General features: G+C 34.2%; 15 protein-coding genes and 3 pseudogenes across 26 annotated transcripts; 10 read left to right on the top strand and 8 right to left on the bottom strand.

The window, feature by feature from the left end:
- The first annotated feature begins 3,102 nt into the window (after positions 1 to 3,102).
- On the top strand, positions 3,103 to 5,025 carry LOC118046049 (uncharacterized). Its single transcript, XM_035054812.2, has 3 exons — positions 3,103 to 3,778; positions 4,021 to 4,164; positions 4,353 to 5,025. The coding sequence occupies exons 1-3, from the start codon at positions 3,204 to 3,206 to the stop codon at positions 4,744 to 4,746; spliced, it is 1,113 nt and encodes a 370-aa protein (XP_034910703.1). The 5' UTR covers positions 3,103 to 3,203; the 3' UTR covers positions 4,747 to 5,025.
- A 5,185-nt stretch (positions 5,026 to 10,210) lies between these two features.
- Positions 10,211 to 11,420, top strand: LOC118045691 (peroxidase 40-like; annotated as a pseudogene).
- A 228-nt stretch (positions 11,421 to 11,648) lies between these two features.
- LOC118046033 (flowering time control protein FCA) lies at positions 11,649 to 22,801 on the bottom strand. Of its 2 annotated transcripts, none has more exons than XM_035054806.2 (17): positions 22,159 to 22,801; positions 21,691 to 21,779; positions 21,357 to 21,435; positions 17,620 to 17,702; positions 17,489 to 17,540; positions 17,128 to 17,189; positions 16,816 to 16,882; positions 16,382 to 16,461; positions 16,224 to 16,291; positions 16,058 to 16,117; positions 15,792 to 15,954; positions 14,729 to 15,274; positions 14,034 to 14,210; positions 13,757 to 13,951; positions 12,601 to 12,663; positions 12,480 to 12,525; positions 11,649 to 12,051 (listed from the first exon to the last, which is right to left on the bottom strand). In XM_035054806.2, the coding sequence occupies exons 1-17, from the start codon at positions 22,646 to 22,648 to the stop codon at positions 12,044 to 12,046; spliced, it is 2,328 nt and encodes a 775-aa protein (XP_034910697.1). In that variant the 5' UTR covers positions 22,649 to 22,801; the 3' UTR covers positions 11,649 to 12,043. The 2 variants fall into 2 exon arrangements, with proteins under 2 accessions (XP_034910697.1, XP_034910690.1); XM_035054799.2 differs by having other exon boundaries at positions 17,128 to 17,195.
- Positions 22,802 to 27,600: 4,799 nt separating this feature from the next.
- On the top strand, positions 27,601 to 32,132 carry LOC118046011 (GPN-loop GTPase QQT2). Of its 4 annotated transcripts, none has more exons than XM_035054773.2 (8): positions 27,601 to 27,759; positions 28,008 to 28,093; positions 28,378 to 28,507; positions 28,809 to 29,035; positions 29,375 to 29,665; positions 30,247 to 30,452; positions 30,566 to 30,837; positions 31,621 to 32,132. In XM_035054773.2, exons 2-7 carry the CDS (start codon positions 28,013 to 28,015, stop codon positions 30,828 to 30,830), a joined length of 1,200 nt encoding a protein of 399 aa, XP_034910664.1. In that variant the 5' UTR covers positions 27,601 to 27,759; positions 28,008 to 28,012; the 3' UTR covers positions 30,831 to 30,837; positions 31,621 to 32,132. The 4 variants fall into 4 exon arrangements, with proteins under 4 accessions (XP_034910664.1, XP_034910672.1, XP_073267759.1 ...); XM_035054781.2 differs by having other exon boundaries at positions 30,566 to 30,809; XM_073411658.1 differs by lacking the exon at positions 31,621 to 32,132 and adding an exon at positions 31,006 to 31,549 and having other exon boundaries at positions 30,566 to 30,809.
- A 1,995-nt stretch (positions 32,133 to 34,127) lies between these two features.
- On the top strand, positions 34,128 to 39,874 carry LOC118045989 (galactokinase-like). 2 transcript variants are annotated; one of them, XM_035054738.2, is made up of 13 exons: positions 34,128 to 34,397; positions 34,806 to 34,981; positions 35,074 to 35,120; positions 35,206 to 35,300; positions 35,398 to 35,480; positions 36,476 to 36,544; positions 36,757 to 37,041; positions 37,711 to 37,845; positions 38,000 to 38,134; positions 38,515 to 38,585; positions 39,090 to 39,167; positions 39,303 to 39,444; positions 39,521 to 39,874. In XM_035054738.2, the coding sequence occupies exons 1-13, from the start codon at positions 34,235 to 34,237 to the stop codon at positions 39,629 to 39,631; spliced, it is 1,590 nt and encodes a 529-aa protein (XP_034910629.1). In that variant the 5' UTR covers positions 34,128 to 34,234; the 3' UTR covers positions 39,632 to 39,874. The 2 variants fall into 2 exon arrangements, with proteins under 2 accessions (XP_034910629.1, XP_034910635.1); XM_035054744.2 differs by having other exon boundaries at positions 34,131 to 34,397; positions 36,856 to 37,041.
- A 2,563-nt stretch (positions 39,875 to 42,437) lies between these two features.
- Positions 42,438 to 45,535, top strand: LOC118045973 (uncharacterized). The gene is made up of 5 exons (XM_035054724.2): positions 42,438 to 42,769; positions 43,165 to 43,271; positions 43,481 to 44,060; positions 44,839 to 44,980; positions 45,112 to 45,535. The coding sequence occupies exons 3-5, from the start codon at positions 43,544 to 43,546 to the stop codon at positions 45,170 to 45,172; spliced, it is 720 nt and encodes a 239-aa protein (XP_034910615.1). The 5' UTR covers positions 42,438 to 42,769; positions 43,165 to 43,271; positions 43,481 to 43,543; the 3' UTR covers positions 45,173 to 45,535.
- Positions 45,536 to 54,520: 8,985 nt separating this feature from the next.
- Positions 54,521 to 56,724, top strand: LOC118045961 (uncharacterized). The gene is made up of 2 exons (XM_035054716.2): positions 54,521 to 55,120; positions 56,115 to 56,724. Exons 1-2 carry the CDS (start codon positions 54,749 to 54,751, stop codon positions 56,352 to 56,354), a joined length of 612 nt encoding a protein of 203 aa, XP_034910607.1. The 5' UTR covers positions 54,521 to 54,748; the 3' UTR covers positions 56,355 to 56,724.
- Positions 56,725 to 60,617: 3,893 nt separating this feature from the next.
- LOC118045932 (protein REDUCED WALL ACETYLATION 2) lies at positions 60,618 to 65,318 on the top strand. Of its 4 annotated transcripts, none has more exons than XM_035054707.2 (16): positions 60,627 to 60,920; positions 61,077 to 61,168; positions 61,268 to 61,414; positions 61,497 to 61,553; positions 61,663 to 61,735; positions 62,003 to 62,161; positions 62,695 to 62,844; positions 62,938 to 63,193; positions 63,273 to 63,388; positions 63,518 to 63,604; positions 63,675 to 63,763; positions 63,852 to 63,914; positions 64,086 to 64,142; positions 64,224 to 64,320; positions 64,404 to 64,562; positions 64,936 to 65,318. In XM_035054707.2, exons 1-16 carry the CDS (start codon positions 60,888 to 60,890, stop codon positions 64,939 to 64,941), a joined length of 1,641 nt encoding a protein of 546 aa, XP_034910598.1. In that variant the 5' UTR covers positions 60,627 to 60,887; the 3' UTR covers positions 64,942 to 65,318. The 4 variants fall into 4 exon arrangements, with proteins under 4 accessions (XP_034910591.1, XP_034910584.1, XP_034910598.1 ...); XM_035054703.2 differs by having other exon boundaries at positions 60,628 to 60,920; positions 61,265 to 61,414; XM_035054700.2 differs by having other exon boundaries at positions 60,618 to 60,920; positions 62,695 to 63,193.
- A 729-nt stretch (positions 65,319 to 66,047) lies between these two features.
- Positions 66,048 to 69,062, bottom strand: LOC118045918 (uncharacterized). Of its 2 annotated transcripts, XM_035054681.2 has the most exons (6): positions 68,916 to 68,941; positions 68,629 to 68,711; positions 68,381 to 68,516; positions 67,566 to 67,761; positions 67,352 to 67,371; positions 66,048 to 66,441 (listed from the first exon to the last, which is right to left on the bottom strand). In XM_035054681.2, the coding sequence occupies exons 3-6, from the start codon at positions 68,485 to 68,487 to the stop codon at positions 66,411 to 66,413; spliced, it is 354 nt and encodes a 117-aa protein (XP_034910572.1). In that variant the 5' UTR covers positions 68,488 to 68,516; positions 68,629 to 68,711; positions 68,916 to 68,941; the 3' UTR covers positions 66,048 to 66,410. The 2 variants fall into 2 exon arrangements, with proteins under 2 accessions (XP_034910572.1, XP_034910563.1); XM_035054672.2 differs by lacking the exon at positions 68,629 to 68,711 and having other exon boundaries at positions 68,916 to 69,062.
- Positions 69,063 to 69,181: 119 nt separating this feature from the next.
- LOC118045909 (uncharacterized) lies at positions 69,182 to 72,028 on the top strand. 2 transcript variants are annotated; one of them, XM_035054662.2, is made up of 2 exons: positions 69,182 to 71,857; positions 71,978 to 72,028. In XM_035054662.2, exon 1 carries the CDS (start codon positions 69,324 to 69,326, stop codon positions 71,310 to 71,312), a length of 1,989 nt encoding a protein of 662 aa, XP_034910553.1. In that variant the 5' UTR covers positions 69,182 to 69,323; the 3' UTR covers positions 71,313 to 71,857; positions 71,978 to 72,028. The 2 variants fall into 2 exon arrangements, with proteins under 2 accessions (XP_034910553.1, XP_073267915.1); XM_073411814.1 differs by having other exon boundaries at positions 71,992 to 72,028.
- A 204-nt stretch (positions 72,029 to 72,232) lies between these two features.
- Positions 72,233 to 73,213, bottom strand: LOC118045683 (desiccation-related protein PCC13-62-like; annotated as a pseudogene).
- A 384-nt stretch (positions 73,214 to 73,597) lies between these two features.
- On the bottom strand, positions 73,598 to 75,088 carry LOC118045674 (desiccation-related protein PCC13-62-like; annotated as a pseudogene).
- A 328-nt stretch (positions 75,089 to 75,416) lies between these two features.
- LOC118045894 (uncharacterized) lies at positions 75,417 to 81,136 on the bottom strand. The gene is made up of 10 exons (XM_035054645.2): positions 80,884 to 81,136; positions 79,220 to 80,126; positions 78,745 to 78,874; positions 78,201 to 78,652; positions 77,817 to 77,897; positions 77,620 to 77,718; positions 76,894 to 77,052; positions 76,657 to 76,743; positions 76,445 to 76,516; positions 75,417 to 75,937 (listed from the first exon to the last, which is right to left on the bottom strand). The coding sequence occupies exons 2-10, from the start codon at positions 80,015 to 80,017 to the stop codon at positions 75,620 to 75,622; spliced, it is 2,196 nt and encodes a 731-aa protein (XP_034910536.1). The 5' UTR covers positions 80,018 to 80,126; positions 80,884 to 81,136; the 3' UTR covers positions 75,417 to 75,619.
- Positions 81,137 to 84,418: 3,282 nt separating this feature from the next.
- Positions 84,419 to 86,007, bottom strand: LOC118045565 (F-box protein At5g49610). Its single transcript, XM_035054230.2, has one exon. The coding sequence runs from the start codon at positions 85,622 to 85,624 to the stop codon at positions 84,545 to 84,547; it is 1,080 nt and encodes a 359-aa protein (XP_034910121.1). The 5' UTR covers positions 85,625 to 86,007; the 3' UTR covers positions 84,419 to 84,544.
- Positions 86,008 to 90,011: 4,004 nt separating this feature from the next.
- On the top strand, positions 90,012 to 90,889 carry LOC118045419 (uncharacterized). Its single transcript, XM_035054046.2, has one exon. It carries the CDS (start codon positions 90,237 to 90,239, stop codon positions 90,774 to 90,776), a length of 540 nt encoding a protein of 179 aa, XP_034909937.1. The 5' UTR covers positions 90,012 to 90,236; the 3' UTR covers positions 90,777 to 90,889.
- A 1,673-nt stretch (positions 90,890 to 92,562) lies between these two features.
- LOC118045253 (serine carboxypeptidase-like 26) lies at positions 92,563 to 101,033 on the bottom strand. Of its 2 annotated transcripts, none has more exons than XM_073411856.1 (10): positions 100,690 to 101,033; positions 100,461 to 100,568; positions 100,224 to 100,319; positions 100,049 to 100,141; positions 99,882 to 99,970; positions 99,474 to 99,740; positions 99,216 to 99,370; positions 99,018 to 99,113; positions 98,513 to 98,618; positions 92,563 to 93,218 (listed from the first exon to the last, which is right to left on the bottom strand). In XM_073411856.1, exons 1-10 carry the CDS (start codon positions 100,964 to 100,966, stop codon positions 92,865 to 92,867), a joined length of 1,641 nt encoding a protein of 546 aa, XP_073267957.1. In that variant the 5' UTR covers positions 100,967 to 101,033; the 3' UTR covers positions 92,563 to 92,864. The 2 variants fall into 2 exon arrangements, with proteins under 2 accessions (XP_073267957.1, XP_034909730.1); XM_035053839.2 differs by lacking the exon at positions 92,563 to 93,218 and adding an exon at positions 97,488 to 97,891 and having other exon boundaries at positions 100,690 to 101,005.
- Positions 101,034 to 102,097: 1,064 nt separating this feature from the next.
- Positions 102,098 to 106,721, bottom strand: LOC118045243 (beta-glucosidase-like SFR2, chloroplastic). The gene is made up of 10 exons (XM_035053828.2): positions 106,375 to 106,721; positions 105,227 to 105,581; positions 104,895 to 105,033; positions 104,508 to 104,674; positions 103,981 to 104,202; positions 103,491 to 103,653; positions 103,189 to 103,422; positions 102,936 to 103,085; positions 102,719 to 102,848; positions 102,098 to 102,476 (listed from the first exon to the last, which is right to left on the bottom strand). Exons 1-10 carry the CDS (start codon positions 106,544 to 106,546, stop codon positions 102,289 to 102,291), a joined length of 1,920 nt encoding a protein of 639 aa, XP_034909719.1. The 5' UTR covers positions 106,547 to 106,721; the 3' UTR covers positions 102,098 to 102,288.
- A 23,413-nt stretch (positions 106,722 to 130,134) lies between these two features.
- Positions 130,135 to 135,319, top strand: LOC118045629 (gibberellin 2-beta-dioxygenase 2). The gene is made up of 3 exons (XM_035054315.2): positions 130,135 to 130,717; positions 133,872 to 134,238; positions 134,821 to 135,319. The coding sequence occupies exons 1-3, from the start codon at positions 130,338 to 130,340 to the stop codon at positions 135,079 to 135,081; spliced, it is 1,008 nt and encodes a 335-aa protein (XP_034910206.1). The 5' UTR covers positions 130,135 to 130,337; the 3' UTR covers positions 135,082 to 135,319.
- Positions 135,320 to 140,218: the final 4,899 nt, after the last annotated feature.

The following is a 140,218-nucleotide window of genomic DNA, read 5'->3' on the forward strand; positions in this document are numbered from 1 at the left end:
TTGTATAACAGCTTGGAATTTAAACAGGGATGTTACAAGAAAGTTCAACATAAAATGAAATTGATGATTTTTATAGTTTTAAAACTTAATTCGGGTGTCAATCTAGGGCAAAACTTAAGTCACGGACCACTTGGGTCAACCTAAATTAATGTAAAGATAAAAGTTGCTATTATTATAATTTTAAAACCTAATTCGGGATCAGGTAAGGTCTAGGTCACATGCTAGAATAGTCAATACAGGTTGACCGAAATCAACATGTGAATAAAATTTGTTATTATTGCAATTTTAAAACCTGACTCGGGAGTTGATATGAGGCAAGATTTAAGTTACAGATTAGGAGAGCCAACCCGGTTGACCCAATATTTTTTAAAACAATAATCAAAGTAATCTTGTTTTGACTAATTTTTTTCTTTAAAAAAATCAATGGATGTTTTACCCGTACGTATTTTATCTTAGGTTGACTTAGATTTTTTACTAGGCCAGTTTGAGTTAATTATTCCTCTATTTTTTCTTAAACTCAAACAAGTCGAGGACTTGGATCAACATAGTAAGTCAGTCCTGGTTTTATAAATATGACTATTATAATATTATTAATTTCATTACTCAATATAAAATAAAGTAAAATAATAAAAAGAATAATATCTAGTTAATATTTTTTTAAAAAAATATGTGAGTTTGACAATAATACATATTAAGATTAATTTTTTTTTTTTAAAAATAGAACATAGAAACGATCACTTTGCTTTGCACACCATTATTAAACACAATTTTATCTGTCTTTTTTTTTTTTTTTATCTTGTCTTCTCTATCTCTATTATTCTATTCTCAATTGTACTGGGACAATAACCAAACACTACCTCATTGACACAAATCTCAAAGTATTTTTGGGTACCAGGAATTATGATGCAATGTTGTTCACCACCCTTGCACAATATTTTTCAAGATTAAATTATATATTCTGCTGAAAATTATTTGCAAACACAAGATTTTATGTTGGTTGAGCATAATATTTTTTAGCCAATTGAAAATGTAATTTTTATGCAACTTATGTGCCTCTTTCTCAAAGAATGACACTCATGTCAATATATCACTAACATTGATGCCAAATATTATAATCAATAATGAGTATCAATATTTTCATCAGTCAAACATAACATCACTCTTCATGTTCGACGTAATTTCGACATGATCAAGATTTATAAATATTTAGATCACCAAGTTAACAAACAAGTTCACATACTCAACATTTTCCCTTCAACAATTTATTCTATGCATATATTTATTGATTTAAGTATCAAAAAGTCATTTATTCTACAAGAAGTTTGTTTTTTAGGAACATTTCCACGGCCATTTAAGCCCAATAATTAAACCCACCTTCTTTTCAAGTCCAAAACTAGTTTTATAGATTGTGAAAATCCAATTTATGTGAATTTTTTGCCAGCTTCATCACACTCAATAAGTATCATATTTACATGATTAATTGTTATGAGAAATATGATATCACTAGTAAAACAAAAGAGAAAGAAAACCCGTGTAGGAATTAGTCAGATTATAGATATGATATTCTAGAAATACAAGTAAGAAGTAAATTAAAGTATAATTAACTTATCCCTTATGATTGATTGATGCAATTCAATATTTTTTTTTTTGGAGATGCATAACAAATTTAAATGTAAAATTATAAAGTATTAATTTAATAAAATAAAATAAACACGAAAGAAGAAAGCAGTGAAAGGTCAATAATAGTTTTATCGGTTAAATACATATTCAATTGAATTTAAATTTTCTTATTTCTATATATTTTTAGCCTTTGTTGTGAGGTCAATAGGGTATAAATGTAACATACTTATACAAATACATGGACTAGTTTTCTTTTAGAAAAAAAGGTTGAGTGGAGTAAATTGATCCAACTTTATAAACCTATCTGAATTTATTATCCTAATTTATTATCTTGATTTGTACATAAATTAGTAAAAATTTTATAATTTTTAATTAAACGCATACGTAGTCTAATTAGATTTAAAATTAGTTTGAATGCTCAAAAGTTGACAAGATAACCTTTACATTTAAAATAAAAATAGAAATAAACTATCACGATTAATCACCTATTTTCCAAGGCTGTAGATGGTTTGAACTTATTGCACTAGTTTTGGTAGGTTATATATATATATGTGTGTGTGTGTGTGTGAGAGAGAGAGAGAGAGAGAGAGAGAGATCAAGATTAATCGAATGGTTGAAATATATTGCAGAGGTGTTGCCGAGGACTTATACATATATAGATGGATATATAAAACTGATATTCTTGAACTTCCTAAATCAATGTCATGGAAAGAAAAATTAGAAGTGATATGTCAAGGATGAGGTCTACATCGGTCTATTCAAAATTTAAGTTTTTTTGAAAGTAAAGCTCCCCAAACAAATCTTAATAACCCCCTGAATTTGAATATGTTGAGCCTTCTCGAGCGTAACGGGAATATATATCTGGAAGATATTAAGCTTAATTACCCCCTGAATTTTCAACCTTCAACTGAAATTTGGCAATGCTAAGAAATATTAGAAGATAGTTTTATATTCTGCTGGCAATTACAAGCTTAATGGTCGACAGTGTAAATGTAATTAAATCCAAATTTCATGGATGTTCTTGTAATTTCAAAAACAAAATGCAAAAAGGAAAGGAAAAGAAAGACAAGGGATATCGAAGTAACTTCACAGGTAATCAGATGTCAACTTCACATAAAATTTTAAAAAATTTAAATTGCCAACCTTTTTTTTTTAAAAAAAAAAAAGTAAGGGAAGGGAGCCGCAGCCGCGAGAGAGAGAGAGAGAGAGAGAGAGAGAGAGAGAGAGAGAGTAAAAAAAAAACGAATGGGAAGAGAGATCACATGCACACGAACTATCTAAAACTTTTGCTCTAATTCAAAATCCACGTGTACGCAAAAAGTCTATCTACACGCAACCGGTGAAACCAGTCAAGATATCCGCGTTTTAAAAAGTGGACCCGATTGCAGTCCAGCAGCAGTAAATGCCAAACAGCGTCCGCAGACCATCACACAAAATACCGGCAAGTGACGGTCACCACAACAATGGGAAACCTCAATAATCTAAGCTGTTAAACACGCCGAGAAGAAAGTCCATTCTCACACACACTTTTCAAGTTGTTTCACACTCTCACAATGCTTTTATTTTATTTTTAATTTTTGAGAATGAATGAAATGAAGGAGAATAATAATATTAGTAGCGTGTGCACAAATTCCATGGAGAAAAGAGAAGAGAAGAAAGAGCTAACAAGAACAACACTATTAAAGAGAGAGAATTTCGATATGGCAAATTCATCCTTCATTACACCACCACCAGCAACAACAACAAGTGATATTGATCAGATGCCTAGTGCTTATGCTTTATCAACAACAGCAACACCACCACCACCATTAAATAGCATCTTTGACATGATGCCATGTGATATTATTGGTGGTGATCAAAAGGCTGGGTCTTTAGGATTTATAGATTTGCTTGATATCAACCAAGATTTTGGCACCGCTGCTTCTTTATTCGATTGGTTTGCTCAAAATCCGATTGTGGGGTCTCAGCAGCAACAAACTTTTGTCCCATCACCGGCATCAACTCTACCGGAGACATCAGAGGTTTTGAATAACCCAGCAACTCCAAATTCATCAGCTTCTATCTCTTCCTCTTCGAATGAAGCAGGAAATGATGCTTTCCAACAAGTTAAAACTGGAGATCAAGAAGAAGAGCAGGATCACGACAAGACCAAGAAACAGTAATTTTTTCTTTTCCTTTTGCACTATAATATAATATTAGTATTGTTTTTTTGCTTTATTATCTTGTTTGTTACAGTGAGTTTCTTGTTTTAGATTGAAATATGAAAGAAAAGAGTGGTGGGTGATCTGCTGAAAGGAAAATGAAATAAAAGAAGTTTTTTTTTTTACCTGTTCTGTTTTGTGCAATTTTATGGCGTTTTTTTTGAATTACTGAAAGTGTAGTGATGTGTTGTGGGTTCAGGTTGAAACCGAAAAAGAAGAACCAAAAAAGGCAAAGAGAGCCGAGATTTGCTTTCATGACAAAGAGTGAAGTCGATCACCTAGATGATGGGTTTAGGTGGAGGAAGTACGGCCAAAAAGCTGTGAAAAACAGCCCCTATCCAAGGTATATGATCATTAGAATGCCATCTTGGTCTTCTTTATGACAGCACTGAAATCTCTTCTGAAGGATGAGGATACACAAAATCTTGTAACTTGTGTAGCAAGAAGTAATATATATGCAACCCACCATTTTTTGGGTGGTGATGATGATATATACACAAAAAATTTGTTAATTTATTGTTTTTCTTGCAGGAGTTATTATCGTTGCACTAGTGCAGGATGTGGTGTGAAGAAGAGAGTGGAGAGATCATCTGATGATTCATCTATAGTTGTTACAACATACGAAGGTCAACACATACATCCAAGCCCAATAACTCCTAGAGGAAGTATTGGAATTTTGACTGACTCAACTGGTTTTGGTGCTGCAACATCATCTTTTGTTATTCCAGAAACTCAGTATCAACAACATGCCTACATGTATAGCTCATCACCTTCTTTGAACATTACCACAAGTAATACTAGTTTTAGTCCCACCTTTTCTTTTCACCAGAGAAGGTCGGATAGTCCAGCTTCTTTGCTTAGAGACCATGGCCTTCTTCAGGATATTGTGCCCTCCCAGATGAGAAAGGAGCCTAAAGAGGAGTAGAAATATTTCCTATTAGCTATATCGGTATGTATTTGATCTCTAACTTACTTGTGGGGCTCTGTATTTGTAGACGATCCCGGTTCACATTTTTCATGATACAGAACTTTATTGATGTTGGAAAATGACTACCCTTGTAGCTTCTGCGGGAGAAGACTAGTTAATCTCTTCATCTCTTTTGCTGTATTCTTTGTATCCAGAGATTATTACATTACGGAGATGTTGGGTGTTGTGTCATCGTTGTTCTTTTAAGCTATTCAATCTCCTTATATTCTTCCAGCACTCGCTAATTCTTATTTTCATATCTCCTCTTCTGATTTGATTGGTTCATTTGCATTCATATTAGGAAAGGCTATATAATTAATACTGTCAGCAAAATTAGGGTTAGGGTTTTTTACATTCAACGAAGATGGTTTGAGCTTTTTTTCTTTACCCTTTTGTCTGTATTAATCCTAGGCTTCTTGGGAAATGAGAAACCGAGGATGAACTTGGGAACTTGATCTATGTACGGGGAGCCCTATAAGGATAAAGATGGACAGTTTGTGAAAATTATTTGTACAGAGTTTCTAGCATAACATGCATGGGCCGGGGTGCAAAGTGTAGCAACTTGACACCACTAATCTTTGATGAGTTAATTATGACCATTTTCCCCCTCAAGTTATATACACATGGAAACGAGTCACTGACTGGTAACGTGAACATATTATGGCAAGGGAATGGTCTGTGTGTGGTTCTTGATTATTGAAGGGATGGTGAGAGATCTTGGTAGGGATATATAGGTTGCTTTAAGCATTGTCGAAGATGCACTTGGCTTCCATATTTAGTAAAACTTTTGGGGTTGTGAAGGCTTGTCCACGATGCACTGTCTTCGCCAGGAGTGTGTGGATATGGAGTTCATATACATGCCATGCTACAATTACTACTTACAGCCATACATGATTCAGTAGCGGCCATCTTTTATAGATATCGATGGGTGTAGGAGAAATTAATAGAATTGGATGAAAGGCCATCTTCAACTTTTATACATATCATCTCTTAGCTTTATACGATCCGATGCTTTAGAAATCACATAGGAAACATGCTAAGCATAGCCCCCACTAGCATATGTATATAAGTACTCCACACTCATTATCTATTCATGTGTACCCTAACAAAACTTGAATGTATATTTTCGCGTTCGAAACTTGAATTCAACATGTGAGTATGCACAAGAAAGATTGTGTGTGTGAGTAAATACACAGGCACAGCTAAAATTAGATTCATATATATCGCTTATTAATATAATGTTGTTGAAGAAAAAGAAATTTGTTTATGACGCGCATTTGCAGTTGTTTATTATAAGTTAGTGGAGAAAATATTCAAATCTCGTGCGTTCCAAAATGCCATTGCTTCTTGATATTAAGTAGCTGGACGTATATTGTTGAAAACTTGTAAAAGTAAGGATAAGGTGCTGTAGTCGAGTAATGATTATTTTCCTAAAATGTCCAGTCACCCTTTCTTGATCAAGCCCTTGCTTAATCTTCTGAAGATTTCAAATAAGCAACAGCTTTCAATTCAACGAAAAATGTAGCTGAAACAATCTATAATGTGAATATAATAAAAATTCTCAAGCCTAAGTATATATTTCAATAATATGATAGAAAAAATAACACGCTAACTATTTATATAAAGATTTAAAACCGACCTAACAAAAAAAAATTCAAAAGTTGAATAGAAAAAATAATTAAAATTACAAATCAACTACAAAAATAACAAAACGCAACAATATACTCACATTTCTTTAATGAGCTTAATTGAACTTATCTACTTGGTACAAAAACATATTCGCAACTCGTTACACATCCAACCTACAAACATCTAATTCTTAATTATCAGGATGTAGAAACATTTGGAAAGGCTGCATCCATGCATTCACATCATACCTACAGATCATCTCCGCGACGCGACTATAGAGGTTTGAGGTTCCATCGTGGAGCTATGTGATTTGTGAGGCCGTAGTGTATAGTAAAGGCCATAATGGCATGCCGGGATGAATCGGTGTGATCTAGAAATTGTGTGAAAGCTTTTCCATCAATTTTTAGTAAAGTTTTTGGAAGCATGATATCATGGTATGAACACAGGAAGGTTACAAGGAAATAATTTATGATCGAACAATGAACATGATAAAGATTCTCACAATTTTGTCCACCTTGCTATAGCAGTGAATATTCTTTAAATGGCAGGATGGAGTGTATTTGCCTTTAAGCATCTTTAGAAAGTGGAAGAGATGGAAAATCGCACCCCTCTTGCTTGTTCTTAGAAAAGAGAATTGGAAGGTGAGAATTGTTCTGTGTGATTAATACCCCAAACTTTCTAGTTAGCCACTGATCATGAACTTTTCATTTCAAGTTAATATACTCTTTTTTAACAGCACATGAACTTTTCATCCTTTACAGTCCACGTGAATGATCACCTGGAAATCAATTGCACAACACATTTATAAGGTTTGTTTCGAGGGAGTTTTGGATCATTGAAATAATAGATTAATTTCAACATCCCATACATGTACGCATACATAATTACCATGAATGTGTGGCATGTGCGTACATACATGCCTCGCTAGTTCTAATTAAACATGAAAGCGTGAATTTATTCTTCTGGGACAAGCAAAAAAAGTGTTGGAGGACAATCTAGCCGTCAATAGATAGAAATTTTATGTTCAGATCTTGAAAAGAGTGCGATAGGAAGGCACTGAAAGAATTAGGATAGCATTTTGAATAACTCAAAATTCCTCGAATCACCCTTTTGAAAAGATATTAATTATGAAATGTAAAAAAGGAAAGACAAAAAAAATTCTCCGGTGGAATCTTGTCCATGAAGATACATATAATTGTGCACTTCTTATGCCCAGAGAGGTGACCATGCTATATCAATGATTAATCAATCAAACAACTATGGTTTCATAGGCATGGTCCGCATGTGCTTACGAGTCTTTAGATCGAGGAGGTGGGACGTGGAAAGAACTAGCCTTTTTTTTTCAACCCTATTCGTTTTGGATTCATCTTACAGGAACTGGATAGTCCTTTCTCTCCATTGAATTTCTAACCTAGCTTAAACAATGGTTAGTTTACTTCTGCTAGAGAAGTTAAGTCTTCTTTTTCTTTGTTTAAAAGCACAAGTTGCAGGCACTTGATTGATGGCATGGCCTTGTTTTTTGTCGTAGCATTCCAGCCCCTTTTTGAAAGGAGGCCTAGTTTCTTATTGATATAGAGCCCAGTACTCAAAGAAATGGACTTTTCGAGAGGCCCGGTTAATGAGCCCTCCCAGCTCATAACACAAGGGCCTATATTGGAACATCTCTCTCCGACGAAAATCATGGGCCTTCTTGAGGGTCCAGTCCATTGGCCTTTCTGTATGGCTCGGGCTATGGATATTGGATAATCTTGCCGAAGGAAGAACCACTTGCTAATGTAACCACAAGAAACAAAACATAAAAGGGAAGTCGAGCAGTTAAATTTTAGATTTCTATTAACAAAAGAGATACCAGTTATACCTTACTTGTGACAGATTTAAGATTGTTCCATCTTAGTTCTTCCCTATGTTCATTAATTCTCCTTTTCAGTGGCCATCTGACATTGTTGACAGATTGTTTCAAGAAGTGCCGGAGGGTTAATTCTATTTTGTTGTTTTATGCAGACTCCGGCGACCCTCAAATTCTTGATGCATCATTAATTTCAATTCTTGGGATTTATATTCGGACAACATAAGTTTTTTGCACAACGTAAGTAAAGAACTCAACTATCCTTTTACATGGACATGACAGCGCTGAAAAAATGACTCAAACCTAATCACAGTAGAGTAATTAATCATCCTGTAAATGAAGATCGACGGCATAACTTTACGACGCATACCATATACTATTATGGTAGAAAATATAATGAGACAAAATAGCCATTCTATTCAATATTCATAATACAAGATTTGTAGCACTTTTACTATTTTTCATTAGGTGAAATTTGCGAGGCTAAAGAGTGTTCAGAGTATCAAAACGGTTGTTTTTTAAAATATTTATTTTATTTAAAAATTTTATCAAAATAATATATATATATATATTATTTGTTATAAATAATTTTTAACATTTGATGATCCAAAAATATATTTAAAAAAATTAAAACAAAAAAAATTCAAAATTTCAAGAAACATAATTTCAACCCCTATTGCTACCTAATGAATAAGTATTAACAGAGACTATTAATTACTAGCACATTAAATTTTTTTATCTTTTAAATATTTGAAGTTATGGGTATTATATTTGTTCTTGAATATAATTCATGAAGAAAAATGTAATGTTTAACAAAAACTTGAATAATCTACGTGCATGTCTAAAACTAGTGTGTGTGTGTGTGTGGTGTCCACTAGTCAGGGAGAGCATTCCTTGGTTCGGTTGGTTTCGACCCAAAAAATTAACCTAATTGAAATTTACAAATGTGGAGAGAATACAAGAAGAAAAGCAGGAGAATTGAGGGAATGCACAAGAGAGAAAGGAGACAGAGAGATCGATGGGCTGGCAGATGACCTGAGCAAGCTTTGTAGCATGAGAACCAACTCTACATAGTCGTTTCAAGCCTGCTAAGCATGCATGGTTTCTGAGATCAATTAGAATTCTATTTCAGAGATTGATCCTCTCTTGCCAGGGTCAATAATGCATGTACTCAGAGCATTGATCCTTGTCCTGTGAAAATGGATTTAGCATGTTAGATGAGATTTCTACTTTTGTTGTTTTTCCTTCTCTCCTTTTGCTGTCTCCGTAGCATATCCAATTTACTGCCTTCAATGTAGGCTGTCATTCATGCGATAAACAAATTCCGGCCCCGGACAGAGCATGAAAAGGATTTTCCCGATTTTTTTCTCCATGCTCCCCCGACTCTTGATTGTTCTTATAAAAGAGATGCTGAAAGTAGGGAGCCTTAGCCTTGTATTATAAAATACCACATAGTTTTAGAAATTTTCCTTTTTAATGAAATGCAAATATCATATTTTTAACGATCACATTACAAGACATCTAAAAATCTGCTTATCAAACACCTCTTTAAATACATTTCAGAAAACTGATTCAAAGAAGTAACAAAAATCTGCCCTAGCCTTGCACACGTTTCAGAAAATACCTGCAGGGTATACTATCAATGGCCTGAATTCATGGTTTCTATCAGCAACACTAGAGATCCTTTTTTGCTCTTAGTTTTGATGGCAAAGATTAAAAAGATGTGTGGGCTATAAGCCTAGAAGACACAACTTAAACAAGCATCTGCATCTGTTGAGTTCATGAATGGAACAATCCAACCCCTCAACGGAAACAGAACCTGCAACTCTAAGCTTCTGTGGTTTCTGACAAACTACTGGGCCCGTTTCTCTCAACATACTTGGGAAATTTTCAATGTACCATCTCAACTCTGAGAGAAGCATTCGGTGAAAGGAAAAATTGAAGCACATGGGATTAGGGTACTGCACGCTCATCATGTACTATGAACTTGACCGCTTCCAAGTCTTGACAGCGTTGTCCAGTAACCACTAACCACCCTTTGGTACAATACATGAAACTACTCCATCTCTCTTTTTTTTTTGCAGCAATTTCTATTCAAGTGAACTGAAGCTATTAACCCCGGCACCATTTCATATACGTCCACACAAGCTAGTGGAACATTTTTTGTTTTATGATGCTTATTAAGCTTGTAATTGAGTTGGCAAAGCACCAACCACTTTGAACAAAACATGTGTGGATGATATTGGTGTGCTATTGCAGTTTGACGTGTAAAAAGAATCCTGCCTAGAGGCAGACCCTTGTATCTTATCTTGGGTTGAAAGTGCAATCTCCGAGGAACCAAGAACGGCAGCTTCCGCGCTTCATCTTCCCTTCCATGATTGCTTTGTTAATGCAAGTCAAAGTTTAATTTTAAGAACTTTACATATTGTTTCTCTTTATGAAAGTTTTTATTGCAATAGCAATGGCCATGATACAAATTGTGTTTTGCAGGGATTGGGCGCTTCAGTGTTGCTAGATGATACTGAGAACTTTGTGAGTGAAAAAAGCTGGACCATTGAACTTGAACTCGTTAAATCTGATCTGGAATCTGTTTGTCCTGAAACGGTTTCTTGTGCTGATATTCTCGCAGTTGTTGCCACTGATTCTGTTCTTCTTGTGTGTTGCATTTTTGCCACTCTTCATGTTAAAAGAATATCTTACCATCTTTAAATGGTTTGAACTAACCTGAATTCTACTTAATCTGCAATCTGGTGGACCAAGTTAGGAAGTCCAGATGGGTAGGAAGGACAGCTTGAGTGCTAGCAAGGCAGCAGCGACTGGGAATACGCGTGCTCCAAATTCTAGTGTATCAACTCGTAGTGGCTTATTTTCAGAATGTCGGCATCACACGGAATGATATGGCCGCCCTCTCGGGTAATATGTTTCCTATCCTAATGCATGTCAGGACACTCCTGCCACCTGAAAACCACGGTCTAATTTTCAGAATGTCAGGACACTCCTGCAGAACCTTCCGTCTGACCAGTTCTTTGTAATAGAAGATGATCGCACACGTGAGATTGCAGAATCCTACAGGTGGATCCATTATTATTCTTTGAGGAGTACAAGAATTCCATGATGAAAATGGGAGGCTTGAGGCCGCTTAAAGGTTACAGGCCAAATATGTAGGGACTGTCGGCTAATCTTTCGGTTACTACTAGCGAGATGACAAGCTATATGCTGATAACTTGGCTCAATTTAGAAGCTTTATCCATAATCCATGAGGTTTATATAAACGTTCGATCGTGTAAAAAAAATACTCGAAAATTATAGTTTTATAATGTCCTAAAACGGTTGAACACCACTCGATTTTCTTTTCTGCTGTGAATCTAGTATAACCCAACACTAATAAAATAAAACTGGCAAAAAAAGTACAGCGCCTGGTGAATATTACTATTATTATTCATCAGCATCACTTGCGATCTCGGATCCTCAAGTGGGGCCAAATATGGGGGTTTATGTGGCTACAAGTGAATATTGGATCATAGGTAGCAACTGATATGTTATATAGGCAAGTCATTACCCCGTGTACTGATGGCACATAGGCATTTGCATTACAGCAACTGTTGAACAGTACATCGCCACAGCTAGTAAAGATTAAGCTGGAAAAACTGTTCAATAAACATCTCATTTAGCATTTAAAGCTCGTAGCAGTTGTTGCCGCTCCTGTCGGTTTGCCAGTGCTCTCACTTGGCATTTCAAGTAGCTGTAACTTTGCCCATGTGCAGCCTCAGATTCCTCTCTTCAAGTTCCTGGAGAAGAACGCAACACAACATGAGTAAGAGAACAAAAAACAACGAGCAAGACGAACAGAGAATTAAAAACTCTGAATCTGTTCCAAGGCACATTTAAGGGTGTCTATGCCATCTTCCAAAACAATCTACCACATCATGAGACTTGAATTGTCAGTCTCGTAAAAAAAATAATCCAAAGCAACCCAATGTCCCATGATCATGACCCACCAATCATGTTATCTTGGCAGTTTGCACACAAGTGCAATGCTGCAGGTGCTTTCATTCAGTTTCATCCAAAAGGGCACCTTGCAAGGACGAGTTACTAATTTTGATGTTCAGGCATAATTTTCTAGGTCTCCTTTGCACTAATTCCTATTTGCCTTGAGAAACTTTGGGTGAAAAGAAAACCATCCCAGAGTAATATAAAAATAGAAAATTATCAGAACCTGCTGGCTTATTCCTCCACATCCAATCCTGAGCAACTGGACGCCCCTGCAGCAAACAATGACCTTAGGAATGATCTATTATTACAGAAAAGATCCAAGGACATGGAAAAACACAAGGTACCTGGAAGCGTGTCGAATCATTGACTGAACTAGCTGCTGCAGGAAATTGTGTATAACTATGTTCCTGCAAAGTCAAAAAAAATCCAAAAGGCAGATGACAAAAAACTCCTAACAGGAAAAAGATAAACATGCAAAAGTTGTGTTCACGTACATATTTCCTTCCGTTTAAATCTTCAGTGAAAAAACAGATAGCAGAACATTTTCCACAGTTTTAATGAAGTCTAAATTCTAAAATGCGCCCGTGCAACAGGCATGGACTTGCATTCCATACAAGATACAAGATATTATAGGTTTAAAACTAAAAATCGTGCAGTTGCATGGTGTGGAGACCCAAATAGTTTCAGATTAAGGCTTGGTTGTTATTGTTTGTTTTAACAAGGGAGTAAATCTAACATATAAAAAGGCATCTTCTTGCATCTCCAATTTCATGACTTCTCGAGCAATTGTGGATAGCATGAAAAGCACATCCACCTAATGCAGAGCGCCATCTGCAACATTCCAATCAAAGCAAACTCCAGGGAATAAACCAGATTTAATACATGCAGGACACATTGATTTTTTGACAAGGGAACCAACAAAGATGGACGGGCTCAACCAAAAAAGTGCACCAGGGGCAATCTTTTTCATACAATGCAATCTACAAACAATCCAAAACTACACCAATCATTCCCTGGATTAACAGACAGGTCAAATTTCTTTGGACAACAAGACCTCTGGTGGGTGACAATACTTTCAATTATCATTGGGAATTCATATGAGTTTATGTAATACATTTACATTCTTCCATTTAAAATTTCTATGCAGTTATTATCTTACCACCCGCAAAATATGCAACTTGACACATTGTAATGGTATGTGGAATGGCCAGGCAAAGACTGAGGCTTAATTTGCTAAAACAGCCATACAACAACTAATAGAAAAATCAGTACTCAAAAGTAAGTACCCACAAAAGGAGGCTTTTAAGGCAGTCTCATTTTAAGACAGGCATTACTGTGACACATTAACAAATAACAAAATGCTTTATGATGACTGGTAATTATCTGAGCATATCTTGGTGACCCCTAACTTCAGTAGTGGTATACTGGAAGTTCATGATATGGAGTTAGCAAGGGGATATGATATGCACTATAATTTGGAACAACAATATAGACACTAACCGTAGAAGAAAAGGAAGGCTGTGGCTGCTGTTGCTGGTGGCGAAACTGTGTTTGAAGATGCACCTGTTGGGTTTGTGGCACTTGCTGGGTGGGCAAAACTTGGGGGTTTGTCTGTGGTTGAGGCAGTTGAACTGGAGGTTTTTGGTGCAGTTGCTGCTGTTGCTCAAATAATTTCAATTCTTCAGGCTTCTCCCACTGTCCAGTCACAGGGAAAATTAACAGCTAATTCAAACAATCAAGTGCCAACAAAAGAGCAAATCAACAATCAGTTGCTTACTCGGCTTTCATGAGTTACACCGTTATAATAGTACTTGAATCCCTCAGGGGATGTATGCTCAGTCCAATTACACTTTACAGGAGCTACAGTCTGACTCATAACACCTGCAGTAGGAGCAGAAGTAGATGGAGGCAAATCTACAGGAAGCGGAGTGCTGGCAACTGCTTGTGGAGGCCACTGAGAATGTGAAGGCAGGCAGTGCTTTCAGCATATAATCATAATAACACAAGTTTAACAAGCAAAGGGAAGTACAACAGCAAACACGGGATTGAGAGAAAATAGTATAATTTCTTAGATGGGCAAATTAGTGCAGCATCCTAACATGAGAAACTGGAATTTGGGTTTTCACGAAGTGAAAGGTGCCCACAAAAAGACAAGTGGTATAAATGTATGTAAAATATCATGGGCATTAACAGGTCAGACAGATAAAATTTTATCCAACGCAAACACCCAGCAACACTTTCAAGTTCAAGTTTACTTGTGATCAGAACTACTTTTCCAGCAACCAAAATAATGTTTCCAGCTTTCGATAGCAGTTTTAACCAATGACATCAAGCAAATGATCTAGAGCTGTATGCACATTAAACCTTGCAGCCCAATACATGACTTTTACCAAAATTTGAAGAGAAGTGAGTAATGAATCTAGGATTTCCCGACCACTACACAGCTCTTTACCCTCTAAAAGCTTATCGTACCTGCTGTTTTGGAGCCTGGGGACTCTGTTGCAGTGTGCTCTGGTTTGATGGTTGCATCATCTGCAACTGTTGCTGCAGCTGGGAAAAAGCCTGTTGAGATGACTGAAAGCTTGCTTGCAGGGTTTGAGTTTGTTGTGACAGCATCTGAGCTAACTGAGAAGGGGACTGCTGGAGAGGCTGATGTAGTTGCTGCTGAATAGGTGCAGGCAATTGCTGTTGATTTATTGCTACAGACATGGAGTGGGGGGCTTGTAGTGCTACAGTTGATGAGATGCCCTGCTGGATCTCAGTTTGAGAAGCAGGCAACTGTCTTCCAAAGCCAATCATATGCTGTGATGGCAGTGCTTGACTGAAGGGTGTTTGACCAGTAGTAAGCGAACTCTGTAGCTGACTGACATGAGAAGTCTGTGTCTGAGGATAGGAAGATGCAGCTTGAGCATGTAGTTGAAGGGAAGGTGGCAAGTGCTGAGGCGATTGAAGTGGTTTCTGCAGAGGTGATATTTGCTGGCTAGCAAGGGGGAGATGCTGCAGCGACTGGTTAACAGTCTGAAAAATAAAAACATGTAGACAATATTTGTTAGTCTAGGATGACAATGAGAAGCACATGCAGGCCTCAATAAGTGTCTTCACGTGCCCATGATGCAGCAGGAGAAACTGTCAATCCTCAAAGTTCTGTAAGAATAGAAGTAACAGTGTCGAACCATGTGGGTATGGGGTCTGAATTGCTAAAGCTAGCAACAAGAAACATATGCCTAGAATTAAACAAAGGAAACTAGTGCGCAACAAAGGAGGCAAGTTTCTCATAAGAAGATATTCAATATACCATGCAATCAAAGATTATACATGTCAAGAAAAAGACTGCCAACTCTATGAATCTCTAAGTGGGATATGTGACAAGAAAAGGGGTATTTTATCAAAAGTGAACATGATCAGGTGATCAATATACCATCCAATAAAAAAAATTGTTTTGTAAGTAAAAGATACAGTCAAAACAAAAATTAATCATGGGTAAGAGAAAATGCTAAAGAGTTTCAACGTATCAGATAACTGCAAATAGTCTTACCTGGTTTAAAGGCATTGCTAAGTCACCAGACCTAGGAGGCAACTGATTCCCAAAACCATGAACACCAGCATTGGAGGAAGGACCCATATTCTGGGGACTCATTGGAAGCCAAGCATTAGGGGGGATATGGTCACCCATAGGATCCCCTAAATTCGGTGGCGGTCTAACAAAAGTGAGCATGAAAGCAATAATGTCAAAAAAATAGATAAATAGAGAAGAAGCTGAAGTGACAGGTTATTTTATCAGAATGTTAAGGGAAAATTTACCTAAGCCCTGAAGCTTGAAATCTTGGGCCGACACCTGGACTACCAAATGCAGGACCACCTCTGGGGAAAAAAAAAAACCTCCAACATTTATTTTGTGAATTTCATTCAAAATGTAACAAGAAATGTACAAATAATCCAGAGTGAAAGATGATCACAGCTGAAAAACCTTGAGTCTCCTCCAGGCCTGGGCCTCTTAGGATCTGCAAACCGGACAGTTAATGGTTGCTCACAACCCTGAACAGTTCAGAAAATTGAAGTAAAAAGGTGACACTTAATATTATATTCAGTAAACCTAACATCATAAAAGCAGCAAGCACCCCTTACTCTCATTGTATATATTCCGTTAAGACCATTAATAGCTGCCAATGCCATGTCTCTATGGGAGTATTTAACAAAACCACAACCTTCAGAATGAATTCAACAGGAGAATCAGCAGTCAAAAGTTAGAAACATGATGGTATTAGCTTCACATAGTTAAGAGGATAAAGAAAAGGAAGTGCCACGAAGAATGCACTGAGGAGAAGCATCAACCCTGCATGCTGTCACATAAAATGTTGGCCAATTGTTTACTGAGATATAGACTGAAAATACCAACCATCCCTTATTGTTATGTAGATAATTTAGAAAGAGAACAATAACAATCTAATTTGCTCCACAAATACCTAGAAAAAAATATGTGGCATCTAAGTTGAAAAGAAAATGAATTCAAATACAGGAATATTATGTTTCTTAACATGAAATAAGAGTTAAGGGCACACCACGACTCTGCTTCATTTCATCACGCATAAGGTAAACATCTTCAACCCGACCATACGGTGTAAAAATCTGAACAAAGAAACACTTATTATTATACACATGCCTAGAAAGAAAAAGTAAACTGAATAAACGAAATTCATATATGCATCGAACTATGAGGGAATGGTATAGAAGGTATATCCACTCATCAGATAAACCAACAAACTGTTAAATATTCACTAGAAGAGAATAAAGCATTCATTAAGAGGGAGAGAGGAAGGCAAGCTGTCAGAAGAATGGCAAAACAATAAACAACCAAAAGACATGTGACATACTTCCTCAACTTCCTTTTCTGTAGCCTGTTTGTTCAGTGAACCAACAAACAACTTGTACTCAACTGCACCTACCATACAAAGGAAAAAATCAGGGAAGGAAATTAGAAATAAAAACATATTTGCATGTGTTCTGTCCTGTTAAAAACAAGTTTTAACTGTTCAAGGAACACAGCACCTAAAAGAGAATTTGCCAATGGAAAATATTTGATCCAAGATAGTAATGAAGAACAGGAAATGTCCATTTCATAAAAGTTTTGAAAAGTTAGCAAACCTAAGAATGTTTCATAGAGTAGATTCAACATGTAAGAAACAGATCAAACTTCGGAAACTTGGAAATCTCAGTTAAGTCATTGACAATTACCAAGGCGCTCTCGTTCTCCGTCAGCATATCTAACTTGGATGGGACCCACACCCTGGAAAACAAATGTTTAACATGTGAAACTGCTATAATGGTCCACATAATTGGAAACCAAGCAAAGGAACATAACTAACCCCAGGCAGAGTTCGTTGATTGTGCAAAGCTCTGATGGCCCTATCAGCTTCTTCTGAGGTTGCATATTTTATAAAACAACAGCCTGCATGAGTGAAATGTTTTTAACCTGATTTTCATGGTTACTTACACCTTCAAACAGTGGTGTATATGCCATTAAATCAAAATGTAAAAAACATATGCCAGCACTCTTATGCATTAAACCACTGCATGTCAACATGCAGATTATTGTTAGGAAAAAGAGTGCTCCAATACTCAGCTAGAGCATTGCAGCTTTAGATCCATAAATATAATTAGCTATTATTATTAGAAGTAATGAGCTCTTAGGACTGATTGAATGATTCTAATCTAAAGGGGTTTGAAAAAGCATGAGGAAACCTGAAGGCACACTTGGGTAAAAAGCATAAAAAATGGAAAAGTGGATGTAACAGATGTTCTTCCCGCATTCTTTTGCAGCACTCATGGCATAAAGAATGTCAATCATGAATTAGTCCACAATGTTCTCTCAAACAATATAATTTGCTTAAAGACTAACAACAAATAAACCAAACAGAGCGCATATGTGGGAAATCATCAGGTCTTAGGCCAAAGGTCTCACGTGTAGCCATTTCACTGGTCAACATAACATGACAAAAAGTAGAGTACTTATAAAGGAGTTTAGAAATAACAACCATAATAGATAACAGCAGCATGGCAGTAATAGCATGACCAAAACCATATAAATCAACAACTTATGCACAAGCCAAATAGTGTTTGATGATCACAAGGTCAATGATCACTTCAAATCATGTTCGTCAACTAAAAAAAGGAACATAAGATCTCCCCTGCACTCCAGTATAAAAGGTCTGTAGCACTGGTAGTTAGTTATCTCAAACATGCACCAAGTAAAATGACATCCAAAGTGCGTTCTCCATTTTGGTCTCAAAATCTTACAACTCGGTAAGTCTCTGCATACATAGGGCCCCAATCTAGAACAGACAAATGTACCTCCTCCAAAATAAAGATGATAAATGTACATGGAATCAATCGTGTTCTTCATTTGGCTCTTTTTGTGCAAAGAATAAGCTAGTGTAGAGCATAACCATGAGACTTCTAAACATACAGCACATCCAGGCTACTATCACAGCCAGTCTACTAAGAACTCAAATGTCACAGACATGCACATTCAAATTCCCTGCTGCAGTAAAATTAATAGATAACTTATAACAGATAAAACCCTTCTCGGCTTCATATTTTGTTTAATCAAACACAACCAGGTGCATCTAGAAAGAAGCCATCTGTCTGAGCTACATTATCAAGTCATCTTGGAGACTGGGTAAATATGGATCATCGCACATAACAGGGAGAATGGCACAACCAAAATGAAACAGAAACAGGAAAGGTAATATAGGATACACCAACATAAAAGAAAAGGATTGATGAGCCATCACCACTGGACAAGACAACCTTCAAAGTGTTCTGCCAAAACTCTTTGAAACATTCACAAAGTACAGCACACAAAACAGACTGAGAGCAAAAGGCCATTGTTTGATCACAAATGCTAGCGATGGCTGCTGCAAGAGGGTTCTTGCATGAGCTTGAAACAATTCAAATGATAAAGCAATAAATTTTATACAAACTCTCTCACCATACTGCAAGGTCAATTTTGCAAAATTTGAGGAGCAGTACATCAATTGGGACTAAGACTCCTATGTGACCACCTTACAGGTGGCAGTAGTGGTGCCCCACTTCAACCATAGCAATCAACCAAGTTTGTAGCATCAACTTTCAAACAATTTTGATAGATAAAAAGAATGAAGTTAAATAACACCGGAGAGCAAATAGCCAAACTGGTGGGTGGCCAAAACAAGCTCTTATCTAATCGACACTAATATGCCTCACTGTATATGGACCCTGATCTGTTATTTAAACTATCTACCTGATTCTATTTAGGAATATATAACCAGGAATTCATCATGAACCTCTCGTGCTTAGCCACTAGAGCACAATAAAAAAAAACTAATACAAAACCCCTGACACAATAATATACAGCTAAGAAATTATTGCATTCATGTGTCACCAAACTGCCATTTGATTGAGTTCTACAAACATGGCACATACCTGGTAAAAAAAATAAAAAAAGAACCTTTAGTACCTAATAAGAAACACAACAACAAAAAATGTTAAGGGCAGAATGCTATATAGCACATCATCCACAATTGCCACACCATGACCATCACAATCTCATTCAAATGCAACTAGGTAAATAATGAAATGATTTCTATTAACCAAAGCAATGGAGGTCACCACATAATGAAATTGAATATGACATTATAACTAATCACAAGCTGCTAGCAACCACCAAGCACAAACTTTAATAATTAAACAAAACCAAAGCACTGGAAGAAAAATCCTTACTTATCAATATTGCACTCTACCTCACAAGCATGGTTAGAACAGCAAGACTAGGAAATGGTCCCCAAATTTAAACATTCAATTTATTAGACCCTCGGTTACATGAAATCAACGAGTTGGCTTTTGATAAATAGACCATGGAAACAACAACATACACACACTTCAACCCAAACCATAAGCATACAAACCAAAGGGATACACATCATACATGCCTGCCACAACATTAGTAATACAAACCAAAGGGATATACATCATACACGCCTGCCACAACATTGGTAAGTGCGCTGTCTTATTAAGTATAACTGTTAAGTTCTAATCGAACACAAATAGGAGCCAAACCATGAGCAACAAGCGTCTTACTACCACAACCCAACCACAAAAATAAGCTCCACGTTATATTCAACCAACAATCAAACAAAAAGCTTCCCAAGATATTTCCACATAACGAAGCTTTAACGTCCATCTCACAAGCAATAAGCTTATATTTCTTAAAAAACACATCACATGTTAATTTTCAAGATACTACTGCAACTGCTGGCACATCCATGTTCAACAAAACAGAACAAAGCCAGAAACCTCGAAGTACAGCACAAGGCAACATTCACATTACATTCAGACAATATTCATCTTATATCCATCATCTCATATCATGGAATGGGGAAATAATCAGACGATCACCATAGACAATATTCATCCCATAAGAAATGGCCTATCACTCATATTTCCAGAGTAGCTTTGGAGTTTGGAGGGATGCATAACCGACAACCACGGCTCATTTAATGCAGTAACCAACCACGTCCAACTAACAATCCAACTGCTAACCATCTCATTTGACAGTGCAAAAAACGATATCAACACCATTCAAAGTGGACAGCTCCCAGTTTGCCAAGAAAAAAACCATAAAAAATCCTTAAGATTATATCATGTTTAACACCATTAGGAGAGTAACAATTAAATATTTTCTGGTGTCACTATGAACAAAAGATGTCCTTATAAACATCCTGACAAAAAAATGCTACAGTTTGGTAATAGACATCCACATTACAGAACACTTATTGGGTAATACTCTCACTGCAGCAGCCACTATGACGAGAGGAGGATCTAATCATCTTCAAGTTCCAAACTGCTATAGAAAACTGTTTTTAAGTAGGTTTGCATGTGCTGTCTTCATGTTTTGACAGGACGAAGACAAAAAAGGGGACCAAAACCAACAAGCCCGAAACTTGTTGCAAAAATAAACTGAGATGAAAGATGAGAATACTTTGCTCCCATCAGCCTCTTAGAGACCTGAAATAAGATACATAGGAATCACAATTACTTCATTTAAAAATAGCAGTTTACATACCTTGTTGCTGTCCTGTTCTCTTGTCTTTGATCAATGCAACCTCTATCACGTTTCCATGTTCTTCAAACAAGGGGCGAATCTGGCATCAAATCAGTTAAACTACATTAAGATGGCACAAACATGACACCATAAAGTAAAATTTCCTGCCCAATAAAGTTGAAGATAACCAACAGCAAAAAGACACAAATCAGCATCGTTTATGGTAAGACACTAGCCACAACAAAAAGTGGAGAGTACTTGTGCACAGATACATGTACAAGAGGTTTCAAGTGCTTTCTTCAGGGTTCAGTATAAGTCTAATTATAATATTTCATGCATCAACTAAATAACTTACATCCATTTCAGTAGCTGTCCTTGGAACAGAACCCACAAAGAGCTTTGCAAAAGCAAAACCACTACGACCACCACCACCATCAAACCTATCTGCAAAATACAAATTTATTAACATCTGAACAAGAAAAGACAAAAAAAACACATAATTTAACTTTAATGACATGATTAGCACAAAATAAGAGCAATCAAATTAATTTAAATTGCCATTCAATTCCACCAAAACTACACGAATAAACACCCAATTCCCAAATTAAGAAAAACAATAATTAAATTACCATTCAGTTCCCACTAAAACTAGACATCTAAAACCCAATCCCCAAATTAAACAACGAAATTGAGTTAAATTTCTTTTCAACTTCATAATAAAAGCACACGAACAAAACCCAGATCTCCGAATTAAACACATATCAATTACCAAAACAGAAATTAACAGAAAAACGTTTCAATTTTTAACTAAACAAAACTTTACCAGGCGAGCTTCCGTGAAACCCTCGTTTGCGCCCGGAAATATTCTGGGGTGGCAGGGGCAACGGAGGCTGCACTTGATAATTAGGCACAAACCCCCCACCTGCACCGCCCATCGGCCTAAACCCCCCGTCACCACCACCACCCATGGGCCGGAATCCACCATCTCCACCTACACCACCACCCGGAGGACTATCAAACGAGCGCCTCCCCCCTCCACCGCCATGGTAATTATTAGGGCTACGGCGATTGTAATTGCTATAATTGTTGCTGTTGCTGTTGCTGTTGCTGTTGCTGTTGCCGTTGTCAGAGTAGCGGTTTATAGGACTGTCGGAGAAGCGGGAAGGGGCATCGGAGAAGCGGGAGGGGCGGCGGTTAGGGTACGAGGAATCTTGGTTGTCGATGGTGTTGTTATAGCTGCTTGTGTTGTAGTTGTAGTTGTCGTTGTCGTTGTCGCTGTCGCTGTAGCGGTCTCCTCCCCTGTGTCTGTTCATTGATAATTTAGAGGGAAAAACCCTAATTTTGGTAAACCCTAATTCAGTGACTTGTGATTTTGTTGAAAGAGGGGGGAAAAGATTTAGGGAGGGAAAAGGAGATATGAGAGTGACAAAACTGGACTGAAGAATTTTCGTTTAGGAGTGGAGAAATTTCGTTTTAGTTTGTAAGACAACCATGACTTATGGTCAAAAATCATTATGGTCCCTCACGTATTGATATGCAGTCTGGTCAGCCTTTTTTTTATGTAAAAACAATGCCGATGAGTCACGAGCTCTGAGAAAGTTAATGCAATAGGCCAACATGAAAAAACAAATGGTATTTAGAAAATAAATAATTATTAATAGTACCAAATAACCTTATTCATTGCAGAGACTTGAAAAAAAAAATTAAAGATAGCTCTTTAGTTGCAGGAAAAGTGTTCTTGTACCTGTTGGTATTTCATTTGTCATTTGATTTAAATGACAAATTATTTATTGTCTACATTTACATTTACATTTACATTTACATTTATACAGTAGAAATAAAACAAAAGGGATAAAGTGTGTGTTTGGTATTGTAATGCAGTATGATTTTTAAAAGTATTTTTAAATTAAAATAAATAAAAATAATATTTTTTTTTATTCATGTATCAAAATCATTGAAAAATAAAAAATATATATACATTGAACAAGTACCTATTTTATATTAAAACATTTGATTTCACAAGTTTACTAATGTTCTTGCAATGATGATGAGAATATGGTTTTTAAATCTGATCTAGTCTAAAACCCGGATTAGAGTTTTGATCAAGTCACTGGATAGTTCAAATCAATTTTTTTAAAAAAAATAATCAAAACAGCATTATTTTAATAAAAAATAAAAAATCAACAAGTTACAATCAGGTTTTTTATAAGGTCACTCCAGGTTTTTTCTTTTCTATTTTTTAAAAACTCGGCCCGATTCCAGCTTCGGTTAGCCGGCTTTTGAGTCAACCCACCGAGTCAAAGACCGGATTCCAAAACTATGAGTGAGAGTGTGACATTATCAATCAATTTCCTTTATGATAATAATAAAAAAAAAGCTAGCAATATTACTATCTACCCATGAATAGCAATTTAAATGATGAAAATTAAAATTATAACTTCATATAATTCGTGTGAAGGGTCAGTACTGAAACCTTTAATTTTAATGTTCATGATGTTGTATACTTTAAAAAATGTCTAGAAATGTGATAATAATTGTTTTTTTAATGTTTTTTTGTTTAAAAATATATTAAAATAATATTTTATATATTCTTAAAATTATTTTTAATATTAATATATCAAAATAATATAAAAACATAAAAAAATAAAAATAAATTTTAATTAAAAAAAAAAAACACTTTCAAAACATAAAACAAACATACCCCTATACAGGCAGCACACGTCGCTATCTCACCGTAAATGAGAAGTAGAAGGTTCGATTGGATAAAGGTAAGAGATTCAGGGGTTATTTTGACCCATCGTTAAGACTCGAGAAAGCTACAAATGATTTTCTGATCCAATGATTACAAACGGCTTTGCATGTCTCTGGGCTAGTCTTTGTTCGAGAGCCTGGTTTCGAAATGGATATTTTTGTGGGTTCACTTACTTTAACTTGGATCCTGGTGCGGTTTCATGTTACAATGGGCTTTAGGGTTGCGTTTCTAGTCAAGGAAAGATCGAACTAGAGACAGAAACTTTGCCTATATATTTTTTTTTTCCTGCTCCTGCGTGTGCGTGTTTCTTTATCAAATTTCCAGTCCAGACAGAAACTTTCTTCCAAGAGCAGAAGAAATTTAAAGATTTTATTTTCCAACTGAATTCTTTCTAGTTGCTGCGTGATTGAACATTTCTGGTTTGACGAAACGAATTCATGCCCCTGTAGCAAGTCTCCACAAATCAAAGGGACTTGAAGCTCGGGGGAGTGCAGATATGACCTTCAATTAAAACTTTCTTTCATCTTCACTGTTTTCAAACGTTGCCAAGGCCACTTCTGAAGCTGCATATCATAAACCACGTTCCCTCTCTTCTTTCAGATTCTCTATCTGGGAATTAGAGATTCTCAAAATCTTTAGCAAGGTGCCTTCTTGAAAAATGGAAGTGATCAGTGTGTTTGGCATTGCGGTAGCTGTTGTGGTTGTGGTTTAAAAAAGTTGTTTTATAAAAAGTACTTTTAGTTGAGTTTGGTTTGAAAAAATAGGTGTTTGGTTAAAACTGTGGTTGAAATTGAAGTTGAAGAAAAAATAGTTTAATATGTTTGGTTAAAAATGATTTTAAAATTGAGGTTATAAATAATTTTAAAAATATATATTAGTACTTATGATTTTTAATTTAAATATTGTAGATTTAACTATTGCTATTTTATCATGAAATAAATCATACTTTATATAAAATTTTTTATTATTCCATAAAACCATTTATAATTTCATTACATACGAAATACATCAAACAAAAACTATATTTTTTTAATATTTTTAGCATGTAATAAAATTAGATAAAATATTATCAGGTATAAATTTCACTCTAAACTAATTTATTTCTTTTAAAATGTAAAAAAAAAAAAAAAACGCAGGCAAGTGAACAGTGCAAGAGAATTGAACTGTTCACTGGTTTTGAGTGAACAGTGCAGTTCTCCTGCACTGTTCACACGAACAGTATACAATATATACTGTTCATGTTAATTGCACTGTTCGTTGAACAGTGCAATTAACATGAACCAGTGAACAGTAAAGTGTTTATCTTTTTTACTGCATGTGCCCCACTTAAAATCTGCGTTTCTAACACGAGGAATGAGAAGCAGCGAATTCATGCTTTTTCTCTACTGTCCATGTAATTACATTGTTCAATGAACAGTGTAATTACATTAACAGTATTTTCGTATATAGTTGACATAAACAGTGCTGGGAGTTGCACTGTTCACTCAAGAAAATAGTGAATAGTGCAATTCCCTTGCACTGTTCACTGCCTGCGTTGTTTTTTTTTTTTAGTGTGTTAGTTTTTTAATATTTTTTTTAAAAAAATTAGTTTAGAGTTAATTTTATACCTGATAATATTTTATCTAATTTTATTACATGCTAAAATATTATGAAAACTGTAGTTTTTATTGGATGAATCTCGTACGTAATGGAATTATAAATTGTTTCATGAAATAATAAAAATTATATTTATAAAAGTATGATTTATTTCATGATATAATAGCAATAGTTAAATCCACAATATTTAATTAAAATCATAAGTACTAATATATTATATTTAAAATTATTTTATAACCTCAATTTTAAAAGTATTCTTAACCAGACACATTAAATTACTTTTTTTCAACTTCAATTTCAACAACAGTTTTAACCAAATATCAATTTTCTCAAACCAAACTCAACTAAAAACACTTTTTATAAAACAACTTTTTTTAAACCACAACCACAACAGCTACCATAATACCAAACACACTCTAGTTGGTCTAGCTCGTCTAAATGTGAAGAGGTGAAGCTTGTATTCTTTATGGTGCATAAGCTAGTGCTCTCAGGATACTTGTATTATCGAGTTTATAGCTTCACTTATTTTTGTTTAACATGGATGTGGAATGAGCAAGTAAATCTTAGAATTGTTTTACACCGTACACTTTCAATAAACATTGACCATATTGCTTGATGGTGAAACAGATCCTTGGTATGTGCTTATGCATTGTATCTACTGAAACTTTTGAATCAGCTCGTGATCGCTTGAATGTAATTCAAGGCTTCTTTTTGTTAGGAAGGAGGATGGCTATAGCCCGTGGCGGAGTTAGATTATGTTTAGTATTGTGATAGTTATTGTAGTTGTGATTTGAAAAAAAATTATTTTTATAAAAAATACTTTTAATTGAAATTGATTTGGTATTTATGTATATTTAGTTAAAATTATGGTTAGAATTAAAGTTAAATAAAAAGTAGTTTAACATATTTGGTTAATAATGCTTTTGAAATTAAAAAAATATTTTTTAATATATATTAATATTCATGGTTTTTAATTTAAATATTATAGATTTAACTATTGTTATTAATATCATGAAATAAATAATACTTTATATAAAATATTTTTCATTGTAATTTCATCACATATAAAATATATCTAACAAGAACAATAGTTTTTTGTTTAACTTTAATTCCAACATCATAAAATATAATTAAGAATAAATTAACCAAATCAATTCTGCAAATGCTACTCAAAGCGATCTCATAGTGCTTTGAATAAAAACAATTTTTTTTCAAATCAAACTACAATAAAATTACCAAACATAATCTAACTCCCAAAAGAGACCACGCCACGGGCTATAGCCATCCTCCTGCAGAGATCCTAACAAAAAGAAGCCTTGAATTACATTCAAGCGATCACGAGCTGTTTAATTAAAAGCTACAGCTTACAGCCATGTAATCAAACAGCACATTTACCTTGAAGAAAGGATCTGCTCTCTGTTTCACCATCAAGCAACATGGTCACTGGGGGATGTTTCTTGAAAGTGTGCGGTATAACGTGCTAGCTCAAGCATTCTAAGATTTACTTGCTCATTCCACATCCATGGTTTAAACAAAAATAAGTGAAGCTATGGTTGTAGGTTTTAGACTCGACAATACAAGTATCCTGAGAGCACTAGCTTTGCACCTAAAGAATTGTACAAGCTTCACCTCTTGCACATCCTTAAACAGAGCTAGACCAACTAAGCACGAGAAAAGGAAAGGAAAATAACCAGACAATCAATTCTGTGTAGATTGCCTGCGATTCATATTCCCATAATAGCTCTTGATAGAGTACACAATAAACAATCATACCCCATTTTTTATTCAGTAACAACAACCAAGCCTAGCTCATTAGTTTCCTAATTAATCAAATATATTACAAATCAACGGTTAATAAAAAGCATTCCAACAAAATGGCGGTGCTACTCGTGATACAGTTGTAAGCTAGAGAGCCCCTTTTTTGTCTTTCTTTAGGCTTTCGGTCCATTTCGCTTTCTTTGTTCCCCCCCTCTCTCGCCCCTAACATTCCCTCTCCTCTCACAACTCCGAGCTCCCGCGCATTTCCCATAAAAATCAAACCGACTCTACTCTACTCTATCTCATCAATCAACTCAGGTATACTTAATTCATCACCAACCCTTTTTAATTTTTCTCGAAACCCTTTATTTCAGTGGAGAACATATTATTAAGGTCTAGTTATGCTCAAATTTCGTTCGGCTTTGATTTATCTAACTTGTTTTTGTTTTCCGGATGATTTTATGGTTTTTAGGAGAGTCAGTGATTATGACCGAGGAAATTGTTTTTAGAGTTGATGGGTCTCGCTGTATAATATCAATCGGTTTGACTTGATTGTTTTTTTATAGTGAAAATGGATATCGACTCTAAGCTCGATGGATTTGATGCTAAGTCTGGGGATGAGGGCTCATCATCAATGCAAGTAGATTCCAAGGTATATGATTTTGGCTACAAAATTCTTATATGTATTTAAGATAGTAATACAAACTGAGTCACCGTACATATTTAAGAACATAGTAGTCATTTTTTCTGTTTGGTAATGGTGCTGCAGAACCTGGATATTTTTATCCAATTCCCAAACTGTGCACAACCTGTATTTGTTAATTGAAGATTACTTGGATTGTTTTGGCTGTGAATTGAGAAAATAAGCTCAGTTTTTGTTTCTTGAAAAATTGTTTGTGTTATTGGTTTCTCATTGTTTGATTTTTTGATATGAAGGGAACTGCTGAAGAAAAGGATGAATTAACTGACTCAATGAATAAATTGAATGTGGAAACATCGTCATCTGGGCAGGCGGGACATTCATTCAGAAGAAAACCGGTTATCATCATCGTTGTTGGAATGGCAGGTAATCTAGCAAGTTTGTTGAACAAGTGCTATTCTGTGTACAAAATAAATTCAAGTGTCCTTTAATTTTACTACACATAACATCTGATCATATATGTATTGCCGTTTTGTATTACAATAAATAATACAGGAGGACTTTACATGCGAGATCTAGAAGCATATCTATCCGTAGCATATGTAATAAGTGCACTATGGTTTGGTTCTTTAGCAGATCTATTATTAATGTTATCGCGTTTCAATAATCCCTGCTGCCTGCGCTTTTGTCAACTCGTATTCATAACTTTGTTACTGTATTTGGACAGGGAGTGGAAAAACAACTTTTCTTCACAGGTTGGTTTGCCACACACAAGCTTCAAGGATTTGTGGTTATGTGCTCAACCTTGATCCTGCTGTGATGACTCTCCCCTATGGTGCAAATATTGATATAAGGGACACCGTTAAGTACAAGGAAGTGATGAAGCAGTTTAATCTTGGACCAAATGGCGGAATCCTGACATCTCTTAACTTGTTTGCAACAAAATTTGACGAGGTAAAATTTACCTGCAGCTTTTCTTCCTTGGAAGGGCTCATTCTTATCCTCCATTACATATTGTCTGTGATTTATTCTTACCATCTTTACTGAAACCTTACCACTATTAACTTGAATGAAAATTTCAGTTGGCAATTGAGTAGTCAGTTGCACAGCTATTTTCATCCTGATAGACAGCAGTCTATGTGTTAACTAGTGGGTAGCAATTTTGGGCAAGGGTATTGGACAGTTGGAACCTGCCTTGCAATGCTATTTTTCTGCATGCAGACCTTTTCACGGCGAGTTTCAGACCATTCTTATAATTCCAATACTTCCTTGCTTTTTTAATCACATTTTCAGGTCATTCAAGTCATTGAGAACCGAGCAGATCAGCTTGATTATGTTCTCGTGGATACGCCTGGTCAAATTGAAATATTTACTTGGTCTGCTTCTGGTGCTATCATCACAGAAGCTTTTGCTTCAACCTTTCCAACTGTGGTTGCTTATGTAGTTGACACACCTCGTTCCTCAAGCCCAGTAACTTTCATGAGCAATATGCTTTATGCTTGCAGCATACTCTACAAGACACGGTTGCCTCTTGTGCTGGCGTTCAACAAAACTGATGTGGCTCAACACCAATTTGCTTTAGAGGTATAACTTTTTTCCTTTTCTCTTGATGTATCATTACTGGCATTTTTCTTATTTGGAAAAGAAGTACTTAAAAACTGTTGGATGGAGTTGGAGGCCTAGCTAGGATGCAATAATGCTCAAGTGATTTTGGGCTTAAGCCCGTGGGATGCATAACATGTTCAACAATTTTATCAATTAAATAGCTGAAATAATATTTGTAGGGAAATTTTCATCATGCCAGACTTTCCAATATTTTCCAGTCCAATTATGATTGAAGTTTGATAACCATGTAGGGTTGGTTTCAGAATTAAGGATCATTGAAAACAGTGTTGTCAAGGGATCTGAAACATGGCCAAACAAGAAGTGTACTGAAAATTTCAAGGTTTTCAATCAGATCCCTAGCTTTTAAGGGACTGTTTTTGACATTAGAATCAATTTTTTGTAGCATTGCTTTCAGAAGTCAATTTCTCTAGATGTTTCATTTTTCTTCAGTGTTCTCTATTTAGGAGTGTTGCTCTTGAGTTTTCATATGTATTGTTAGGTTATGATCTTTGCCACTTATTTTCACAAGACTCTTGTTCTGAGTGTTATAACTTGTGCAGTGGATGGAAGATTTTGAAGCCTTTCAAGCAGCAATGAGGTCAGATGATTCACACATGTCTACTTTTGCTCAAAGCCTTTCCCTTGTGCTCGATGAATTCTACAAAAATTTGAGATCAGTTGGGGTCTCTGCTGTTTCTGGAGCTGGAATGGATGCCTTCTTTAAGGCTATCGAAGCCAGTGCTGAGGAGTATATGGAAACCTACAAGTATTTCCTTAAGCCCCCAACTCGATAAATATTGTTGTTTTGATCAATTCTTTACTCTCAACTACCATTGTTTTGCTTTTGCTTGTCTAACCCATGGATCTTGATGGTTTTAGGTCTGATCTTGATAAGAGACGGGCAGAGAAGCAACAAATGGAGGAAGAGCAGCGAAAACACAACATGGAAAAGCTGAGGAGGGACATGGAACAATCCGGGGGACAGTCTGTTGTTTTGAGCACTGGTTTGAAGGATAAAGCTCAGAATGATAACATGGTTGAGGAGGATGAGGACATTGAAGATGATGATTTCGAGACGTTTACTGACAAGGAAGATGTTATAGACGAGGATGAAGATGAAGAGGTGGGCAGTTTCTCCTTCTAGTGCTAAGGTATTGCTAGCACAAGTTAGTTTATGGGTAGGACTTTTTACTGGACTTCTAGGAATTGGATGCTAAGTACTCGTTTGAGAATCACCAATTTGGTTGTAGCTGTGGCTTATAAGTGTTTGGTAATGATTTAAAACTAATATCACAACCCCTTCCATGTGTTATTTTCAGAAGCTACAATTTGTAGCTTTTCAAAAGCCACATCCACTGCCCCGGCTTTCCCGAATGGACTTATGTTAGATGACATCTCCTGTGTTTTCCACGGGTATTCTTCCCTAAAGTTGACTTCACGTATGCGCATGTGTTTCGAATCAGCCATCTGCATCGTTGACTGCAAACTTGTTTTAAGAAGATCTACCAAAAAGAATTCTCCAGATTAAAAACCATGTATGATTTGGCTGTTGATGTCGCTATGGGCTACGGACCTGAGGACTAAGTCCAAATTATGAGCGCATTTGGAAATTCATAACTAATAGAAATAAAGACACAATGGCCAATATCCAATAATGAAGGGAAGGATACGATTCATAAAAAGAACTCTGCAAACTCTTGTTGCCATGACCGCCCTCATTTGGGGAAAAAAACAGAGGAAATCAGTTAGTTCTTTGTAAAACAAGATTGACAGAGGGGAATTTTGTAGAATTTAGTAAAGGATGGTCCTTGTTTCTTTCTTTCTTTCTTTAAGACGTATCACCATGGTGAATTTTTACTGGTTTCCATACCTTATACAGCCTTTTTCTTAGTTCTTTAAGTTTGAAATGGTACAGTGACCCACATTTATTGCAGGTTATTTGAAGATTAGCATCTCGAATATGACCAACATAATCTTCAAGGAAAGGACTCAAATGTGATCAACAGAACCTTCAAGGCAAGGACAGCCACCTCGCACTCCTTATTGTGATGACAGTGATGCGTGCATTGTGCTTAATTCAAAGGATATTGCATGTGTTACGTACAGCGGGAGAAATGACGGATAAGTTTCACGGCTGGTATATATGCTGGGCAAGTATCATCACTGGGCGACTTCCTGCAAATCAAAGCTAAGGTGTAATGCAGCGACCGAGTTCAGGTTATTCATACACTTCTGCTTTGGCTCAAAGCCCCTCCCTGGAAAATTTAAGGTCAGCTGGGGTCTCTGCTGTTGTAATTTGGAGCTGGAAGGGATGCTTTTTAAGGCTATATGTGTCATTGCCGAGGAGTACATGGAAAACTAATAGTGTTGCCTTGAGTCCTAAACTCGATAAATGTTTTTGTTATCATAATTATTTCTGGGTCAACAATATACCATAGTTTTGCTATTGCTTTTGGCCGTCTAACCTCATCTGGGAATCTTGATGGTTTAACAAGGTCCGACCTTGTTAAGAAGAGACGGGCAGAAAAGCAAGTCTGGACTCTGGAGGGAGAGCCCGGGAAGCAGAACACGGGGAACTCGAGAAAGGACATGGGAAATCTGTTGCTTTGACCAATGGTTTGAACTTTGAAGGACACTTTAAAGCTCAAACCATACTCCAAAAGACCCACTAAACCTTTCAATCATGCATTGAACTTGCAGGCTGCATACCTAGCTTGCCATTTGATTGTTATCTTGGGTAACATGACATCGTGGCGAGAAAAACGAAAAAAGCTCCCTTCGATTTCATGGAGGAGAATAATGATGGGTTTTGAGTTATGTTGGCAGTACGAAAGTGATAGTCGTGCTATCTGGGAATCTAGTTGAAATTATATTTTTTTAAAAAAAAAAAAATTAATTTTAAATAATTTTAATATATTAATATAAAAAAATATTTGAAAAACAATCATTTTTAAAATACAATCATTAAGAATCACGTCACCTCGAAAAATGCTTCCTCACAAGTTTCATTCCACGTGGTTAATTAATGGCGGAGAGAGAATATGAAGAAATGAAAGAGACTCCGTTGATTGGTTGATGTCTACCTTTTTTCTTCAAATGTGATTATCAAAATTTTACTTCTTAGCATATCATTCCCTCGAGAAGAGAAAATGACAAATGGATAATGTGGTGATGTAGACTTGTATAGTTATTATTTCTCTCCTGTTTAGGGCCTTTTTTTTAGGTATTAAAAAGATAAAATTTATTTTTTTATTTTAAATTAATATTTTTTTATATTTTCAAATTATTTTAATATTTTAATATAAAATATATATTTTTAATATATTTTTTCCAATAAAAAGCAATATCAAACACCCGTTGAATCAGATTCTCCCATCTTAATCTTTTTGTCGATTAGCCGTCAGAATAACTAGCCATTAATTAATTAATATATCAACGAGTGCTCACTCCCTCTGGCAAGCATTAATTTCAGCAAATCAAAAATAAATCTTAATCGCATCAAATTAAATCAGAAAGAAAAGAAATGCCTGGATAACGAGTTAAAAACAATCTCTTAGTCTTGTCCTTGGAGGTTAGACCGGTTATTTAACGGGTTTTCTCTCTAATTTCTCATAAATGCTTTAATTTGATTTTGAATAACTTGGATATAAATAATTTTTTTAGATTCTGATTCAAAAATTATTTTGTATCGATATATAAATTTCTGTAGTCAAGTCTTACATGAAAGTAAAAAAAAAAATATTCAAATTAAATTAGCACTAAAATATAAATTTAAATATAAGAATAGAAAGAATATGCAATTTATAATCTAAGGAAAAAAGAAACAATAATCTTTATCTTAATACAATAGTAAGAAATTCTTAATATTATATTACTGTGTACTTAGTTAATAGAAAATATTATATGCTCAAGTTATAACTATTTTTTTATTATTAATATGGGTGTTCGGAGTCAGCTTATACATACTTTAGCTAATCTCATAAACCTAAAATTAATAACCATGTAAACTTTTAGTGATTATTATATTAATAACAACATATTCAAACCTAAAATTATAGAAAAATAAACTTTTTAATCACTAAAGTCTTTTATTACCGGGTCACCACTTACTATAATTGTTTAAGCTATAAATTACTTAGATGTAGAATGGAGATAGTAAAAAAAAAAAAAAATTATATGCAATCCCATGAAAAATATTAAAATTCTGATTTTATTTTTTATTTTCCTCTTCTTTTAACGTTTAATTTGTGGTTATTAATTGAGCAATATAGAATTTTTCGTCAATGATAAAAGTAATTTTGTTAAGGAATTGAGTGGAAGTGGATAAGACACAAACGTGACTACCTAATTAAAAAAAAAATCCTAATATCTTTTTTTTTTAAATTGAAATTAGATTCCGTTTGATTTGATAAAAAAAAATTGCACGGAACTAGATAAGACACGAACGGAAAAAAGAAACCATCATCATTATCATCTGATCTAATATCATCAAGTATATAAAAGAAGCTACTACTTGACCTGATTATCAAATTAAAAGCTATCAGTTTAATGGCAAAACATGAAGAAACGCCGGTTCCATGTTACTCATCATTAGAGGTTGTTTACGGCGACGGATCTCAGCTTGAAGAAGCTAAACTTCGTTTTGATCACTTGAAATCCAAGTTTCTTCAAGTTTTTGGTCACCCCCCTGATGTCTTTGCTCGTTCTCCAGGTTCCAAAAATCCCTCCCTCTCTCTCTCTCATCAGTCCTCTGTTTGGTTCCCAAGAAAACGAAAGAAAATCAAATTTTTGTTTTTAAGAAAAAAGGTTGAGATTGATAGGATTTCGTTGATAATACGTGCACGTATTTTATGAATTGAACCAGTTTCTTCAGCTCAAACATCTCACACTTTCTCTCGACATATTTATCATGTGTTTGATTCGCTAGAAAACGAATGAACAGGAAAGAAAGAAAGTTAAATTTGAAAAATCGGGTTTATTTTATTAATTTAAGAAGATTTTTTGGTTCTGTTTTTTTTTTTTTAAAATATATATAAGGAATGACAGAAATAAAATAATACACGCTTTTTTAAAAAAATTGTTAGTATTATTTTAATTTTTTTTTATCGTATTTTTGCAGGGAGAGTGAATTTGATTGGAGAACATATTGATTATGAAGGCTACTCAGTGTTGCCAATGGCAATAAGGCAAGATACTATTATAGCAATCCGTAAAAATAATGCAGAAAAAGTCCTTCGAATCGCCAATGTTAATGGCAAATATACGCAGTGTGATTATCCTGCTGATCCTAACCAGGTCAGAACCAGCGTACAAATTCTTTAATAGTAATGTATTGATTGATTGTTTTGCTCGTTGGATTTATTGTTGGATTCTATAATAATTTGCAGGCAATTGACTTGAAGAATCATAGATGGGGTCATTATTTCATTTGTGGGTAAGAAATGGAACAACAATTTTAATTGCTTAGTGCTGTGATTTGTAAATCTTTTCCCCCTTTATATCTTTTTGTGGGTTTCCAGGTATAAGGGTTATTATGAATTTGCAAAATCAAAAGGAGTGAATGTGGGTGAGCCGGTTGGACTTGATGTTATTGTTGATGGAACTGTTCCAACAGGTAAATTAATTTAAAGTTAGTTTTCATTAGCTATTGCTAATGATGTAACGTTGGTTGCTCATTATAAGAGAAGGCTAAGTTGAGTTTCTTAAAACAGGTTCTGGTTTGTCAAGCTCTGCTGCCTTTGTTTGTTCTGCTACCATTGCTATTATGGCTGCTTTTGATGTGAACTTTCCAAAGGTGATACTACATTTCTTTCACCAAAATTATGAAGAATATAATACCTCAGCATCTCTAAGGTGTCGTGAGGGCATGGTTTAATCTTACAACCACAGCTAGAAAGCTCTTCTGCAGTTTTAGGCATTCAAAACACCTTACTATGCTGTCAAAGTTTTGAATTCTGTCGCTCTTTTAGACTTCTCCTGTATTATTTATACTCTTTTTTCATAGAAGAGATGGATACGTTTCTACCCTACTACATAGCCTAATGTTATTGAAAAAAATTAACATGCTTGTATTTCTGATACGTGCATTGGAACATAGACTGCTGCTATGAGATTGAATAACTTCTCTGCCACTGTGCTCATAGCACTCTGATTCTGGTTACAATGTGCTTCATGTCATTTACTTTTATATATTTCCTTGACATCTTTGGTTTTTTTGGTCATGAGATATCAACATGTTGTTTAACTGTTTATGCATGTCTATTATAAATCTTCATTGTTATTTTTTCTTGCCAACCAGGTCATGCTTGGCAAATCAAATTAGACTAACAATTCTGGCCTTACTGTCCATATGGATTGTTTATATATTGTTGTTTTTTGTGTTGAAAATGGGTACGCTGTTGGTTCATGAGAACACAAATTCCACTCATTAATTACACAAGTTTCTTAAGAAATCTCAATGTGTTATTTTTCTTGCCAACCAGTCTGTGCCAGGTAAAATGAAATTATCCTGAAAACTCTGGCCTTGACGTGCTTCTGGATTGTAATTGTTTCTGTGTGTTGAGGATTGGGCGGGCCTTTCACCTTTGGTTCATAAGAGCTCAAATTTCACTCTTCAATTATACCAAGCTATTTCATATCTGTTTTTTAAACATGTGCTCTACTTGATGGAAAACTAACATAATGGGTTTCATGTTGATATATAATTATATCTATCCACTTACTTTTCCTGTTCTCCCTGCTTCTTTCTTTTATCTATTGTAATTCTAACTATGTTTCTCTCTTTAACAGAAAGAAATTGCCCAACTGACATGTGAGTGTGAAAGGCACATTGGAACACAATCTGGGGGAATGGACCAGGTTATACTCCATATCATGAGCTTGATTAATTTGTGTAAAAATGCACTTGAAAGAATATTGGAAATGCCTACTGAGTCTGAGACTATTGTTGCTTCCAGTCATGGACAAGCCCGGTGTATCAGTTCTTGCATTGTTTTGTTTGTTATTTTGCTGTTTGGGATGCAACCACATTATGATATCAGAACATTTAATCTATTATTGCTTTAGAACAGAACATGCCTGAATCAATTGAGAGTGAAGCGGGTCCAAACAAAGCTAGGAAACTGACTTTAAGGGACACTGAGCATAAGATGTCTTGTTTTACTTGGCAGGCAATCTCTGTCATGGCCAAAACTGGATTTGCAGAGCTTATTGATTTCAACCCCATTCAAGCAACTGATGTGCAACTTCCTGCTGGTGGGACATTTGTGCTTGCGCATTCTTTGGCAGAATCTCAGAAGGCAGTCACTGCTGCTACAAATTACAATAACAGAGTTGTTGAATGTAGACTTGCATCTGTAAGCATTATTTTCCCTTGAACACAGAATGATTCTGCTTTTTTGTTGTTCCTAAATATGCTCCAACTTTTTTTTATTCTCGTGCTCACTCTGGTTGATAATAATAGTCCATCTTGAGGTTTGCACATTGTTTTAGGCAATCATTTAACATGTGGTCATGTGCTCCACAATTTCAAGTTTGCAACTAACTGTAAAAGATGTACACCCTTTGTTTAATGGGATGTAATTGTTGACATGTTGAGGGATATGATGTGCCACTAAGATCCAATAGTTCGTTGACTTTTTGGTATGGACTAACATTTTGGGTCAAGAAAAACAAAAAAGGCGGAACATTTTTATGGTCCAGAGGGGGTAGTCATTTTGATTTCCGCCATTCCTTGGTCTTGCATCCAATCTTAAAACATAACAATCATCTTCAAGCAAACTTAAAAGTGTGAATTTGCAGTTTTAGTATCAGAATCTTCGATGAAACTGTCATTACTGTTTTTGGAAAAAAAATAAAACTGTGGAAAGGGGAAACAATCTCCCGTTCTCCACCCTGCTGCTTGGTGTCTTTCTTTAAGAAAAAAAAAATTGATTGGCGTACAAGCCACCAGTCTATATCCTGACAAGTTTTCTTCTATTGGAGGCATTGTCACTCATATTGATGATTTTGGAATATCCTTTCAGATCGTACTTGGAATAAAGTTGGGAATGAAACAACAAGATGCGATATCAGATGTCAAGACTCTTTCTGATGTCGAGGGATTGTGTGTATCATTTGCTAACAGTCGTGGTTCTTCTGATCCTGTCATTGCTGTTAAGGTATCTATTGTTAATTGCTATACTGTCACTGTTTCTTTTACTTAAATGATATTAGATGGATCATGATCATGCTTCTGTTTTGGAACGCGCATATATGTTCCAAATAATTGTTCTGCCACTAGCGTACCAGTTATCAATATTGTCTTTGCTGCAGGAATTTTTGAAAGAGAAACCATACACAGCTGAAGAAATTGAGGAAATTACTGGGGAAAGTCTTCGATCAATCTTCAAAAATTCCCCATCTTCTTTGGATGTGCTAAAAGCTGCCGAGCACTACAAGTTGCATCAGGTACTATTACCTACTCATGGACATGGTTTCTGCACTCATGCGGCTTACAGCCTATTACTGTATCTGGGTTATGATGTAAGATTAATGGACCCTTCTTGCCCTTGTCTTCTATTGTTGCATTTCCTGTTTTTTTTCCTCAGAAAATAGGTTATAATTTTTTGCATGTCATCTCAATATTTATGCCATGTTGCAATATATCATTTTTATAGTAACTTATTTTAATATTTAAACTTTGCACTCCAAGTCTGATAATGTTCAAACAGCAATTTTTTTTGTACTCTTTATTTGCAACAACCCATACACCAACAGTTATTATTTTTTATGCCACTTCTTAGTCCTTTTTTATTTATTGTTTAGTAAGTCTTTGTGTTGTTTTCCAGAGGGCTGCTCATGTTTATTCTGAAGCCAAGCGAGTCCATGCTTTCAAGGACACAGTGTCTTCAGATTTAAGGTGCTCGCTGAATTTATTACATTAAAAGAATGCTTATGTATTTCCAATGAAACTTTTTTGTGAAATCATGTATGATTTTTTATTATATGAACGTAGTTTCTCACATAACCGCGGCATGTGACTTTTTGAATATGTTAAAAAAATTCAATTTTGTTTAAGATGTCCGGGACTTGTCTGTCAACTTGAACATTAGAACTGAAGATAATTGAACATACCTTTATTTGTTTTTATCTCTTTTCTGTCTCTTTGAAAGATTACTGACCGCACATCTTTCACCTGCTGGCTTTGTTTATCCATCTTATGTGTTCTACTTTATGCACTTTGGTGCTCAGATCATGTTTATTTTCATTAAACGTGCTTTTGAACCTTTTTGCGTTGGGGTTTTGGGAAAGCAATTTAGTAATTGTATTTCCTTTTATTTTAAAAGTTACAAGTGGGGAAGCTGCTTGGGAAGGAACCACATCCAACCTTTGAAGTATTATTTTCCAATGCATTGTTTTGCAGTGATGAGGACAAGCTAAAGAAGCTGGGTGAGCTTATGAACGAGAGTCACTACAGCTGCAGCGTTCTATATGAATGCAGGTACAGATGCTCTGAGTATATTTTCAAGAAGTTTTAAATACATTGACACTGAGGGACTGTCGTTGTCATAAACCTTGCATGGCTGCTGCCTTTTGTTTTGCTGATTGTACTTGTTTTTTTGTTGCTGGTATCTAGCTGCCCAGAGTTGGAAGAACTTGTAAAGATTTGCCGGGATAGTGATGCTTTGGGGGCAAGACTTACAGGAGCTGGATGGGGTGGCTGTGCGGTTGCTTTGGTGAAAGAACCTATCGTCCCTCAGTTCATTCTCAATTTGAAGGTATTTTGACATTATTCTAGTGAAAAATTCCATTTCATTAAATGGACTTTAACAAGCCCCCCTGTGGTGTCAACAGGAAAAGTTCTACCAATCAAGAATTGAAAAGGGAGTAATCAGCAAGAATGATCTTGGACTCTATGTTTTTGCTTCAAAGCCTTCAAGTGGTGCTGCTATTTTCAGGTTCTAATGCCTGTCCACTTGCTTGCTTTCTGGAAATAAAGTAATAAACGTCTGTAGTTCATTTTGTCTAGCTTTATTTATGTCTGGACAAATGGATTATCTAATCAAATGAATAAAATTAAGTAATAACAGTCGTTTAGATTTATTTCAAATATATTACTTATAAATGTAATCAAATCTCGTTACCTGATATTTTTAAGATTTCACTGTATTTATTAATTTATTACCCATAATCATTTTTAAGAGACCATGATTATTTGTGAAGTGCGTTATCTTCGATATATTCACATCATCTACCACATATTATATATTTTTTCCAGAGGAATTATGTTAGTTTAATAATATTAAATGTGATAAATACTGGTTTTATTTTACATCCAGTTATTTCATATGATTCGAGACCATGGATTCAATCAATAACAAATTTTTTAATGCATGTCAAAATCAAGACTTCCATTATAACACTAGCAAAATGAAAAGCAGAAACAGTTAGATATTTTTCTGAAACAATATTTTTAACAATGATATTAGTAAGTATACCATGTTTTTAAGGGGTGTTTAAAAGTGTAGTAACTTGTTTTTTGAAGGAATTTTTCGTTTTAAAATGTATTAAAATAGTATTTTATTAGTATTTTTTAAAAGTTATTTTTAATATCAGTAAATTAAAAAGATTTAAAAATATACAAAATTACTTTTTAAAAAGAAAAAAACGGAACGCAGCTTCATAGCTTTTCATGCGGTATTTTAAAGTGTGGTAGAGATTGTTATTTAAAGTGTTTTTCATTTAAAAATACATTAAAATAATATTTTTTTATTTTAAAAAAATTATTTTTGACATCAGCATATAAAAAATTCTGAAAACACTAAAAAAAATATTTTAAATAAAAAAAATAAAAAAATATTTTTAAAGCATAAAAACAACATCCTATTTAATATTATTTTGAATGTATCAATCAAATCAAAGTAAATCGTGCTGTGTCGTGATGGGCTGTAGGACCAGTGGAAGAGGCCCGCCTTACATATCTTATAATGGGCCATAAAGGATTTGGAAAATCCAGGTACACTTGTTTCTGTCTCGAACCTAACCTAAGTACCCAATATTGTCGGGGGGGAGGGGTCCATTGATGTGAACATTCAGGAAGGCAGATATTTATGATTACAGCATAAGATCCGATTTAATCTTAATTTAGTATGAACCACGTGTTTTAAAGACAATAAAAATAGCTTTCAATTATAAACGAGGAGGATTAAATTTGAACTTACATGATACAGTGCTGATGACAGCATTCTGAAGGCTTGGAAAAACAATTGGAGAGGTAGTAAACTGGGCAGCATCTTGGGCCTTCCTTCTGGCACTTTCACAAGCCAGCCCTTTTTAGCTCTCCCAGGAGGAGGACGGGTGCATGGATAGATCCCATGTGCGCTCTTCTACATATCAAATCTCTTCAATTATTTGAAACCAACTTTGATATCTGGATGGGGGTGTCCATGAAAGCTCCCTACCTACAAAACAACCAACGTTCTCAATTAATTACATAACATGGAGTTTGGGGAATCCTAACAGCGTCGTTTATTTTTATTTGAAAGAAATTGAGCAGATGACATTTCGTTTGTACCATTAACTTTAAAAAAAAAACCTAAAAGCCCCTGTGTGGGTTATTTATTGATGGGCCCGGCTTACCACCCCCAGTAACACATGCCTCGTTGTTTTAAAATTTTCTTTGTTTTAACCAACACATTTGTTATATGTATTTTTTAAAATAATTTATAAGATTATATTTCAATTAACACACATTCTATGTGATTTTCTTGACTTATCATTTTTTAAATAGTGATCATTATTTTAATTATATCGAGTGTATTTTTATAATGATTTATTAATATATATTTTTTATATTTTACATAGATTAAATTTATTTTTAAAAAATTAAAAATGTTTAATTTTTTATAATATCTTTAACACGAAAACATTGCATAGTATTTTTTTTTCATTTTATTTTATTCAATAAATTTTATTTGTGCGCGGAATTTTATTACAGATTGACTTTAATAAATAAATTTATTAAAGACAATTGGGTAAATGGTTAATGTTGTGATATTAAATATTTTAATTTACATTTATTTTTTAATTTTTTGAGTTTCGTTTTTATTTATTGTCATTTTTTTTAATCAAAATTTTCTCGATCTCGTTATATAAAACATATGATAAAACATGTAATCTTGATATATTTCATATCTAGATCATGGTTTTCCCGTATTAGCCCAAATTTACTGAGGATAATGTTTTTTTATTTTCTCTTGTTACCTTATTTTTTTTAATCATGCTATTAAATTAATTAGGATTTAACTTGATTATTGAATTTTTCTTACTTTTTTTTTTAATATAACCATCTTCTAAACTATTTTCAAGGTAAAATTTTTTTGATTTAAATCGTGGCATTGCGTGAGTCATCAATTTAGGGCCGATTTGATATTATTATAGTGATTACTTTTTTAAAATTTTTTTACTTGAAAATACATTGAAATAATATTTTTTTTATTTTTTATACCAGTACATTAATATAAAAATAATAAAAAAAAATTTTAATCTTTTCAAAAATTACTTTTAAAATATAAAAAGAAATAGACTACTAGTAACACTAAAATGTTAGGCAAATAATTAAATAAGTTTTTTTTTTTTGAAAAAATAAAGAAATGAAGAAAGAGAATGAAAACGAAACTAGGACCAGGTGGCAAGTGTCGGTGAAGTTTCCAAGACAGGCACATCACATGGGTTTTACAAGCTACAATGAAAGTAGACTAAGCTGTCTTTTTGTGACGTCCGTCAGTCAGTGCATTAACGCGGTGGGGATTCAAAAGAAAGAAAATTCAATTAAGTTTCAGCAACTACAAGAAGAAGTGTTATTGTGGGAGTCAGCTTCCCTGTTATCTTGCATTTTTTTTGGCTAAAAAAAACCTGAAACCCCTCGTGTCCTTTCCTTGTATCTCGCTTCTTTCTCATTCTTTTTGTCTCTTTTCTTCATATTTAGTATATTATCACCTGTTACTTTTATTTTTTTTCCTTACATTGATAGATAATAGGTATAGCTCATTTTGACTGCTTTTGTCTGCATCGGATCTGGGGTTTTCTCGCTTTCTCTTCAAGGTACTTCTTATCCACTCCCTTTCTTTTCCTTGTTCCTTTCATGGTTTATTAAAAGAAAAAAAAATGGATGGGTGGTTTGAGTTTGTGTATTTGATCCATCATTTGTAATGTATTGATTGGTTTTTGTGGAATTGATTTGTGTTTCAAGATTTCTCGTTCATTTCTTTATATGTCACGCTTAATGGGTTCTATGTTTATTATGAAGTTTTAAGCTAGTTACATGGGTGCTTTTTTATTTGCCTGTTTTGTGAAGGAATGTTGATGTCATGTTATTTGTTTTGCCTTTTTTTAAAAAAAATTATGTAGACTTTGAGGACTGAAGCGAAGAATCTAGTTTTTGGTCCATTACTGCATTTGCGACGTGGCTAATTTTTATTTCATTAATCAAAATGCAGGGTTTCGAAAGTTTTTGTGATTAATTTTTAGATTGGCATTCTGGATTTCTGAAGAAGGAGATAAAGGTTGAGACTTTATTAGTGAAAAGGCAACACTGGCGTGAAAGGCAAGTAGTTTGCCATTGCTGGAGACTTCGCATGTCTTCATTTGCCAGTTGTAACTGGAAAGTTTTGTTTACTTGATGAAGTTGGGTATCTTTATTGCCATTGCTCGCCGTGCTTTATAATTTATTGTGTAAATAGGTCAATTTCCTATAATGGGTTGACTTAGAGGGTTGATTTCTTTTAGTGGTCTTGGTCTTGTGAATCTATTTAGGGCTTTAATTGTTTGGAGTCTGAGGAGAAAACAAAGAGATCGGACTGGCTTTGTTTACTGGACATGGACCATATAGCTCCAAGAGATAGAGATTTCGAGGTTGATCTTGAAAGTGGGGTGAGAAATATTGTAGAAGATTCAAATAAAGATGCAAGTTTGGGAGTAAAAACACCAACAAAGTCGCTGCTCGTTAAGGTTTGTGGGGCATTTTCTGATGGGAAAGCCAATGGTGAAGAGAGGGTAAATTTGTGTGGAAATGTGTCGAATCCTGGTGGTGGTTCTGCAGACCACGCGAAGTTAGAGGGAGAAATGTCTGTTGACCAAGTAGAAAAGAAAATAGTAGAGGAGAAGCGTAAAAAGTCTAGCAATAAAAAGCCTCCCAGGCCTCCACGAGGTCCGTCATTGGATGCCGCTGACCAGAAGCTGATTAAGGAGATTTCTGAACTAGCCATGTTGAAGCGTGCAAGGATTGAGCGAATGAAGGCCTTGAAGAAAGTGAAAGCCACAAAGGCATCATCAAATAGCAATCTATTTGCCATGGTGTTCACCATTCTATTCTGCCTAGTGATTCTCGTTCAAGGTAATAATGCTCATGCAAGATTTTCTCACAGTATTGCTGCTTTGGTTTTTAACCTATGCGTCATTCCACGGTTTGGATACCAATGCTATGCGGGTGAACTTATGCATGCCTTATGGTTGAATTCCCCAATCATTCAAAAGTATACTTTTGAATTCTTTGAACTGGAAAGCTTGCATTTTTGCCCCCTATTGTCCATCTTCAGCACATGCTTCTTTTTTTCTTTTTTTGCTATAGATCCACTCCATATAGTTTCTTTCTCAAGAGATGTTTATTTGTGAAAAGGTGGGTAGACTTCTGGATTTTGATTCTAGTATACTGTTGTCTTATTCTGAAACAGTTTTTCTTAATTCTTGTCTAGAGTGTATAATGTTAGCTATATGTGAGAGAGTTCTAGTTTTCAAAATGACTTTGAATCATGTTTTAGTGATGTCCATCTAATTTTTTGTAGATAATTTTTTGGGGCTTTTGGCAAAAGATGATTAAATCCCAGGCGTTCTCTTTTTTCCTCTCAATCCTTCTTTTCTTTGTTTATCATTTCTTTAACGATCCCTTTTATCCGTGCTTCCCATGATGTTTAACAGTTGTAAAATGATATTTTTGCCTGGCTGCCATTGCAAATTGCAATTCATTTTTTGAGAGGAAGTTTCATCGAACATCATACCTAATAATTTTTAGCAAGTGATCATTCCTAGACAGAAATCAGTGTTGGCATATTTTTTATAAGCTTTTATTCATTTTACTAACTTATGTTCTTAATGCCATGCTATTCATTTTGCAGGAATGTCATCCAGAGCTACGTCTACAAACTCACTGGGTTCTCCTTTGTCGTCAGAGACAGCAGACGATGGTTTGATTTCAGTTCAATACTTTGGGAATCCATCTTCAAGCGAGTCTAATGGACCTGGGTCTGGATCTCCAAAGTATGTCGCAGTGTGATACAGCAGGACTGGTCTTCTGTTATATCATACCCTTTATTTTGCAAGTACATGTGGGTGTTAATATTATGTGATGGTCTAGCACAATAATTCTCTATTTTATTGATACATTGCAGCTTCATAGAATCAGTTGCTGGTTCAGATCCTCCTAAAAATCCAAGAAGAGCTGTGAGATGAGCAGGGAAAAGGAGACTGCCACTATAGTCAAGCTTGTATTGGTGAGAGAAATTTATCCAGTCTTGCAGTTCTCATGCAAGCCATATATGACTTGCACTTTTTGTATCAATAGCCCTCCAGAATCAAAGATTGTCTGGTAATTTATCCCCTGCTTGTATAGCGTTTGAAATGGGGTGAGTTAGATTACCGAAGAAGTTTATTGTGGATTATCAGGAAAAAAAGTTTAGTTATGCCTTTGATAGGCTGAGCCAGTTCTGATCAGTTGCCTCCTTACTGAATAAAACTCCAGAATGAAACTATAGGAGATTTGTTTGCCACCTGATTTGCTAAGATTTAAATGAATCTCGTATCTTGTTCTGCATACATATTTTGTTGTTTCATATTTGGTGAACAAAATGGGATAGGAATGTGTAGAATGAATGAATTAAGAAATAGTACTATTTATGGACACGTTTGTTTTGATTCAGGCATGAGAAAGCCAAAACGACCACATGGTGATGGTAGCCTACTACTGTCAGGGTATAAAATAAAGCTTCTTTTAACACGGGATGTTTCATCTCTTGGGGGATGAAGATAGCTAGGCTTGGTGCGTGGTGATTAGCTGATTCTTGACAGGGAGTTAGGCTTGTCTTTCTTTAACGAAATCGAATTTCATGACATGTTAGAGAGATACATTGCTCAAGTGTTTCTCTGTTAAGCAAGGGTAGAAATAGTGTCTCCATATTGGCAGTCTCAAGGAGAAAAGCTGGCGTCACATGCCCCAGATTACGTTCATTATTTTAATAAATTTGATTATAGTTTATATGGTGTTCCATCGTGAAAGATGCCATTAGAGTCTGGGAAGTAATGTACTGGAAGAAAAGTAACAAGAAGCAGAACATTTACAAAATTATGCATGCTCCCTCGAGCCTCAACATTTAGTGAAATGGATCCCTCTTCGTCTTGAACAACTGTCCAATCCATCCATTAAATAGCTGCATTTATATGCATATACGTGGACAGGGGTAATCTTTATCAGTAAATCGAAAACAGAGGATTTAATTTGACCAAAAACAAATTAGATGGGTTGATTTGATCAGATAAAATACTTGAGAGGCTGTGAATGAACGTTTCTGTGTAGTTTTTACTGGTTTTTTTTCTCTCTTCCCTCCCTGGTTCGGGTTGTGCAGTCGTTTCATTATGTTCATAATTCTCTCTTGAACTCGGACCACCAGGATCATAATGAGCCTTCCCTGCAATTCTAGCATGCACCATCCTACACGCAGAGATCCTCAGCAAACTAATTTGCTTAAGTACTTGGAAGTTCAAATATTTGTGACCTTTAGTTAAAAAAATAAGGGCTTTATAGTTATTTTTTACTGGGCTGCTCAAATTTTATAATTTGAACTGTTAGTTTGGTGGGATATTTTACTCGTTATTAGTGCCAAGCCAACTCATCTTATTTGAAAGCTTATATCAAGGATGATAAAATAATTAATTAAAATCCTTTTTGCTACAATATAAATCGGTTCAGGTTTTCATCTTGATTTTTTTTGAGATGCTGGTCCCACTCAGGTAGATACATTTTTCTATAATATTAATTTATTTAGTTTTCAAATAAAAACCATAAATATTATGGTAAGGAATACTAAGGTAATGTTTAATATTGTGGCAGTTTTTTAATTTTTTATTTTTAAAAATATATTGAAATAAATTATTTTTTTAACATCAATGTATTAATAAATAAAATAAAATTTTAAAAAAAACTCCGAAACAAACACGCTAAATCTAATCTACATGATATCTAAATCTGGACCATGTTCTGAAGGGCAGATGGTATACAGTTCGTGGCCTCCAGGGGGTTTTTTCAGGCCATGAGCTGTCTCTTTTGTTATTACGAGAAGCGCGTCCCAAATTGACTCTCTGGAATGATCTAAGCTGGGCAACAGCACTAGCTCGGAAATCGGAATGATGTTCTTGCAATTTCGCTGCCCAGGCACAAAAAATAAAAAAAACTGGACCTTTTGCGATGCAAACAAGTTTGGACCACGTGTTCAAAAACAAAAAGAAAGAATTCGGACAAATGACGTGTCGAGAGTTCTATCTCAAGTTCCAATGTTTGATCAGACTAGAGGACAAAGGGGCACCCTTTGGAATTCAACTCGTGAATCACTCGCTCTGCATGGATCTGGTTACTGTGGGTCAAGCCCCTTGTATTATCCGCTTTTTATTCCTTTTTATTTTTTAAACAAGTATTCACATAATCTATCTTCCCGATCTCGTATCTACACTTGCATCTAAATACGACAACGGTAATCAAACGGAAGCCATCCCTCAATTTAGGCGGATAGGATGATGATAAAAGGTCATCCATCGCCGCGCTTAATTTAGAAACATTATATGATCATTCAAAATACTCCGCCGCAATAATAAAATTTCAAAACGAGCCATCAGTAATTCGCATTTTGCAAGAAAGACTTGCTTCAATTCATATAGTATAAACTTGTTTGTTTTTTAAAAAAAATATATATTAAAAAAATATTTTTTTTATTTTCCTTACTTCAAATTAATATTTTTTTATATTTTTAAATTATTTTAAAACGTTAATTTCAAAAATAAATTTTAAAAAAATAAAAAAATATTATTTTTTAAAACAATATACGGCGTTTTGGGCAAATTAATTTCTATCGTATCTGCAAAAATATACAGATAAGCGTACAAGATTAAATGGAATGTCATATTAACCTCTCTATTCACTGCAGATTGAAGATTTTTGAACGTAACGAGAGTGGATAATCATTAATGATTATCATTGTCATTCTTCCAGAGAAAAAGAAGGAAGATGTTGAAGACAACTCTGGAGAAGAAGACAACGGTATCATTTCTGCCTAGTATCTGATGAAGGAAGATCTCTATTCAATTACTTCTTCTTCGATTCGGATAGTCAATAATCATTAATGATTTCACCGCTTAATTCTTGTTGCTTGTTGAATAAAAGGAGATGTCTGGATTAGTCATCAGTTTGTAGAGGTTTAATTTGATTTCCTAATCAAAATAAGTGAGTGATTTAACTTTGTGTTGTTAGGTGATATTTTAATATATAATTTATATTATTATTTAATATATATTTTTAATTAAAAGTTATTTGTGTTTGGATACATTATATTACATTTATTTTTTATCAAATAAATAGAAATAATAAGATTTAAAATCATAATCATTTAGTTAACAAGACTTTAATAACATGTTAAAAAATTATCTTACCTACAAGTTTAAATTGTTAAGTAAAATTTTAAAATATAATTTATAATATTTTCTAATAAACATAAACATAATGTACAATAAGCAACTAGTTTGTGTAGATTCTTAAAAAAACCCCTTAGACGTAGAGAGAAAAACCTAACAATAATTTTATTCAATGGTTTATCCTATTAAAATAAGGTTAAAATAAGAAAGAGTAAAATCATCAACAAACTCAGAATATTCAAAATGTATATAGAAAAATAGGAAATCCATAACTTCTGAACATGAGCTATATGAGTTTGTTTTGCAGATCAAATCATGAAAAAATAACAATAAACAAGACTGAAAGTATGCATTCATAGTGGATTTTGACCTAGAAAACAGGTTCTAATGACCTCACGGGACCTCTGAATTAACCTTTAGATTGATAAAATCGGATATTTGGATTAAAAAAAAATGGCTTCAGACATTGCACGCCAGTAAAAATAAAAGCACTTAATACTGAATTAGCAAATGTGAAGACCCGTTTAACTTAGCAATCAGAAAAGGAGGAAACTTATTATTTCAAATTGTAATTGTTTCTCCTACTTTCTTTCTTTCTTTTTGTTCTTTATCTTTCCGCTGTTCAAATCAATCATGGCACCATGGCGTCTCGAAGCGAAGCAAGGACAGAACATGGATAGCAGCAAATCCTGTGCAGCTAGCTGGAGACATTTGAAATGCTTAATGCTAACAGAGCTGTTTCAATTGATCTCAGATGCTTGGATTTCGAAGGAGTTCAACGCTCAATTCCAATTCCAACATGAATAAGTATTTCTTATTAATCTACTCTCGAATACTGTTGGGATATACTGCACTAACCAATCAAATAGTTTTATTTCATGTAAACTTACGAGCACCTGAATTTGAGTCATTGTGCTAAGAATTAAGGTGAAACCAAACTTCATCCTGTCACATGAGGCACCTGGATTGTTGTCGTGCTTACAAGAATAAGGTGAGGCGAGATTTAATCTGGTAATTAATGAGACATAAATCCAAAACCCATGCCTAAACTCGCAGCAACTAGGGCTCATCAGCAATCATCAAGTCCGATTAAAAAGAAAAGAAAAAAAGTAGTCAACTTTAACATATGGCGATCAATCGATGCTGGGGAATGGATAATCAAATTGAATCAAGCATATGACCATCAGACCATAAAAGAAAACACAAAGAAGAAGTAAATCGTAGCCCACTACGACAACGTAACTAGAAACTATGAGAAGATTGAGATAACAAAAAATCTACAAATTCTCAAACTTCGTCTCTAACTTACCAGTCATGTATATTCTTGCAATAAAAGAATTCAGAGAGATGAACCAGGCGGATTACTTAATCCTCGTCAGATAGTGCAGCCACAGAATACAAAGAAGAAGCAAAGCATAGCAGTTAAAGCCACGGACTCCAACGCCGTAACAAAGGTCCACAACACATCATCAATAGCGAAATCCAACCACCTGATGCTCTCTAGAGTCAGCCTTGTTGTGAAATACGAGAAATCAAATTCCGGCCACCGAAAAAGTGACGATGATGGCATAGAGAGTCCGGATTCCGGCCACCTGAAAATGGATGGATACCACATAGGACGCATATCCCTGTACCAGGGCAATTTCCTACTTAATGCAAAAGGGTGTTGGAATTTTCCTACAGGCAGAGCCAGACGGTGGGGTGGTATGTTTATAAATTGTTGGTGGGATATTTTTTTTTGGCATGTTAAAAGGGTTTTCCCTAATGTGGCATGCAATAAATGTTGAAAGACCAGGTGTTGCCCCATTTATTAACTCGGAGCCAGCGACGTCGCTGTTAGATGGTCACCTACTCTTAAGAATGTGACACGAAACAAATGAGACCACGCAATATTAATTAAGCATCATCCCACGATCGTTTCATTAATATCAACGAGCCAGGCTGCCACACGTGCACAATTTGGATTTATCCTTTTCTTTTATCTATTTATATATATGATTTATATTTAAAATGATAATGTGAAGACTGCAACTGATAGCTCAAGAGCAAATATAAAATTATTATTCTACGATTACAATTTCTTAACAAAGAGTGAGTCATCCCTACTGACTTTGATTTTATGGTAAGAAAAAAAAAAAGATTCCAGCTCTTTATCGTCAGTGAATAAGTTTTTTGTTAAAGAAGTAATTGCTGATATGGGAATGAGCTGTCATCGTGTTTCCTTCTCCGCTGATATAAAATTCTTGTACTTCTATTACAATTTAAAATATTTTTTAAAAAATAAAAATTAAATATTTTAATATATTACTAAATAAAAATATTTATTTTTAAAAGTAGATTTTTAGAATTAAAATAATAGAAGACAGTACATCATTTTCAAGCCGTCTCGATTTTTCTTGGAAGAATTGTCCTAGCTGACGGTTAATGTAATAACTTCTCACGTTAGAGCGTTGACCGGTCAGAAACAATTATCAATACCAGCCATCACCAATTTGCAAAGCTACCCAACTACAACTACAATCCACATGGCTTGTATGCTTACAACAACACGCTACCACGTGCTTCTGATCAGGTTCATTGATTAATCCTTCCTGGTTCAAGTTCAGGGAACAATTTTGGCCTCTTTTACGGTGACTTGCTCAGCAAAAGAAGCACCGGTGATAATTACTGCTGCTAGTTAAACAATAAATTAGAAGAATTTGGCACATATAGTAAAGGTCGACCAAAGCCTGTGCTAGTGCACGTTCTTTGTGTACATTATATGAAGTTTACGTTATGTATGATTTTTAGACATAATAATAGTAATAATAATTAAAAGTTGGAAGTTGAAAGGATTTGTTCGGGAAACGAACCATGATCTTCAGCTGGACCTTTGTGGCCCATGATTTTAATTTTCTTGCTTGAGCCCATCATTTCATCTGTCATGTTAGCTTTGTGCTTTCTTGAGCCGCCGCCACTTCTTACCTGCCCTGAAACAGAGAGAGCAAGACGCAGAGACAGAGAAGAGAAAGGAAGGTAACCGAGAGAGAAGGCAAGAAAAAGGATGTAGAGAGGAAAAGATAGAAGGATAAGAATTATGTTTTTAGCATTTGTGATAATTGTTCAGTATTAAGTTTGAGTTTTACTGACTAATCTGAATTGATTTGTTTTTATAAAGCTTTATTAGAGGACGTTAAGATTTGGGTGGAATATATATGCATTGATTTTGATTTATTGTTCTTGAGAAATTAACCAGGACTCGTGATTCAATAGAATGGATTGCTTAAAGATTAACTTGAGAATTGAAAATTTGTGAACCCTTGATGATCTTAGGTTCAGAGGACATGTGAATTGTAGAGTTCTGTCAAGAGGTGAGAAGAACTCGAATCCTGGTTATAGCCACTGAGTTTAGAGGATGTGAACTGGAGATAACGATCAAATTATATTCTGGTCCCTGGTGTTTAACAATGTTACTATCCCGTCCTTTACTTTTTCAACCGGGTTCCTGAGAGTTGAGTCAGATCTGAAGATTAGTCCCTAATGATTCATTGGAGTGTAAATTGGATCCTGATGATGGTTATATTTTTCACGGATCGGTTCATAAACAAAAGATTTGACAACTATGGATATCTGAATTAATTGAGGGAAGTGGAAATCTACACATTCTGATTATTTCGTAAGATATTATATTCTTCTAAAATAGAGTCAAGCACATGACATGTTAAAAGAACATATGAAAAATATTTCGTTCGTGCAAATGCAGATCACTGATCTTTTTTTGATGGTTTTGGCTACGAATATTTAGTGAGTAGCAGACAGCTGACATTTGTATGGATATGGACATTGACATGGACATGGATCTTAATAATACATGTATATGATTTGGTATAACAACTACTATGATATTTTGTCGTGTTTTACCTCGTGTTGAGTCGAATTATTTTTTTAAAATTTTAAAAAATATAGAATATAAAAATTATTTTAGTAATATCATTAAATCCAAACAAGTTTGTTTTTAAAAACTTATCAACCCGACTTCTTGCTTGACTCGAGTTTCGAATTAGACAACATAAAATATAATTTATGGTGAATTATTCAATTTAACGAGTTTAAATACAATTTAGATGACTGGTAAAAACATGCCATAATTTTTTAAAAAACTTTAAGATGATCATTTTTTATATCGAAAAAAATGCCAAGTTGGATAAACCCGGTCACCTTTGTGTCCCGAGTCATGGTTTCAATAGATTTAATAACTTTGTTATTTTTGTAAATTGTTTTATTTTATTTTGCGACAACATTAAATGCTTTCAAACTTGAGCATCAACTATAAAAAAAATATTTATTTGAAATTATGATAATCCTATAAAAAAACAAAAAATAAATAAACCATGAACTCTATTTTTTAACTAATCCAATATTGAATAGGAGCAAAATAAGAAAAAAAAATTGAAAAACAAACAAAGGACTAGAAACTAAAAAAAAAAGCATACTAAGTTTGATGGGCAAACTCATTAAACTAATAAATTAGATAACTTGGGTCAGCATATCAAATTTGCAATCCGGTTAATGGACTCCACTGAGATTAATAATTTGATTTTTTTTTTAAATTATTGTTTATTTAACTGTATGATAACAAAAATAAACAATCGCAAAATCGAGTGTATAACCAATACTAATACTGTTTTTTAAGACTACAATAATCTCATAGAAAACAAAATGAAACAAGTCACGAAACTCAATTATCACCAGTCTAATATCAAATGACAATTCTTTTTAAAAAATAATTTATAACAAAAAATATATAAAAAAGTTAAACTCGTCATACATGTCAATGAGTCCATAAGTTTTCTAAAATTTAACCACAAACAATCACATAATTGAGTTTAATTATAAAAAAATAACCCTCCAAACATGCAAACATTAGCAACCAAGGTTATCTCGTCAAATTTACAAACTAGGTTATCGATTTCATAAAGTTTAATAACCTGGTTTTTTTCAAAATTATTTTTTATCTTTTTTAAAAATAAATCATATTGTGATGCTAAAATATTTTTTTGATACCAATCTGATGTTGAAATATTTTTTTTGTTACTCTAATAATTATAAAAAGATAAATTAAAATAAATTATATACTCAAAATTCTCGTAAACATGCTATATAAAGACTAAATTAAAAAAAAAATCAACAACCAAAGACTATATATATATATAACGAAAAAAAAAATCAAAATAATAAAAAAACTAACAATGTGAATTACTATCGTAACCTATACATGTATTTGTTTAATATGTACTCTTGTATCTAGGAATCTCTTAGAAATCTGAAATTATTAGAGTTAATTTATATATATACTAGGAGTTTTAATATTTATTTAGTTATTAAAAAAGCATTTGTATTATATAGGATCAGATAAACATGTTAATACATATTTTTTAAAATATGTTTTATATAAAAATATATAAAAATAATATTTTTATTTTTAAAAATTATTATATCAGTATTTTAAAATGATTTAAAAAAATATTAAAAAAATAATTAAAAGGAAAGAAAAAATATAAGATTTTTATTTTTATTTTTTTTAAAATATAAAACACAAATATATTTTTACTTGAAATATAATCTCAACTCAACTTTGTGAGTAGCAATCAATCAAAGCCAATTCCAGCAAAAAGCATGTGCCATAACTCCTGCCAAGTGAAAAGTTAAAAATAACTTCAATTAAGGAGGAAAATTCATACCGAATAAGGAAAAACGAAGAAGAAATAATGCATTCATAACACTCCATAGATTGTCACAACTGCCCAATAAAATTTGTGATAATTTATATATATAAAAAAAAACATGCCAGAAAATCTCTCTGTAATATTATAGGATATAACACCAAAATCAAGTCCAATATCGAATTGTACTCTCAACGTCATTTTGAATACAAAATTAAAGTATTATTGATATTCACCTTACATTTTTCCTTACCTCCAACAGCATATGATCACTTTGAGAAACAAGAGTTTAAGCAGATCACAAATATTTTGAGAAAGTTCAACATCTATTAAAAAATAAAGCAAATAGCTATATAAAATAGCTTTACAAAGAATACAAAAAAAGCAGAAAAACAGCCCACGTTTTAACAAACCTAATTAGATGGTAACAAACTAAAGACCACGTCGAGACAAGCGGATAGATACTCCCTGAACAATTTTAGGGTTTTATTGAAACAAGCAGTAACAACCCCCCTGCAGTTCTAGCCGCAGCCCAACACTTTCACATCATACCCAATTTCTTTTCCAAAAAAAATCAAAATCAAAATAAAGTTTTCTCAAGAAAATTGCTCTAGTCTCTAATTACACTCTTTTTAAGTTTCCGTTGAACATGAAAATCATGGAGCAAGAAGGAGAGGATTTTGAAGAAAGGAAAGATATCAAGTTTTTGAATGAAGAAGAAGAGGAAACTAAGATTCATGAGAGCGGAGTAGACGCTGAAGAAGAAGATGACGACGAGGACGAGGACGATGAAGACGACGAGGATGACGAGGATGAGGATGATGATGATGATGAGGATGACGATGACGATGATGATGATGATGAGGTGCAGGTTTTACACTCTTCTAGTGGACCAGCAGGACAGTCTGTAAACGATGATAACGAGGAGGATGCAGATGAGGAGGAGGACGGTGAGGGAGGTGACGACGACGATGACGACGATGACGACGAGGATGAGGATGAAGAGGATGGCGAAGACGAGGTAACGAAACAGTCGCTAAAATTTTCATTTATTTATTTTTATTTAGGTCAAGCTTTGCTTAATCTTGTTATTAATCTGTTAGATTTATTTTTCAGTGATTTTTGTGTTACTTGTCTAGATCTGTTGTTAGATTAAAATTTTATGGTTGACAGCCTATTATTTTATTTCAATTTTGTCTCTCTTTTTGCACTTTTCGGGATTTTCTATCAGATCTGTTTATTAGAGTTAATTTTTGGTATATATGCATCATATATTTTTGTGATTTATGGAGTATCTGCTAGAAAATAGAAGAGAACATCTTGGTTCATTTTTTCCTGTTAAGAGATTGCTGTATTCTAGTAAGAATTTGCGGTTAATTACCTAAATTTATTATCTAGTGTGCTCGGCAGCTTCACCGATCTTGTAGATCTCTTATTTTTCTCACAGATATATGGTGAATGCATATGCTGCCTGCTCTCAACTTCATGTTAGTTGGCATATTTGTTTTCTCCATTAAGATGCCTAAAACTCCTTAAATATATATTTTTATTAAATATAATTTATAAGCTTGGTGTTCATTTTTCCGCCATTCAGTAGTTTTTCCTCTCAGAACCTAGATCTGGGCATCTGATTCCATCTGGTTTTGTGGAAACAGTCTATATAACATGGTCCAATTTCCTCTGTTAGAGCTAGTGTATGCCCTTGACTCGTATTATCCATAATTGAAGATGCAGTTTAATCTTAATCCTAATGTAGAAGATATTGATGTGTGTGTAAATTTATGTGATTTCCAGGCTAGTTATTATTGTCTTTCTTTCCAGTATCATGGATGGATGCATAATGACAACCTCATGAAACCTGTTCATTAACAAAAAAAATTAAGCTTTTCTTGGTAAATTTGAGTAAATTCAATAGGTTGCTTCCTTTTTCAGTTCTCCTTTCTGTCAATACTGTTGTCAACTCCTCGTGTATTGTTTTTTTTTTTTTTTTTAACATATTGATTTTGAACATACAGGAGGATATGGGCACCGAGTATCTTGTCCGGCCAGTAGGTCTTGCTGAAGACGAGGAAGATGCTTCTGATTTTGAACCAGTAGATAATGGTGATGATGAAGACATTGACGAGGAGGATGATGAAGACGATACTGAGCCTGCTGGGAAGGTTGAGGGCCCAATAAAGAGGAAGAGGTCGGATAAAGATGACTCGGATGATGGTGGTGGTGGGGAGGATGATGAGAGATCATCCAAGCGATAAGGCTGGGACCCTTGTTTGGTTTACTGACTATTTAACATGTAGGAATCTCTCTATCCCTCTCTCTTAAGCCCATCTCATTGTAGAATGAAGGATAGCATGCTCTTGGATTATGTTTTTTCAGTCCTGTATCATCATGTTGCAGTATTTTTTAGGATTAAATGTTTTATTTGGTGATGCACAGTTATGTGGGGTTTGCAAGAACTATCTAAATCAGCTGTTTTAGATTTGTGTAAGCTATGACCATAGATAAGTTACTCTTTTGAATACTTGTTTAACTTTTGGGTTTATCACTAGATAAGGTGATGCTCTGCTCCATGAATTACTCCATGATCCATTGAATGGATGTTGGATCATATAATTTTTATTCCTTGATGATGGGTCCTTGCAGCTTCTTGCTGTTCTCCTAGTTCTCTTAAATTCGTCGAGGGGGGGGGATTAAGGGATGATTTTGATATCCATGCCAAACCAAGCAAATCCTGATTTTGTTTTCTATTGCACAATTTTTTTGTTAGGAGCTTGATGCGGGGGGGGGGGGGGACCTGTCTGTATTGATGCTCTTATACGAGGGACCTGGCCTGTATTTAATGATGTTTATATTGATAGGGACCCACTCGACAGATATCATTGAGCCATTGGCCGTCCGGGATAGGATCAATATCATGGTTTTCTACGGATAAGATTAGCCCTCCCGGCACTGTTTTACTCTTACAATGGTTGAGAGTAGTGACATCGCGCGTGGATATAATGACAAAATTGAAACGGGAATAAATAAAAAAACACTATATAAAATAGATCACTTCACTAGTTCACTTTATTCTTAAATTAAAAAAAAATCCCAGAATACAAAAGAAACTATTCAATTAGTGACCTGCAGGCTACGTAAATCGTACAAGAAAAACTGGCTATGCGGAGCTTGTCGTGGAAGTTTTATCGGTGGATCTTTGTATATGAGATGCTTGGGTAACGTCGTGTAAAACTGCATGGTTAAACTATTAAAATACGGAATTTATTGTTTGTTTGTTTTTGTTAAATAATTTTTTCTTATTTTTTTTCATTGTTAATTTTGTGAACAGATGGGATTTTTTCGGCGAGAAAATGGCGTGATATAAGGCTCTCCGATTCGATTATCATAGCAAAGCGTTATCATCTCGTGTTTTCTTGACGAGATTGTTCTGGGTCGCATGTTCAGCCACGCCAACTTATCATACGTGACAATTTACCAACACAACTCTCTCTCTCAGTCGGTTACCATGCCTACCTCATGAACATTCGGGGCTTCCACCAACATCCACCTTTATCAGAGAGAAAAAAAAAAAAAAGTAAATTGGATGAGAAAATGATATTAATATAAATAGAATTCTTGACGACTAGTTCCTTGTTAAAAAAAAGAAAAGAAGAGAAAGAGTAAAGAGATTAAAATTGTAATTATAACGGGGTAAAAATTAAAAAAAGTTGTGCAGAAATTACAAGTTTAAAAGAATCGATAAAAATATAAAACGATTTTAATGGCTTCATTCCCAGTTTTTTCTAAATATTTTAATTTTTTTAAAAAAATTAATATTTTTGATATTTTTAGATTATTTTGATGTGTTATATCAAAAATAATTTTTTAAAAATAAAAAAATATTATTTTTGTTGCGTTTTGAAATGAAAAATCACTTTAAAAATCTGTTATTACATTTTCAAACACCTAGAGGGTGTTTAGGAGTATGAAAGTGTTGTTTTTTAAAATATTTTTTATTTTAAAAAAAAATTAATTTTAAGATTAGCACATTAAAATAATATGAAAATAAAATATAAAAAGAATATTATTTTTTTATGAAAAAATAAAAAGTTAAATTAAATTTTTTTTAAAATATTTTCCAACTGGTACAAACAAGGAAGGTCCTTCAAGTAAAGTTGCAAAGTTGCATTTGGGCCGTTGTCAGTCTAACAGTTAAAAGTTAACCATCAGCGTAAGCCCACTCTATACTGGGGCTGTGTTGTATTGTTGCGGGCGTGGCCAGTTTTCTAGAAACAGAAGCCTATAAACGGGAATTTCACCTCACATCTTTTGTGGTCTCTTGACAGCTGTTTATAAAACTTCGTTCTCGTTTACCGTTGAAGTTGAAAGATAAGAAAATACAAACATGGCAGTGGCTGCCATCTTCAACGGTAAACGAGAACGAAGTTTTATAATTAATATAGATATCCGAATTTGTGTATTTCACTGATTTTATAAATTTTAAAATTAATAATTATATAAAATTTTAATTATTTTAAAAATTTATAAAACTCGAATTAATAATTTTTAAAAAATAAATTTAAAATCTGATCAGTTAAACCATGTCTCTTAGGATTTTGTATTTCTTATTTTATTAAATATTAATTTGTTGATTCAATTTTTTTAAAAAATTATATTGTTCTAGCCAGTACAAATATTTTGAAAATTTTTAGTTACTCGTTAAATAAATTATTTAAAGTTTTGTTTTTCAATTTTGAATAAATGGCGAACCAATTATAATCCTAAGAGTTGTACTCTAACCATCCCAGTATGGCTTCTATGGGTGATTAATACGTGCTTTTATGTCTCTGACTCCTGGTTTGAAACTGATTGGTAAAGTAATTTTGTGTTAATTTGCTAATTCAGCTGTAATATAAATAACAAGTATACTAAAAGTGAAAGGGGTTTAAATAGAGATATTTTACCGTGGACTCCAACAATAAAATAACTATTTTACCTCTGAATCGTATAATATTTGTCTTGGCTGCTGGGGTGACAGAATCTTTCATTTAAAAATTGAACAATAAAAAATAATAAAATACCTTTCATACTGTACGCAACCTGAGCTTCGCCATATGCTAGCCCACCCTAACCAACGAGTCCCATGCCCATTATTTTTTTTTATAGCCAAGGAAAATGCTACACGGGCACAGCCTCTTCAAGTTTCGTGAACTTAAATGACAAAACTAACCTTTTTCAATGTTTTTTCTCACCTACCAAAAAGTCGAAAACACGGAAGCCATCCTTGTCTCTCTTGTCAAAACCCGCTCTCATTCCAGTCACCAGATTCAAATCCCTTTGCTTCCACCACCACCAGAGCTGCCCAAAACCACCACTTGCTAACCTTTCTGGCCATCAAACCATGAAAAGTACAATCCCACTCAATAAAACACACCGTTACATACCTACAAAACATATATACCGCCACGGGAAACCCTCCAAAAAAGCCACCCTCGCCGGCGTTGACACTCAAGGCGCGGAGTGGGCCATCTCCAGTGTTTGACTCCTTTTGTCTAATCTAGGATTTAGTGTCTTTTTTCTGTTATCTAAATTGAATGGTTTCAATCGATGATTTCGAATCTGTTTTTGGAATATCATACACAGATCATGATTGTTTGTTGAGCGATGTTTATGGGGATGCAACGATTGGTGATGACAAGAGACGCTGTTGATTGAGCAGATTCTTAAATCCAAAAAACAGGCCTCTGTTGAGATCTGATAAGGGAATGTTTGAAAGAGAATCCCAGGCTCTCAGCATTTGCTTTTGAATGCCACAACAACAATGGAAGTGTTGCCGGAAATGGTGCATTACTCCATGTAATCTTGCTAAAAAAACTGGAGTATAGAGTAGCAGTAATGCATACGCAATCCAGAGCTTTTTTAACATCCGATGCCCACTAATACTTTGGACGCGGACAGCATGTAGGCTGTTAATCATTATTATTATTTTTTCTAGAAATTACATTGCAGACCGATCACGGTCAGTTTTAATTTTTTTTTTAACAAGCAAACTGTTAAAATTTTCAACATTAAGATTGCACCAAAAAGCGTTTAAAAAAATATTAGTTTTTTATTTTTTCAAAATATTTTTTTTATATAAAAACATATTAAAATAATATATTCTTTTAAAATTTATTTTTAACATTAATTTATCAAAATAATTTTTAAAAACTTATTTTTTTTTTAAAATTTAAAACTTCACAAAATTAACTCAATAAGAGATGATGATAACAAGTGAAAAGAAAGAAAGAAAGAAGGAAATGTGGGACCCAAAAATGCGACGAAAAACTATTTAAAAAAACCGACAAACATCGAAGTCGATGCGTCATTATCTGTAAGCCTGCATATCTAATCAACAATTTATTATTATTAATTACGACTAATCACACAATAAAAATGATGGTGGGATCATCATCATGCATCGTACGGCCATCGAAAAGCCCCAAGTTATTTAAAAATTTAAAATAACCGAGCAGGATAGTATCCGACATGGACGGTGGTACTTTCGTAAAAACAAACATCTCTCCACTAACCGCTCTCGTTTATACTTTATAGTTATCGCCCTGCTCCGTCTCCTGGTATAATAGGAGAGAGTCCTTTTATTTACACTCTAACGCACATCTACAACAGTCATATAACACACACACACAGAGAAGCGACGGAGCTAGATTCTGGAGTGAGTCTAGGGTTCCGTTTAGCTCTTTATATCAGATCTGTCATCTACATTGACATGCACCATTGATTTTGCTGCCAACTTACTAGACAAAAAAATGCAGATCCTATTTCCTGTTACTCGCGGCCAGGTGCGTGGTTTTTTTTCGAGCTCATTTCGCTTTGGATCTTGGCGCGATGCTTCAGTTAGCAGTGAATTGTTATTTGATTTAGCAGTTTCTGTGCTGGATTTTGATCGTATAATTTACAAGGAATGATGAGGTTGGTTGTTTGTTGAATGGGTGTAGTTTTCCTTTTTGCTTGGAATCGTACCTGTATTTGCTGCTTGGATTTACGCCGAATATTTGGAGTACAAAAAAAGCAACACCTTGACCAAAACGTAAGTTAACCGTTATTATTCACTAGATGACATTTTAAGATGGATAAAAAAAAAACCGTTACGATTTAATTTATTACTTGGGGATTGTTTTGCTAGTAGGCATTCTGATATTGGATTGGTTGAATTGGGGAACGAAGCGGTTAAGGAAGATGATGATAGAGCTGTTTTACTCGAGGGAGGAGGAGGAGGTCTTCAGCCTGCTTCTCCCAAAGCTCGGACTTCAATTTCCTCATTTCCTATTTTCAGGTACACTTCTTGAAAGTTCTCGATTACTGTCAAGTTTTATTATTTTTCCTGCTTAAATTGCATTTGCTGTTTCTATATGTAGGTTTCTTACGATGGAAGAGCAATTCTTGATTGATAATCGGTTGACGCTTAGAGCTATGTAAGTTAATTGTTTCATTGGATTTAGATCAAGAATTGTTTCATTGGATTTAGATCAAGAAAGAACATACATCTAGCAAATTTAAATGTGACTCCTTTCTTCTTTGCAGATTGGAATTTGGTTTCTTTATGGCCTATTTTTACATATGCGACCGTACTGATATGCTTGGCTCATCTAAGAAGGTGCCACTTCTACTTTGTCTTGTTACTTTGTGTCATGTAATCTTTACTTTTGGGTTTTCCAAGTTTCCAGTGAAGCATGTGATAGACAACAGCTGCACTTTGCATTCATTTGCAAAAAACTGCAGTTGCAACCAAAAAAACATTGAATAACTGGTTCAGCATGTAGATGGGTTTTATGCTCATCACGATTGAAACTAGTAAAGGCTTGTTATTTTTATTTTACTGTTAGTGACTATGTTTTAACTTCACTGTTATCTGTCTCTACAGAGTTACAATCGAGATCTTTTCTTGTTTCTCTACTTCCTTCTCATCATAGTTTCGGCAGTAACTTCTTTCACGATACATCATGATAAGTCACCGTTCTCTGGGAAACCTATATTATATTTGAACAGGCATCAAACCGAGGAGTGGAAAGGCTGGATGCAGGTTTGTTACTCTTCCAGACAAAATGAACATAATTTTTCAAATTGTTCACTGAATTTCCTTAATGCATAGAAGATTTGACAACCAATACTCTATAAGTATTGGTTATGTGGCTTTGACTGCCTATGTCCGACATAAATTGCTGACCATTGGTGAAATCATTTGTTGAAGCATACGTCAACCATTTACAGATCATCTTTCCTTATTTGGCATGCCATTTGTTTTCTAACACTAATATATGTTGACAGGGGCTGCACGTAGGGTAAGTACCCCCCCCCCCAATTTTTTTTTTTATAATTTTGCAATGGTCCTTAAAACTTTAGTTAATTTTTAATAAAATCTGATGTTGGCCCCCTCAAAATTACATGTATTCTATTTAAGTCCTCACTCACTCTATAACTTGGCTGCCCCCAAATAATTTGTCCACCCTCAGCCACTGTATGTTGAAGTTCTGAGATGCTGGGTTTTTGATATGTTCCCTTTCTGGCTTGCATACTATAATGTATAGCCTTACACATGTTTCTGCTGCGTTACAGGTATTATTTTTAATGTACCATTACTTTGCTGCGACAGAAATATACAATGCAATCCGCATGTTTATTGCTGCATATGTGTGGATGACTGGATTTGGCAATTTCTCATATTATTATGTTCGCAAAGATTTCAGTCTTGCAAGGTTTGCACAGGTATCTTTTTCCCCTAAAAGTTTAAAAATAGTTTCCCCTAGTTCTTTGCATATCCAGTTGCTTCCAGTTCTAAGTTTTCTACTTTTTGAGCAGATGATGTGGCGGCTTAATTTCCTGGTGCTATTCTGCTGCGTTGTACTGAACAATAGTTACATGCTATACTATATTTGCCCCATGCACACTCTTTTCACTCTTATGGTTTATGCGGCCCTTGGTATTTTCAACAAGTACAATGAGATTGGATCAGTCATGGCTGCAAAAATTATTGCCTGCTTCTTTGTAGTTATTCTCATGTGGGAAATTCCTGGAGTATTTGAAGTGATTTGGAGCCCATTTACTTTCCTTTTTGGTTGGTATCTTGCCAAATGTTCATTTCTCTTGTTAAAGCTTTGGGGTTTTCATGCTCCTAATCCCTCAAAGTACTGCAGGTTATACGGATCCAGCAAAACCAGATTTGCCTCGCTTGCACGAGTGGCATTTTCGTTCTGGACTTGATCGCTATATCTGGATAATTGGAATGATATATGCCTACTATCATCCAACAGTGAGTTCTGAAGAAACCATATCATTCATGGAAATTTTGTATGAGCTTGTGGTTCTTGAATGTTGAGATGGAAATAGAAATACAAGTTCTTTGAGTCTGTTCCCACATTATTTGTTTCTGTTATTCTAGGTGGAAGGATGGATGGAGAAACTAGAGGAGACAGAAGCGAAGCGCAGAATACCAATCAAAACAGCTGTTGCAACAATATCTCTGGCGGTATTATAACCTTTTTGATTGTTGTTACTGTTGATGATGATGCCTCTAACAGATTTTGTGAAATTCCTAGGTGGGATATACATGGTATGAGTACATATACAAGCTGGACAAGATTTCTTACAACAAATACCATCCTTATACCTCATGGATTCCCATAACGTATGCATTGCCCCTTAAATGTGTTTGCAAATTGACTATTCAGAAATTTTTGCTTGTTAATTTTTTTTTTTGTTTCCTGGTTGATCAGTGTGTACATTTGTTTGAGAAATGTCACCCAGCAATTCCGCTGCTACAGTTTGACCCTTTTTGCGTAAGTGACCTATAAGTTAATTCCTGTACTAGCTTATTTTCTCCTCCCTAAATTGAAGTTAAACCATTTGCCGGAGGCACCAATAGGAGAAAATCTGATGAATTCCTTTTTCTGTGAGTTTGGATCAATTGTTGTGAGATTTTTTGGTGAATTTATTACTGTGTTTACTAGATGGCTAGGAAAAATCACCCTGGAGACGTACATTTCTCAAATCCATATCTGGTTAAGGTATGCTGTGTTACATGCATTATTATGTTTTTGTGCATGTCACACTGGTTTCCTAATTTTGGTTTTTTGATAAACTTGCAGATCAGGCATTCCAGATGGCCAACCAAAATTGTTACTTTCTCTAATTCCAGACTACCCAATGTTGAACTTTATGCTTACCACGTCCATATATATTGGAGTAAGCATCAATCTACTGGTATGAAATCTCAGTTATTTGATACAATTCAAGCACTCAAGCACCATTATGTTGTTTATTTGTAGGTTTCTTACAGACTCTTTGATCTGACAAATACATTGAAAACGGCATTTGTGCCCAGCAAAGACAATAAGCGCCTGACAAACAACATAATTACAGCAGCGGCAGTTTCAAGTGTTTTATATTCGATGTCTTTTGTATTCTTAAAAGTCCCGCAGATGCTGGTAAGAATAGCTCTTTTAAATTTCTAAATGAGTATTGAGTTGCTTAGACACAAGTAAATGTGATTGTTGTGCTTTCCAGCCCTGAAAAACACTTTTAGCATAAGATAATGGGAAAGATAATGTGAAATGCTGGGTATAAATGGCATCAATTATAGTGGAGCATGTGCTTACTTTCAACCTTACGGTGAAATAACTTGCTGGTTTTACACTCTTAACTTGGAAAATAAAATGATGGCAATGTACATCCATTGACTGCTGTGTTTGTGCCTCCGGTGGAGTACTACTTGAATATTTTTCGTAACTATAGAACAATGATAATTTATGTGCTGTTTGTCATCTGAATGCACAATTTGCTGATACTCTAAATTTACAGGTTTGAGAGGAAGCTGCAAGATTGTGTATCTTGTTTCCATGAACATATGAGAAGAATATTGTTCCACTGCTAGTTTTTTTCTGCCTCTATAAAAGAACATGAACAGTGAAATGGATTCATTTCAATTTGTCAATGGAAGATGCGACACAAGGATCAATACCCGTGGTCTTAGGTCGTGTTGCATCGATTGTATAGGAAAAGATCATGAAAGTGATGACCTCCAACAGAGGTGTTCTTTGTCATGTTTTCATCCATTTTTTTTACAGCAGTAGTATAGTAATTACAACGGCAATGTAAACTCACTGATCGAAGCAATTCCCCTATGCATGAGTTTGACCTTGTATCTATTAGTGTTAAAAGCATATTGCACTCAACTTTTATTAGCTTAACGCTTACCAATATAGTTGGATAACGGACATGTCACCGCATTAATGTGGGATTATGACATTTGAGCTATATACTAGAAAGTTCAACAGTCAGGAAGGATTGATGGAAGCATGTCTACGAGAGGAGGAATTGAGCAAGGATCGGGTGTATCCTTTGGTTAAGGATCTCTCAAATCTCTTCTTATATATAATTTCCAATTCTTTCAATTTCAAGTAAATTAACTCTTACTTTTCCTATATATATATATATATAATTTTCAATGCCTTCAGTTTGGATGAATGAACTCTTTTATATTTCCCCTAAATCATTCATCCTTCCTAATCTTTCCTGACAGACATAGCCTAAGGTTAATGGGTCTTGATGCAAAGCACAAACATTAAGGTTGCTTGAAACAATATAATGTCAATTGACTTGCTAAGCTCTACGCCTTCCCTGTTTTGTTCATCTCTTTACAAACGCTCTACTTGGCATGGAGCATCTGCCGAGTAAAAAATTGCCATTTGAGATGATTGGACTTACCGTAAAATTCTTTCCTATTTTGCAAGATCTCACTCTGCAGTTTTCACAGGTGGATCCCATAAGACTAAAGTCTACCTTGATCTGAGGACACTAAGTGCCCGTTTGAATCACCAGCCTTCGGCCTTTTTTTAAGCTTCCATGGCTTTTCATTTACAAACAGAATTTCAAGGTGTTTGGTAATACTTAAAAGCTAATATCACAGCCACTTCCACAAATGACTTCATAGTTATTTTCAACGCTACAATTTGTAGAATTTGAACTACAATAAAAAGCCATTTCCCATCCACAAAAACTAACGAGCAATTCTCAACGAACTTTCTCAGCATCGATAAAGCAGCTGTTATGCAAAATTGAATGAGCAAAGGTTTCCCAAGTATGGTCTAAACTAAGGGTTTCTTGAACCAATACACAATAGAAACAAAGACAACTCTGAACAAATAATCCTTGTTAGTGTTTGCTATGGAGACAACGCATCGCAGCCATTCTCGAAAGGTGTTGTAAATTAGAGTTGCAAGCAGCAGCAATGGAGCTTCCTTTCCATTCAAGACAGCAGCTACCTTGTCTCCTCATCAGAATATATGCACAATGTCATAAGCAAATCTATTTCTGTCAAAGAATGCATCATAATAAAGAGTAGATAAAGCAAATCTATTTATATCCGATTCTTTGAAGCCAGATGCTTTCCAGAATCAGTGCCTAGAAGCATCCAAGTTCTGCCACTGAAATCAACACACAGAAGTAAAATTTGACCAGCTTTTTAATAAAAAGAAAGAAAAAAACAAATGCTCAAAGTCGCATGGAAAATGCAGGATGCTTTAACAGGCTTAAATCATAACCACATGCACCAACTACACGTTCAGTAAGGAATTTCATCTTCCACTGGTTAACTTCAATCCACTTCAAAGGTGGGGGGGGGATGCTTTTTTAAGATAGAATGCTATTTATTTATTTTAGAGAGAAGATAAGAATAACTTCACAAAATTACTCATGGTGCATATTTACCTTAATGTTTATCACAATATTTTCAACACTTTAACTTGTTATGCACTGTTCAAGCTATATTTAAATCATAAAGTACAAAAATTAAATTTAAATAAACAAAATTGTTTAACATCAAAATCTTAAGTTTTATTAGCTAATTTAGCTACTAAAGGTTTTGTAATAAGTTCATATCTTCAAGTTATTATAATTCAAAGAGCACAAGTTTATTACCAGAACAATATGACCATCCAAACACTTTAAATATGCTTTGTTTTTCACCATAGCCCAACAATTAAAAACGACACAGCTTGGAAGCCAAAGCACAGCGCATCACATCACAAAACAACAAGGCAAAACAGGTCCTTAATCAATTAGTCCAGGGGAAATGCAAGGCCCCTGATAATGCTTATGTTGAGGAAAATCATGTAATCCTTGATCGAATATAAAATGACTAACACAATTGATTATTGCAATTATAGTTTTTAAAGTATGTGAACTCTGAAATATCTTAATTAATGCCAAAGGATACGTCCAGAACAGCACGAACGACTGCATAAAACATAAAAACACTGTCAGTCTACCACTCATCTCATATATGAATGACGGTAAACAAAGGAAAGCAGAATAATTTTACTTCTCAAAGTGTACAGAAAAGGAACGCTATGAAAGAGTGGAATCTTGTGTACAGAGAAATCAGAAAGGACAAGAAAAATTATGTATCGATAAATATCAGAGAAACATACCATAAGCCCACCCAAAAAGCCATCAAGTAAAACCCTGTTCCAGGAGTCAAAGTATGTATGAATGGAAAACTTTGCCTTAGCTATGAGTGCAACTGAAGTGATTGTCATCATAAGAAAATAAAAGACAAATCCAGTCAAGCCAGTGAGTCCCAAGATTCCAGCAATTACCCCACCAATGATAGACAGAAATGTTCGGCTGCATGGAAAAAAATAAAGCTCAGGTGCTGTTATAAACACACAATAGACCCCAAACTACAGTTTATACCTTGTAAAAAAATTGCATACTGCTCAATAATTCTTCACATAAAGGTTTCAACTTTCAACTACTTCTCAATCTTCTAAATCTTACCCGGGTGTTTGGAAACCAAACAACAAGTTCAACCTTGCCCATATCAATTCTGAAATACATTCTCTGTCATATATTGTTGTGCCATTATGTCCTGTACTCGGTGAATTTGGTAACATTAAGCATTTTTCTTTAGGAAATCAAGTCATCAACTCAACTTTCTACTTATTAGTACAAGTCACACACAATCCATCAACTGAAAATAATCCATTAAGCATTTTTCTTTAGGAAATCAAGTCATCAACTCAACTTTCTACTTAGTTCTTTTGAATTAGAACATGCTGGTTTTGCTACAAGTCACACACAATCCATCAACTGAAAATCACACAGCCAAAATTCCTACGAATAATTACAAACCTAACTTGAGTTAAAACTTTCAGAGGCACCAGCATTCGCATATTCAAACACAAAGCTTTAGCATAAAATTCACTATAATGGCTCCATACTCTTTTAGGTTAATGAAACAAACCTGTAATATATAACTTTCATGTTACTTTGCAAATTTTCAGCTCTGAATGTTTGCAAATCATTCACGGCATCACTTGATTTCTTCTCAGACTCATTATGTCCAGCCATCGCTTCTACCTTTAGATAATCTGATAAATCTACAAACAGAAGAGTAACAGTAACCCAAAAGAGAGGAACTTAGCATGAGTTTTGTATTAAAATTAATTACAAATTCTCAACTCTTCATCAACAAAGAAAAGGGTCCTTAACTAATCAAGAGATCCTTCTGAGGTTTAATTTAAAAAAGCCAAAATTTGGAGATAAAAAAGAAAAATAAAAACGAACTGGGTTGCCTATAAAACCAAAGTAACAACATTAAAATTTGTTAGAAATCGAAACCGAAGAATTCGCTGACAAATTTAAATCTAAGCAAGCATAAATAAGGAGTTTATCATAATCGACAGATCTGTGAATTAAAATCTATCTAAAACAAAATTCAAATCATGAGAAGAGGGCGAGAGGGACGGGGTGAGAGACAGAGAAAAGAGAATTCGAACCTTTCTATGCACTGTTACTTCAGTAAACTTTCTACTTGTCTTCGATCTGTTATTTCATTAAATTCTACAAAGCCCAGTTTATATTACTTTGTTAATATTCAATCTCGTCCTTCAAATCGTCTATACTTTCAAATATTTCCCAATACTAATAAGGTTTAACGTCCAGTCCCTTTTAAATTTTTTTCGTTACTCTAAACGACACCGCTTTAACAACAGGAAGAATCACATAAACAGCAAATGCTCCTCGCTTGCTCCTTCGGCTCAAGTCTGAACAATCCTCCCTTGTAGCATTGAGGTATGCTTTTTTCCTCCAAATATTCAATGGGTTTTTAAGCTTTTATTGTTTTGAATCAATAATCTGTCCTTTCTTCTTGATTTGTTAACTTCCTTTTAAGTTAAGTTTCTACTATGTATCTGAAAGAAGGATGTTCTTTATTGTTAAAAAAGCAAAAACTTTTAGTCCCTTTTGTACTAAACACCATAAACCCACTTCAAAACGAACAAAAATATCAAAACCCTCTCAAAGAATCTGATGTTTTAAACAAGTTAAAGAACGAACCCAATATTCTATTGGCTTTACATTTCTTCAAGTCAATAGCCAATTCAAATTCCTTCAAACACACCCCATTAACATACACAACCATGATCAAAAGACTTGGTTACGAGCGCGATATAGATGGTATTCAATACCTGTTGCAGCTAATGAAGTTAGAGGGAATTAGTTGTAATGAAGATTTGTTTGTTATTGTCATTAATGCGTATCGTCGAGCTGGGTTAGCTGAACAAGCGCTGAAAACTTTTTATAGGATTGGTGAATTTGGTTGCAAACCGAGTGTGAAGATTTATAATCATGTTTTAGATGCGTTGCTTAGTGAAAATAAGTTTCAAATGATTAATGGGATATATAATAATATGAAGAGAGATGGGATTGAACTGAATGTTTATACTTATAATATGCTTTTGAAGGCTTTGTGTAAGAATAATAGGGTGGATGCAGCCAGGAAATTACTTGCAGAAATGTCGTATAAAGGGTGTATTCCTGATGCGGTTAGCTATACGACTGTGGTATCTTCTATGTGCAGGCTTGGTAAAGTGGAGGAGGCTAGGGAGCTATCGATGAGGATTAAATCATTTGTGCCTGTTTATAATGCTTTGATTAATGGGTTTTGTAGAGAACATAAGATGGAAGAGGTGTTTGAGTTATTTAATGAAATGGCTGTTGAGGGAATTGATCCTGACGTCATTACTTACTCTACGGTTATTAATACACTTTCAGAGACGGGGAATGTTGAATTGGCTCTTGCTGTTCTGGCAAAGATGTTTTTGAGAGGTTGTAGTCCTAATTTTCACACTTTTACTTCCTTGATGAAAGGATATTTCATAGGGGGGAGATTGTGTGAAGCACTGGATTTATGGAATCGAATGATCCAAGAAGGATCAGAACCCAACACCGTTGCATATAACACTCTGATACATGGTCTCTGCAGCTATGGAAAAATGGTAGAAGCTGTATCTGTTTCTCAAAAAATGGAGAGAAACGGGGTCTTCCCAAATGAGACCACATATAGTACTCTCATTGATGGCTTTGCAAAAGCTGGTGACTTGGTTGGTGCATCTGAGATATGGAACAAGATGATAACTAATGGTTGCCTTCCTAATGTTGTGGTGTATACTTGTATGGTGGATGTGCTCTGCAGGAATTCTATGTTGAACCACGCTCATCATCTTATAGAGAATATGACGAATGGAAATTGTCCCCCAAATACAATTACATTCAATACTTTTATCAAAGGTTTATGTTGCAGTGGAAAAACAGAGTGGGCAATGAAAGTGCCCAATCAAATGCGTCAATATGGGTGTGCACCTAATGTCACAACATATAACGAACTTTTGGATGGTCTTTTCAATTCAAAAAGAACGAGAGAAGCTCTTCAGATAGTTGGAGAGATGGAAGAAATGGAGATCAAGTCAAATTTAGTGACTTACAATACCATTTTGTCTGGATTTTGTCATGCTGGAATGTTTAAGGGTGCCTTGCAGATTGCTGGGAAACTGCTTGTGGGGGGTACCGAGCCTGATTCCATCACATATAACACAGTAATTTATGCATACTGTAAGCAAGGCGAGGTAAAGACTGCCATCCAGCTTGTAGATAGATTAAGTAACAAGGGAGAAGGGTATCCAGATGTATTTACATACACTAGTCTTTTGTGGGGGGTCTGTAATTGGATTGGGGTAGATGAAGCAGTCGTCCATCTTGATAAGATGATAAATGAAGGCATATGCCCCAATCGTGCCACATGGAATGCTTTAGTCCGTGGCTTGTTCAGCAAACTGGGTCATTTGGGACCGATTCACATTGTGGATAATATTCTGGCTAATGGGAAAGTTACATGATGATGATGCTGATAAATTTTGTGAATTCCTAGGTGATATATGTGGTATGAGTACAACAAGCTGAACAAGAGAATGTAAGATGCTGGGCTCAGACGCCCATGGCCGTGGCAGAGCATCTGAGCACTTGCTTGTCCTTCAACCTTGTGGTTGAAGTAACTTAACTGGGATACTCCTAAATTAACGTAGAGGATGGGCATTTCCATGGAATCTGGGCTTGTATCTTGCACTGTATATTACTTGAATTTAGTAGCAACTGTTGGTCAACCTTTAGCACTCACACTTTTGGAGAAGGCAAAAAGGACATCTGCTTGCTTTTTTCTGTCATCAGGTACTTGTCAAATAACCCATCAAGAACTCTTTGGTACTTGTTCTGCAATAGCATGGTTACTAACCTGACGCTTGCTACAATATGTTACAACACCACCTAAGAAATCATTTATGCCGAAGCAGAAATTAGTCCACACCACCTTGTGGATGCGGTGGCAGCATCAAGGCCAATAATTGAGGCTGCTGGTATAATAGAACTTGAGATCTCTTGCATGCTGGTTAGTGGAGTGGATTTCTGAATTGATTAGTTGATCATTATGGAACCATATCTTTGAACTAATAGTTCATTGCCAATAATTTTGTTTTGTGTTTTGCACTCTGTATCTGATCACTTTCAGGAATTGTTCATTAGGTGGTGAAGAAATTGACAACATTATCATAATTGCTCACACATCTTCTTTTTGTTCCTGAAGAGGCCATAATGTTGTTTGATTTTGCACAAAACAGAAATGAATTCGTTTCATCCTTTCCTTTTTATTCCATTCATGTTTTTAAATATTTTACTGTGGTATTGCAAAGACACCCACATACACAGAAAGGAAATAAAAAATACAAATATATTTTCAATCAAAGTTAATTTTATTATGGTGATAACAAGAAATTGAAAGTTGGACATTGAAGTAGAGCTGAAAATACAAAATTACTCGCTATTATTTCTGTTAGCAAGCTTTAGCAATGTTGTAGATGGGATTTAGCAATTCGACCATCAGCTCCCTTTGGGTAGAAGTCTCCTGTAATACTTTCATTACCACAACAAGACACAACTCTCAGTATCTCCTCAGGTGTCCTTGTATACTCCACTGAGTACTCATCTCCAGCAAGAACATTGCCTCCAATTTGATCCTCTGCACCCAACTTTTTCGGAACTACAAGGTATTCATCTTTTATACCTTCATGCCCAAGCTTGTCCCTTGGATCTGAAATGCGATTTGTCACAGCTATCCCGTATGGGTGCATCCTGGTCAAGGCATGCTCGTATAACCGCCCTCGTATAACTGCTTCTTGGCCAGACTCCACAGCCAAAAGGCCTGCAACAAGCTGAACACACAAACATGAACGCTTCAACAATTACGGACCAAAAAAAATATTATGGAATGTTTGAGAGAGTGAATCTGTTATGGACTTTGGGCAATATCATTACCTTCTTGTAAGCTACAGCCTGGAGTTTTGGGTTTGCTCCAACATATCCCGTCAGTTCAACATAAGGGATGACATTGGATACGATGAGATAGTGAAGTGAGGAGCACAAGGATCAAAAGTTGGAGACAATGGTCTCCCAAAAGCGGCATCCATGGTTTTTTCAAATGATTATGTGCTCAAATCCAGCATTGGCCTTGGAAATCTACTGGGTTACGAAATCAAGAAAAAAAAAAAACAAGTGAGGCTCATTATAATCAACCCTCTCTAAACTAGTGACATGAAATTTCACTAAGTTAAATTAATTTTTATTTTATTTTATTACATAATAAAAATATGAATAACAATGTATAAAAACACTCAACATTAAAAAATAAAATGAAAAAAAACTGGCAGAAAAAAAAATTATGGCTTGTTATAAAGTAGTGCAGGCGCATGGGTTTGAAAGAAACCTACACGTCTAGACTTTTAGTTTTTTCTAAACCCTTATTTTTTAAAAAAACCAATGTCAACCAAATGAGTCCCGAAGTCAATATAAAATGTTTAGAAAATATATTACGCTGCTTAAATTATTAATATAAAGAGTTTAATTGACATGGTTGTTTAAAGTTACGGTGCAACTTATATTTCATAATTTTTTGAATTTTTTTATTTAAGAATTAATATTTTTTTATATAATTTTAGATTGTTTTTAATAGGATATTATTAAAATAATTTTTAAAAATTAAAAAAATATTTTAATATATTTTATAAATTAAAAATACTTTAAAAAATAATTTGTACCGTTGAGAAACACCCTCTAGTTGTATATATATAAAAAATACACAACTTTCTAGAGAACAAGTCCGTGAGATGTATCTTGTCATCTTCGTGGGTTATTCGATATTTTTTTTGGAAGTACTGTGCAAATACTATGTATTATACGTATAGTTTTGACAACATTACCATGTGTCGAGCTAATTTTATTGACGTGGCAGCATCATGAAGTCCAGCCCAGCTGTTTCTGTAATTACTAGCAAGGCGTTAGGCAGCTGATTCCAGATGAGATTTAGCAATGCGACCATCAGCTCTCCCTTTTGGTAGAAACCTCCAGGAATACTTTCATTACCACTACCAAACACAGCTCTCGGTATCTCCTCCGGTGTCCTTGCATATCCAAGAGAGAACTCATCTCCAGAAAGAACTTTGCCTCAGCACCCAACCTTTTAGGAACTACAAGGCCTTCATCTTTTATACCTGCCTGTCCTAGCTTGTTTCTTAGGACTTAAATGCGACTTGTGAACTCTGCTACCGTCATACCATATAGATCCGACTTGTTCATAGCATGCTCGAATAGCAAAGCTCGGATTACAGCATCTTGGCCACCATCCACAGCTGAAAGACCAGCAACAAGCTGAATACACAAACACAGGCTCCGACTTAAATTCTTAAGATTATAAGGCGGAAATGTATGGGATTAAAGTTTTGTGTTAGGGCATCATACCCTTTTGGAAGTTTTAGCCTGGAGATTTGGATTTGCCCCTACATATCCTGCGAGTCCAATATAAGGAATGACATGGGATGCAATGCGATAGTGAAGTGAAGACGCATAAGGGTCAAAGGGTGGAGACAATGCTCTCCCAAGAGCAGCATCCATGGTTATTGCAAATGATTATGGACTCAAGTCCAGCAATGGCCTTGGGAATCCCTGCAAAGCGTTCTTGATTGCTCTGCATCATTAGTATACAGTCATAATTTGGATCGACTACTAAACCAAAAGATGTGAAAAAATTAATATCAGACCTCAAGTGTCCCAATTCTTGCCATGCAAACTGAATGATGACATCTCTAGTAAAAGGGTCAAGATGAGCCACCCTAGCACGTAAGGGTGTTGGTCCTCTCGTGCTTAAATTTGGAGCAAATGTGCCCAATCCTTGACCTTAAGATCCATACAGAAAGAACTCAGCCTCAAGGTACTCTAAATTTAAAGGAAATTCAAGAAGATCAGTGTCTGATTGCGGGACTGGAGAGTCTTATAAGAAGCTGGAACTAAAAGGAGGATCGGTGAAGCAAGAAGAATAGCTATGGTGGAAGAAGTAGATGGTGTTATGGGTTGACTGTTGAGTCCGATTTTCTTTGCTCTGTTGACTTTTTGAGTCCGTTTTCATTTGCTACATAGCCACAATGCTCACGATACTGATGGTCGTACTCTTTAGGCTCTTGACTAATGAAATTTCTGCTAGAAAAAAGTGCGCGGGCGCGCGTTAAAGTTAAGTACTTTAATCCGACGCATTCTTACCAGAGAAGAAAATAAAATCAGAGATAATTGGCATAGATTAGCACGGAAGTACGAATCAACACAAACGTTTTTCAATTGTTAGTTAATAATATTGATATGGATTGTTCTAATTTAAACCTTTTCCTTTATTTTAAAAATACATTTTCTTTATCTATCCCCTCAATTAACTCGCCAACAACGTCCGGCGGAGCCTGCCTGTTTACTCGAACAAATACTTGGGCATATAGCTGAAGCCTTGTAAAGTGGTTGTAAAAGCTGTGTTGAGTGTCACTACCATTCTTGCCGTCAATCTATTTGTTTGATGTGATCCTCATCTGATTTCCAACAGAGAGAAAACCCAAGGTAAACAAACATCGCAGCAATATACGAAATTTGATGCAGGCTTAAAACCATTTTTACTCATGCAGCATCCAACTCAATGGACTTGAAACCTTTTCCCCAAGCCTTCATTCAAATTAATAAAGATCACAGACCTCTCTTGAAGATGAAGCCTATTAGCCCTCTTTATAGGGTCACAAAATGCTTACAAGACTTGAGGTATCAAGGATGTAAGAATATCTAACTTTCACCACTGCTTCTTCCCTTTTTTCTTCCTTTTGTTGCCACTACTACTGCCACCTCCACTGCTCTTACCATTTCCAGCCTTGGCTGATGGGCTCTCAGTAGAGGTACCAGCGCTGTGGTTGTTGAACACGCCTGCTTGCACTGCATTCTGTAACCACTCAAAAAATTCTTCTTCTGTCATGGTTTCCTCCATATTGGGTCCTGGCATCCGACCACTTCTTTGTCCTGAACTTGATCCTTTGCCAGTATTGTGTTTGGAGGTCACACTGGTGTTTACATGAAAACTTGGCTTGTGACTGTTGGCTGGGCATCTCATTCCCTGCACCAAATTCAACATCATGCACATTCAATCCCAGTCCCTATGTGAGAGGATATACAAGTATTTTGCATTAAAAGTAATGCCACTTGTATATTTTGCCATAAAATAACTTTAAATTGAATTCAAATAATCTCATAATCGTGGAAATGGCATTTGAAGAAACAATATCAACACGCACATCACTGCAAGTTGATAGTATAACTCAGTCAAACAACCAAGAAACTAGTGAAGGAGGGCAAGCAGTTGCAAATGCCTGCTAAATTATTCTCTCCTATTCTATTATGCCATTCCAATTAACTTGACGTTACTTGCTCCATTGCATTCGTTGAATAGCATCTAAATAAAATCAACAGACACCAGCAACCCTTCAGTCATCCCTGATCACTAATTTTTCCTAAATTGTTTTATATTTCCTTGTCAGATAACCTCACTAGGAGTATGTTAAAGATATCAGGAGAAATTGTCAAAACAGCAAAACTTTCATATACCAATAGGAAATTGATTTACCTGACAAATATACCAGTCAGTGGCATCATATATCTTGCTATCTGCACAAACATATGCAGTGGGAACATCAACCTGTAGAAAATAATTTTATGTGAGTAAGCCAGATCATAATCCAATATACCGAACAAAATATTCATTTCTATACATATCACATACAGGAGAATTTTCTATTGTCCTTTTCCACAAACAAAATTCTGACCAATTGCAAATACCTTCTGCAGTAATCCAAAAAGGAAGGGTTGTGAAGATTGCTCAACCCATCCATCTCCATCTTTTGCTTGATGAAAATCTTGGCAGTCCTTCAAAGCAAAACACCCAAAAATTTTTAAAAAAGCACCACCATCCCATTTGGAAGGAGCAAGTCTGGAACTATGGCAATCAGCTGAATACTAACTTTTGTAAACAAATGAGAATAAAGAAAAGAAAAGTTTGGAGGGAATATAAAAAACCTGGCACCATCTTGCTTGCAATTTTGATTTCTTGGTATGTATCCAAAGATGAAAGTTGCCACACCTTTTGCAAGCTATTCGCCTTGATTCTCCAAAAGGGTCGTCAACATCAACCTCTGAACGTGCAAACCCAGAGGCAAAAAGACCATGCTCTCCATTCTGGTCAATCAATCACATTATCAGCCTAGGTTATTTGAACGGATTGGCATAATTCAGAGAAGGAAATTATTGCCCAAGACCAAGTGAAGGTTTGCATAGAGATTATCTAGATATTGCTTCCTTGCAATACATAGGACCAACCATATGAGAATATAATGCTCTAAAACATTTCAGACAGTTCAATGTGCTTATGGGAGCAAATAGGGAACAAGGAGATGCCAGATGAATGATGGTTTCACCAAAGGTGTCATATGTCACTCTTTTCAACATAGGTTTCACAATCAATGAGAACTCCAAAACCATGGACTAGATTTATTCCCTTCCAGTTAAATTTGTGGAATGACCAATGGCCGAAAGTTACACAAGTCCAAATAAAAAAGATGTGATTTTTTACTTTTCAAACACACAGCAATGCTTTGAAGCAAACAAGCAACAAAAAAAATGAAGTAGGCAGAGAAATAAACCACTGAGCCAGTACCAATACAAAGTGGATGCATAGGAGAATAATTCAAGGTCAGCTATCAAGAGTAGCACAAAATAAAAAGAACAGAAATTACATATGCAAACCTTTTGTGAAGTGCTTTGGAAACTACGGAAATAGTTCAGCAAGTCTTCCCTTCTCAATTCATCATCATATGCTTTTCGCTTCAAGGAATCAAGTAACACCTAAAAAAGACATTATAAGAACAATATAGTCAGATTATGAATCAAATGCTAAGTGCTTTTATTTCATGCAAAAAACCAGGCCAAGCAAACAAATTTACCTCGTATGCATTTTGAAGTTTCTTAAAAGCTTCTGCAGCCTTCTCATTGCCCATGTTCTTGTCAGGATGAACCAGCATGGCCTGATAACCAATTCAAAAGGTCTGAAGTGATATATACAAGCAATTTTCAGTTTTCTCTTTTCATTTGATTACAAGTTATCATGCATGTTTATAGGGTCTGTATTTAAACTCCATAAAGGAAAATCTAATTTGGTGGTAATTAAAGGATGACCAGCTGAAGAAACGTATCTATCCAGTCATTACAGAGTGACAAAACATGGATGTTTATTCACTGACTATACATATAATTAAGGTTTTAAAACTTGCAACAGAATGGCATAATATTTATTATGAAGTGTGTGAGCTGACAAATAATGGCATTACCTTCTTCCTATACTCTCTCTTCAAAACAGAAACATCCATGTTTTCGTATCGGGACAAACCCAATGCAGAGTAGTGATCAGTACAGTTCAATAACCGAACAACTTCCTCTTCGGAAGTCAACTCGGAATCAGCCCCACTGGTTGAAGGTACTCCTGGGCTACGATCTGCTGAAAAACCTGGGCCAGTCTCAAAGGATGAAGCATGAAAGGAGTCCTCGTTGAAGAAGCCTGGACGACCTTCCATTCCTGCAGAATGTTCAGAGGTTCTACCAGATCTTCTCTGTCGGTTGATGTTATTCTTTAGGATGTATACCAGAATATCACTTGAGATAAATGATAGACTCAAAGCCAAAAGTAAACCAAGCCATCCAGTATATGACCACACACAGTATGTGGAATATATAGTGATGATCAAAAGTGTGAGACGTTCCTGGCTGAACATGAATGCCAAGCCTGGATGATAATGGAAATAAAACTCAATATGCTTTGACAAATATATCCAGACAATGAGGTGCTAAATGTCAACAAAGGGAAAAAGGAATTACCACTGATGATAATAACAAATACTGTTGTCCAGAAGCTTCCATAAAACCACAGGAAAACCAGTCCAGAAATGGCAACTATCAAAAGTCCAAGGATGAGACCTATGAAAACCCCCACAAATGCAGCTATGGCCTGAGTAAATCAGCATTTGAAACAGATCACAACCATGCATATAAATGACAGTAAAACTGAAAAAAATGACAATGGAAAACACCATGAGGGCATAACAGGTAGCAGGGAAGTGCAACAATGCAACATTCAGTAACAAAGTGATGCAAAATTCCATACAATTACAACATTACAAAGAGAATATGACAATAGACTAAGAATTTAAGGCTTTTAAAAATATAACAGAAAGAAATTAACAACTTACAAATTTAACAGCAATTGACTGGTTTGGTTTTAAAGGGAATAGGTATAAAGATGCATAGGAAGGGTTCTAACAAATGTCTAGATGAAAGCATAAACCAAGCTTACCAGGATGATAAGAATTTTGGATATTCCAACCATTGCAATAACTGACAGAATACTACACCAAATGACTGAAAAAAAGGATGTCGTCCCCAGCCGTAAAAAGGAATCCATGCCTCTGAGAGTACAGTCCAGCCATACCATTGACAAAAGAAGCACAATGTTCCCAAATTGCACGAGCCATTTTAAAACAACAGGATATGCTTTTGCAACCTTCATTTTAACATAATCACGAGAAGCATATATATTGGTTTTTAGAGAAACAAAAGGTGGCTCCTGCCTCTCCAGCCACTCACCTGCCACCTTCAACATGGACAAAGCTGATGCCCTCAAGTTTCCAACCACCATATCCATATTTTCCATCATATTTTTCAGTTGCAGACCATTCAACAAGTGACCCAGTCCACTTTTTGCATGCTCTGGGCCACTTTCACTGCCAGGTAATTTTCCATTGTCTTGTGTTACACCAGGAGTTTCCACTGAAGGACTGCCACAGTCCATTGAATTTGTCATAGAAGAGGCGGGCTCCTCAACATCCAGCACTTCATGTATCTCTTGATTCTCTTTTCTCTGAAAATCTCCAGAGTTTTTCATAATATTGTCCTCACCCTCAGCACGGGCTGTTTTCCTCACTCTATCTGTAGGATTACTTGGCTGGTTGCCATTGGGGAGTTCCTCTCCAGGGTAAACCTTCATTTCACTTCCTTTTCCACGTCCATTATTATCTGAATCTGAAACATTTTTCTTGTGATTTGATGAATGGCGGTCTACCCCATTCCTATGCTGATTAGCTTTCCGAGCCATGGTAGTTTATTTACGAAGCACTTGTTAGAGAGAAAGTTGGCTCAAAACATTTCTAGTTCTATCAAATACAGCATAAAATTCAAGATTCCTCGCGCATGAAAACCATATCCTGTCACCAAGGAACATGAAAAGTTATGTCTGCGAACTTTTTATGCATTGCTTAATACAAGAAAAGGCAACAAAAGCTTCTAGCAAATATCTCAACACCAAAAAATTAGATGATGCAAAATCCAAACAGCGTCACAAATAATCCCAATACTTACAGCATTTATACATCAATGAAAAGCACATGCAAAAGAATCTTTTATCTTTGCAAGTCCAAATTTTCTACTTTCTAAAAGTTCTCCCCCAAACTACAATGGGAATTTTGCTCAAACAGGTGAATGTGGTTGTAGATTTGTGTTGCATGAAAGGAAACCCCAATCGACCTTAGAAACAGGGAAACAGGACCACAACAAGCAACCAAAAACCCTTTGAGCTTAATAAGAAAACTAGCAATACCATTAAACTTGCACACAGGCTACTATCACCAACAAAATGAGATCTAATGACAGACACGGTAACATGCCCCACATGTGGGAGATTGAAATCAAGCCAAAAAAAAAAACATTCCACGAATTTCAGATGCAAACATCATCAAAAAACTTAAAGGAAAAAAGAAACCTAGAATTCAAAGAACAAACAAATTTGGTGACTTCAACTGAAAATCAAGGGGGAAAAAATGAACACCCACTAGAAAACCAAACCCACAAATTTAACAAAAGCAAGAAACCCAGTAGCCTACTATCCTCAACGATGTTAAGAAAAATGAGAACTTTAACAATAATACGAGAAAAAGATGATCCGATCATTAGTAAAGGGCGTACCTTTAGCAGCAAACCCTCAAGTCCACAGCTTACAAAGAGAAAAAAGTTGGACCCAGAAGACAAAATAGAGTTTGTTAGTGAGAAAAAAGCCCTAAAACTGAGAAGTATATGAGCATTTAATGAAAATAAAACTAAGAAAACCAGTTCGTTATTTATTTTCTTAGCTTGACTTCTTCTGATTGAAAAACAAATAGAGGAAATAAGGCCGTATCTGTTTGTGTGCGCAGTAATGATATTGTTGGATTTTGTGAAGGAAACATAACGGAGCTGTTTTTCTCATAAGTATCGTCATCTCCATCCATTGATGGGGTCCATGGTGTTGTTTGGTCTCTATATTCCCATATTTTATTAATTTGATCCTTTAGTTTTACAATCATCTCCTGCTTAACTGTCCAAAACCAAAATAGTTCAGTCTTTTATTTTTTAAATATCATCAACATGCTTTATTAATTTTTTTACGCTAGTCAACGGAAATATTGAATTGCTAGTTTTAATTAAGGGATGAATTAGGAAAAAAACTAGTGCAAGGATCAAGTTAAAACACAATTGAAAATACACTGTTAACTTTCGAGGTGTGGATGTTTTGAGTTTGTACTAGGGCTAGCATGGGTTCGGTATTTTTATAGATAGTTTTTGTGGCTGTAGTCGAAAAGAGTAGGATTAATATAAAATATTTGTAATTGTGATTTTTAAAAAGTATTTTTAAAAATATGTGTTTTATTAAATTTTTGCATATAAAATAGATAAAAACAAGTTTTTATCAATAAAAATATATTATTTTAGTTTCTATAAAATCAATATTTAAAATACAATTATATATAAATTTGATGTAAAAAGTTACTTTTTTTTTTAATAATTGAATAAAAAACAAAAACTATCACGGGTTCTTACGAGGTTACCATACAATACAACACAGCAAACATTTAATCGCTCTTTGCATTAATCTGGTCCAGTCTAAGGTTAGTGGACATTGATTGGTGTCTGGACGTTGTCTCCTGAGCTTTGTTCAATTAACAGTTGTGAGAAGCCGAAACAGTAACAAAGTAGATTAAACTCTTGTTAAATATTTTTTAAAAGAAAATCAGTGGTCAGTAGTTTTAAGATAGAAAGGAGGAGGAGGAGGCGGTTGTGAACCTGAGCCCATAGATTGGAGACTTCAAAACAGTTCTACTTCTGTTGACAGACAAATATAGTAGGCGGAGATTTTAAGGAGCTCAGAGGCAGTGGATCTTTTGCGTGGCCCTGTTGCCAAGCACACATGGCGCGTGTGCATTTTAAACTAACGAGAGAAGGAAAAGACAAAATTTATTAAAATAATATATATTTTTTATTTTTTAAAATTTATTTTTATTAATCACATGTTAAAACGATTTAAAATTATAAAAAAATAATTTTCAAAAAAAACTAAAAAAAATTCAAAAAAAATTTAAAATACAAAAGACTTAATTTATTTGATTGATTGTAACTTTTTTTATAAAAAAAAAACCACGTTGATTATATTGTTTAAGGAAACAAAAGAGGAGATGGCAGGGTTTTATTAAAGCTTATTTAGTATTGTATGAGAGCATCTCTAATGGAGAAGTTAAATGGAAAGTCAAAAATAAAAAAACTAATATTTTAGTTTTGTTTTATTTGTTTTGCACACTTTAGGAGAAAAGCCAAACAAAATGCTAAAATAATTTTTCTCTCTCATAAATATTATTCCTACATATCTCTTCAAAGAGTCAAAACCAACAAAGTAGGGCCATTAAAAAAAATAAACCAATTAAATATAGCCATATGGAAAAAAAATAACATCAAACTTATTAAAAAATAATAAAACACTTGTTTCTTTCACTTCAATATAAATGACTCTTCAAATGGCTTTTTTTTCATTGGAATAGATATGGTAAAAAAAACTATATTTATACTATTTAAAATGCTATTTTATCAATTTAGCTTTTCAAAATAGCATTTTGCATTGGAAATGCTCTTAGTAATTGTTTTTTTAAAATATTTTTTGTTTAGAAAAAAAATTAAAATAATATATTTTTTTAATTTATTTTTAATATCAACATATTAAAACAAAATAAAAAATATTCCAAAAATAATTTAAAACAAATAAAAATATAATATATATATACACAGACACTAATTTATCTTACAGAAGGGCTCTTTTCCACGAGCCTATCAGATTTGTGTTGAGTTTTATACAGGACCGACCACACGTGGGGTGTGGCTATCCACATGCCTTCACTCCTTTCCTTTTCCGTATACAGGTCTGGAAATTAATTTCATTGACATTTTTTTTCACTCTTTATTTTTTACTCAGACTCAAAATAACAAGATGGAAACAAACTTGCTAATGCTAGCTATTTGAAACCAACATCCTGCGAGCTACTGCATTATTTTTTTATTTGATAATAAAAATATCTTTAAACTAGTTTACGGGTCATTAGAAAATAATTTTTGTTTAGGTTTCCTATAATTTGACTTTTCTCCTTGAAGCTAGTTGATCAATTATGCCTCCCAACTTCATCGCATTGACCATAATAAAAATTGCCTCAGCGTCGATGATAGATCTCAACAAGCTTTTCTTAAAAAAAAGGGAAAAGATTTCAACAAACGCTCTCCCAATTTGACAAAAGAGACCTTACCAACTCCATTTCGGCTTTCTACCACCAAGCCCGCCTATCCTCCAGGCACCGCCATGGATCCGTATAATGCATGCGCCAGAGAAGGTCCCAAGTCACACGGCTAGCCAGGAGCAAGGTAATTGCACCCCGCCTTCTCCTAGTAATTTTTATCAGTCTTCTGAAAATGGGAGTATCAGCCTTCTGCAAATACGGAATGCCCACAGCTGAGATCTGCTAGGCATAAAATATTAAAATCTCCTCCAACTGAAACCATGCTTCCCTAGCAGAAAGGTGGAAAGGTAGTCAATGAAGCATCAATCAATCAGTGGTTACAGATTCCAAGCCGAGGGTTCGGGATTTGCAGTGTCGAGATTGAAACCAAGAATATCGAGAAAAAGAAAAAAAGAAAATCACTAGAGTAGGCTGCTAGGAACACAAAGCCAAAATGAAGTAAAATTTGCTCACTTCCGATATGCATTCAGATTAAACTAAACCAAACGCATTCTGAATTGAAACTTTTGTTTGAGAAAGAAGAAGAAAGGACAGAGGTTGTGTGGAGAGTTAATACTAAGCAGTTCAGGGTGGAGCTACGAGAAGCCATTTCCTACATATACATGCACAAAAGGCATTTCTCTTGCCACCCGCAGAGAGACAGTTCTAGAAGCAGGAATTCCCATGCCAGTCTAATCCTAAACACACGCAGAAACTAAGGTTTTTTGATAGCCATCCAATAACGGAACTGAACAGGTTAAATGATTCCCAACACGGGAAATAAAGCCCAAAAGAAGTATAATAATCAGTGCAAAGCTGCAATCAATTGTCTCAGAAGAGCCACATCGCAGGCATCTCAGTTCATATAAACAAGTAGAAAATTTACCTTGCTAATTATTCTTGATGAAGGAAAAGATCCAAGCCAAAGCGATAACACCATAATAAATCACATAGTTCATGAATAAAAAACATGAATATTTATCCTGATTATAATGTGGAAATACTGGAACCTATAAATTTCTGCGCATAAACTTGATCAAATACAGACCATATTTTTAATTACACAAGAAGATTGAGGTCCGGAAGGCATGTGCTGAGAACCACAATGGCAGTGGAGAACTGTTCTTCACAGAATACATCTCTTTCCACACTCTACTCTTCCGCTGATACACCAAAACCTGCTTATACGTTGCCAGGAAAACATATTCTCTCGTCTGGCTTATTGGGAAAATACCAGGTACCATTCCCCTAATACATCTCAAGCTCACCCTATCCTCCAAATGCCACTGTTCACTCTCATAGTCCTTCATCGCCCAAATTTTCATCCATGCTTCTGATATCTGAATCACAGACAAGCACCCATCCAACTCCAACAAATGCGCTCTATTCCCCGCCCTGTAAATCACCTCATCTGGCAACGAAATCTTCCTCCAAACATCACAATTCAAATCAAGTGACAGTATATACGAAAAACCACTAGTTAACCAATGAAGCGAACCATGGACAAAAACAACCTGGTTCCTATTCATGAGTGTAAAACGATCATCTTGAAAAGATACAAACTTCCTCCATTTATTTGTATCCGAATCAAATACCATGCATATAAATGTCCCATCTGGCCTGTGACCGAAAGTCCGATGATAACCAGCCAACACAACATTAAACTTCTGCGCTGATAAATTACAACCTAAACCAACGAGAGTAGCTTCACCATCAGGATAAAACCTAGTCACGGGCCTCTCCCTACTCCTGGGAAGCAACCTGAACTCTCTGGTCATCGGATTACAAACATAATAAACACCCTTATCAGGGATACTAGAGCAACACAACAAGCCATTACATGAGGCCCTGACTTTCACCCTATCTTTCAAGAAATCCAGTGAAAGTTCTGACACACCCCTTAAATTATCAGCACAAATTAAGCTTGATTTCAACTCTGGTGAATCTGAAACCTCTAACAGTACCATTGAGTTCTTAGTTGCTACTTCATTGTATAGTTGAACAAAATACTTATCTGATGATAATTTGTACCAAAGTTTGCATACAGTTTTGGCTCTAAACAAAGACTTAACAGGCAATCTAGCGAGAACTTGAATAATAACTTCATCAGGTAAAAACCCATCTCTTGAATTCATAATGCAATTCCAAAAAGAAAAGAAAATCCCAGACACCCAGTTGAAAAAATAACAAAAAGGATATCGAGGATTAGCTTACCAGATTGAAAAGAAACCAACCTTCTCTAATCTGGGTTAATTGGGATTCCAGTTTTGGTGTCAAAGATGCATTTGAGTGATAAAGAAAGGAATTTTACAGTCTCAAACATGAAGAAATGAGCAAAAAAAAAAGGGATTTTTCTTTCTATTTTTTAGTAATTAGAGAGTTTTGAGATCAGATTGAATAGGAACTTGAAAGGGAGAGACTTGATCTAAGGGAAGGGAGAGGATCAGGGAATCATCAAATGCTTCATCTGTTATCTAACGGTTATGGTTTAGTTTGATAACAGATTTGATTTCTGGACCCTTGATCACTACTATAATAAAGGGCCAAATAGACGTGATAACCAGTTGCGTGCAAGATCAAGTGGTTTCAGGTTCCGTTTGATTTTCCTGCACAACCGTGTTTTTCAAGAATTTTAATATATATATATATATATATATATATATATATATATATATATTATTTATTTATATATTTATATATATTTTTTTTTATTTTTTTATTTTTATAAGTTAATGTTTAAAATATATTTTTAAATAAAAAACTATTTTAAAAAACAATCTTAATAGAAATACTATAAAAAGAGTTTTAGTAAAGAAATTATTTCAAATATTTTTTAAAATACACACATTTACCATTTGATATATTTAAATTATTTTAATATATTTACAGTGAAAATATAAAAAAAATATTTTAAAAATATTAAATTAATATTTTTTTCCCAATCTAAACATACTACTTTTTATAAAAATATCCACACCACGTTACTAGGTACTTTTATTTATTTACTTAAATATACATTTGTTCATTTACTTGTATAAAAACAGACCTCCTGTGATAATATCCATAGATCCTATTTTTATGTGAATATGGAGTAGCAATACACCGAAAGTATCTAGCTATTTTTTATTGTTTTTTACTAAGAGACATATTCTTAAGTTAAAGCGACAGAGTATTTCTCTATTAATTAAATTTATAAAAACGAATCTATTTATTTATCATCAGAGTTAGATCTTGTATATGTACATGGAGTTTTTGCACCTTACAAAGTGAATGGCTATTAAATACACTGAATGGCTTATCTATTTTTCCATGGGATGGAATCTTAGGAAAAATTATTCGAATATGAGCTTAGCATCTTGTCTTTTCACATGAAATGGGTCGTGATGAAATCTTCACACTTTTATGACACCATTTTTCGCAATAAAATAGAATATCATCATTCCTTGTGCAAAAGCTCAAGAATATTAAACTGGTACAATGGTTGCAGATATTTTGTAATTTTTATTGGATTTGTATTTAGAATATAAAATGAAATTACTCTTCTTTCGGTTCATCATGATTACAATTATGATAAATATTAATTTTTAAAGTATTTTTTTTATTTAAAAATATTTTTTTATTTTTAATTCAAACACATTATTTAAAAACATAAAATAATAATAATTTAAAATTTTTAAAAAATAAAAATATAGTTAAATTGCAATGGTTAACTCCCGATGCCAATATTATATATAAACATTGCAGAATGTAAAAAGTTATTTGGAAACGCGGTTTTATATTGTGTTTTTAAATTTTTTTTAAAAATATATTTTTTTATTTAAAATGATAATATATATATATATCAATAATTTTAATGTAATGATATTAAAAATTATATTTTTAAATAAAAAATATTTTAAATTATTATTATTATTATTATTCCAAGAAAGATACCAGTATAATTTCAGGGGAGACCATGATTTGAAACTTGGAATGATTATGCTGTAATGTTAATATCAGACACTTCTATGGTACAAGTATTATATGACATACAGTGCGATTAACTATTTTTTTAAAAGACAGCGACATATTGTTTTAAATGAAAATGGTACGTGGGTGAAACGCTATCTACCCAAATATTCTTCTTCTTTTTTTTCTTTTTTCTTCCATGGAAAACTGTAATCATGTAATGTTTTTTCTTTTAAATGTTAACATGCATAGTAATTATTAGTTTTATGCCACGTGATATGTTGCAGGGCTGATAAAAAAAAAATTGAACCTAATTTTTTTTTCAAATCTCAATGAAATATTTAACATTATTATTAGATACAATCTGATAAGTCAAAATTAAATTCTTTGAACAGGACTTCTTGTTTAATCATGATTTAAAGTTAACCCATGAGAGTTTTTCTAATTTAATTTAATTGATTTAATGGGTTTGAAAACAGTTCTAAAATAATAATAAAAAACATGATTTAATTTAAAAAAAAATTAAAGTGATATTTTTTAAAAAAACTCTATATAATCTAATTGACCTGAAGAGTCCAAGGACAATTAAAAGACCAATAAAAATATAGCTTGTTTTAAAAAAATTCAACATGGTATTTTTTTTAATTATCTGGCTAAAACTTATTTCTTTGTTTATCTATTTATTTTTATATATAAAAAAGCATCTATTTTTCATTATTTTATAAAATGGTGCTTTTTTTAATAAAGATTTACAATGATATAAAAAGCAAGTTGAAATTAAAAAAAAATGCAAAGTTAATTTTTATGGTATTTTATGTGAAAATAAAAAAAAACAATTAATTTGAAAAAAATTATATAAAAACTTAAGATCTGTTTTTATTTTTATTGGATATTTCGTGATAGAATTTTAAATTAATTATGCTTATTGGTTTCATATAAAATTATTCGTAAAGTTATTACTAAAATTACCATTACAAATTTCTATTATCATTTTTTTAAAAAAATGATACCGTATCATATGATTTTAATTGGTTTTTTTTTTTAAAAAAAAGTGGAAGGTCCAATGAAGTCAAGCCTGGGCACTCCAACTAAGCTGGCGCATTTAGCCATGAAAAGGGAAAAGCCCTAGGCATGCCTCCCAGGTTTTTTTGTCATTCATTTAAGATTCAAAGAAATATCAATGACGTGCTTGTTTTTCTAGATAGACGACGTGTTGTTTACTACAACAAACTCCAGCCACCTACAATGGAGAAATCAAGATGTAACTTATTTGAGCCCTAAAACCTAAAATTCAACATATGTTTGCTTAAAAACACCAAAAAAAAATCAAAGAATCTCCAATAACCACATTTTCAACTTTAAAACAATTAACTAGTCAATTTTAAATCTCAAAATCAAACCAAATTTAAACAAACTTTCAAAGTATGAATTTATTATTTTTGTCATGATTAAGAGCTCAAACCATTTACATTGAACTCCTTTTTCTTTTGATGAACCCATTAATACCAAAAATAACATTTTTTGGTCATGATTAAAAACTCAAACCACTTTTGACAAAAAAAAATTTATACGCAAAACTAATAGCGTCAAGATTGACCTCTATCATAGTTGAAATGCAGCAAAACAAAAAAAACTCTTTTATTTTCCTTTCCAAGAACTTTCTCTCTCATATTTTAACATAGAGGACTGAAATGTAAGAAAAATAAAATATAAGGCTAATTACTAAAAATAAAAGCTCAAAAGTGTTAGATTTTTTCATCATAGTTAAAGGCCAGAACCACCTCCATCAAATTCATCTCTTCTAGTCAAATTTATTGACATCAATATTAATTATTTTTATGCCTGAAATATAGCCGAACAAAGTTTTTTTTTTTTTCCTCTCCCTTTCCGACACTTTCTTTCTTTTATCTCAACATCCAAGGATAGAAAAGATGGAAAAACAAAGTTTAAGGACCGAGATTTCAAAACTAAAAACAACAAGGATAAAAGATATAAAAAACTATAACAATATGTTTAAAACTTTCTGAATTGAATTTGATTATGATATTATAATGAAATCTTATATTTGAAACTCTTTTAAGTAGTAAAAATTGCATTCCAAATAGAATTTAATCTATAAAAATACTATAAAAATAAATCAAAAGTTAACCCTTCTGATTCATGACTCCAAATAAAAGAAATTAAATGTTAAAATTAACTTCATAAAATATTTATATACCCATTTATTTTTAGAAACATTTAAAGAAATAAAATGAATTGATTTTATCTCATCAAAATATATGAATTCAAGTAATTTATTAATTGAATTCAAATCAAACACTATAATTAAATTTAATTATAATAAAAAATTAATTCCAAAAAACTTATAAATTCATAACTGAACATTGCAAAGCATTGTGATGCACTATAATAATTCACAATGCTCAGGTGAGCAGCGCTACAGTAAAACATCTTGGCTTTTTAGTTTATTACTCTAATTTAAAATAATTAGTTTAATTTAATTAATAGTTTAATGTCCAGCAAACGCTTCACCTTGTTCGTAATTATCATAGTGCTATATATAAGCACCTGGCTGCACAAACGCCATACGCCAATCCTCATTCTTTTCGTTTTCTTCTTTCTTTCCTTTCCCCGAACCAATCAAATTTCTGAATTGCTTGAGAAACCAAAACAGCATATATTCAAACATACGTTCGTTCTCCACCGCCCTTCAAGAAACAGATACCACATCACACCAATTCATATTCCAACTTCCTTGAAAACCCCAGGTATCATTACACGCATCCCCTGGCTCCAGCCATGTCAGCGCCGGAACCAGCTGCAAACCTCTTGACATCAAGACATCGTAGGAGGAAAGACATGTCTATGGTGACACCAGATATCAGGGCCAAGGCAGAGGTTTGTTATGGAGATGAAACATGCAGAGAGAAGATTATTTCCTTGCTGACAGAAAAGGGCTTGCCAAGTGGTCTGATAACAGTGTTAGAAGAGATAGAGGAATACCGCTACATTAAGGACACGGGGTTTGTTTCGCTCAAGCACAAGAGCAAGGGAAAAGATCACAGGTTCGACAAGGTAGCCGTATGCTATGACAATGAAGTCACAGCATATTTTGAGCCCAACAGGATCAGGAATTTGACTGGTGTTAAGGCCAAGGAGTTCTTGATTTGGATTACTTTGAGTGAAATTTATGTAAGCGGTGACAATCCAGCTGCGTTGATTACATTCAAGACTCCTGCAGGTTTCTCCAAATCTTTCCCATTATCATCGTTCTCTTTTAAAGATGAGGAGGAGGCGAATGAAGTTCTTGAAGCAAAAATTGGAAAATTAAAGGGTTGAAACTGTAACTGAAAACATTTATTATATTCAAAACCTAATTTATTGGTCTCTCTGATTCTCGTGCTTCACTTTCTGTAGTTTTCACTTTTATGCTGATGGACACTATTTTTTTTTTTTTTTTTTAATTTGGTAATGATTTTTTCTTGGGCCAATTCTTTAGGTTCGAAGTAAAAGGTTGTGTAGAAAAGATAATAATAATATACTTACACCTGTTTGTTGCCTAAGAATATGCTTGATTGATTCTGCTGCTGCTTCTTGCCTATTCCCTGCATTCACGTAACCAAAGGACAATTCTGGAAAATGACATCGCCATGTCAGGAGTCAAGGTGGTTGAGAAACTTTTTGTTTTGCACACTGGAACCCCCGGGGCATGGGGGGCGGGCAAAGGCAGCAACATGGAAGGGGAAATGCTAAAGACAGCATTGCACTCTTTCCCTTCTTTGCGTATTTGAAAATGTAAATGTAGTTATTTTTTTAAAATGTTTTTTATTTAAAAAAATATATTAATAATATATTTTTTTAAAAAAATTATTTTTAAAATCAACACATTAAAATGATTTAAAAATATAAAAAATATATTAATTAAAAAAAAATTCAAATTTTTTTAGAAACTCCCAAACAGCCTCATGTACAGACATCACGTGATTTGATCTAACGACTCACGGTCACGGACAGCTGAGGCTGGCTACATAAACCGACAAACCCTAAACTTTTGATCAGCTGAACTTAAAACTAAAATAAAAGGCCTGGAACAATAAACACTTGGCTGCATTCCTTTCATTTGTCCTAAAACCCAGTTTGGAACTCTAATATAAGAAGAAACTGTGAAGATGATTTGTTTTGCTCATAGCCAATTATATGATCGAAAATTAACCCACCAAATTTTCATTTTGTCTCTACCAGAATTACTCTCGCCTTCAAATAAAAGGATTATAAATAATATTGAAAACTTTTCTTGCTGTTGCTGACACCAATTATTAAGAGAAATTAAATAACTTGGCCACACATGTCAAATATGATGGCAGCCTAGATTTGAACTAAATAATAACATGTTCAAGCAGAGATATAGCTATCATTAGCATTTTACATAATCAATGTCAGTGCAGTCTCCTTAAGTATAAAACAGTTAGCACTTGGCATTGTTACCTGGCAACTGGGCTTCAAGGACAGTGACCAAAACATCCAAAGTGCTTGACAGTTAACCTTATAATACATTAAAGCCCCAATCAAGATGGAAGCAGTGATTGCATAGAAGCTGAAAGCATGTTCTGGCAGAAAACATTTCGATTTTGGACTGAATCCAGCCACAGAATCCGGGGATCAGAAGCACCAATTCTGCAACCTGAAGAGAAAAGGGAGGCATTTGACAAGTGCAGCAAAAACCAAACAGATCAGGCAACGGGAGGTCAAAACAGCATCAATTGTGGCAATAGTTAGGTTAGTGAAAAAAGGGAATCTTTTACACACCTACGTAGCAGAGGAAAAATACAACAAATTGAGTAACGAATAAATAACATATCCTTTGCAGAGAGTTCATCCAAACTATTCAAGTATAAACCTGTACATTCCAAAGGCATTTCATACATCCTTTACGGCCACGGGATTGCACTTCCAGCTTTCCCTGAGATTTTATGATCAATTCCTACTTGATTTTAGAATCCGATAGAGGTCATACACAACCTATTTTGCAAGCATAAATCAAAGTTTAGTTGAGATCATAACCAGGAGTGCTGAAAACAGATGTCTAACTAGTTATTCTGTGAGATTTTATATCAATTCCTACATTAAAAAACTGATGAAAGTCATGAGAAACCTATTTTGCTTGCATTAAATCAAAGGTTAGTTGAATACCATAGTGCTCAAAGGAGATGTCAAACAGTATTGTTGGTTATATTTGGAGCCATATACAAGCGAGAATTCCAAGTGGAAGACATGATTTTGCATGTTTATAAAGTGGGAAGCAGGATTGTGTATGCCATAAGCCATGTCATTGTATGGGCCTTGCGTTAGTGTAGGTACAAACTGCATATCTTTGCAACAGCGAACCAATTTCTATCAATCCATTCTTGATGACGCAGCTCGCAAAGTTCAAACTCCAATTCCTCTGTTGTTTTGAAGTGCAGTGTCCTTCAGTTTATTATGAACTTCGACAATACAGCCCATCCACCATCCATCATCATACCAAGCATCAACAATTTCAGACAGTTTAAAAGTGTAGGCACGTTGAATATGAGGGCGTGAAGGCCTTATGTCAGAAGCACCTGCCTCTTCTCTAAGGGAACCTGTTACAAGGTTGTGATATTGAACTACAAATTTGACATTCTCCATCACTTCCACGATGGTTGCAGAGTACCGAGAACCCTGGAAACCCTCCACCCTTGTTCCCTTGCTGAGCTTGGGTTTTGGAGCCCTTCCATTACCCTCCAACACAATTGACTCTCCCTGCATTGTCATAATTTAAGATAATGAGCCCCCATGGAAACAGAAAAAAAATTTAGAAAAACACGATCATTCCATTTCCATGGAGTACAATAGCAACAATTACCAATATTATTTTTAAACATGTACTCTACACAGAGCATAAAATCATACATGCATGCGAAAAAACAGTTTCTTTGGTCCTATACATTACAGTCAGATGTAAAGTATACTGCACAATTGATATCCTAGTGTGGTATGAATGCTTAGGCAACATAAGCATTTGCATTTGATTAGCTATTCTGCACATACAACTTGGGACAAAAATTTGGAGACGCTACAGCCTTCCACATTTTTAGGTGGCTGCACAGAGATCTTGATTGCATTACCTTACGTTGCCAACAAGTACAGGCATCAATTTTTAACTAATATCTTTTACAAGGAACAAGGTGAACAAGCTGCATGTTTTCTGTTGACAATTCAGGGAATTAGAGAATAGTCCCAGTTCTCTATTTATCTAAACATAATCACATTAATTTTTATCCAAGTACAACTTTCTTTTCTGAGGAACGCATTCCTTCTTGCTTAAAGATATTTTTGAGTGCTTAGAAAAAACTCAGAAACTTAATTGCTAACAAGCCACACCAAGATTAGCACTTATAAGCCTACTTATGTACAATCCACCTATTGGTTCTGAATTGAATCTAGCATAAGATTTTTTCCTCAGCCATAGTTTGCATAGATAACACATTATCGACAAAAAATTTCACATTATTTATCCAATTCAAAGCAGCAGCAACACATAAAAACATAGCGATCACAAAAACTCTCATTTACTGGATAATTTCTTATTAAACAACATACCATTTTCCATTACTATGCAACAACACATACAGAGTTCCACAAATAGAAGCCTTTAAAAGTTATACCTTGATCCTTTTTCCATTAATCCAATCTTGATGAGGCCTCAACCTAGCACGTTCAAATTCCATATTATCATTTGTAGAGTTGAAATTGATCATATACTTAAACCCATTCAGCACTGACGAGACCACACCCTCCCACCACCCCTCATTGAACCATGCGCCAACCTTTTCATGCAGTTTTTGATGACCTCCTGAACTTCGGGTGGATTAAGTCTGATATTCTGTTCAGTCACTATTTCTCTCGGGGGTGCAGTTTCATCTTCGGTGACAAGGTTCAGGTATTGCACCAAACCAAGAACCATCGTAACCTTCTTCATCACTCTTGACCTCCACTAATTTCCCATCCCTAAATATTTGTTGCATTTTATCTCCAGCCTTTCCTACAGGATTGGGTTTTTTCAGTCTGCATTTTATCTTCAACATTATCTTTCTCGATTTCACCCCATCCCAGTTCCCAGATATATTTCTCTGCTATTCAAGCCATCACAAACCGAGTGTGCGTAACTTTTTTTTTAAAATTATCAGAAATATCACGGCATGATGCGAACAGATTTGAATCCAGTTAATTCACAATCACACACACGACCTTGCTTACATCCCCATAAAACTAAAACACACTCACACATTCCTACATTTTACTTTTATATAAAAAGCACGAAAAAAACAATCAACTTTTGGCACAACCTAGATAAAAACAAAGACAAGAACACCAAAAAGCAATCAACTTTAACCAAAACACACAACCACACAAAAAACAAAAAACAAAAGAAAACTCATTATTGAAAAAACCTGATCAAGCAGAAGCGGGATCCAAGACCCATCATCCCATTCACGATGAAGCCTTAAATTACATTGTTCAGAAACAATCCCTTCGCTACATTGACCATCAAAACCAACAACATACCTAGAATTCTCTAAAATATCCTTAACAGTCCCTTTATGCGACCCATCATCACAGTAAACATCAACTTTCTCGTTCACCTTAAAGGGCTCGCTGTTTCCTCTTGGAAGGGTTTGGCCTTACAAACCCCAAATCAACAAATTCACTGATGCGTTTTGGACCATTTGAATTTGATTCAACCATCAAGGTTTGGTACTCAATAAAGACTTGATTTTTATTTGATTTAAAAAAACTGTAGCTGGATAGTAAGTTAAAGTGCTGGGACCATTTTCTCTTTTAAGGACCTCAACTCGGTCTCCTTTGTTAAAAAGGGTATGGGAAAGATGTGACATTTTGGTTTTCAATTAGCTAAATTTTGGAATTTTAAGATTTAAAAGTGGATTTTGGAGTATTAAGGGAAAAGGAAAAACCCCTGTGAGATAGAAAGTAGAGAGAGGGAAGGTGATCATGGGAGCTGTATGTGTGGTACGAGGTTGACAAAGATGTCTTGATGAGATTCTTCAGAATGATGTTCAACTCCCTCTCTTTTTTTTCAGTGTAATCTTGGTGGATGACGAGGGATGGCAAAATATGTTCAAGTCTCTTGTATTCTTGTGAGGTTTGATTTTGTTTATTTGCTTAGGGATTTAATGTGTTTTTGTATCGTAGTGTAAAGTATTTTTTTATTTAAAAATATATTAAAATAATTTTTCATTTTTAACATTAACATATTAAAATTATATATATAAAAATATTAATTTAATATATTTTTTATTATATATATTTTTAAAACACAGTCAAATCCATTTAAAAAAACAATATAAAATAACCTTTTACGTATAAAGGTAAGGTTGTACAATGATGTTTCCATAGTTTATTTTTTTTTTCCAGAATACCAGTGGCAGTCATAAAACAAAAAGGACGAAGAAATTTCTCATATATGAATAACATATCTAAAACTCGGTTTAAAAGGGAATATTATCTTAATACTTGAATTACATATTAAAAATAAGTTAGCTAAATAATTTATAATTAAAATTGTGAAAACCAAAAGGTCTTTTTGTATATAATTGTTTACTTATCTTTTTTTTTTTCTTAAAAAAAAAGAAAGAATATTGTAGTAAGCAGTGGAAAACAAACTTGATAACTGGAGTTATAAGTTAATTACGCTACAAGGGATTTTTAGACGAATTAGAAACATGCATTAACTTATTCTTAATTATGAGCTTACCATTATTAAATGAAATAAATACAGATAGTAGTAATTTTATGTGTCTATTTATTTTTTGTGTTTTAAAAATATTTTTGAAAAAAATTAATTTTTTTATTTTTTTAAAATTAATATTTTTTTGATATTTTTAGATCATTTTGATGTCTTGATATTAAAAAAAAATTTTTTTAAAAAAAAATTATTATATTTTTAAATAAAAATTATTTAAAAAAATAACTATCATCCTAACTTTAAAAATTCTCGCCAATAAGAAGTTGATAGAAAGGTGTACCGGCTGAGGGTTAGAGACTTGGCCGGTTGTTTTTATTTTTTATTTTTAAAAAAAAAAAAAAAACAGAGAGTTAAAGCATGTCCTTTTCTGGGAGATTTTTTGAACATTCATTTATCAATTCATATTTTTTTACATTTAAAAAATTAAATAACGTTGAAAATAGACCTCGTGATTTAAAATCCAAGCTTGAAAAGTCAACTGCAAAATATATAAAAAAATCAAAATAATATTTCTATAGTTTTTTATTAAAAAATAAAATAATAAAAAGTAAATGGATTGACTAGATAATAGTGACTTGGATCCTTTGATTAGTTTTGATAAAAGACTAAAGTGAGTTGTTTTAATTTTATTATATATATTACAGTTGATTTATTTAGTTAAACTAAATTAAATCAGATTAATCAAGTTTTAATGAGATTTAACTGGATTAACTTTTAATTTAATTTTAAATTAGATTGATTTACTCTTAACTTGTTTGGTTTTTTAAATATATAAAAAAAATCAAGAGGTCGAATGCCCACATTTTAAACAAATAATGTCCAGAAATCTGGACATTTAACCGATCTATAAAAGTTATGTTGTTTTCAATAGTGCTGAATTCATAATTTTTTATTTTATTTTTAAGGTTGTGTTATTATTAACCATGCAATCTTAAGAAAATATACAAATTGTATATTTAAAACAATTCTGCGTTGTGTTGTACTCGGCAACACAATCCATAAACCTATACTATTTATCCATTCACGCTTTGAATTGTGCTAATTTATCAAAAATAAAATAAAATAAAATTACAGTGCTATAAAAAACTAGTTTTTTTATCAAATAGTATAGATCTTATCAAATAGTCACCGAATAATTAAACAATTTTTACGAAAGAAATGATTTTTTATTGTAGAGTAAGAAAATACTTTAATATATATAACTCGAAGTAACTATAACTATAATATTTTAAAAAAACCATAAAAAAGACGTGTGCTAAATAAGATTCAAAATTCAACGATTCCACTTTATAACTTGTAACTTCTTGGGCTCCAAAAAAGACCTTTTCAAGTCTTTCCTTTTTAAGAGAACCCCAAAAAGTATAAGAAAGTCCAAGAGGGGCACTTTCCCCTTTTAAATATAGTTCTAATAGACATACATGGTGATGGGAATATTCAAAATAGTGTGTGGACAGAAATTACGTGGACGGGGCAAAGAAATGGTGATGGCCTTACACTTTGAGCCAGTGAATAGAATGGAGAACTATTTACGTGTAGGGAGAGGTTCACCGGACAGGAAAGAGTGGATGAGCGAGAGAGCCTCGCCGGGCTTGTTGAGAGGAACCAAGTGACCTGCCCCTCTCACAGTCACAAATGTCAATCCCTCGTACTCCACTATCCTTCCTCCAACCTGCATTATATATATACACACACACACGGCGGCGATGAAACCATGTCAGCGTTAACTACCTGTTCCCCGACCTGGAAAATCAAGTCTTATGTGCACGGCAGTAATCTTGAAAAACATTCTCCAACTCTTCTAAGAAATCACTCCTGTTTTCTACTACGCAGAGTCCACTTTATTTGCCTATTCGGTGGAGTAATCATATTTACCGAATTGGTGGACAATTGGATGAGTGGTTCTCGTTTGGAACTCACTCACAGCACGGTATGCTCACCTAACGGTCTACCATTTTCTGGAAATCTGACCGGGCCATTAGATATGGTTGATTTAGCTCTATCATTACAAAAGTTCCAGCCTCATTTCTACTCGTAAAACTGGGGCAGATTATGGACTTAACCGAGAACTATAACTACACCTCAGGTTAAACCGTTAAAGGTCCAAAGTCCAAACCGCATAATTCAGTCCAGTTAGCGCATTAAAGAAGAGGGTTCCGCTAATAAATCTCTTCTTCTTCTATTTTTTTTTTTCCAGGTTTTTGAAAGAACCTTTCGATAAAATAAAATAGGATAATATTATAGCACTCGATTGAAGGAAAGAAGCATGGAAAAAATGACAGGCAAAAAGAACCTGATGGTTGTGAAACCAAGAACGCCAGGAAGATGTGAGAGGCAGTCCAAGAGCTTCAATACAATATCGTGACCCAATAACAGGTACTCTGCCATCTGCGTCCCCACTGTTCCAAACAAAACACCAAACCCAGATCCAAATTAGTCCGTCTCAGTTTCACTGATCAACTAAAAACAAGGCACAAACACGGAAAAGGTCATCACGGGCTCGCTGGCTGTGTGTGAAATGCGAATAATTTGCAAGCTGCATCACGTGACCCCTCCTTCCACTCTGAAAGTCAAACCATGCTTTTGTCTTTGCTTGCTTTATTAATGGTCCCTATATTATATTATTGGTAAGTTTTTGGAATCATATACGGCCACTCTAACAGGCCTATCCTTCCTCGAGGAACGTTACAGAGTGGCTCTAGACTTGTACTACTGGAGGTAAGATCACAGCAACATGCATGGAGCGCCAGGCAGGAAGTACTAAAAAAAATTTACACACTGAAACTCAGGTACTTTACCTGTATATCCAGATCTTGAGACCGCCCTTGATGAGCTTGGTGTAGATTGGGAGGACAGAGAACACAGTAAAATTGTATTTGTTCAGAATGAGATCGCTGGAAAGAAAATAAGTGTTCCATTAGAAATATATAAGATCGCACTACAAAGAAAAATGTTTATCAATGAACAGATATCTGGTGTGTGACAGGTTTACTTACTTGCAGACCCTCCATTTCTCTCTAGAATTTCCACTAATTTTTGCATGAAGGGATGATTGAACATCAGCCCTGTTAAAATACTCCTCAGAGTATGTTGAATAACATGGGTCGTAACCTCCAGGGATTCTAAGCCTTCTTATCATGTAATTGTTCGCCTGTAGCACCCACTTACATTCTTAATTTACCCTTTTTTCCAACGTATGGAATGGAGTACTCTTCTTTTCAAATTCAATGGAGATGAGTAGATGACATTATTACCTTGGTGAGTGAATCATTGCTGCCAAAAGATGAAGATGTAGTGTTAATAAGACACGTAGGGGCATATATATTGTAGATATCAATTTCGCTGTATTTCTCGAACACTAAGTTCATGGCGGCATTGCAGTCATTAGACCAGTTGGAAACTCTGAAATCACATACTTGTTTGGCCTTGTCATAGAGCTGGTCTGATATTACAGCATGGCTCCACGCATATTCTAGCAAGCCTTTGTAATCATAGTAGTCATTGGTTTCTGGATTTCCTACCTGCACAGGGGTTGCATGGACAAAGTTCATGAATTCCTTGAATCGAATAGCTGGTCGTGGTAAATTTATACATGAAAAATCTTATAAATTAACTTGACGCAGCTATTGATCAAAGTACTGATATTGGGCCCAAGCTCTTACAATAAAACCCTTCAGATTGATCAGTGGATATTTAGTTTTATCCTTGTTTCTATCATAGACAAGCTCTGCCAGCTGAGGCACATAGTGACCTGCAGATACCAAGAATGAACGTTAGAGAGAGGGGGAAGAACCCGGAGAAGGGGGGTTAGTTGACTAGGCAATCTCACCAGCATAACTCTCTCCTGAAATGAATAAATCACGGCTTTTGTATTGGGGAAATCTTTGTAACCATTCCACCAAGAAAGTATAGGCATCCTCAGCTGGTGAAAAGACAAAGTACCATCAATTACAGAAAAACATAAAAAAATTATAAGAGTTTCACTTTTAAGAAAGATGCCTCACCCACAAAATTATCATCTAATATGGTGAGATCAGATGAGGTGTTGGTGTAAGAGAACCCAACTCCAACTGGGGATTCAAGAAAAAGTAAATTTGCTTCTGCAAGGAGAGCGTTTCAAAAAGTCAGCCTTGATCATCTTTTCTAGCATGGAACCTCCCAAATCCACCAATGCATTCAGATTTTTTATATGGGCAATTAAAGAAAACTAAGTGAGGTAATAGAAGTATACGCAGAAGGACCTTTACTCCAAGCATATTCGTTGAAGTAAACGCCAGCGCCATCTTTAGAAACTCTTAATGGACCTAACTCTGAAGCAGCACCATATCCGATAGATGAACAGCCGGGCCCTTCAAAAACACAAGCAATTTGAATTACATAGACGAGGATATCAAAGGTACAGTATCTAAATTGCGTTTATATAAACATGTTGAATTGGAATTATTAAAAATGAATAAAATATGACAGTACCTCCATTTAGCCACAGAAGGAGAGGCTTCTTGGATGTTTCAGATTGAGCTTCAAAGAACCAGTAAAAAAGGGCTCTCCCATGTTCTTTATTGACGGTGACATAACCTGAGAACTGTGAGATTGATGGGTTAGAAGGTTGGCCAGGCAAATTAATTACTCTATCAGATTCCTGAGTTTCAGGGTTTGTTTCTAATGCTTTAATGCAGGTAATAACTAAGGAACTAAGAAATAAATATATGTACAAGAGAGACAGGAAAGGTCTATCAATTAAAGCCATGGAGATCCCTTTTAGTTATCCTCTAAACATTTTCACACCATATATATAAAGTGCAGCGAGTATTTGACCACTCTCATGTGAGCGCGTAGAGAGAGCGAGCGAGAGAGAGAGAGAGAGAGAGAGAGAGTCCAACATGTGCATCAGAAATTCAGATGGGTGCTATCAATTATTTGCAATCTTTTAACTTTTTCATCAGCCGTGGTGGTCCTCTTTCCACTAGCTACAAATGTCCCTGCTGGGACTGATTCGGATTTTTGTCGGGTGAACTCCAAACACAGTCAGACGATATATACTGCTACAATGTTAGGTGAAAACGTGATTTGTATTCCAAATACAAATATAATTATATTATTAAATGAGTTAATAACATGTAATTTATATTATTTTTTAATATATTTTTAAAATGAATTTTTTGAAATTTAAAACTGGCACAGATTCTAATAATACATCAAAGACACAGATGACTTCATAATGCTTCGATAATCATCCACACATGGAAGTCTTAGCTTACACAAAGCAAGCAAAGTGGAAAAGGAGTGCAATGCACAGCATATATACATCCAGCACAATTGGTGTTCCCAACAGATGGAAGAAGAGGTAGGAGTAAGATAACACATCTACACTTGAATTAAAAACACAGCGGCGTCGTAGAAACATGCAACATTTTGTACTTATTCACGCAATAGTACTCTTATTCAGGAATTTGCGATATCTCATCTACCTACGAAAACAGGCAAGAGTCTAGACTGAAATTCCAATTACAAAAGTAGCCCTCGGGAAGTTTGATCCATGTTATTCATAGCAGCATCTGGAAAAGTCAACGTTATTCATCAGAAGGAGAGCATAAGCATTTTTCACAACTGTCATTAGTTATGGACACTGCTAGAAGAACGAGTAAATAATAAATGGATTGTCATAGGTCGAGAACAGTTTGGAAACGTTGTGTTTGGTTCAATCTAGAAGTCTACCATCTGTTCGAGGCTTTAACAAATTTCGCAAAGGGGAGGGATGCTATTGTTCGATCACTCCAAAACTAAACTCAAAATCTTTCGCAAGGAAGACCGTTATTGAGAGAACTGGAAGCTCACTAAACTGACAATTTAACTGGCAGGATCTCGGGCAAAACATGCATGGCAATGAAACGCCTATCTATGCACTTAAAAAGTATAAATCTTTGTTAAAACAATACTCTAATAAGGCCTAATAAGGTGTTGCTCTGAGTTGATTTACAAACTGCCATAAATGTGCTGGAGCATGTAAATTAGCAGATTTATGAGAGGAAGCGCGTGTACACGAGTCTATTGAATAAGCAATCAGAAGCTTTATGTAAGAGGCTGGAGAATCAATTCAGTGTCATCCTTCCAATCTTTTCTTTTACTTTTGATCGAAAATGGTCGAAGAAAGCATCTTGACAGGCGGCTTAATGGGTCCTGGAGACCTTCCATCTCATAATGTCCAAATCGCCAATCTCTTTCAATATATGGCCGCTGTATAGGTTGGTCAAGCCCTCCTGTTAATGGAAGATGACGTGTATACATTAATAGGAGGATATCACGCCCAAATAGGAAAAGCTTAATAAAAATTCTACGCTTAGAGGATAGAGGAAAAGGGAATCCAGGGCAAGTAATGCTTGTGCCTAAAAGCATAGACATATCTAACATCTTGTTATTGCAGGGAATCAATTCCAGCTATAATGCGATGATGGTGAAACAAATTAGATTCAGGAAACAAGAGAATGTGACCTCTGTTTACCTGAATACATTAAACCATATTTATTCACTGCCCGATAAAATGGCCTTGTTTTTTTCTCTTTAGCAGCTCTTCGGAGGTCATTCCATGCTCGTGCCCGATCTTCACGTGTGATCATCCCTGTAGATGCGACCTGAATTTACAGCAAATTTAAGTATGATAAGGAAAGACTGTGAGGAGAGCACCGATGAATCAAAGGCAAACATGCAAAGTTGTCAACCTTGGAGAATAGATGATATGAAGGACGAGGAATCCTTGATAAATTGTTTTCACGATCAACTGTCACCAGTCCAAACTTGGGACCATATCCATCAGCCCACTCCCAATTGTCAGAAATAGTCCAGAAGAGGTAACCAAGCACAGGGACGCCCTATGAATCAAACACAGGAATATCAAGCAAGCTCTTATCACATGGTTCTATGAAAAGCAACATAATTTCAACACAACTGAAAAGTCAAGTTTAGAATCTGGACCATGATCATGGCTGCATAAACAGCTAGTAAATGTTCCAAAATATATGGTCGACGAATCAGATCTGTCTCATCAGAAACGCCATTCTCCGTAATAATGTAAGGAACCTTTAGATGTTTGTACCTCTCATGGAATTGAATTAGCATGCGATACAGGCCATCAGGATATACTCCACGTCCAGATTCACTATATTCATCGGTGTCTACTAATTTCAGGCCAGCACCACAGACCACTTCCTGACCATTAGTTATACAAGTAAGAATGTTATTGTTCAAAGAATTAAAAGTTTAGAGGTGTGTCAAACCTGTCCATAGTAGTTTATTCCAATAAAATCCAGCTTATCGGAGATACTATCCACATATGGGAAAAGGGTGAGGGAGTTGGCCACTGAAACAGCAGCAACATCAAACAACCCATATGGCCTCATGAATGATACATGGTGTGCTACCCCAACTATTGATGAGGTGCTGCAGAATTTAAAAAAAAAAAAAATGATTTAGAAAAGCAAGTAGCATTGTCAATAAATTAAGATAATTCGTCTGTTAGGTAGGCAAGGGCAAGTCAAGCCAAGAAGAACTTCGGACGGGATACAAGGCATGATTGCAAAACAGCCAGCTACCCCAGAGTAACTGGGATAAAGGCTTTGCTCAGATAATTTCTTAATGAACCACATATTATGTATGTGAGTGATATATCTGAGTCCTTTGTTTCTCCAAATATTACAACTTAATATCCTTATTTTAACTTTGAAAATTCTTCAGACAAATATTCAGAAAGAGAGGAAAATAAAATACCTCTTTCCATGGATATAGTCGTAGGCCTTTGAGTGTGCAATAGCTATCCAATGCATGGCCTGGTTGAAAACACCTGTTGGTAGAGCAGAAGTGGCAACTTCCAGCATATCAGGATGACCACCTGGCCAAGCACCCGCACAATAAGTAAGCATGCAAAAGACATGAGGCTCATTAAATATCACCCAGGAGTCCACAAGCTCTGATACACTGTCAACAATAAGCCTGCATTGATGGAGCACATTCAAGTGTTATTACAAACTCAAGGTGCATATTCCATCATTTTGAGCCATGGCCATTAAACCAAAATGAGAGAATATTCAGAAACTTCTATATCTACAAGAATGTAATTTGAGCAAGAGTGCTCTTTGTTTGTTTTTGTTCTTGTTCTTGTTTTTTTTTTAAAAAAAAAAGAAGATAAAAGAGAATCAGAGTGGTCAAGGGTTTCAGTTAGTAACAAAAAAGAAGAAAATAATATGAACTGCAGAGTACAACATACTGGGTAGTCCACCACTTAATAGAATGCCAACCTGGTAAAATCCATAAAATAATCAACAGTTTTCTCCAGCTTCCATCCACCATATTCACCAGCCCATGGTGGCAATGAGTGATGGAACAGGGTCAACATCACCTTCATTCCATAAGAGTGAACTCTGGTGATGATCCACTTATATCGCTCAATTGCTGCAAAATTAACCTAAAAAGGAAGATTATGCAATTGAAATGTAAACTCATCCCCCAAAAAATTTAAGGGCCAGGATACTTTTTCTGGTATCTTATCATGCGAGAAAGGCTTCTTTTGACACATTAAGTTCAAATTCTACACCACTAATTTCCTTGCTTATCCAAACATCAACAGGAAGCATTATAACACATCAAAAGCAATGTCTAGCATGAGCACTCGGCTTATAACTTACAGTCTCTTTAAGCCCATTGACAGGCTCCTCTGGCATGATTCTTGTCCAATCAATTCCCATTCGAAAGACACTAACACCAGTATCCTTTGCCAGCTTCAGCTCTGTATCAGGATCAGACCAAAATCTCAGCCTCTCTTCCCTGAAATCAATTGAACCTATCATTTAATCAAGTGAACAACCAATGATGCAAATTACAGATGGAATTACTGGTTAGAAAAGTGTTAGCTACTGGAAGAAGAAAGATGGGTATTGTTATTTCCTCTGCACGGCAATATAAAAAACAAAAAATAAAAAAAGCTCACTGCTCCAAAGTACTATAGAAGAAGGCTTACGGGTGGGGAACATTGTGCCATGCAGCTACATTGTGATGACACTCTTCGTTTGTCGTAGGCAGTTCATCTTCTGCATGCTTTTCAAACCCTCTGATCATGGCTTCCATAGCTACTTTGAGAGGCTTCCTCTTCTTCATATCCACCTTATTCACATCTTTCTTAGAAACAGAAGCTGGCTGAGATCCACCATCACCAGCAGCCGATCCCATCAGCGCATCTGCTGTTTCCATGCCCTGGTCTGGCTGTGATTCGTCACAAGGATTTTCTTCTGCGAACTGAAGCCAAGAATCATTAAGCCTGTCCTCAACATGGGCGGGGGCGGTTGCCAATCCAAAGAAAAACTCATCTTCTCCTTCTGCCAAAAATCACAGAACAAACACTGGTATTACAAATCCATTCATCATATCCAGACTGATCAGATGCTCTTACAATCAACAAGTCCCCTTAATTCCAATCCCATACCAGCAAGAAGAGTTATCACACCCACCATTCCAGCAAATTCCGATTTATATGGAACAATTAAACATTCATCCCCCAATCATTGGGTCTTTTTCTCAACGCCAAAAGATTCCCAATGGCTAATGCATGAAGTCTGAGGATCATTTCAATCCCTATGTACATGTTAGAGAACTCATATTCAACCCAAAAAAACTCGTCAAGCTTTGGGTGAGCTGAGCTAAATCACATGATAAGACTCGTTAAAGCAATGAGGGATTCTAAATTCATAACAATCCATATATAATAGATATAAAAGCAAGCGCGCTCAAAATATTTGATTCGACTAAATTCCGTTGTCAAGTTAATATTTTAAAATTGTATAAACTCTATCCATATTACGATAAACTAAAATTAACGAACTTTTTTATTGCTCCATTTTCTTAAAATAAAAGGTACTAAAATAAGTAATTAATTTTTTTTTGTAAAAATCAGCGCTCTTTATTTTTTGTGCAATTTCAGTGCAATCTTCACTCGCCATCCATATTTGCTTGAATCACAACAACGAGCTCTCCTTCACATCACTTCATCACGAACTTACAAAAAAAAAACCCAAAAAAAAAAACTACAAATGATACACGAAAACAGTAAAATCGGTAATTATCTAGGGATTGGAAAGTTGTGAAATTCTAACGATAATTGGCAAAACTTACCGTTTAAATTGAAAGACGCAAGAATCTCAGCTGCCTCGTCAATAGGTGACTCGAAAGGTTGGAGGTTCTTCTTCCGGTAAAGCGAGAAAGAGAAGACGTTGGCGGCGACGGTGACTGTCGCTAGAACTCCGGCGAGTTTCGCCGCAGATATAAAGAGAGCGAAAATTGGCATTCTCTGATAAAAAAAATAGCCGACAGCGAGAGCGTTTGATTTCTAGTTGTAACTTGTAGAAGCTTTGGTGATGCTAATCCCGATAGATGTATACGTGACACTTGTTTGCATGCTGAACCCAAGTGGTCCGGCCCTATCGTAATGCTTTTCTTTTTTTTCTTTTTTTCTTTTTTTCTTGCTATTACAATCAACTCAGTCATCCTTTTAAAAAAATATCTATACCATATATACTGTGCGTGCATTGGGCTCCCGTAGCTAGTCCTTCACTGTTAAATACCAAATACCTGAGATTACATCCATTCTTAAATAAATGAAGACTTTTTTATTATTATTATTATCAGAGAAGAAGGTTTGCGTTCTTGGTCTTGAGTATTGGGTTGAATATTAGTATTATTAATGGAGGCTTAGGCTACCCTTGTGGTTGATAATTCAGTCATTTTTCTTGCTTTATCAGGAGACCCTGTGAATTATTATTAGCAAAAACTAAAAGAGATGGTCTTATAAAATACAATTTACTGTGATGATGTTAAATACTCATCATGAGCTTATTATTGCCAGATCCCTTATAATTTATTAGCATATTTCGATTTTGGTTGAGGTCACAGTCATAACCATTTTTTAATTTCTTAAAAGCGAAAAATAAAAACTTTATTAAGATAAAGTGCGAAGGTGATTGCAGTAATTTCATTTTATCTTTGTGATTTAATATGGCAAAGACCACTTTATAAAAGCCCAAAAAAAAAAAAAACTTGAAAACTATTGGGCTTGAGCTATGAAGCCCCACTTCTAATGAGCATGAGAGTGCGCTTGGGTTGGGTGTACGTCAAGCACCCTACCAGTGGGCTAGTGCTATTATATTCTAATCCAATATATTTAGGCTCAAATAGTATGGCAAGATCTATTTTCACCTTTAGTTGGCTCTAATACTTGTTCAAGCCTTAATACTTCTTAAAAATTATCTCCAAACCCCACATAGATCTCTCGAGATTTTATATTAATTAAATATATATTATATTATTTTGAGTATAATACAAATAAAAAAAAATCAAAATAGTAAAATTACACTTTAGCTTTTTTTTTTCATAAAAAAAAAAAAAACAAGATTTGTGAACTATAAATACATCTTGAAACCTTCAAACTAAATGCTCGTAATCTATTTATTCTTAACATTTTTACTATATATATTTTCAGAGTCTATCTCTTTGAAATATAACTGCACTTTATCTTTTTACAAAGTTATCGACTTAAACATCAAAAAGTTCTCATATCCATCAGATAAAATCTTTTATAAATATCAACTACCAAACACCTTGGATAAAAAAATAAATCAAGATTGATTGAACTAAAATATTAATCAATTATTTAGTTTTATTATGAAATATCTTGAATCTTAAAACTTGTCATCCTGGTTTTTTTTCCCCTTAAAAAACAAACAAATTGCATGAAATTCTATTGCTGATGGTCACTTTATCTTTAGAAGGAGATAAATCATAGAAAACCTAAAACTTTGATTCAAATAGATGGAAAAAAGAAATTTATCCAGAAAGGAAAAGAAAAAAAGGGTGAATAAGTGAACATGTACTTAGAACAAATCTTTAAAGCTACAGTTTATGCAATTTAAGGTACTAACTATTCATAGTTTTGAAACTCGGTGTCGATCAAGGACTTAAGGTTGGAATCGGGCCAGGTTGAAGAAAAAAAAGGAATTATAACCTGGCGACCTGGTTAACCCAGCATTTGTTAATTTTTTTTGTTTTTTTATTTCCCGACGACCAGTCAAGACCTGATAGCCTGGTCAAAATCTGAAAATCTTAGACTGGGTCCTAAAACTATGGCCAAGACAGCATGCAATAGTTGTTCACCTAGTTAGAGAGTTGGGTTCGAGTCTGGCCTGGACTAAGACTAGAAGGGAACCATACGCGCTGGGGCCTGTAGCCCATGCCATGATTTCCCCGCTTATTTGGTCTAGAGGAAGTGCTCCGGGCCTGAAAGAAAAGGAAGCAAGAACACCTCCTAACATGAGGGAGAAGGAGACCCTAGCAAAACAATGATGAGAAGTATCGGTCCGCGTATCGGTGATTTTGATCACATGATCTCTATTCCCAACCAGAAGTCAAACTCTACATTTGCGCAGTTTGCTTGTGCGATCTTGCACGCTTTTTTATTTTTTATTTAATCTTTAATTGTTCTTGTTAAATATAAATTTTAAAAAATAAAAATATTATTTTAATATATTTCTAAAAAAAAAAACATTTTAAAAAATAATATCCTAAACATGAACCACTACATGGCTGTAGAATTTAAATAATTATCGATAGAATGGCTGAAAATTCCAAACCACAAAATCAATTTGGATTTTGTGTCGAGATTTGGATGAAAAACACTGTGATCACGGGGCCTCCAGCAGCTTGCAGATGTCAAATGTCCAGCTGTAATTTTTTGAAAACTTTTGTCACCATAGCATGGTTAGACTCCACACGGAGATTTGATTAATGATTCGAATAGAAGAAAACGGGGGCGTGGCCATTTTACCAGGGAAGTGTAGGTGGACCACCGAACCAAAATTCAAATTATTCAGCAAAGAATCTTTCCAGGTTTTGTTCCTTTCTCCTCCCCATGGGGTCTTCTCTCCCAAAAATACCAAAACATCTCGGCACTGGATGCACATGCAAGATGAACTAATGGGACATTTATACACGGATGGCATTCGTCTTTTCAGTCAGCACTCCCTTTTTATCTACATTATTGATTTCCTGACTTGGATATGCATTTCTTTTCTTCATCGATCGATGCCACCATCTGTAACAATGGAAGCTCGAGCTCTTACACAGCTGCTCAGTGATATGATCACCTTGCTGTGGTGAATCCATGCCTGCATTTGAGCTGGTACTCTGGCACCTCAGCAGATGGTTTCTCACTGTGCTCCTTGAAGATCTCGTTTGTCACATCGAATAATCATGAATATATCTAAACGAGGCAACGTATCACAATTCGCCATGCACGCTGCTCAGTCCAAAGCTAATTTTGTAAGAAGATAATTTTGCACTTGTAGCATACATTTTCGTAGAAGATAACTCACGTTACCCTAGCTGCGAATAAAAAAACGAAGAAGAAGAATCTATTTTTGTTGAAAGCTGCCTTGCTTTAGCTCCGTACTGTTTTCTATCCCCCCCTCTCTCTCTCCATCACGCACACGCACACGCACACGCACGTGTGTGTGTAAAACATAAAATATTAATTTTATTTCATTTCAAATTAAAGATTATCGTAAAGAATTTATATTTCTAGCTAGAAAAGATCTTCGTATTAAATTTACAATAAAAGTTAAATTTGTGGAACCAAGTGAATATAAAAATAATAATTCTAATCTTTTAATTACATTGTTAAGAAATGCTTGTATTTAAAGGAAAAGAAGCTATAGTACTGTGCATGTATTTTCTTCATTTAGAAAACAGCTACAGACGTATAAAGTAAGTCTTATATAGTTTTCCTTTTTCCCAACTTCAATTTTTCAGAAAATTTGAATATTACTTCGTTTCGAAAAATGGTGATTGATCTATTCTCAATGGTTTCCCTTTTGGATTTATGTTTCTATTTTATGCGAGATTAATGTTTTGAAAGGGTTAATTAGAAGAACATTCAAGTTAATTTGGCCTGCTCATGCCTTGCTACGAGGAAACAATAGCACAAATGCAATTAAGTCAAATTAATAAAATAATAGAGTGGAAACACAAAACACACAATAAGGATATCAGTGCACATAGAGACACAAAGCAGTGGAGGATGAAAGGCACATGGTATGGGCACGGAATGGGAATAACGGGACTATTATTAACATAGAAAAAGGGACGAGAAACGTCTGTGCTGCCCGTCCCTCTGGGGTCAGGGCGAACCGATTGTGATAGCGATTAGTTGCAACTGTAGTTAGAATGATTATGGGAAAGTTTAAAAAGGTGATCATCGATCCTAAATGGTGTAGGATTACAACTGGCCCGCCGGAATCTGTGGGCGGCCGCCGTGTGAAAGTGAAACAATACCTCTAATCATTTTACAAGTGGCATGCACCCACCAACTAAGTATTAACAATACTCCAAAACGCGTGAAAAAATACTGTAGCTTTTTTCGCATGTTTTTTTTTGTTTTTTATATATTTTTTTATTTCTGAATATGCTTTTTTAATCCGACATTGCAAGCTGATTGAACATCTTCTTCATCATGTGTATTTTTAAATATATCTTACCGCTCATCATCGAGGTCCACTTCTTCTATCTATATGTATAAAGCATAAAATATTTAACTCTAATACTTTTGTTCTACTTGAATTTAACTATTTTTACTTAACTTTTTACAGACTAAAATTGACAGTGAGGATAAATTGAGGGTTCTTTCTTTAGCAACATTGTATGTGTTAACATTTATTTTTTAACATTTTGTGCTTTAGGTTTTTGATAAATTTCTCTTTTGATCTTTTGAGTTTGACAATTATACATTTTGGTATAACTACTAATTTTGTTTATGTTGTAGCCCCTTAGTTTACAAATAAAAGAGAAAATCTTTGAAAAATAGTATAGGAGAGAGAAAGTTTTTTTTTTTATGTTTTTTTTTTAAATTATCTTTATAAATTTTATTTTTTACTGTTAAACTGGTTGAGAATTTAGCTCTATAGTTTTTTTCTTTGAAACATTGTCGATCGCTACAATGTTTCTCCACATATAATTTTTGCTTTGCTACAGTGTTTTTTCCTCATGTTTTTTTTCCTAAAATTATCTTTGTTGAATTTATTTTTTTAATATTGAGATGGTTAAGAATTTATCTTTGTAGGTTTTTTTCTTTAAAACATTTGGATTGCTATAGTGTTTCTCCACGTGATTTTTTTTTTTATGATTTTCTCCAAAATTATCTGTCAATTTTATTTTTCTAATATTGAGTTGGTTGAGAATTATAAATGTATATTTTCTCACAAAACACTATAGATTGTTATAGTGTTTCCGTATATGGTTTTTTTTTCCTTTTGTTTTTTTATGCTTTTTTTTTCTAAAATTATTTTTATAGTTTTTTCTTGAAAACATTGTAGATTACAACAATCATTCCCTGTATAATTTTTTTATTTTTTTCATAAGTTCGTGACAACAGGCAAGCATTTTACAAGTCCGCAGCAACATGGAAACATGGTATCTAGTGTTACTTTAAAAGGTGTGAATTTGTTTTACCATGCAAAGCTTTATTGTTCACTATCACACATTGATGATGATGAGATATGCAAAATTTTTATTTTTTTAAATTTTTTTTAATCTTATTTTTTCAGAGATTTAGTTTTAATTGAAGATTAATTCATTTTTATTTTTTATAAAAAATAAATTTAAAAAAATCCTAAAAAAAAAAAACATCAACCATAATGACCTACTATAAATTTCACAAAAAAAAAAAAAAAATATATATATATATATATATATATACTTTAATCGTTGATTTTTTTTTGTGCGGTCTGTAATAAGTCTGACGGGATTCTCTTTGTAATAATGAATTAAGGAGCAGTGCTGGGTCGAGTACCCTGTAGGTGGATGAAGCCTCTATTATCCTAATACGACCTGAGTAGGATGGTTTTGATTTTCCAGGGTATAAAAGACCCATCCCTGCCTCCCTCTACAAAGACCTTCCCAGCTTTGAGCAATTGTGGAAGTGCGCTTGTACCGTATTTTTATAATTTTTTTATTTTTAAAAAAAATAAATTAATATTTTCTATTATTTTAATGTTATAATGTCAGAAATAAAAAAACTTATTTTAAAATATTTTCAAGAAAATAACCACGGTTTGGACTCTTTGGACTCTGCACTCTGCACTCTGCATAGACGCATAAATTTTTCTCTGTAAAAAATGATTTTGATTTCAAAATCAATGGAATGAATTTACTAATATAATAGAACATGCTACCCTAATATTTAAATACGCCCTAGTAAATTAATGTACTAAATAATTAACTCCACCAAATTAGCAATGGTAAATTATAACAAGTTTTTGCGAACACATGCGGCCGGTTGCAGATTAATAAATATTTTTGGCTCAAAGGATTCACACAGTTGGTGTCTAGCTAATTAATACCTGAAGAGGATTTGTCAGCTTACAATATCATGTTTACGATAAGGGTACGGTATGCATGCTTCAGAGTTCAGATCTAAGCAAGCCTTGTCAGTTCATATCATCATGTTTTTTAAACCAATATTCTACTGACATAACATGATCCTTTAGCTGGCTCTCGAAAGTACCACGCGGTAAGGGTCAAACCATTTGTAACATTAACGTGCTTACTTTTTTTTTAATACATGTAATCGTGTTTTAAAAAAACCTCTAAACTAGGTGTGGTGGTGGTGTTATCTTCACATTTCAGGATTTAAATCTAAAAAATTGAGTATCAGTTCAAACAACTCGATTTGAATAAAAAAATTCAAACAAATAGATTTTTATTTATTTATTAAAGTAAGTTAAACTGAACAAAATAATAAAACTATAATGATTGATTAGATTTAAAATAAAAATCTTGCAACTTGGTTTGATTCGGTTTTATATTTTTAAAACTTGAAGTTCAATTTCATCTATGAATTTTTTAAATGAAATGTTTTTAAAAGCTCTTAATTTAATAGTTCTTTAGTTAGTAATAGATTTTTTATTTATTTCAATTTGGTTTGGTTGGGTTTGATTTTTCAAACCAAAACCAAACCAAATTTATTTTCTTAGATTTTTTAATCTAAATTATACAATAAATTTCAATAACCATTCGTTTTGATTAATTTATTTTTATGGATATTTTGGATAATTTGCTTACCCTAAGACTAAATTAATTTAGGTATACGTAGATGCTTGTTAAGACTTCGGAGAAAGGCTTGAAATCAAACCAAAATAAATTCAAAAAAATGGAGAAGTGATTACATAAAATGATAAAATTGTACACATAGTTATGCAAACCATAAAGAAAAGTGGGCCAAGGATTTGAAGAAGGCGAGTTACTTTTGTATTTGTTTGACCGTATCTTAGAAGACCGTGAGGGACTGCGCCTCCCCTTTCCCTACTCCCTTGAGGTTTCTACTCCCCACGAACTCCCAGCAAATTGTTTATGTTTTGCTTGAGCTTTGGACAATTAAAGAAACACACTAGATTGTTTTTTTGATAATTTATATGTACTTTAATTTAAGGTTTTTGCACCGTATTACAAGCACTTGGATTAATTCCCATTTCCCGATTCCTCGTCCAAACTCCAGTTAAATATAATATTTAAGCCTTCCAATGCCCTCGAGGCACAAGTATAATTTATTGGGTTTTTTTTTTTAGTATAATGTAAGTTAGGGTGAAGGTTCAATTTGGATGAGATCATGAGAGCTTACGATAGAAACTCATTGATTTTTTGTCTTTTCACAAGTTGATCCTGGTATGTTTGACTCGCAATTAGTAAAACTTAATTATTGAGAAAAAGATTCATTACTCCGTGTGCCTTTTTTTTTAACACTTAAATATAAACGTAGAATTCAAGGTATATGTATGTAGAAATTGCAAGGATGCTATTCAATCCTATAGATTAAGGTTTTTTCACCTAAAGGATTTACTCCACATGACAAACCACTGAAATCAGTAGCTAGCTAGCAAGCTGCCACTTGAACTATATACATCACCGTTAAACTATTTTTTGTTCAACTTCAATTTCAACCATAATTTTAATCAAACATATATTTTTTCAAACCAACCTCAACTAAAAATACTTTTTATAAAATAATTTTTTTAAAACCACAACCACAACAGCAACCACAATACCAAACACATCCTATATACATCACATGGCCGTTAATCTCCTTCGGTGGCATTTTATACATTGAAAAGAAGGAATTGAACAGGACAACTTCATTATTATAGCAAGACATGAACATAATCACTGCTAGTCTATTTCAAAATATGATTGCAATTAAAATAATTTATTTTAAAATATTTTTTATTTAAAATATATTAAAATAATATTTTTTATTTTTTTAAATTATTTTTATATTAACACATTAAAATGATATGAAATATAAAAAAAAAATTAATTTAAAGCAAAAATTTTTAAAAAAAGTTAAACTTTTTAAAAATACTTTTCAATTATAAAATCAAATAAGAGTGACACCACCCTCACCGTATATGTTTTGTGGTCTCAGCAAATACATCCTGATGTGACTATATATATATATATATATATATATATATATATATATATATATATATATAGCTAGGCTAATACCAATACTACTTATTTTTTACTTATTGACTGTCTACTGACCCTTTTACCGTGCATTTGTAATTTTGTATCTGTTATATTATTACACCATACTAGACGACGGTCGGCCGGGCAACACGGTCAGTCCCGGCGGGCAGCTTTTTGAAAAATTGACGTAACCTGGAGTCTGTTTATTCTTTCTGGGCCTTGGACCTGTCACTGTCAGGTCCAACAGGCAGCCCAACTGGCATGATCTCCTTCATATATGCCCATCGCACTCCTCCCCTTTTCATTGTAATATTGCATTTACTAACACACTTGACAACCTCTTTTGCCCCCACTCCCTCTCTCAAAACATGAGGGCAAGAGAGAAGGGGCTTTCAAAGGTGGAAGAAAGGCACAAGTTTCTGCAAGGTATGGAGTAGCTAGCGATACGAATAATGTCAAAAGCTCATGGCTTTTGGTGTTACTCGAAGTCAACACTATCTATATGGTTTATGTATTAGTTCTTGTCTCGATATTCATATAATAATTGAAAGAAAGATGAGATTCTTTATGCTCTTAGATTTATAATCTCAGGCATGGTGGTTAGAGGAGGATCGACTAGGTCTTCTGATTATTTGTTTACTATCTTGATTTCGTGTGTAATAATTGATATAATTTCTTGTATATGCTATGATTCTCATACAGGTAACCTGTATAAGAGTACTATGAACAAAGCCATCATGTGTTACACTACAAGCCAGGAAGGAAGCCTAGTAGATGGATTCTTTGCTGGCTTTCAAAAGGTGGTTTCTTCATGTTAGGTGGCCGGTGCTATCCTACCTGAGCTTTTTCTATTTTCTCTTCGTTTTTTTTTTTGTTTTTTTTTCTTGACCTTGTAAGACCTTTTCTTGACCTTGTAAGACCCCATTTTTTGTTCTTTTTTTCAATTTTTTGTATTATCATGAACTCTACATCAAAATGTTTTGATGTAGAGTTTTGACTAATTTTTTTCCCGTTTCCGTCCAACTCATCTTCTCCTTCCTTGTCTATCCCTCCTGAGCTGTGAGCTGTTTGAATTAGACTTTCCCTTCAAAATCACCCAATCAAGTACAAATCAAAAACCTCTCGAAGTTCATGCAAGCGATGGAGCCTTACTTACCATGTGGGGTTTACGTTTTCTTACAAGTGAACTATTGGAGGAAGAAATCAACAAGTTTGAGCAAAGTGTTCATTGAGGAGGTAATTAAGAGCTTTAAAGAGTACTTGAATCGCCTGTAAAAGTCTTGTCTTCTTTCTCTGTAAAAAATAAAGAAAGACTCGTCTTTCTTATTCTCTGCACGTTAAGGCCATCAATTTAGATTGTTGTTAGTGTATGGGTGTGCAGAAATATGCTGTTGCAGACATAAGTTTCATTGTCTTATATGTTGTTGTCTCAGAAGTGAGTGAGTAAATATTCTCTCAGATCTGAGTGTGTAAGAGTTCTCCTCGTGACTGCTCTTATGTACAATACAAAATATTCATGTATCCACTGTGAAATTTGGATGTGTCTCTTTCTGTGTCTTAAAGTCCCTTTTGCACCACATATGTCAGTCTATAAAAAAGCTGATCACACTCGGTGCTTGTGAGATTTTTTTTTTACACCTAATACGTCTGACTGGTGAGCTTATTAGAGATGGAAAAGCAACCCAAAAATGGAATTTGAACTCGATTTGGGACTTCATATGCCCTCATCAGTAGAACATATTTGCGCAAAGAGGCATTCAGTGTTTTATACTCTTATTTACCTTGGGTATTTAGGGACAAAATATACATGTCTTGACCTCAAATACCAAATTGTGTGCTCAGAGACCAAGAACTTGGATTTGAGATGGAAATAATATCACAGAAGTCAACTTTTTGAAATACAACCTCCTCCTCGTCGTTTAATAGTCACTCGCCGTGGTTTAAATAACTTGATTGCTCATTCTTAAGAAGAAAAATTATTTCTTTTATACCAATTAGGATACTTCCCCGATTTATTTCTTGTAACATTTTTGTATTTAAATCTCAAATTTGGATTTCTTTTACAATATTCTCCTGATGTTAAATGGTAATTTGGGAAGCAAATTCATTGGATTCACTGGTATCTAAGATAGTATTTGAAAATATGATAACAACGATTATTTTTTAAATATTTTTCTCTTATAAATAAATGAAAATAATATTTTTTTTTAATTTTTTTACAAATTATTTTTTATGCCGGCATATCAAAATGATATAAAAAATCAAAAAATTTAATTTTAAATAATAAAAATTTTATAAAATACAATTTCAACTCCAGAAACAAACACCCTCTAAGTTAATAAGCTAATGTCTCGAAATTACTTAGATTAGGTCCATCGATTGGCAGAAAGGTGAATTATCTTATAAATAAGAATTTCAACAAGTGTGTCAAATGATGAGTACCGTTGCCGTTTGAGAAAGCAAGTTTTGTACCAAATAAGTGCAATTATGAAAATTAAGAATGCTTTGTCCCATAACATTTTCAAATCTCAAGACACAGGGGATGGTAGCGAACAAGCAGTGTATTTTTGCATCTTTTTTCACTAAGAACCACAAGCTAAGCCCATTCCTCCTGGCATATATCTAGCCACAAAGCTATGCTTTCAATGGGACAAGGTCCCATGCATGCAGTGACCTGACCTGCCTTGCAAGTTAAAATGATGTACCATCTACCAAAGGTATATTGTCCCATTACCATGCCCAATTTAACTTCACATCCACGTAGGGCTTAATTAAGATTCCTACGCTACAATCGGAACATTTTGTCAACATCATAAAACCTTCATAGGCTACGTGGACCAAACACACTCACTCACGCTTGTTGATTCTATCTGTACAATTATTCTTCATGAAGAACTCGTAGCCTTATCTGCAAGAATTTTAGGTACGAGACGTGCCTTGACGGTCATTTTAATCTAATTTCATGAAAGCAATTTGAAATGAAAATATTGTCCAATTATATAACGGTCTAATGGAAGACGGAGACATCAGGGGGACGTGAAGTCAATCCATTGTGTCTAATATTCTACCTGGTAACATTTAACATATATTTTTGCTAAAATTAAAGAGCAAATCCATTTTGTACATCAAGGAAGAGAGAAAGCCATGGTTTTCTAGGGAGGAGAAACTCTATTTGTCTGCGTACCCTTGGTAAGGTCTTGAGCTCGCCAATCTTAGGATGTCGAGCTTGTCCAAGAGACCCTTCTACCGATCCACCAAAGAAACTCTCGCGACATCGTAAATCTCTTAAAATAATTAATGTCATTGGAAAAACTAATTCGGAATGGTCGTTTCTGCAGTGAATAACAAACAGGATCTGAGAACTTAATTAGTCCATGAACATGAAACTAAATTTTCCTTTCCTTTTTCTTTTTGTTCGGTAAAGTGAAACTAGCTAGAATTCTTAATTAATGTTTCATTTTTATGTTTTTCGAAAACCCACGAATTATTTCGATCGGTGATCGCTGGTGAAAGTATGATCCTATGCGAAATTCAACAAGACATCCAATAGATTTTATACTGGAATCAGGACTGTGTAACAGGAGTAGAAGAGCTCCCATTTCCAGATCAGATTTTCTTTCCGGGAGCAGCAAGCCCTGGAGAAGAAGGAGGTCCAAGAACTTGTTCATGAGCGTATGGAACCAATTCGTCAGTGCAAATTTTCTCGAAAGACGCACAAACTATTTGGATTGGTGATTGACTGGGAGAGTATCTTATGCAAATTTGATGTTAATAATTACTTCAATTGATCAAGTCAAGAATATTTATGATATCGATTTGCTAACTAATAATTATCTCTTTAGACTGAGTTAGGAATTTCGAGCATCAAAAGGAGGTCAGAGAAGAGTCGGCTTCTAACACAGAATGATGGTGTTCCACGAGTGGGGATTGAAACGCTAAAAGCCCTTGACCTCCCATTATGCCATCACTTTTAGCCGTTTACCTTACTTGTTGCAGTGATGCAGGGAATGTGACAGTGTAAAAGTTAAGCTAGCAAGCTTGAATAGAACAACCCTTACTTGTTCAAGAATACGATTTTCTTGTAAATTATACGATTTTCTTCAGATATAAAACTTGAGTTCAAGAATATAAAATTTCTAAAAGATACATCATTTTAAATACAGGTTATGCTAGAAGAGAAGGGGGGAAAGGGATGAACCTCATGATTTCACTTGCAGTTTTTCTATTCCATTCGAGCTCTTTCTGTGCTAGGTATCGCCAACATCGGGCCCCTTTTTTTTCAAGCCTTTTACTATCTTTGGGTAACATGGTAACATGGGTCACTTATTAGGTTTTTTCAACTTTTGCACTAATCATTCCTTTTATGACCAATGAAAAGGCATGTATGGCCAGGAAAAAAGAGCATAGAAAAGGAGGGGATATGACGTCTGTCGATTACCTCTCAATAATGCCTCGATGAGAAATTTACATCCTGATTTTGACATAAAGAAAAGAAAGAGGGTAGTTTCGCACTAACTGCGCTGGAATATAATAAAGATTTGATTTTTGATTATTTTAAAATATATTAAAATAATATTTTTTTTATTTTAAAAAATTTATTTTTGACATTAGTATATATATCTAAAATACATTAAAAAAAAAAAAATTGACTCATCCTACTCTATTACATTACAAATTTGAAACTAGACAACATAAATTAAAAGTTTGAAGATTTAATTAAATTTAAAATTAGTTTAATTAATCAAATTAGGCTGCACAACCCATTTCCCAACTTAAGCCCAATCGAGTTCCTTGAAGCCTAAGGGTCGTTTATCACAAACAACTCCCATGTCTACAAAATCAACCTACCAAATAGCCATTTATTGTGATCAAGAGCCCTCCTCAAAGTCCAACTCCAAATCGAGATCGACATAAACCTTTTTAAATCTCATAATCATTAAGGGCCCATGACCAAATTTAAACAAGTGATGGAAGATGGACCCTGAAATATGAGATTTAATGAGGGAACCTTCTAGGTTTTGGGCCTACAAAGTATGAAAAATTATTAGATTTTGCTGGTTTATCAGCCCAGAACGAATATTGTAACTGGATCAGGCAATCTTGTAGCAATTTTATTTAAACTTGAAACCTTTGCTTGTTTTTTTATGCATGTGTATCAATAAGAAAATTATAAAGATATTTAAATTATTTTAAAAAAAATGAAGAATGAACCATGTAAGAATATAATTCTAATAAAACTATCTATATATAATTCGAATATCTAAGTTACAAGTGTAGGTAAAAATTTATTCAATACTTCCTAAATTTTAACATGATTATATTGTTATTGTGATTTTTATCACAACTCAATTTTTTATTCCTTTTATTTTATCCTGTTTTATTCTATAAAAAAAAAAAAAATAATGAAAAAAACATGAAATGAAAAAAATAATGATTAAATTGAAATATGAGACAAGACAGCATAAATTAGAAGTTTGGGGACTTAATAGAACTTGAAATTAGTTTAATTAATGAAATCAGGAGCTTAATTGAATAAATATCAAAGTTTGGGGCTGATTCGGGTTAACATTGAAAGAAATTAAAGTCCAAGGATCATTTAGTAAATGGCGTTACAATATAAGGGTTCAATTGCAATTGATCCAGGAGCAAAATTAAAAATAACTATTTTATTAAAGAAAACGGCGCCGTTTCCAGGAATACTATTCATCGTCTTCGCCACTTTGTCTCCAGACCAGAGACCGATTCAACAGGAAATGGACCAAAATTGTTTTGGACCACGTCTCCTGCCCACTATCCCCACGTTGCTATTTCCAGGGGCCACGAAGTTGAATGCAGGACTGTTGCTCCTCTGTTTCTTCTCAAAGAAACAGAGATGAACGTGCCTCACGATCGTCACGAATAGAAACCAATCTCTGAAAAAAGCCAGAGAAGACCACGAATAGGGGGTGGGGGATGAAAACAGAGAACAAAAGAGGAAACCCCAGAAAAAAGTAAAAAACCAGAGAGGCTGAACGGAAGGAAAAACGAAAAAAGAAAACGGAGAAGCTGGGAAAAACAGAGCTAAGAACCAGCTAGAAAGAACAGAACAAACCGAGGGGCAGCGAACGAATAAGGAAAGAGGGGGAGATAGGCCACGAAACCAAGAATCACACAAGAAAGGGGACGACACCGAGAACGAGGTAGAACCAGAGACAGAAGACGGAAGAAGAAGAAGAAGAAGAAGCAGAGGACAGAGTGAGAAGTAGATATAGAGAGGGACAGAATAAGAGAGGTAGAAGAAGTAGGAAACCAGAAAATAGAAATAAATAAATAAATAAAAAGGCAGAGAGAAAGAAGACCAGAAACAGGAAAAAACCAAACGCAGGAGGAGAAAGTAGCATTAACCGGCCAGCCCTCCATTACCGTCATCACATCTTCAAGTGTAGCAGCAGTTTAGCTGCGTTTCCCTCCCCTTTGATTTTAATTGCTATGTTTCTGTAGCAGGCGTGCGTGAGCAGTTTACGTCTGCCTGCGGGTTCAAAAAAAAAAAAAAAAAAAACCAGCTGGGTCACTGGCTTGGAGGAATGATCGGGTTGGGTTACTAGTCCAGCCCAGCCCAGATAAAAAAAAATGAAAAAGCAGGCTGGGCCGGGCCTAGACCTCTGACCCAGTCCCCTTTATTTTAGTTATTTTTATTTTTATATTTGACAAAACACACCCCTTTTTAATATTATAAAATTCAAAAAATATTTTTGTGGGTCATTTTGAATTTATTTATAGGTCACTCACACTTTTTTTTTAATGTATTTCACTATATAATTAATTTGTTAATTTTACTATGAGATGCAAATCTAGTGTATGATATTTTTTTAAAGAAAAATAAAAAATATGCATGCATTAATTTAAATTTATTTTATTTACTGGCGTCATAGTCATGAAAATCATAGGTTTTGTTTTTTTGGCTATACAATACTTACCAACATCGGATTTAAAAGTATTCGTAATTGAATATTCTCTGAAACTAGAATGAGAATGTTATTAGCAAACCATCATAACATAAACCAACAAACTTTTAACAATTTAACATAAAATCAGTGATGCAACCAGCCATGGACAAGACGTTTAAAGAGTGATAATGTCTTTTCTTTTAGGTAACCAATCCCTTATCATAGAATCTCTATTGACCAGATAGGTTTTTTGGTGACTATAATATCATATAACGACTCATTGAAAAAGATCATTCCACGTTAAAGAACAAAATGTCCGAAATGTGTTTTTTTTATTGAACTTTTTAAGACCATTGCAATGTCAAATGCAACAATTTTTATAAATTATTTTATTTAAGAGTTGTACTTTATAATACGATCATGATAAATATTAAACATATACATATGAATAAGGACTTTATTCTAACTGTTAATTAAAGAATATCTGGGAGGTCGAGAAGAATAAAATGCCATCCTGGAACCCCATTTCTCATTACTGCAAGTAATCAGCAGCATGTGTTGTCCAAAGATACTAGAGCAGTTGACACATCAATTATTTTTTTAAAAAATATTTTTTTTCTAAGTTAAACTATTTGAATTATTCATAACCCTAATTGGTTTTTTTAAAAAAACTAATTGTCAATCACAAATCTCTCCTCGGTCCCAAGTCTCTAAAATTTTAATTAATTTATTTTTTCAATCTTTAAATGTAACATAAATGCATATACATAAGGTGTATGATGTGAGTATAAATTTTGTTTATGGAGCTTCATTAACTTTTTAATATAATATACTAGCATTGTAAATTTTATGATTTTTTTATATTAAATAATTCATTTTTTATTATAAATGATACAGATAATAAAAATATAGACAATAATAAAAGCCTCATGCTTCATAAAAACTGAAAAAAAGTTCAGTAAAAAAGGGGGGAGGGGGCCTAAGCCCAATCGAGTTCCTTGAGGCCCAAACAGCCATTTATTGCCATGCCTGCTGCTACTGTTTTATGCTTTTAACAGTCAATACAATATAGTGTGAAAGAATTCCTCCCCGTCTAAAATAGGCCTACATCTTTAGGGCCCAAACAATAATTTAAACGCCCTCCCCAGAGTCAGGCCAAAAGTGAGGCCTACATAAACCTTTTAAAGTTTCAGAATCATCAAAAGCCCATGACGAGATTTGAACAAATGATGGAAGATGGACCCTGAAATATGAGATTTCATGTGGAAACCTACTAAGCATTGGGCCCGATGAGTGTAAAAAGAGATCAGGTTTTGCTGCTCTATCAGCCCAAAACAAATAATATAACTGCACCGTGCAATATCTCGTAGCGGTTCTGTTTAAGCTTGCTCCTTGTTCCATGCATGTGTATCAATAAGAAATTTATTAGAATATTTAAATTAATTTTAAACAGATGAAAAACTGAACTATATATATATTTAATAAGTTACAAGTGCGGGCAAAAATTTATTCAATACTTCACTGAATTTTAACATGACTGTATTATCATTATGGTTTTTTATAAAATTTTTACTTATAATCATGATAAATATCAAATACATACATTCGAACAAGGACTTTATTTCCAACTATTGACTGAAGGAATTTAATAATTTGATAAATTGTGATTTGATATTTTTAAAATCTTAGTTATTGACTTCTACTTGCTTTAAGTTTTTCTTAATGGTAAGAATAAAGTGTCAATAAAATACTATACAGGTTAATTAAGGGTGATTCAAGAAGCTGGTCGTTTCATAATATTTAAAGTTTAATGTCATGTATAAACAGATTAAAATGGAAAAACGATGTAATTTATTTATTTATTATAAATTATATTAATCTTCTGGTCTATTTCTTGATTGGATATAGAGTTTAATTAAATTTTAACACTAGCACACATCTTGTATTGCCTTGTACAAAAAAAAAAAAAACCTTTGTGCATAGATTTGTCTTCTTAATTGAACATAATCCCCAGGGAAAAGGACACCAGGCCGATTGCATCAGTTACACAGTTATAGTTTAATTTGCTAATTAAAACATTTCAGATGAACTGTCATTGTTCCAGCGATAGACTGCTTAATTACCTGAATTATGCACAAAATATCTTGGCAGATGACAGTGACGTCCAGGGTTCGGCAACTTGATTTGCTGGCCCATTATTTTATTGTATTGACTATCAGCACGGGCATATGATAAAAAATAAAAATTAAAAAAGGGCTCGCAGGGACACCGCATATATTTATTACGTCCATTTCTATCGCTTTCCATGTATTTAATTTGAAGACGACTTGAAAACTCATGCTTGCTAACACCCAATTATACAGGACTTTGACTTTTTGTTATTCACATAAGATTCTCTAGCCCGTCCCATGCAAGGATGTTTACAATAGTAGACCATGCTATGTTTTAAATAACATGGAAGCAATATATATATATATAGAGAGAGATTAAAAAATAAACCAATTAATTAAATCTTATTATATATCATGATTAACTAGCTATTGTCCCTTCCACTCTTATTATATACGTGCGTGTGCGTGTGATCAAACACTCACGTCGAATATTATTTTCTCTGGCCAGCAGTGATTGACGTACACGTAAAATAGAAATACAAGATGCATTAATTAATAGCTTATTTTCTCTTCTTTTATAGCGCATGCCATCATTCTTGACTTTTCAAAGACCCTTTAATCGAAGAGAGTAGGCTGCCGTTCGGTGGTGGCGTGAGCGTAGATTACCTTTTTTTGGCTATTAAATCACCACTCCTCCCCAAGTGGCCAGACATTAGGAGTTCTCTTTTTTCTTGCATGTAAGCGAATTGGTTGGCTAATGCATGGTCCCAAAAGCCACTGAGCTAAAATCACTGCTCTCATTTAGGAGCAACAGAAGGGGGTCTTTCACTAGAATCTTCCAACTAATGAATATATATATATTAAAGAAAAAAAAACATTTAATTTTTTCATGGATCCTGATTTTTTTTTTTAAAAAAAGCACAGCCACGTAAGAAATTCTGCTAGTATATTTTAGTGCCTGCGATGCTTGAACAAAGTGTCCAGCTCTGGTCCAGTGGCCCATCCTTTCTGGTCTATCCATCAGCAGCTACCTCTCCTAGTATGCACACTAGGCAGACGATTCAATGCATGTCTTTGTTAGAACAGGTTCTAGTTTTTAATTTTTTCATGGCATGTGAAGAGAGAATGGTAGATCTGGAGACTGATAGATCTTGTGTTTTGTTCTGAAAGCGTGTCTAAATTTCACTGGAGAAATTATCGGTGGTGTTAACAATTCTACGAAATCATTCATATCATCGAACAGATAAATAAATAGGATCTTATAATAACAAGCGAAAAGTTATTATATAAACAATAAAATATTTAATAGAACTGCTACATGTAGCATGGCCAATGGACCCAGAGAGTCAGTTCACAGGGTTGATGTTACAGACTTACAGCAATCGACACTTCTTTTTTTTTCTTCTCCTTTTTTGTGCTATCAAGTAGCCGTGATCTTCTGTCAGACGCTATCTTTCATGTCAAGATATCAATGTTACAATATTTATTTTTAGATGGTGGGCTGCTAGATACCATGTTCGTGTAGGCTGTTTGACTCCCTACCATTATTTTTCATTTTATAGCGTCCCCTGCGGGGAAATTGAAACATAGCCTAACTTTATTAATTCAGATCCTCCTATTATTCTCTCGTCTGCCACAATAAATTAATTTGTCCGCCTCTTTGTCTACCCTGTATGTTTGGTAGGCTGGACTTTGGATTCCATGTCTATAACAAGGGAGCCGATTAACGTATCAAAGAGAGTCTAAACGCGCATAAAATTAAGATTTAGGGCCAAGGATATCTCTGTCCCCCAGTTATCAAGTATTATAAACCGGGTTCCCAAACAAAAACAATTTTCAATTGGATCCATCATCTATCAAACATTACGTAATTAAACTAATCATTAAAATCTCTGATGAAACGACATTGTCAAGGACAATTAGGTCTTCGTTGTTTATATTTATGAAGTAAAAATCTCGAAGGAAAGTACTAATTGGGCAACATTCAATAAATAATGGATCCCATCTGAGAACCCAGTTGAAAACGGGTGGTGATTGAAAGGTAAATATGTCCTCTGTCCAGAAATTTAAGAGTTGCAAATCAGGAAACTCAAGAGTTTTTTTTTTTAGCCGTACATTTTGATTTCCATCCCTAAAGTTTATGGAGTGTCTAATTGTAGTTTAAAATTTTATTTTTTATATTATCATATCAAAATAATTTATAAATATTAAAAAATAATATAATTTTTTTTTTTTAAAAAAAAAGCTGGAGCGTAAATTGTACTAATAACTGAGCAGGAAATAAAAAAGCTTTTTCTTCGATATAAATGATTGGCACTACGGTTAAAAAGTATTTTTGAAAATTTTTTATATTTTATTTGCTTTAAATTAATATATTTTTGATATTTTTAGATTATTTGGATGTGTTGATATCAAAAATATTTTTTTAAAAATTATAAAAAAATATTTTAATATATTTTTAAATAAAAAATATTTTAAAAAATAATTATTATCACACTCTAAAATACCCCGAAAATAATTGCTGTGAGAACGCATGCGAATGGAAGCTATTTCTTCGAAGGGACAACAAGCCATTTTTAATATGTGAAAGCAATCTATTTGAAGGAGGGGATAATTAGATGCTACTAGTTATTCTTTAATTCGTCTAACTCCATTATTTGATAGCCACTTTAGGATAGCGTGTTGGTCATCAATAATTGTGTCATGTCTTTTCGGCCCTTACCCTATTGTTCCACAACAAACCAGTCAGGTTAGGGCATCTCCAACTGTCAAGATAAAAGAAGAGCTAAAAATAAAATAAAATAAATATCTATTAATTAATTCTTTCTAGCTTTACTTTTCTGCATTGCAGCTTTAAGAAGAGGCTCGAATCAATAAAAATATTAATGTTGGATATATTAAAATATAAATAGATTGTTAAGATGACTTTTTTTCCACCAGAGTAAACATAAAAAAATTATATCAATTAGCTGTGCATTCAATTTTTATCCTTTAAAACAGTAAGAATGAAATGACGACGGTGATGCTTGTGTAGGGTATCCTTCTACCAATGAGAAATGTCCATCCTATTTTGCTCGTGGAAAAGGGTTTCAAAACCTCCAATTATTGCTGTTCTAGCAATTTCTTCGGAAGCTGAAAGGGTAGAGAAACAGTGAAGAGTCTTGTTCCGTATCTAGCAACCATGTTGGAGATCTTAAAAAATAACACTCTTATTCGTGTAAACTAGAACAGTTTAATGGATTGATGGAGAGTGTATTTGTTTTTGAGGTGGTTTTTATAGTTGTGGTTTTAAAAAAATATAGTTAGATGTGGTTATTTGAATTTAGATACATGTTTAGTAAAAGTTATGGTTAAGGTTTATGTCCAGTAAAAAAAAATATATAAAATATTTGGTAGTTGTGTGGTTGTAGTTACTTTTCAAAAGTGTTTTTATTTGGAAATCATTAAAATAATATATTTTTATTTTTAAAAAATATTTTTAATATCAGCGTATCAAAAAGATATAAAAACACCTAAAATTTTTTTTAATTTGAAACAAAGAAAAAAAAAAAAAAATTATTAAAATTTTTTAAAATACAAAAACAAATGATATTTTACAAAATTCAATTAAAAAAACATATAAAAACTACTTCATCAAAATTACATTTCAAACTCAAATTTTACTGAACCTCACAATATAAAACATAACCTTTTTAGTTATCAAATACTTACTGTATTTTCTATACTACAAACACAAAAACAGGTACAAACGCAACCGAAATATTTTCCGGGAGATAACTGGTTGCATGTCCTTGTAGTATGATTGATATGGACTTTGTAATGACGGCACGTTCTTCGTTCATGAAAACAACTTTATAAATATTAAAATGAATCTTTTTTTTAAATTCAAACAATCAAACGACTCTAATTCATGTCATTTTACTAAGAGATTTCTACATTGTATATCTCTTTAAATAATCTAAAATTTCAGGTTTTTCTAATCTTGGTTTCCCTCGAAATCATGGCTTCGTCCCTCGGTGCTGGATAAATGATTATAATACTTTAATTAAACAAATTCAGATGTTGGTTGACATAATTTTATTTCTCTTTTTAAAGGGTTTTTTCTATAATAGTTGCTTAAAAATATATTAAAATAATAAAAAAAATATAAAAATATTAAATAAATAATGTTAAATAATATTTTTTAAATTTTAACAAAACAAAGGCTATGTGTTTTTTTATTTTAAAAAATAATAAATAAATATATTTTTTAATTATTTTAACATGCCATATAAAAATTAAAATTTAAAAAATATTTTAACATATTCTAATTAAAAATTTTATTTTAAAAAGACCTTGCACGAAAATCCAAACATCTCCCAAGTCAAGAAGGTTAAAACGTTTCCCTTGATAGTAAACAAAATGTATTCACCGTCAATCTGGTAACAACGTACCTAAACTAAATTTAACTAAGACGAGAGAGTGGTCCTGCAAAGCTACGAGAGAGTTAGTCCAGCGAAGCTTTATTCCCGTTTATTTCTGTGGTTATAAAGTATTTTTATAAAACTTTTATTTTTTTAAAAAATAATTTTTAAATTATTTTAATAAGATATGTCTGGAATTAATTTTAAAAAAAGTAAATGAAAATATTATTCTAACATGTTTGTTTTAAAATAAAAAATATCTTGAAAAATAATAAAAAGCGTACATGGAATATAATTCTTGCCTGGAAACTTGAGCAGGAGTGCCCAACCTGCTGCAAAACCTGAAGTCGACACTGTTGTAACGTGAGCGTAGCTAGAATATACTGAACAGGTGGCTGAAACTACGTCACGGGTCAATTGTTTTTTATCATAAAAAAATATCAAGAAAATGCAAATATTTTTTAAAAAATAAGGATTCTGATAATTAATTAAAAATAAAAAAAATTGAGTTAAAATTGGTAAATTTGATGGGGTTATGACCCGAGACTTCATATCAGGTTAATTTAAAAAAAATATATAAAAATAAATAATATTAATTTTTAGTGAACTTAGTGATGATAAATAAAATAAAAAATAATTAAAACTAACCCGATTTAATATTCAAAACTTGTGTAATGGATCACAAGGCTAGATCACAGTATAAAAAACAAATCTAAAAAAATAACAATGTAAAATTCCCAACCAATCAAAATAATTAGGATATACTTGAAAAAAAAATAGATTTTAAAAAAAACAAAAACCAAGTTTAATATAAAAAAATAAAATAAAATAAAAAACTTTATACCGGATTTGATATAAAAATCAAAAGGCAGTAAATTAAATTGAAAAAAAATAAGTTTGTAATTGGTTAAAGACAACATATATTGTAATTAAAAGAATAAATTCAAATATGATATAAAAAATCAAATGTCAATAAATAAAATTAAAATAGATAAATAATTTAAGAACAAATACTTTACAATTAAGAGAATAATGACCTAATTTAACTCAATAAACAAATAATCATACTTATTTTTTCTATTACAAGGGCTAGCATGTTTTTTTAGGACGGGAGAGATAAAAGAAAACAGAAAGAAAAACATGTTGCAGGAGCTTAATCGATGGTCTTCTAACCTCACGGGTCTTGCTCGTGACGTGGATAATAATGTGTATCGAATGCCACCCTCGTTTATATTTGTTTTGGCATTGCACTCACCATGGCTAAAGCACATATTAGGCACCTAATAACCACTTGTTAATTTAAAATAACATTTTATGCATGTTAGAATACTCGATCACATCTTACCCTACATGAAAATAGAACCATTACAACCTAAGCTGAAAAAATATTGTTTTTCAGGGGTATTTAAGTAAGTTAATAATTACACTCTATAAGGGTAAAAAATCCCTCTAACCCCTTTATTTTCTTTAATGACTAATTTGATGAAAAACATCTATCTACCCCCTGATACCAAGCTAAGTAAGTTTACTCTTCAAGAGTAAAAAAATAATTTCATTAAAGCATTGGAATGACAAACGAGGGAGGAGGTGGCCGGGTGTATTTTAAAACAAAAGAGTATCTGAAGTCCAACAACAATAATAATAAAAAATAAAAAGGCCATACAAAATTAAAGATAAATCTAGTCAATAAAAAGAGTTTTGAAAAGTTCATCCAAGAAACATAAAAAAAGAGTCAAGAAATCAATGAAGGAAGTCAACCTTTCTTACATTAAACAGGATTTTGCTAGTTGTACTTCACCCACCCCAAAAGTCTTAGATTCTTGAATCCCGAGAAAATTAAAGAAACAAATTATTAATAAAATAACAAAAAGATAAATGATTTTATTAATTCCCCATCCTCCTTCTATGACTCTCTCTCTCTCTCTCTCTCTCTCTCTCCCCTATATATCAATAGCAAGCATGAGCAGGCAACTCACCCTTTCTCCCTTCCTTCTTTCCAGTCTCTCCATCTCTCAAAATATTCCTCTGTCACCTCTTCTCTTCTACTGTTCTACATCTTCCAAGTGCTCCTCTTCCTTATTTTAATCTCCTTTATCTTGTGTCTCCGAAGATATATAATTATAGACATGGTCGTGGCATCCCCAACTCAAATTCACGGGGAAAAACTCCTGGCCATCGAGCTTCCTGTAATAGATCTCTCAGGCGAGAGATCAATGGTGTCCAATCTCATTGTCAAAGCCTGTGAAGAATATGGTTTTTTCAAGGTAAAAAACCATGGCGTTCCTCATGATATCATTGCCAGAATGGAAAACGAAAGTTCCAACTTCTTTGCCAAAACATTCGATGAAAAGCAAAAGGCTGGGCTTGCTAATTCCTTTGGTTATGGCTGCAAAAACATTGGCTTTAATGGTGATACAGGAGAGGTTGAATATCTACTTTTTAATACCAATCCTCTCTCCATTGCTGAAAGATCCAAAACCATCTCCAATGACCCTACAGAATTCAGGCAAGTGCTTACACCCTTTATATTGCTTTGAGCTTTTCATTTGTTGTATATGAGAATTTAACACTATCCCCATTTATTTATCTAGAGTTTATTTTCTCCTTTCTTCTTTCTTGAAATTACGTTTTCAATGTTAGTTACTTTCATGCATGTATTTGCTCGAGAGTCACCAACCTCTTGATGAAAGTGCAAGAGAGGTTTTTTTTTTTTTTTTTTTTTTGAGTGCTGCCTTGAGAACCCGAGGTAAAACATGTTTTAGCGAAGCTATTGGTAAAAGATTGGTGAACAAAGCTAACAACAAAATGATGGAAAGCCTATAAACTGAGAAGCCCACTACGACTACCAGCAAAGTACTACCATTTTTTTAAATCCAAATTAGATTTATTTTCGAATTTTGAAAATGATGCTACCATGCAAGTTGCTAATTCAATGTCCCGAGCACTTCTATATATATGTAAACATGGTGCTGGCTGGGAACTTTCTTGAAATTGAACTGTATCTTTTAAACCTCTTGTATTCAAGTGCACCTGACATTCCTAAAATTGCAAAATTCTTCTATGATTTGCTGGGAGAATCTTCCTTAATGAATTTCAGGGTGAAGCAAGTTGCTTTTTTTAATATTTTATGTGAGTAGAATACTCGTACATGTTATCATAGGAATTTCTTCAATCATCCTTGGTAATGTGTGGTATGAAAGGAACATGAAAATGAAGAGAACTAGGTTTCCATAAGCAGAACGCTAGCTATGAAATTATGTTACTATTAATAATTAGGGGTATTTATTTTTAGTTTGGTTTGATTTTTTTTTCATAAAAATAACTAAATTGAATTAAAAAACAGAAACTAAAACAAAATTGATTTAAATTGACTGGTTTTGGTGTTTTTTGGATAAAAATTGGTTCAGACTGGTTTGACTTGTTTTTTTTTTTTTTTGGCTTGTTTTGATTGGCTTTGTTTTTTTTGGTTTGGCTTAGGTTTTCTTCTAAATTTTTTTTGTATAGGTTTTGTTTGATTTTTTCAAAATTTTAATGTTTTTTTTTCCATGATTCTATTTTTTTCTTTTTACTTTTTTTAATTTAATTAGTTTTTTCACTATTTTTACTCACTGCTATTAATATCATGCCTCAGTAAAAAAATCACGTCTAAATTGCAGTAATTAAGCAAATTTATGAAATTAGTAAGTTACAGCAAGATAATTGTATAAATCATACAAAAAATTAAGAATAATACAAAACACTCCATTTTTCTTAAAAATAATAACGAAAAATTAGATATAAAATCTGTAGTGTTTACTATTTTTCTTATAAAAATGTAAGAGGCAGGTTTCGTAAAATCTTTAAAGTTTTGAACTCTACCTGCAATTCCAAAATAATATTCTAAGGAGTTATTGTAATTTATCATTATCAAGATTATGCATGTAAGAAGAGCGAATCGATTTCAATTCCATCTTTCTTGAATTTTTTTTTAAAAGGGACCAACACTCGTGATTTTTATGAAATTCAATTTAAAACACCAAATCACACGGGAATATGGAATTAAATGTACTCCTGGGAGGTGGGATAACATGTCAGAACTTCTTTCACTCGAGAGTCGAAACATTCTCCATTACTTCTTGGAAGACTCTTTTTTTATTTTTTCCCAAACAAGAGAAGTTTTATGTATTCAGATACTAGGGTTGATTTACTGGTTGATGTCTTCTTAAGTTGAATGCTCGGTAATCTAATAAAAAAAAAAGAGGTAAAGAAGAAAAAGATGGTGGTTGGTTTAAAAATCATCTAGTTTCTTTTTTTATAAACCAATCAAAAGTTTCTTTTTACTAAAAGAACAAATAAATATTACCTCCAGCATCTGTTCATCTATCTTGAATGTCTTCAGCATGCACATGTAAAATTTACCTTGTGGCCACGCACACGATTAAGGGTCTGTTTGTCTACGCGGCTGCGGCTGCGTTTTATTGGAAACGCAGTCCGCAGCAGTTTGGTAATAAAGAAAAGCGATTTACTGTGCATGGGCCCACATGTTTTTTGCGTTTAAAACGCTGAAAAGGAAAAGCTACCGAAACATTCTTTTCATTCTCTTCGGGTTAATAAAAAACAAGGACTGTTCATAGGTGAATTGCACTGTTCACGTGAACAGTGCGTGCAAATGAGGTGTACTGTTCACGTGAACAGCGCGTGCAAATGAGGTGTACTGTTCACGTGAACAGTGCGTAGTAAATTGCACTGTACGCAGGGCTTTTTTTTTTTTTTTTTTTTTTTTTTTTTTTTTTTTGTGTTAATACTTAATTGTATTGTTTTTTTTTTTAAAAAAAAAAACTTGTTTAGAGAATTAAATTAATTCGGGCTGTGAATAATATTTTTTTTCTCGAAAAAACTAGTATAGAGTGAATTAAATTCACTCGCACAGTAATATTAATTTTGTAGTTTTTATCGAATGAATTTTGCACGTAATGGAATTATAAATAGTTTAATGAAATAATAAAAAATATTTTATATAAAGTATTATTTTTTTCATGATGTAATAGGAGTAATTAATTTTACAATATTTAAATTTAAAACCATCAATATTAATATATATATATTTTAATTAATTTATAACCTCAATTTCAAAAACATTCTTAACCAAACACATTAAACTACTTTTTTTTCAACCTCAATTTCAACCACAGTTTTAACCAAACACCTATTTTTTCAAATCAACCTCAACTAAAAGTACTTTTTATAAAATAATTTTTTTCAAACCACAACAGCTACCGCAATGCCAAACACACTTTAAGTGTTTCTTTTTCTAGATCACAATCACAATTAATTCAAAACATGTGAAAAGAAAATGAAGATAAGGTAACTTATTTGCATGAAAAAGAAATGGAGAATCAAAATGCACAAGGCAGGGAGATTGTGAAATCTGAGGAAGGGCTTCGGTGACTTCTTTTTTGCCAAATAATGCAATACTGGAATTTATGAATATTAGAGAAACTGGGAAAAGCACAGGAGAAGCAGGTCTAGTGTACTTTTCTAAACGCCTGCCTGGTGGCCTCGTCTCTTCTATTTTTTATTTTTAATACCTCATAGCCTGTGACCTGTTAGGCTGTTACATTCACCGACGTCGACAAGGCTTGATTTTTGTTCTCTCTCTCTCTTCTATATCTGTGATACAGCTCTGCTATGATCGGCTACATAGAAGCAGTTAGGGAGCTGGCATGTGAGCTATTAGATCTGATGGCAGAGGGATTGTGGGTCCCAGATAGATCCGTGTTCAGTCGACTAATCAGAGATGATGACAGTGACTCAATCATCAGGTTAAATCACTACCCTCCCATGCCTATACTCTGCAAGGATAAGGACTCCTCATCACCCTGTAACCACAACAGGGTAGGGTTTGGAGAGCATTCTGACCCTCAGATCTTGACCATCTTAAGATCCAACGACGTGGGTGGCCTTCAGATTTCCCTGAATGATGGTGCCTGGGTTCCAGTAACACCTGACCCATCTGCCTTCTGTGTTAATGTGGGTGACTTGTTACAGGTTGGTCTGCTATTTTTCTCCTTCTCTCTCTTATCTTGTAGTTGATCTGGACTTCATGGAAGCTACTGCTACTATAGCTAAACTAGCTAGCTAGCCAGTAACCAGGAGGCTTCGGATTTGGTTTCTCGATGCCAACGGGGCCCAACTCAACACCAGTTGGGAATATGAGTAATTGAATCACTCAGTGCCCGTTTAGAGTACGGTATCCCTTGCTTTTTAGTATTTTTAAGAGTAGTTTTTGTTGATAATAAAAGATGTGCTTTTATGATGTGCTTAGAACCTGACTTGAGATTACCGAGGAAATAATTCTGTACCCTGACTTCACCATTTCCAAGACATTTTCCGTGGAGTATCATTTTTCTTGGGTCTCCTTGTTGTGAAAATGAAATTGATTTTTTTTTAATTGACAATGACAAAGATATGTTACTAAGGTCTTTACAATACCGGTTTTCTTGTGGAAGGTTTTTTCTTGAAATTTTCATTTTCATTTTCATTTTCAAGAACTAAATGCTTGTTATCGTCAACATCATTAGCTAGTTCTCATGGAAATCTAATTCTAATCTCTCTCTCAAAATTTTGCAGGCAATGACAAATGGGAGATTTGTAAGTGTGAGGCACAAAGCCCTAACCAACTCATACAAGTCTAGAATGTCAATGGCCTATTTTGCTGCACCCCCACTTAATGCAAGGATCGCCGTTCCACCAGAAATGGTTACACCCATCAAGCCTGCCTTGTACAGGCCTTTCTCCTGGGCTGAATTCAAGAAAGCTGCTTTTGCTCTGCGACTTGGAGATAGCCGCCTCGGTCTATTCAGGATGGAAGAATATGAGCAAGTTGCCTGATGAGTTTTTGATAGCTTAGTATTATGGAATATAAATGTTTAAATATCCAAGTTTAGCGTCGTTCTGTACCCCTGTAGGGGAATTTTGCCGTTTGATATCCTTGCCATTGCTACTGTTTATCCAGCGAGAGACTAGTAGCTTGGGGGGGGGGTAATGGTAGCACTGTAGTTTAGCCGTTAGTGTAAAATTTTCCCTTTTGAATAATATTCAGTGGCCAGGGGGGTGGTGGTTAGCTCTATCATGGATTCTTTTGAAATTTTAAGAAAAACAAGATTAGAGAAAGCCTTGATAGGATGAGATGTTAAATGAAGCCAGTCAAGACAATATAAATTTGAATCTGGAAAATCAAGGAGGTAGTAGAAATGTTGACTCTATGTGCGTTGTATTTGTCTAGTGCGCGCACGAGTTACTGATACCAAACTACTTCAAGAAGTGCACCAGTAAAAGGTCAGCGACAATGCTACGCTGGAACTGTCGACTTATTTACTAAAAGGAAAGATTAATCATCTATGAGGATATGAGGAACAGAAGCTTATACATAATGTCAGATTTCAAAGAAATCTAAGAACAAAACCATCCACATCATTACAAGTAGGTTAGAGGCTCTAACAAGACAGAACCATCTAATTCAAATCAGTCATGCGCTCCAATGAGCAATCAGAGCTTCAGAATACTTGGTCTGTTATCATATAACCTAAAGCCAGCCTCGAAGATGTTGATTTAGGGGCTGCAAATGTTCTTTTCTGTTATCGTTTTATCAGGTATTTCGCTCCCGAGTCAGGAAATACCTCATCAGGCACGAATTTGAGATCTTGCAGCAAGACAAGAACACTTCTACTGACCACTTCAGCTTAGTGCACAAACACATATCTCCAGGATCTCATAATCCTCATCCCATAACAAAAAGGACGCCTTCTCTGGGTTCTCTAAAATCATCTTTGAATGTTAGGAAACCAGAGACTGTCCATGTCTGGCAAAGCCTGGGTTGTTCGCCTTTAACGAGTAGAGGCCAACACCCAAAAATAATATTCAAGTACCACAATTTTAAGTCTTTAACGAATATTACCTGCAACAGCTTGGCTATCCACGAGCTGGACTTTTCGTGTTTCCACAAAAAAATTTATTCGATTTGGTTTTCATTCAAGAATTATAGTTTGGAAGAGAAAATTGTTGTTAATTAAATATAATTATATAAAAAAATAAAAAAATAAATGTAATTAAAAAATAATTTTACCATCCATTTCATAATTTATCTTGTAAATTAAAAAAAATATTTTTTTTACCATAAATTGATTATTTTATTATATTTATTGAAAATTATATTTTACATAGTGTTTATAGACTTGATTGTATTTTAATTACACTTCCTAATATTCTAAATGAAAGTTAATTTAGCCGCCTCATGATATTATGAAGAGGCGGGATTAATAAATGAAGGAGCTAGAATAGCGCCCCTTTAATTTAAAAATGCTCAACCATTGACCAGGCAGGGGGTCATAGTAGCATAGGGTATAATTGTTAAATCCAGCTTAGCCACCCGCGTTAATCTAGATTAAATTTGTAATTAGATTGGTCGTTTATTATTTAATTAAACCTAGTTTATCCATTAAAATTTGATTAATTTGATAAAGTTAAAAGATTAAAGGTTTTTTAAAAAGTATCAAATTAAGTAAGGTTTAAATCTTGGTCATCTTTTTCAGGCTAAAATTATTTTGTTAGCCCACCAAAACTAATACACGCGACATCACTTGGTTTTAGTTTTATATATATATAATTTTAATATTGTATATTATTATAATTGATCAACTAATTCAACCCACTAACCCACCGATTTTAACAAGTATGCCATTAGAGACTTTGACTCATGGTCAAAATATAGTTTGTTTTGTTTTGTGGGTGCTTAGCTCTGATAGCTGGCTGGCTCACTTTTTTCACGATGGATCTACAAAACTTGTTCACTTTAATAATGATAATGCTGGCACACAAGCATTGTTCTTGAAATACACAAGCGAAGAATACAAAGTCATGGCATTTAAGGAGCAGATGGGAAATCATTTAATAAAACTAGCAACAGATTGGTTCAATTTCCTTTCTGAAAAATTAAAAGAGGTTTTCAGTACTTGGCATTTCTCTGTATTCAATAATCGAAAGGTAATTAAAAGTATCTTTTCCAGTATTAGCTCGCACTCATCATTCTCAACACGACGACTCTACAACTTCGTATCATTTAGACCGAACACAGCCGGAGAAGCTCTCTGTGTGTGCCTAGTAGTAAGCTGTAGCGGATAGAACTGAAACTCACAGCACCGTATCGTAATGAAAAAATAATGGGAAAGCAAAAGGATACCTATCCTGATTTATATTGCAAATCGATATGTATATATATATATATATAAGTTGACAGTCCTGTATATCTAATAGAATATCATTGGCTTGAAGGATATCTAATAGCAGCTGTGTAGTTATGAAAGCTATTCTGTACAAATGGGACTGGCCTTTCTTGAATTTTTGGCAGTCCTGAACCTCCGACATCGGAGTTCATGAATGTCTACATGCCTCTTTTAGACAGTTAAACATTTGGCACTTAATTGAAGATTTCGGATCAAGTGATTTCTCCTGGCTATAAGGTTATTTCCTTTTTGCAGACATATCAGAAGCAATATTTGATTTCCGTATAAAAGTTACTTCTCCTCAGCCTTATATGGTTGAAATAATGCTCACAGTACACTTGCAGCTCTGTCTCTCTGATCAGGTGTATCAATCTATGCCATGACAGATACATGCGGTCCGTACCACTTGCAGAACAACAGATACTTGACGTGAGGAAAGTTCAAAGAATTTGAGAGGAACAAAAAATGGAGAAAGCATGATGGCAGCTTTTGATGTAATTCAGTTTCACCACAACATAACAGCAGTGGCTAAGGGATTCCTTCAGCTCGGAAATAACAAAATTCACAGCAGATGGAAAAATAAGATTCACAGAGGATAAAATAACCAAGACCCTTAATTAAGTACTGATTCCAAATATTAAAATGTAGAAAAATACCAAAACTTCTTGATTGATATATATATATGGACTGCAAATTAAATACTTCTAAGGTAGCCCAACACCTCACGTTTGAATAGCACCCCCAGTCCAAAAATGCTTCTTTACCGTCACCGCCGTGGAAGAATACCCACCAGCACCACAATCATTGTACTCGTCCTCATCGGTACAAAAATCCTCAACAGGCAATCCATCAGCATAAGCTTTCACCCAATGCAGAGTGTACCTACTAGGCAATCCTGGATAAGAAGTCGAACCACTCTTATCTCTTACTTTCTCTCGTAAAGACCCTGGAACAATCCTTAAAACATCCTCAACATTCACATTATCAGGCAGCATTCATCCAAGCTCTCTTCTTTCACAGCCCTATAAGCAGCAGTCTCACTGCTCTCCCCTGCCTTCATCTTTTCCCCTGGCTCCCTCCCTTGTGGTCGAAAGGAACCATCAGAGAGTTCCTGCTGGGCTTCCAGTAGTATTTTCTTGGTGCCGCAAGAGGAAATGATGCGGACAACCATGCAATGGACGACACGGCAAGAGGGTACGGAGTTTTCAAGGACTGTCTCGCCCTCAGAGATATCAAGCCAGAGGTTTTGGATATTTTTAGTGCCTGGTTTTACTCCCCATGATTGGAAATCAGTGGTTGAGATACGTGGCTTTAGTGAATCTGATAGAGCTTCTAAAGGTCAAACTGTTGCTTGTTTCTGTAGACAACGACATTGTTTTCTGGAAAACAACAAATGAGCTAGGAGGAGATTGCCATTAAGCAATGATGCCTTAGCAATGTGATATAATATTATATGCAGGGAGAGAACGGGGAAAATTTTAACCCTAGAAAAATTTTCTTTTAAGCTGCCCTGATTGATTAAAAAAAAAATAGTTTGACTCTGCTAGGATGATTTATCCAAGATGATTCAATATGGATGTTGAAAAAAGAAAAAAAAACCGTTTGGATTTATTCGAGGTTGTAGTGGAATTAAACTCGTATCAAATAAATTGGAACCCTATCCAACCGGTGATGTTGGCCTGGAAACTAAATCAAACTTTCAAGGCCAGCTAAGATACGTCAAACCTGACCGACAATACATTATTAAGCCCAACCAAATACTATGATTCATGAAACGAAGTCGGAAAGGAAGAGTTTGGCCCGTAGCGTATATAGAGAAAATTATGGACTCATGAAATAGAACTTATTTAAGCTTTTAATTAAGCCCATATACACATCGCGGGGAGAGAAAATTATAAGCCCAGCTATAAATAAACCTATAGTTTACTTTTGAGATGTATAGGTTTAATAAATGCAACTAGTAGTTTAGGATAAACTAACCTGTATATTTAACGAAGATAATTGTTCCAAGCTTATCGAGTCAGAAAACTCCATGTTGAATTCAACGTTTTTCGATGATGTCGGCAATGACTCATTTTTCTTCAGTACTCAATGCATAACTCCAGCTGAATAATTAAATTTTTTTTATCATTCAAACGCAGCGGACTGATCTGTGATTTTGTTTCTAGTCATAATGCTAAACATGAATTAAAGTCAAAGTGATAGGCTGCTAATGTCACTAACTATCATTTGTCTGGTTATAACAACCACGTTAGTTAATTCTAACTAATATGAAATCTCCGACTTTTCTTTTGTGGAACAGCTAAGGAATTCGACTCAATTGTCAAATTTTAGTTTTGTGGGTTCATATATATAGTAGGGTGTTGACCTTTATTTCTTGCAATTGGATCTCTTTTTCAGACCACTAAAAATGGAAGCGTAGGGAATTTGATCAATCGTCTCCTTTTATTATTAAAATCATGGGATTAATTTGTATATGGTTGTTAAAGAACTAATTCAATTCAAAAATTCAATGTCTTATGTGAGATTTTAAGATATAATTTGTATTATTTTTTATCACATCTTTTTAAATTAAAAGCTTTTTTAACTTAAACTTGTATAATCTCAAACTACATTATATTTAATTTTTATTAAATAAATGAAGATGATAAAATTAAAAATTTGTAATTGCTTGTTTATTAAAGGTTTATTATTATGTTAAAATATTAATTCAATCTAAAAATTTAAGTGAGATCTTAAAATATATA

The sequence above is a fragment of the Populus alba genome, chromosome 10 (genome assembly GCF_005239225.2).
Source record: "Populus alba chromosome 10, ASM523922v2, whole genome shotgun sequence".
Classification (NCBI taxonomy): Eukaryota; Viridiplantae; Streptophyta; class Magnoliopsida; order Malpighiales; family Salicaceae; genus Populus; species Populus alba.

What these genes read in the sequence shown, in the direction of transcription:
- LOC118046049 (XM_035054812.2), top strand. Translation starts at nt 3,204, where the DNA reads ATGAATGAAATGAAGGAGAATAATAATATTAGTAGCGTGTGCACAAAT. An exon ending in CACGACAAGACCAAGAAACA is followed by an intron (nt 3,779 to 4,020) that starts GTAATTTTTTCT and finishes TTGTGGGTTCAG; the next exon opens with GTTGAAACCGAAAAAGAAGA. An exon ending in AAAAACAGCCCCTATCCAAG is followed by an intron (nt 4,165 to 4,352) that starts GTATATGATCAT and finishes TTTTTCTTGCAG; the next exon opens with GAGTTATTATCGTTGCACTA.
- LOC118046033 (XM_035054799.2), bottom strand. Translation starts at nt 22,648, where the DNA reads ATGAACAGACACAGGGGAGGAGACCGCTACAGCGACAGCGACAACGAC. An exon ending in TGAAATGAAGCAGAGTCGTG is followed by an intron (nt 16,462 to 16,815) that starts GTGTGCCCTTAA and finishes TTCATTCTGAAG; the next exon opens with GTTGTGGTTTTGTTAAATAC. An exon ending in AGCCTTCCTTTTCTTCTACG is followed by an intron (nt 12,664 to 13,756) that starts GTTAGTGTCTAT and finishes TTGACTTTGCAG; the next exon opens with GAACATAGTTATACACAATT.
- LOC118046011 (XM_073411658.1), top strand. Translation starts at nt 28,013, where the DNA reads ATGGATATCGACTCTAAGCTCGATGGATTTGATGCTAAGTCTGGGGAT. An exon ending in TTGCAACAAAATTTGACGAG is followed by an intron (nt 29,036 to 29,374) that starts GTAAAATTTACC and finishes TCACATTTTCAG; the next exon opens with GTCATTCAAGTCATTGAGAA. An exon ending in ACGAGGATGAAGATGAAGAG is followed by an intron (nt 30,810 to 31,005) that starts GTGGGCAGTTTC and finishes TGTTATTTTCAG; the next exon opens with AAGCTACAATTTGTAGCTTT.
- LOC118045989 (XM_035054738.2), top strand. Translation starts at nt 34,235, where the DNA reads ATGGCAAAACATGAAGAAACGCCGGTTCCATGTTACTCATCATTAGAG. An exon ending in TGATGGAACTGTTCCAACAG is followed by an intron (nt 35,301 to 35,397) that starts GTAAATTAATTT and finishes TTCTTAAAACAG; the next exon opens with GTTCTGGTTTGTCAAGCTCT. An exon ending in AGCACTACAAGTTGCATCAG is followed by an intron (nt 38,135 to 38,514) that starts GTACTATTACCT and finishes GTTGTTTTCCAG; the next exon opens with AGGGCTGCTCATGTTTATTC.
- LOC118045973 (XM_035054724.2), top strand. Translation starts at nt 43,544, where the DNA reads ATGGACCATATAGCTCCAAGAGATAGAGATTTCGAGGTTGATCTTGAA. An exon ending in CCTAGTGATTCTCGTTCAAG is followed by an intron (nt 44,061 to 44,838) that starts GTAATAATGCTC and finishes TTCATTTTGCAG; the next exon opens with GAATGTCATCCAGAGCTACG. An exon ending in CCTGGGTCTGGATCTCCAAA is followed by an intron (nt 44,981 to 45,111) that starts GTATGTCGCAGT and finishes GATACATTGCAG; the next exon opens with CTTCATAGAATCAGTTGCTG.
- LOC118045961 (XM_035054716.2), top strand. Translation starts at nt 54,749, where the DNA reads ATGAAAATCATGGAGCAAGAAGGAGAGGATTTTGAAGAAAGGAAAGAT. An exon ending in AAGAGGATGGCGAAGACGAG is followed by an intron (nt 55,121 to 56,114) that starts GTAACGAAACAG and finishes TTGAACATACAG; the next exon opens with GAGGATATGGGCACCGAGTA.
- LOC118045932 (XM_035054693.2), top strand. Translation starts at nt 60,888, where the DNA reads ATGCAGATCCTATTTCCTGTTACTCGCGGCCAG. An exon ending in ATGCCTACTATCATCCAACA is followed by an intron (nt 63,389 to 63,517) that starts GTGAGTTCTGAA and finishes CTGTTATTCTAG; the next exon opens with GTGGAAGGATGGATGGAGAA. An exon ending in TTGCAACAATATCTCTGGCG is followed by an intron (nt 63,605 to 63,674) that starts GTATTATAACCT and finishes TGAAATTCCTAG; the next exon opens with GTGGGATATACATGGTATGA.
- LOC118045918 (XM_035054672.2), bottom strand. Translation starts at nt 68,487, where the DNA reads ATGGCTGGACATAATGAGTCTGAGAAGAAATCAAGTGATGCCGTGAAT. An exon ending in ATGAAAGTTATATATTACAG is followed by an intron (nt 67,762 to 68,380) that starts GTTTGTTTCATT and finishes TTTTCCATGCAG; the next exon opens with CCGAACATTTCTGTCTATCA. An exon ending in GCTTTTTGGGTGGGCTTATG is followed by an intron (nt 67,372 to 67,565) that starts GTATGTTTCTCT and finishes TGTTTTATGCAG; the next exon opens with TCGTTCGTGCTGTTCTGGAC.
- LOC118045909 (XM_035054662.2), top strand. Translation starts at nt 69,324, where the DNA reads ATGTATCTGAAAGAAGGATGTTCTTTATTGTTAAAAAAGCAAAAACTT.
- LOC118045894 (XM_035054645.2), bottom strand. Translation starts at nt 80,017, where the DNA reads ATGGCTCGGAAAGCTAATCAGCATAGGAATGGGGTAGACCGCCATTCA. An exon ending in AACTTCAAAATGCATACGAG is followed by an intron (nt 77,719 to 77,816) that starts GTAAATTTGTTT and finishes TGTCTTTTTTAG; the next exon opens with GTGTTACTTGATTCCTTGAA. An exon ending in TGCAAGCAAGATGGTGCCAG is followed by an intron (nt 76,744 to 76,893) that starts GTTTTTTATATT and finishes TTTGCTTTGAAG; the next exon opens with GACTGCCAAGATTTTCATCA.
- LOC118045565 (XM_035054230.2), bottom strand. Translation starts at nt 85,624, where the DNA reads ATGAATTCAAGAGATGGGTTTTTACCTGATGAAGTTATTATTCAAGTT.
- LOC118045419 (XM_035054046.2), top strand. Translation starts at nt 90,237, where the DNA reads ATGTCAGCGCCGGAACCAGCTGCAAACCTCTTGACATCAAGACATCGT.
- LOC118045253 (XM_073411856.1), bottom strand. Translation starts at nt 100,966, where the DNA reads ATGGCTTTAATTGATAGACCTTTCCTGTCTCTCTTGTACATATATTTA. An exon ending in CGAATATGCTTGGAGTAAAG is followed by an intron (nt 100,320 to 100,460) that starts GTCCTTCTGCGT and finishes CTCTCCTTGCAG; the next exon opens with AAGCAAATTTACTTTTTCTT. An exon ending in GCAATGATTCACTCACCAAG is followed by an intron (nt 99,371 to 99,473) that starts GTAATAATGTCA and finishes TGGGTGCTACAG; the next exon opens with GCGAACAATTACATGATAAG.
- LOC118045243 (XM_035053828.2), bottom strand. Translation starts at nt 106,546, where the DNA reads ATGCCAATTTTCGCTCTCTTTATATCTGCGGCGAAACTCGCCGGAGTT. An exon ending in TGCGTCTTTCAATTTAAACG is followed by an intron (nt 105,582 to 106,374) that starts GTAAGTTTTGCC and finishes GATTTTTGGCAG; the next exon opens with AAGGAGAAGATGAGTTTTTC. An exon ending in TTTATGCAGCCATGATCATG is followed by an intron (nt 103,086 to 103,188) that starts GTCCAGATTCTA and finishes TTTGATTCATAG; the next exon opens with GGCGTCCCTGTGCTTGGTTA.
- LOC118045629 (XM_035054315.2), top strand. Translation starts at nt 130,338, where the DNA reads ATGGTCGTGGCATCCCCAACTCAAATTCACGGGGAAAAACTCCTGGCC. An exon ending in AATGACCCTACAGAATTCAG is followed by an intron (nt 130,718 to 133,871) that starts GCAAGTGCTTAC and finishes TCTGTGATACAG; the next exon opens with CTCTGCTATGATCGGCTACA. An exon ending in ATGTGGGTGACTTGTTACAG is followed by an intron (nt 134,239 to 134,820) that starts GTTGGTCTGCTA and finishes AAAATTTTGCAG; the next exon opens with GCAATGACAAATGGGAGATT.